The sequence below is a fragment of the Diachasma alloeum genome, unplaced genomic scaffold, assembly GCF_001412515.2.
Source record: "Diachasma alloeum isolate Michigan unplaced genomic scaffold, Dall2.0 Dall_scaffold_00300, whole genome shotgun sequence".
In the NCBI taxonomy this organism is placed as follows: Eukaryota; Metazoa; Arthropoda; class Insecta; order Hymenoptera; family Braconidae; genus Diachasma; species Diachasma alloeum.
In genome coordinates this window covers 41381-170000 of record NW_021680439.1, presented here as the reverse complement: position 1 = coordinate 170000, position 128620 = coordinate 41381, and the positions used below count along the sequence as shown (strand labels likewise).

At 36.4% G+C, this 128620-nt stretch overlaps 1 protein-coding gene and 1 non-coding gene across 2 annotated transcripts; both read left to right on the top strand.

Annotated features, from left to right (window-relative positions):
* Positions 1-11662: 11662 nt before the first annotated feature.
* Positions 11663-77462, top strand: LOC107039466 (inhibitory POU protein). The gene is made up of 4 exons (XM_015259081.1): positions 11663-11897; positions 63236-63292; positions 70070-70276; positions 76710-77462. Exons 1-4 carry the CDS (start codon positions 11730-11732, stop codon positions 77460-77462), a joined length of 1185 nt encoding a protein of 394 aa, XP_015114567.1. The 5' UTR covers positions 11663-11729.
* A 39720-nt stretch (positions 77463-117182) lies between these two features.
* Trnav-aac lies at positions 117183-117256 on the top strand. The gene has a single exon. It is a non-coding gene; the product is annotated as a tRNA-Val (tRNA).
* Positions 117257-128620: the final 11364 nt, after the last annotated feature.

Genomic DNA, 128620 nt, shown 5'->3' with positions numbered 1-128620 from the left:
TAATAAAGGTTCGTTAACGTTTTTCAAGTGATTATTTTTCTTGATTTTGTTTGTTGTATTCGCGAGAAAAAAGAAAGTTTTGACTACGTTTCAGTGAATTGTTCTACCTTGTATTTTCAGATTAATCCCATTCGATTAGTTAATATCACGTTATTTCTGATGAGCTTGTGATTGTTCATCTGAAAAAGCATGCCATCTTCACATTTATTCGATTGTTTTTTCGCTCAAATCACGATGCCATCGGACCTGTCAAATCATTATTGAGGTTAAGTATACTGGGATTGAGTAATTGGAGATGAACCTGAGGTTGAGCAGTGGCCATTCAACTAAAGCCCGGCGAAGCGTTTCGCGTAATAGTCTAACGCTGGGCTGTGAGCGCGTGACGTGGCTCAACCTCGGGTACATGTGACGCGCGTGGAGTTTATCCCAAGCTGGGGCGGAGTGGCGTATTTCTAGCTGGGATACGGGTTCCGAGGCGAGCTCGAGCGGCGTGATTTCTACCCGGGCTGTTTAGTTCGTTGCCTCACGTGCGAAAGGTTCCGAGTTCAAAACCCGGCCGGGTAGAATGGTGAGATCTAACCATTTAAAGTCTTGATCATCATCGCAACATACCCTAACCAGGTCAAAGCGATGTAAAATAACGATAAAAAAAAACTACACTGTTAGAAAACAAATTCAGTTTTACGGACAGTTGACTACCAATTTTCAGGACAGTGACACTGGATGCGATTTAGGGGAAAAAAATTCATGAACCTTTAGGTTTTAGTGAAAATGCAGTAAAATTCCAGAATTTTAAGCAGCATAAAGACGAGAATTCCTTAATTTATCTGAATTTCCAATCTAATATGAATATTCAGTGCCAAATTACATTGAATTTTCAGTGAAATTTGAAATTTCATTATTATTTTTGCCTTAAATCACATTCAGTGTAACTGTCCTGGAAATTCCAGAATATATTTACCGGAATTTTCTGGTTTTCTATTTATTTTCAGAGAAAAATGGAACTCAAATTTACAGTTCTCTTTGATTTATCCATGAAATGCTCAATTTTCATTTATGAATTCTTGAAATTTCACTAGTATTTAAATTCGATAAAAATTTCCACAACGTGTACCGGAAATTTCAGACAAAAATTTTCAACAGCGTAAGTGATTGTTCTGGTGATGTGCAGAAATTTTTTTATATATATATTTTCAACTTGAAAATGCGGAATTTGAATAAATTCATCTCAGACTTCATTTAATAGCAAAAATCCGGATTTCGAAAATAGTTGACTGGAATTTGAAAAAATGATGTTTATTCACAATTTACAGTTGTGACTCTAAAAATACTATTCTTATTGCATTATCCTTATCAAATACAGAACTCCCATTCCGTGTAGTTTCAGAAGATTTCTCCACTGAAGCGGAAAGAGGAATACGAGAAAAGAGGGGGCATTCGGAGAGGATAGATCTGTCGTCTCACCTAATCGACGTGACAGTCTCCCATCTCATCCTACAGTATTTACCCAACTCCACTTACAGTATCACCAGTTACAATGAGTGACATTGCGTTAAAGATTCAGAGGTAGGGCGGTCAAAGAAGGTGGTGGGGAGTTGAGAGTTGTCCCCCGTCTCTCAGGGTCGACTTTGAAACTCACCAAAATCACAGTTACGTGTCACGTTAATCCTAACATGTCCGGATTTCGCCTCAACCAAAGGAAATTGAGAATATGCCTTCCGTTATTTCCAGTTTGGGCAAATTATCACCCAAAAAAATCTTTATTTTGAGATTTCAAAGGGCTAAAATTGAGAATATCGGAAGTCTCAACTTGAGATTTTTTAAAGAATCAAATAAAGATTTCCAAGTCTCCATTTCAGACTTCCAAATCGTCATTTGATCCTTCTAAAAGTGTCAAGTTGAGATTTTCGAGAGTCCCAAGTGAAGATTTTCAAATGTCTCAATCTAAGACTTGAAAATCCCAATTTGAGACTTGAAAATCTCAATTTAAACCCTCTGAAAGTCTCAAGTTGAGATTTGAAAGCCTCAAGTAAAGACTTTTAGAAAGCTAAAATCAAGATTTTCAAGTCTCAAATAGGGACTTTCCAAAATCTCAACTTAAGACCCTCAGAAGGATCAAATGGAGATTTCCACGTCCCAGAGTCTTGAAAATCTCAACTTTAACCTGTTAACAGTCTTAACTTCAGATTTTCAAATTTCAACTTGAGACATTCAGAGGGTTTAAATTGAGATTTTCAAACCTTAAATTACGATCTTCACGTCGCAAATTGAGATTTTCAAGTTTTAAATAGAGAAATTGGAAAGTCTCAACTTGAGACTTTCGAAAATTTCAAGTTGACATTTCCAGAACTGAATTCAAGATTTGTGAAAGTCTTAATTTGAGACTTTCATAAGTCTTAATTTAACCTCGTAAGTCTCAAATTTAAATTTTTTTTTTTGTGTGAGTCACATTAATTTTCTTAAAATTAATGTGACTTTTTTTTCTTTTTTTTTTCTATCGTTTTGATAATTTCTAACAAACGATTTTCTTGTCACAATTAAATACTTATTTGAGAACCCTACTGTTTTTCTCTGAATGTACGAGGAATTGAGCTAATTTTTTCAATCGGAAAAAAATTGTTTCCCTCTATACTAAAGAAAAAAAAATGCAAGTGCATCCGACTGACGCCACACAAGGCGATGACATAGTGCGAGGGTCAGACATTGTCCGTTTGCGGCCAGGTGGCATGGCACCCCTTCTAGCCTCCCCATTCACCGTGTGCGATAGATTTTTTTCCACTTGACGTGTTCTCATTCCCGCCCTCTCCACCTTAAAACCCTTATCCCCCAGAAATAAAAAAAAGGAGAGAAAAAAATTATGAAACCCCTGTCGACATTCCACACACCCCTTCAACCCCGACCGCAGCATAAAAGTCTGATTATACTCATTAGCTTGATTGGAAGTATGTATTATTACATCTTTTTCCACCAGTTTTTCCTTAGCCCTGTGAAAAACGTCATACCTCGGCTATTTGTACACAACGAACCCTTTTGTTATGTTTTCCTTTCCGTGTAACTTATGAACTGCACATGAAATGTGACATATGGCAGTTTAAATAAAACTGGAAATTATTAGTCATTGATTCGAGTGTTCTTATCTCTTCCAATAACTACTATTTTGTTCCGGAGGTGGCATCATTGCTGTGATTGGACGAATGTCATTGTTGTGGTTTGTAATTTAAGTGGACAGTATTATTTCCGCAGTTGTGGCTGTAGTGGTCACGCGGGGAGTGCGTGGCTCCGGCGATCACCCAGGCTAAGCAGCGTTCAGTCTGCCCAGTACTTGGATGGGTGCCCGCTTGGGCACACCTAACCGCGTGGGACTACAGTCGCTAGGCACGAATGTAGGGGAACCACTGTGCCCATTGAGTCAGTGTGACCAATGGACACAGTGGAATCCCTGCATTATCGGCCGGCTGCACGTCTGAGGTTTTCCATGGTTTCTCTGGCAGTCCACACTGAGAGAAAAATATGATTCTTCTGACTATATTCCATCACCATCGCACTATAGTCAAAAAGTCCTCAACAATTTCTCATGGGTTACGGTGACTATGGCCGGAGAAGTGATTACTACAATGGAATGTAGTCATTGCTACTATTTTATAGTTCTGCTCACGATAGATTTGTCGTGGTTACTTTTGAACTTTGGTTAGTTTAACTGCATTTTAATTTGCAAAAATTACGCTTGTGAAGTTACGTTATGTTATGTGCCGCATACAAAAAAAAATCGTATCGTTCACCAAAACTGCCTCAACTATTTTCTTATAGTAAATCGAACTTCAGATTTTTCTCTCAGTGCAATCCCGAATGGGGTGCAGTTGGGGATGAAGTAACTCGGCCCATGGTAACGCAGATAGGGAAGGGAACAAAATGTAAAAAACCGAGAAGGTATACATATGGAACCAAAAAAAATATTTCCGCAGTTTCGCGTGTCAAATGATCTTATCAATAACCGCGAAGTTGATGGCTGTATCGATTCGGCACGATGTAATTACAGATTTGTTTGTTTTTGTGAGTGACGGATGAATTTCGCTTGTATGGACGGCAAGAATTTCAGACGAATTAACGTGACATTAAATCGAATTTACGGAAAAAATGGTTATGAAATTGCAAGTTTTAAGTAGAATTGACACAAATTCATGAGTTTTTAGTGAGAGTGTGATGGAAATTTCACAACTTGATTGAATTTTCAGTGAAACATGAATATTCAGAAACAAAATGACATGAACTGTCAATTTTTCCTTGAATTTTCCTGTTTTTTCTGAAGTTTCAAAGAATAATTTAACTGAAAAATCAAGTATTTTATTGATTTCCAGATCATTTGAACAGATAATCAATGGAATATTTGATTTTTCAATGTCAAGATTTTCTGAAATTTCTGAAATTTCTGGCACGGAAAATTCAGACGAAATTTTTTTATCAATGTATTGCCATTCATCTGACATTTCTGAGTTGGCTTTTTTTCATTACTTTGTATTTTTCAAAAATTTCTACTGTTCACTAAGAATCAAACAAAACGTTTCTTTGGCGCAGTTTTTTTACAAAAATAATGACATCCAGTATCCCACGGCCTTGTCTCATTCATAAATACATTGAATTTACAAATTGAAGAACATGTTATATTCGAATTCCTCTCCACACTTGAAAAAAAAAATGCAAAAACCAACGCGAACTCGTCAGAATTCAATCCGCATTCTTCCATTGTCCTTTTATTTTCCTTTCTCTATCGAAAACGTTTTGGGCACGAGAGAAGGCGGGAGGGGTTGCACTCTCTCCTTCTCGATGCGAAACAATGCGCGCCTTTAGCCTGGGTAAAGTCCAACCAGCGTTGAAGTACCCTCTATGGTGGATACAGGAGGGGCACGTCCAAAGGCCAAAGGGCACGGGGGATTGCCGGGGAGGGGTTGGAGACGGCCCGCTGCAAGTAGGTTTAATATTTGATAAGGCGGGCTGCTGGTCATCCTGCCGAGGCGATAACACGGGCCCCGCGGGAACCTTCCGGCCAACATCCCTCGGAAAACGAGCCGTTCTCTGTCCATCCCCCTTGCCCCTCACGATGCTATATGGCGGGATATACACTCCTGCACCATCCAGAGAGGAGCAAATGCCAACGTCCTGAAACGATCTTATATTTTCCCTTGTATTCCATTTTTCTTAGATTTAATTATCCCACACGGAGAGAAATTTTTTAGAAAAAGTCTAGTGCTAGCACGGGAAAAGAGGCGCAAAGTGACGGCCAGGAAAAAATTCCAGTGTCGGCACTACAAATTTTATTGGGGAAAACGTGAATTTTTCCCCGTATTTCCGTGAAAATTTCACAGAAATCCCCAGAATGTTAACCAGAAATACCAAGAAATTTTACCTTAACAGCACTAGAATTTTTCACAGCCGGTGGATTGTAATTTTTTCCAGAACTCGTACTAGAATTTTTCTAGAAAATTTCTCTCCGTGCAGTTCGGGCGTTTTTTGAAATGCGCTGAGGAAAAAAACGATCCTATTTTACGGGAATAATTTGTTGAGGTAAGAAAATACCAGATGTATTCGATCATTTCACGATACATTGTTACACAGAGAGACAAGAGGTTCGAGCTTACACTGTTAAAAATTTTCGTCTGAATTTTTCGTGCCAGAGTCCGGAAATATTTATCGTGTTCAAGTTCCACTGATATTTCAGGAAATCTTGTCATCGAAAATTCAGAATTTCGTGGAAAAATCAAACAGAACTGGAAATTCTCGTTACATTTTTCCCTGAAAGTGAATAGAAAACCAGAACATTCTGGTAAATACACTGATAGAACGGATTAGTTATTATTAACGAATGGATTTTGGTTGGAAGTTAGGGTCTATTCGGTCCCACCAAATGTTCATTCGTTAATAGTTAACGAATGTACATTTGAGGAGCCTTGTTTGACTTGGCTTTCGCCATTCAAGTGAACCATTCGCCATTCGTTAACTATTAACGAATATTAATTCGGTCATATTCAACTCTACCATTCGTTAATAGTTAATGAATATCGTTTGGAATAAATTCGAATTTTGAAGAAATTCAATTTAGAAATTCTTCAAAATGTGTTCTGACAGATTCTGAGAATGTCATTTTCTTAAATTAAGAAAACTCTCTATTTGAGAACAATAAATAGTTTATTTCATTGAAATAAACAATTTATTTAAATTGAATAAATTTTTTTCTTGGATTATATAGAAGTTTTATTTAAAATAAATTCTTTTTTTGATATAATTAAATTATTTTTATTGAAACAAGTAAACAAGTTTATTCATTTCCAATAACTACTTCTTTGAAATGAGAAAAAAATTTCAAATAAAGATTTCTATTTGATTCAAATCACCCATTTTTCCCTTGGGTTTTTACTTGCAAATAACATGGGAGATGCAGTTTTACACTAATAAGATCAGGATTATGAATAAATAGAACTGTACGCTAGAATAGGGAAAAGAGAATAGTGAAAAACCCGATGTCTGCTGCAAATTCAATGTAATTTGACACTGAATATTCATATTAGATTGAAAATTCAAATAAATTAAGGAATTATCGTTTGTATGCAGCTTAAAATTCTGGAATTTTAGGAAGAGAGAGTGGACTCATTCGAATAAAATAAAACTCCTTATTCGAAATTTATCTGTAGTATTTTTGTTGGAAATTTATGAACTTATTTGTTCATTTCAACGAAAGTAATGAATAATTTTTTTAATACGGAGATTCTGAATAACCTCTGTATTAGAATCAAATAGCCGATTCATTTAATCTTAATAAAGAATTATTAAATGTTCACAATTTAAGGTGAAGGATGGGAGCAACAACGCTGATTAAATTGTCAAAACATGCGATGTTTCGTTGCATTATTTTAGGTTTCTCTAGATTGTTCAGAAATTTGTTCTGTTTGTCGTGCACAATGATTTAATTTCTAAGTGATAAAATTTTTATTTCAAACAAAACATTTGGTTTTATTAAACGAGATTATGCATTTGACATGAATAAACGCGAAAATTAGAATAATTTGTAGGAAAAGGACATTATGGGGCTACGTCGGTGAAATTTAAAAGTCTTCACAAGGCCTTGGGATCTATTGAAAAGGAAAATCGCGAACCCGATCGATTTTGCCCCGTATAACCACGAAAAACCTCATTTCTTCCTGTTTTTAACTTCCAAATGCTCCTCGCGCTGCAGTTTTCATACAATTTTAGCTATTTTTTCTTTAATGTTCGTTACACTCCTGAAGATAAAGTTAAGAATCCGTTCCACTCTATTCTCAATAGATCATGAATAAATGAATTTTGAATTTCACAAAATTTTTCTCATCTCTAGAGTAGAGTAAAATTTATGAAATTCAAAATTCATTTACTCAAATTTTTGTGCAAATTTTTATGAATTTTTCACTCACGAAGTTGTAGTGCAAAAACGAAAAATGGAAAAACGTCGGGGACTCCCTAATTATGCAACCACATAAGGGTTAATCTTCTCGTTATCTCCCACAGCATTCCGAAAAAAAAAATTAATTACTGAAGTTTCATTCACCCTTTCCATCCGCATACCGACCCACTCGATCCTTAACCGATGCATAACAAGACCACAAAGATTTGTATTCCCGTTGACAGGATGAATGAGCAGTGACATGAAATATAAATGCCCACACGGGTTATATATCGTTTTCATCGATCGTCACACACTTTATCCGTGCCCTTGTCCATCTCCACTAAAGCGCAAAAAAAGTCTCTAAAAAAAGCCCCTCACAACCGAGGGGTAAAAAAGAATCACACACAACCGACTTCTTTATTTATTTTTTTTTCACTTCAATGTTGTGTGTGGAAAAGACGACCGGAAAGAGAGAACCTCGGGGTGGGAGGGAGGACAGGCTGAGACGTTAATAATTCAACCAGCGAATTCGAGCGCACAAATCTCAGCCTGTCACGCTTCTCAGTTTTTACTTTTCCTTTTTCCCATCTCTTATAAAAAATATATAAAAAGCCAACAAAAATTCCCCTCAAAATGTCTCAAACAAGCCAAACTTCATTGCACCTAGCCTTCATATGACTTCACAATATCTTGTGAACAAACAGAGAATGAAGCAACGAAGAAAAATAGTCAATAGATTCGAAGAAAAATAAAAAAAAGGGGAAATTGCTTCCGAATGGTTATTTTGCACATCATTTATTTCTATCATGTATAGTTCACTGTTTATTTCATTTTATTCAAGTGACTAAGATTTCTTTTTAACTAATTTGGTCAAATTTTCAATTTAGTTGAATGGTACTATCATCATTATTCTTATTATCTCTTCCTTCTATACAACCTATTGTTTTTTTACGGTTCTATCTCTCCTCTCAGCCTTTCGATAAAATGTTAATAGAAAAATTTTATTTATACATGAATGAATTTGAAACATCAGAATTTAAGAAACCGTCAAAAAGCTCATTGTCAGGGAAATTCATGAAAAATTCGAAATTTTCAACAATCATCATAAAAATCAAATCAACTAATATAGATGTCGTAATCATCTTTTAACTTCGACTCAATGATATTGAAACAAACATTTTAAGATATGATTGAATTCATTTGAAGCATGATATTCAAAGATATCCCCGGAATTTTGATTTTTTTAAAATTCTAAATTTTAGCAAATTTTCAAATAAATCAGAATAACAATTATTGCTATCGCCTTTATCTTCGAATTTAATCAAAAGGATACCTAAACAAATTTTTTAAATCATCATTCAATCAATTCAGAACATTTTTTTTAATTATCGTGGGACAACCGATTTTCGAAAAAAATTCAAAAATTTAAAAAACTAATAGATGAATGGAATTTTAATTAATAGCGATGGATAGGGCTCAACAATACCTATAATTGAAAAAAAAAAGATTCAGTTTCATCCATTCACTTGCGAACAATTGAAGAAAAACAATGTGAAAATTTTTTTGAACTTTCATGGAAGATATTATGGTAGTTCTCATGAGTGACATTGACTCGGATTTAGGAGAAAAATGATTACACTGTTAGAACTGTTTTGAAAATCAAGCAATAGTTGTACTTGAATTTTCCATGTTGTGAATTTGAATTCAATTCAAGGTCAAATCGTTCATGGAATCCCTCACTCATGTTGGAAATTCAGGATACTTGGGTTTTCCATGTTAGATTATCGCTGATATTGAAATGACATCTAGGATTTTCAAATTCATTACGAAAATTAAACATCACATCCAACTGAATTTTCAGTGTATTGAAAATGCAGGGAACTCGTTGCTTCAATTTTCAAAATATTTAATAATTTTCATTATCACGTGGACCTGAAAATTGCAATGCCATTGATATGAATACTCCAGAATTCAACTGGTTTTTCGATAACAAAATATATCAAAATTTCTTGTAAATGCGTGATTGTCAAAAATTTCAATATTTTTTCTTTACTGAGAAAAAAATTTTCTAATATCGGAAACACATTTTCTTGAGACAAGTAAATTTTCTTCAATTGCTTAATTCTCTCAGGCATCTTAACTCACATGTCCCGAGAAAAGTCTCATGCTTTAAAATATTCTTGTACTCAAGTATGATTTTGTCGCAAATGAACTTACTTAAATCGCGTAGAAGAATCGTCAATCTTCTAGTCTTTATTGTTTTCATGATTTTTTCATTATGCACTTCCAATAATGCAATATTTATTTGAGTTCCGTGAAGTCCACACATTCTGAGATTTAAGCCATTGAAAATAATTTACTTCTCAAGAAAATATGTTTCAGATATTAAAATTTTTTTTTCTCAGTGTTTGAAATTTCAGGAGTAATTTTCTAACAGTGTACGAAATTTCAAATTTTATGTAGAATTAAAGGAAATTCCTGAGTTTTCAGTGGGAGTGAGATGGAAATTTCACAATTTGATTGAATTTTCAGTGGAATATGAATATTCAAAAACAAAATGACACGAAATTTCCCCTTTTCCTGATTTTTATGTCTTTTCACGGAATAATTAACCTGAAAAATCAAGTATTTCATTGATTTTCAGATCATCCAAACAGAAAGTCAACGGAATATTTGATTTTTAATGACAAGATTTCCTGAAATTTCAGTGGTCATTGAATACGACTAAAATTTCCGGGATTTAGCACGGAAAATTCACACACCTATGGCCGAGGTCTAAAAATTGCATTTTCAACCTTTTTGCATCCTACCGTCCATACTCCCCATACCAAAAAGCCCAAAACTCAAATTCAGACGATTCCAGCTCCCACTCTCCACCAAAAACAGAAGAACCAAAGAAAACCCAATTCAAATAATAAAAATCTTAAATACCCCACGAAGATGCACCGCAAAGTGTGTGTCCACCCCCGAAAAAACTATAAGGGTCAGACAGTGGTTGCGGGTAGCGGTCGTCCTCCCCCCCTCCAGACAGAGACACCAAAATCCCTCTCCCTCCTTGCCCCTATCAAGATGGCCGACATCAACCCCCGCGCAAGCGTTCTCCGAGCCCCGCCCACCCCCTCCCCTCCCCCTCCTCCGCGCAACCCTATCCCGAGTTTCCCATCTCTCTCCAACCCACCCCAGCCCTTCAGCCCTGACGTCTACCCCATCGTCTCTTCCTTCCTCTCTTTCCTATTATTCCCCATCTCTCCTGCCGCCTCCCCCCTCTCCCCCTCCGCCTACCTCATCCCTACCTCATCCCCTTTCATCCCCTCGACTCCTTCTCTCTCAGCACAGCTTTTCGGGCTTTCTCGACCAACCACGCTGTGGGCACGCGGAGGGGGGAGAAGAGGGATGATGGGGTGGGGGTGGGGGGTAGGTTTCACGTAGAAAACAGAGGGGGTATGTGATATTCGCTGGGAAACCTATATTCTCCGGGCATCGAGCATATCCTGTTGTCGTTGGTGTTTCACGCCGTGCACCACTCGAAATCTTTTGGTCTCTCTCTCTCTCTCTCTCTCTCTCGCATTTTGGAGGGCTTCAAAAAGCCCACGATCAAGCAGCCCCCCCCCCCCCCNCGATCAAGCAGCCCCCCCCCTCCCTCCACTGGTTCGGAGTTTACTCATCCCTCCTCTGGGCTGCAGAAGAGAATAGAGCAGAGGAGCACGGAACAGGGAATAGAGCAACGTGTCGTGGTAGCCGGTTGAAGAAGTCTCGCAGAACATGTCGCGCTGTCTCGTGCACCAGTACCCGAGTTGTTTGAGGGAATTGGTAAACACTGCGATTGTTTAAATTATTTTGAGTAATTTGGCAGCAGTTGTGAAGGTCGGGAGTTGTTGGATTTGGCCGGTTGACAGTGAGTTTTTCGATTTAGACGGTGATTTTGGGTTTTCGATTGTCTGGAGACAGTTTTAAGTGAGCAGTGATTAGTGATGATTATTGTTGATTAATTAGTGTGAGATGATCAATTTGTGATGGATAATACGGATGTAAACATGAACGATGAGAGTGGGTTTATGGGGGGTCTGGGGCTCGAGTCGTGGGCCCAAGAGTGACAGTTTTTGTGACATTTGGTTGTGGGGGATTAACTGATTGCGGTTGTGGTTTTTTTGGGGGATTTTTGGAGAGGATTTTCTCAGGCGGATGCAAGGGCATCCTGTCTGCATGCTTGCCGCTCCGGTGGGCAGCCTGGTGGCACACCAATCCACGGGGTACTGAACGCGCTGGTTGAGGGGATTTTTGGGCAAGTGTTTTTGAGTTTTACTGTGACAGAGACAAGATGATGTACTCACCTGATAAGATGATGGGGAGCAAGGGGCTCCATGGGGCGCCTATATCGGCACCTGGGTGCTTTCCATCTGGAAGATACTCACCGCCATCGTATCGCGCTGCGCCGGATCAAATGCCACCACCGCCACCGCCGAGAAGGTGCATGCCAAATCCACCGGTGAGTCCTTTTTTGGTTTGTTTTTTCCTTTGGGTTTGGGTTTGCGGAGGGGAGCGAGGAACATTTCGCGAGTTTGGGGGTGAGAGACGAACGTTGGTGGGGGGCTGCGGTCAGAGGTGCACGTATCGACATCTTTGATGGACAAATTTTACGTTTTCACGGGGAAACTGTGCACGGAGAGAACAGCTGGATAAAAATTACGTAGGAAATCGTGGCAAATTCTATTGTACACTGACAGAACGGTTTAATCGAACCAAACGAGAGTTTTTAACTATTACCACGATTCGTTAACTATTAACGAATCGCGGTAACAGTTAAGAAGCCTCGTTTGGTGCAACTGAATCGTTCCACCATTTATATCAGTGTAGGAAAGGTAATCGTGAAGCGAAATGCAATTCGGAAAGAAAATCCCTGTTTGTGGTACATATTATGCTCTTAGGACTTATATCGTGGTGGCACCAGTTTTCGAATGATAGTCAAGGTTTAATCAGTGCATAGCCGGGATTTAATCAGGGTTTATTCGGGTTTCAGCTAAAGTTTAACCCATGTTCTGGTAGAATTTAGTCGGGACCGTGAATCAATATGAATAAGTATTCAACATAATAGTTTAGTATCCGAGTTTAATGAAATTAGACACTGTTAAAAATTTTCGTTTGAATTTTCCGTGCCGAATTCCGGAAATTTTTATCGTGTTCAAGTTTCACTGAAATTTCAGGAAGTCTTGTCATTGAAAAATCAAATATTCCGTCCATTTTCTGTTCAAATGATCTGCAAATCAATAAAATACTTGATCTTTTAGTTCAATTATTCTGTGAAAATTCAGAAAAATCAGAAAAATTCTGGGAAAAATTGAAAGTTCATGCCGTTATGTTTCTGAATATTCATGTTCCACTAAAAATTCAATCAATTTGTGAAATTTTCATCTCACTTCTACTGAAAACTCATCAATTTCCGTGAATTCTACTTAAAACTTGAAATTTCATAACTTTTTCTTCCCTAAATTCGATTCAATGGCACTCTCAAGAGATTTACCATAATATCTTCCATGAAATTTCAAAATATTCCGAACAGTGTAAAACATTTGTTTATGTTTGAAAATCCATTCACATGATGTTAATAAAAACACCATTACAAATCATGTTTAAGTTTGAATAGAAGATTTAGTACGAACGCTTTTATGTTTAATTAAATAAAGTTCATTTAATTTAAATAAAATATTAATTTGGGTGTAGAATAGCTGATTTTGACCGAAATTATGGAATGGAAACCAGAGAAAATAGAAAACATTGTATTCCAGACTGTCAATACTTCTTTCCTTACATTCGAATCATTACATTTCTCTTCTTCAATCGCTTTCATCAATCCTGACGTTTTCGCCATGTCAAAAGGTCAATTTCACTGTATTCTCTCCAACAGTCACCCTAGAAATCGAGAATATCAGGAATTAAGGACGAGTTATTCCTGTCCATTGAACCCATCGGTGACAATGAGACACTGCTATCAATAATGCAGGAAAAGTCCTACGACGGGTTGGAAACTAATTTTCAAATTGTCATGCCGGGGATTTTATTTCCGTGAAAAATGCAGAGGGACTGCATGGGTGGAGCAAATATAAAAATGAGTAATGGGGTTTTGTTGAGTCAATTGACATTGATTCCTGCGTCATAACCCCAGGTATTTCAGGAAGATAGGAATAAAAATGGGACAGTTTTTTTTATTTTAAGCATTCAAACCGTGTGGATTTTTTTTATCGTTATTTTACATCGCTTCGACCCGGTTAGAGTATACTGCGATGATGATCAAGACTTTAAGTGGTTGGATCGCACCATTCTACTCAGCCGGGATTTGAACTCGGAACCTTTCGCATGTGAGGCAACGAACGTAACCACTGCGCCAAGCCAGCGGGCTACCGTGTGGATTATTCTGTTAAAAAAATACACAAATACGCATGTGTTTACAAAATTATTTCTCAAGTTCTTATGGGCAACAATTTACATGATTTTCGTAAATGTTTAATTCAGTGGAGCTCAAGCAGGAATCGATGTGTTGAAGAACTTCTATATTATCTTCGGGCTATTATTCGGTCAACCTTAGAGGTTTTTTCACTTTGCAAACAATGCTCATCAAGCCCTGAACCAAGGCTCGAAAATTCTCAATCAGGGGTGGAGCTCAAGCTTTAATCAGCCCTCAGAAAAATAAACATTGAGTAATTAAGTGACTAAAGTAATTCCACAAAATCTGAAATTCTGTCAGATTATAGATCTTAATGAGGACTAACTCTGTGCAAGATTTCAGCTGGCTCGAACTAATAGTTTTTGAGGAAAAGCTATTCGCTTTTAAATCGTTTTCCGCAAATATCTTCAAAACTAGTGAACCGATTTCGATTTTTTTTATTTTAAAGTATTCGTTTCGATGTCTTCTATCTAAATTAATCAAAACATACATATCCGATCACACAAAGGTTCTGAGTTATTCCCGTCTTTAGGTTTTTTCATAAAAAATATTGTAATCACCGTAGCTTGTGCAAGAATCGAGATATCAACTTGAAATTTGGACAGAAAATCTGTATTCCCGTTCAAGATATCACTCAGTGACACACTGTTAGAAAATTACCCCTGAAATTTCAAGTAAAAAATCTTGAAATTTCTACCAATCACTCATTCACATGAAATTTTGATGTATTTTGTTATTGAAAAATCAGTTCAATTCTGGCGTATTGTAATAGAATTTCAATTTTGAGGTCCACGTGATAATGAAAATTATTAAATGAGTTGAAAATTTAAGCAACAATTTCACTCAGGGAAGTTTTTCAGTGAATTTTCAATCCACTAAAAATTCAGTTGGATGTGATGTTTAATTTCCGCAGTGAATTTGAAAATTCTAGATTTCACCGACATTTTAGTGGTAGTCTAGCCTAGACAACTCAATTCTCCTGAATTTCCAATCTGAATGAGAGATTCCATCAGCGATTTGATCTTAAATCGGATTCAAATCCACATTATTGAAAATGAAATTGCAACACTGTTAGAAATTTATTGAAATTTCAGTCACAATGTTATCTGAATTTTCAATATTGTGAGTTTGAATTCAATTTCAAATGCATACGTTCACTAAATTTCTCATTCATCTTGAAAATTGAAGAAAATTGAGTTTTTCATGTTAAAGAATTATTGATTTTTCAATGAAAGCTTGGATTTCCAAACTCATCGTGAAAATTGCACATCACATATAATTCAATTTTCAATATATTGAAAAATCAGAGATGTTATTGCCTGACTTTTCAAAATTTTTAAGATTTTTCAGTGCCGTAGGGACCTGAAAATCGAGAATTACTTCAATATTCAAAAAATTAACTGATTTGTCAATAAAGAATTCTACAGAAATTTCATGTAACTTTGTCGTTGTTAAAAATTTCAAGCTTTTTCACTTGAAATTTCCAGATTAATTTTCTAACAGTCAATTATTACTCAATTAAAAACAAAATTCCAACAGTACACGTCCACTGTCATATGGCGCGCTGTCATATGCTCGCAGCTGTTTTTTTTTTCAGTCAAATTCAATTTTTTCTTCTAATTGATCAAGCATCGTATTATCTCATGTTTTCAACGACACGATTTTTTTTCTCCCAATGAATGAATAAAAAATGTGGAGTGGCAAATTTTTTGTTTATGCGAAGGAAAGCGGAAGGGATGAGCGTTCGCAGAGTAATACGTCACCCTCCGCCCCCCACCACGTCACATCATCCCCCTCTTCTTCTGAGACCGGTGTGTTTGTGGCATCCACCAGTGTGTTTAGTTTATTCATGCGACGTAATAGGATAAAAACCGTCGGTACCCGTTGAGAGTCCCCAGATGAGATTACAGGGAGGTACTGTGTGCCGTCACCCGATAACAATCACACGTCTCACTTGATCGATTCTACTTTATTTCACTTTTTCATTTATTCATCTTATTTTCACAGCAGTTGAGAGCGAAAGTTTTAAATCTGTGATGAGAGATTGACAAGTAAAAAAGAATGTTCGATATTCGAATACTATTTTACCATTTTTTTTTTCACATTTCCCAATTATGATAAAGAGAAGATAGTCTCCAATTATTGTAATTTTCCATTTTTCTACGATTTATGGATAATTTAAATTAGAAGAATGAGATTGAATTCAATTCGGCGGGGGACAAACCATGGGATTTTTATTAATTTTGATTTTTATTTATTTATTGAAACACGAATCCAACACTCATAGCCCATAACAGGATTCAAAACATACAGAGATATACACTGAGAGAAAAACCTGAAGTTCGATTTACAATAAGAAAATGGTTGAGGCAGTTTTGGTGAACGATACGATTTTTTTTTGTATACGGCACATAACATTGTAGTAACTTCACAAGCGTAATTTTTGCAAATCAAAATGCAGTTAAACTAACCAAAGTTCAAAAGTAACCACGACAAATCTATCGTGAGGAGAACTATAAAATAGTTGCAATGACTACATTCCACTGTAGTAATTACTTCTCCGGCCATAGTTACCGTAACCCATGAAAAATTGTTGAGGACTTTTTGACTATAATTCGATGGTGATGGAATATAGTCAGAAGAATTATATTTTTATCTCAGTGTACGACGCCTCTACTGTATTTGAAAGTAAGAATACAAATTTTTATGGATTTTTTATTCACCAAGTTTTTGTGTGAAAAAAAAAATTGAAAACGACGGGGATTCCCTCATGATGCGATCACTTAAGGGTTAAATCGATACAGAATTGGTCTCGTTAACATTGTTAATTATATTGAGAATTCAACAAACATTATTCTTAAAGAATTTCTTCAGCTACTAAAGAAATTCTCATAGTATCCTCGTGTTTCCTCCTAGAATTGCTCATGAAATATATATTTGACTTGAATTGTTTCACCAAACTATTGATTCATTAGTCTACAAAAAGAGGATTAGCTCATCGAAGATAGTTTACCCTTTCGTCTGTGCATATTACCAGAGAGATGTCCACGGAGACCCACAGTAGTTTGTCGAGAATGGGGTGAGAGAGTTATAATCGTTATGCATGGAAATTAATGCAGCGGCCAGGCTGATTATTTATGGAGGCTGTCCCCCTAGCGGTGTGTAATTATTCAAGGCGTTGTGAAATCCCAATGAAATTATAACATTTCGATTTTACGGGCTATTTCCGCTCGTTCAAACGAGTCTGGAATAGCAAAAGACCAAATATGTCATCTGCCACGTGGTAATTATTTTGCCCACTTTATGGTGCGATTTTACCGGTCGATTGCTTGATTCTCGGGATTAAAAACGTGATGGACTGATTGTTCCGTGAATATCTTTCGGATGAAGAGAATTAGAGGAGAATCCATACACTGTTAAAAAAGTTTAACTGAGTTTTCCAGAAAATGACAGTGAATTCAATTTAACGGAAAAAAGTCTATAAAACTTCAAGTTTCCCTACAAATTCAAGGAAATTCCTGATTTTTCAGTGGAAGAACCACGAAGATTACGAAATTTCCATGAATTTTCAATGTAAACGTGATAATTCAGCAAGAAATTACTCTGAAATTTCAAAAAATTGAAAATTCAAGGACATTGTTGTCCGAATTTTCCTAATTTCTATAATTTTCATGGAATAATTCAACTGAAATTTAAAATTTTCATGAATTTTCCACGAAAATCATGAATTCAATGTTAAAATTCCCTGAAATTTCAATGAAATCGTCACTTGTTTCATATTTCAAGACTAAAGCCTGGAAACTTCAGTGATAATTTTTTAACAGTGTAGGGGAATTTCACAGAGACAAAAAAGGTCTCCAATTTTTTTTTTATTTTAGCATCCAAAACTGTTGGTTTATTCTTCTTAAAAAAATTATATCGTATTCAGATTAATCCAGTATCATATAATACATTCTTCATTGTTAGATAATTTGATTGAGTCTTGAATAATTAGTCGGGAGGAAGCTAAAAAGGCGCCTATAAGTTGTAATGTTTTTCTAGTGTGCTCACGGAGAGAAATTCTTTAGAAAAATTCTAGTGTTAGCACGGGAAAAGGGGCGCAAAGTGATGGCCAGGAAAAAATTTCAGTGCCGGCACTAGAAATTTTATTGGGGAAAACGTGAATTTTTCCGCGTATTTCTGTGAAAATTTCACAAAAATCCCCAGAAATTTTACCAGAAATATCAAGAAATTTTACCTTAACAGCACTAGAATTTTTCACAGTCGGTGGATTGTGAGTTTTCTAGTACTCGTATTAGAATTTTTCTAAAAAAATTTTCTCCGTGTTTAAAAAGAAATTAATCTTGTAGGGTGGGAGGAAATCCTTTCTTTGTAAACCAGACAGGAGTTTCGGACAAAGTTCTCCAATAGAAATTTGGAAATTTCCATTTCCAACTTTGGCGTAATGAAATCTACACTGCTAAAAATTTTCCAAAAATCCAATTTTTTTCCTAAATTGATTCAAGTATATTTTATAGAAATCCATTTTGACTTTAAAGAAGGGAATTTATATCGCGTTCCACATCTTTGTGACGTTTTAGGAAATGATAGGATGGGATTTGGATGAGGTAGGAGGGGAACCGGAATTATTCTCAATATGTATATTTTATAGAAATATATATTTTATAGGAATATATAGTATTTTTTTAGAAAATATACATGATTCAAGTATAGTTTATAGGGGAGGTCGGGGCAAAATGAGACCGCTCTGTTTTATTTTTTCAATGAGACAAATGAGTCCCGTGTTTTTTTTTATGTAACGTCGTTTAACAGATCACATAAGTAGGAAAATAAGTTTTTGAATCAAAAAAAGGGATTTCTATCTAAGACAATCTCTAATCGCCGTTATGAGCAATATTCTAGTTTTTACGGCAATACGAAAATTTCTTGTCTCATGCAGATATTTCATTTTACAGTTATGAATTTTTAAATTTCATCATAACTCGATTTGTTTGTACACTTGAAAATTTTTTGGCTTTAAATTTTCGATACACTTTCAGGAAATTTTTATCACATATTAAACCACATCATTTTTTCCACTAAAATTTCAAGGAATTTAATCATTGAAAATTCGGAATCTCATGGGAAAATCAATGAGATTTGCAAATGTAAGTTTAATTATTCCCTGAAACTAAATCGAAATCGGGAAATTTTCGGTAAATATAATCGTGAATTTTTAATTAATTGGAAATTCAGCATGAATATTTATTTAACACTAAATATTCATTTTGAATCAAGTATATTTTATACTCAATTCAGGTTTTTTTTCCGTGGTGTACTATTAATTAATTCTCAGTAGCATCACTATAATTATCTTCATCAGTTGATGTCCTTCATCTACTCCTTTCAACAGAAATTATCAATTTTCCCCCTCAACCGTTAGTATTTGTCACGAAAAAAAGTCATTAATTCAAAAAGACATATTTATAAATAAATAAGAAAGAACGGTTTGATTGATAAACGAAATGGAATTGAAAAATCGAATTGAAAAAAAAATCGTTGCATTAAACAATTCCACCCATTTGTTCCCTCCACTTCCCCCGAACTCATGAATTCTTCATTAAATTCCTGAATATTCACCTGAAGTTGAAAGTTGAAAGTTAAAGGGAAAAAAAAGAAACGAAGGAAAAAAAATCTGGGAAAGTAACACATGTACCACCGATACATAAGCTCACATGGATCGAGGAAATAGCAATTAATGTCAGCGATGAGCTGACCGAGAGTAGCCCTGGTACCACTTTGCGTTTCGAGCAGAGGAGGGTGTCATCAGGTGTACTACGAGGCCAACCGTACTCGTGAGATTGCATAATCGATACCAGAACATGTACAACACCGGTTGACGGGCCCTGATGTCACCCGGTTGTAAGTGATGTCAGGTGTTGGGGGAAAAAATGTCATAAAGGAGACAGTTATTGGAGGGCATTAACGAACCAAATTGAATGGGTGATTTGGACAAATTCATGATCCCAATTCCATTAAAAAAAACTTTTACAACGGACAACATTAAAAAATTCTAATCATGTAACGAAAAAGACATTTGTTTTCATTAAAGCAATCGTATTCTTGAAAATAATATTGAACGAAATTAATTTGTTCACCAATTTTAGCCGCAAGAAATACGTCAGATCTCCAAAAGATGAACGTTTCGTAGATTTGTTTTTCATAGAAATATATCAAAAGGTAATAGAAAGATAGAAAAAAACGCGTCGTTTTGATATGCTTTAAACTCAAATTTCTTTTTGAGTTAGAGTTTTCCATTTTTTCAAGTTTGCGAGGAATTAGTTGATTATTTCTTCTCGAATTTTCACCCATCATTTCAGTAGCGAAGGGGTAAAGCGGGTTAAAATTTATGTATAGAAATAATTCGTATAGAAATATCCGAATATCACATACGGAAATCCTATAGAATTTCTATACACAATTCGTATAGAAAATTTCTATACTATTTTTTCATACACTGAGAAAATAAGTGTTTTTTGAGAAGTACTTCCCTACTTATATCAAGAAATTCGTGGCTTGAAAATTACCAAGCCACAATATCTCACACTAAGAAAACAAAATCTTACGGCAAGAAATTTTACACTTGTCCGAAAGATGAGGACAATTTTTTCATATCAACAACAAAAAAATTATTAAATGAATTAATTCAATTTTACTTGGCTGCAGAAATCGCTTTATTGTCATCAAGAAGTTGTCCTCGTATTTCGGACAAATACAAAATTACTTGACAAAAGTTTTTAATTTCGTACTGCAAGATATTTTACTCTTAAAACTTTCAAGTCAGAAGTTTCTTGATATAAGTAAAGACGTATTTCTCAAAAACCTTTGTTGTTGTCAGTGTACGGAAGATACGTAATTTTTATTGAATATTTCTCTTCGTGCGATTCTCTCATTTTACCGGCAAAAATCTATCACTCGTGTGTAAACCTCGTGTTCACTACTTACACCAGAATAAGAAAAATTGATCCACCGAAAACAGGGGAATGGGGTAGGGGCATCCACAGCGTAGTAAAACTAGCTATCTCCTCTAGTAGTGACTCTGAGGGCATAGAAATACCCACGTTCGTCCCCGCACACGGGGCACTGGGGACACATAACGCTCCCCACTTACATCCAATCACTCCTGATTTATATTTACTACTCGCTTTGCCCTTATTTATTGTCCTTCACAGAGACGCGAAGAATAGTAGCGTTAATTTGGTCGAATTGAAAATAATGGCTTTGGCATACACACGAAAGGAGAGGAATGCACGCCAAGGAGGAGAGAAAAATTATGTTGTTGCACACGGGGGAATTGTTCTTGTTCAAAGTCTGAAGAAATTGATTATAATTTCGGTGAACGTCTACTTTTGCATACACAGAGAGAAATTCGTTGATTGAAGTCTGGTTCTTGTACTGGAAAAATCACATTCTACCGGCTATTAAAAATTCGGGTGTCGTTTCGGTAAAATTTCTGGGTATTTCCTTGAAAATTTCATGGCGATGCGAGAAAAATTCTCGTACTGCCCAATAAAATTTTCAGTGACCGCACTGAAATTTTTTCCCAGTTGGCACTTCACGACCCTTTTCCCGTGCTAACATTATACTGAGAAAAACGAAGTTTTCTGCGAAGGACAGCTTTATTTATATCAAGAAATTCGCGGATTGAAAATTTGCAGGACCAAATATCTTGCACTAAGATATTGTCATCAGGCGATAAAAGTATTATCTGGCAAATGTGGCTTTTATCGCCGTGTGACATATGATATTTTATGTCATTGGGCCCGAAAATCGCGAACTAACCCAGCGAAGCGAGGTTAGAATCGCGGTTTATCGGGCCTAATGACATAAAAAAACTTTCATGAAGAAATTTTGCACTTGCCCTAAAGACGAGGACAATTTCTTGATGACAAGAAAGCGATTTCTCACACGGAAAGAAATTTTTGATAAAAATTATCCTACCGTTCTGTAAAAGTGTATGATGAGTCATCGTTTCCTCATTTCTATCCCGAAATTTAGTAAAAATTAATATGTGATGATCAAATTTTATTCTTCGTTAGAGAAATTTTATCCTGATAAAAATAAAAATTACCGTGCCGGTAGAGTAAAAATTACTGTACCGGTAGGGTAAAATTTACAAACCCTTCTAGAATTATCGTTGTTATCTACATAAAAATTACTGGACTGAAAGGGTAAAATTTATTACGCGTCAAGATAAAATTTCTCTAACGTAGAATAAAATTTGATCATCATATATTAAATTTACTAAATTTCGGGATAGAAACGAGGAAACGATGACTCATCATACACTTTTATAGAACGGTAGGGTAATTTTTATTAAAAATTTCTCCGTGNATTTACTAACTTTCGGGATAGAAACGAGGAAACGATGACTCATCATACACTTTTATAGAACGGTAGGGTAATTTTTATTAAAAATTTCTCCGTGTGCAAACCAAGTACAATTGAATTAATTCATTTAATAGTTTTTAGCCTCAGTTCTAAAATATTTCAATGTAAAAACCACTTGAATTAATTGGAGAACTCGTTGTCTTCATACGAGCCAATTGCCTTCGTCTTTGGGACAAGTCTAAAGTCTCGTGGCGTAAGATTTTTGTAGTGTGAATTATTGTGCGAATGGTAATTTTCAAGCCATGAATTTCTTGATAAAAGTAAAGGCGGAATTCTCAAAAATTCTTGTCTTCTCAGTATATTCGACCAAAATCAGAATTGAGGAAATTATCCTCCGAATTTCCCTTGAACTTCAAAATAAATCGGATATTTTCTTCAATCTTCTCTGCAAAGAAAAGAGTATTTTAAGTGGAGACTATTATGAATTTAAAAAATCGTGGGCTATTACGCGATTTCTCATACATTGAATATCAATTATATATATCCAAAAATGAATAATTAGTGCAAAAAATTTAATTGTTTATTGTTTGTTTGCTCCGCAGACGCTGAAAATGTTAAAAATAGTTCAGGGTCTCCAATTTTTGAGCTACCGAGGTGTCTTTTTTTTTAATTTTTGAAAAAATGTGTATAATAACAAGGAATTAATTTATTGACATTCAACTCCTGCACAGCTAATTTTGTTTTTTTTTTAAATAAAAAATTGCATCATTCATGTCAAATAGCCCGAAAAATGTTTCTGAAAGAATCGAGAAACTATTTTAAATATTTTAAGGATAATTTTTCTGCCAATTTTACATGAATGGCGCAAATTTTTATTTTAAACAAAACGAAATTAGCTGCGGAGGAGTCAAATTTTGAAAAACTAATTCGTAATTATTATTGCACAATTTTTTTTTTAGATTTTGAGGAAAAAAAACCTCTGTAGCTCAAAAATTGGAGGCTCCGGAATATTTTTAAGGTTTTAAGCATGTGCGGGGCAAACGAACAATAAACAATGAATGTGTTTGCACTAATTATTCGTTTTTAGATATATATAGTCGATCGTCAATGCGTAAGAAATCTCACTCCAATCGTTCGCGACTTTTAAAACTTATAGTAGTCTCCCCTTAAGTTTTGGAAACAAATTTTAACTTGCAAAATTCGACACTTTCATTTGTTTATAACGAAACTTTCGAGAAATATTCAATAATTTTAAAAGTCTCGGGGTTGTAATACAATCGAGGATTGGAATATCAATGATCACCTGGCGTCACTGACAGAACTATTCATTTATTATGAACAACGTTCATTAATTATTAACAAATGGGAGAGTTGAATAAAGCCAAATGAATATTTATTCGTAGTTAACAAATGATATAGTTGGAAGAAATAAGTTGAACCAAGTAGACCATTTGTTGATAGTCAACAAATCATAAATTCAGTAGCGAAGTGGTACACTTATCTCCTAGTTGAGTTTTTGAGGAATACTTCCGAATCTAAAGGAGATAGCGAAATTTTCGTAATTACATTTGTTATAGCTCTCAATCAGCTCTACAAAAAAGGTTATAACAAAAATTTTGCTATTTCCCTTAGATTCCGAGATATTCATTGAAAACTGGCCAATAGTCAAAATCGACTTCGCTACTGAACTGTAACAAGGCGTTCAGTTAATTATGACAAATAATATTTCTTCATAGCCCAGGCTTTTACAAATGGACTGTATATTTATTAATAAATATATCTCGAAACACTTAAACGAATAGGTTCATTAACTATCAACGAAATTTAGAGAAAAATTCAATCTTGAATTGGTTTTAAATTATTCACATTGGAAATTCAAATGTGGCCATCAATGAAATTACTAAGAATGTATAACAGAGTGAACGTGTCAAGATTATTTCAATTACAAAAACATAAAAAGACCTCTTTCAATAGGAAAATTATATTCTGAGATTTTAGTCCAGAATATCTCTCCTTCGAAAGGATTCCAGAATTAGCGAACATATCATATTTCACTCATCATGTTTTAATGCTCTATCAGAACCGTTTATTCGAAGGTGACAAGTTCAATTTAATTTGAGATCTTTCACTCCTTCATTCGCTGAGAATATCACGTTTTCATTGTGTATTTCTATTTCTTCATTTTTATTAACAAGTACACAGAGGAAATTCTGCTGAAAAATTCTACACGGAATGAATGTGAAATTATTTTTCACTGTGAGAACACAGTAATTTTCAAGATGAGAAATCGAATGCAGGACGATACCCGCCACATTTGAAAATTTACTGTTTAAAATAGTGTGAACATGATTCGAATTTTGAAGATTAAAATTTGGAATAAATTCTACACGGATAGAAAAATTCCAATAAAAATTACCAGAAAAAAACGTAAAAATTACTTTTTGCAACGTAATCCGCGAGCGAAGTAAAATTCAATAAAAAGTGTGAGTCGGAACTGAAATTCAGTAGCGAAGCGGTAAAACGGTTTAAGTCGATTTTAGCTTTTGGTCAGTTTTCAATGAATATTTCGGAATGTAAGGCAAATAGTAAAATTTTCGTTATAACCTTGTCTGTAGAGCGAATTGAGATCTATGAAAAAGCTCATCATAAAAATTTCGCTAACTCCCTTAGATTCGGAGATATTCCTCAAAAAATCAGTAGAGAGCTAAGTCGACTTGAACCGTTTTACCGCTTCGTTACTGAATTGTACGAATCGTCACGTAAATTCTACAATTTGTTCCGTAAAAATTAACCACCCGTCTGATGACGCACCGCAGTGGGGACACCAAGTCATTCCGTAATTTTTCCCCAACGCTTGAGAAATTTTACGTTACGGAACGTAGAAATAACTCACCAGCTTCATAAAAATTGTTGAACGTTCAAAAATTTTTAATTTTGGAGGTATAATAATTCGGGAAGTTTCTGTCATATTTTACTTCTTCGGGAAAAATTACGTGACAATTTCGTACTTTGTTCGGTGATGAACCTAAAAATTCTCTGAACGTTTCAGATTTCTTGTCTTCCATTCCTATAAAAATTGCCGGAAAACGATTCTCCATTGCGAATTAAGTGAATTGTTTCATCATTTTTACTGAATATTTCTCTCCGTATAAATCAAATTTAATATGAATAGGAACATTCTGGTTGACTGAATACGCAATCGGCAGTCTAATATTGTTGTTAATAATTAATTTAGGACTGCAAAAAAATGCAGAGTCTTATGAGAAAATAAACTGCTCAAGATTAGGGAGACGATTAAAATCTAGAGCAAATCTAAAAGAAATCCTGAAAAATCTATGAAAATTCGATATCCAATATGAAAATTATAGTCATTGTCAAACTTTTGTTATAAATAAGTTGTCTCTGCGTGCCCCGAAATGGTGTGTTATATGAAATTGCCAGCATTGCGTTGGTTGAACCCTGGCCATGCCATGGAAAGGGAAATATTTTCGAATGTAAAGGGTTGTCACTGATCGAAACATCCTAGTCAAATAAGAGACTATTTTTTAAGAAAATCATAGGAAAATACGGCTCTAACCACTTGAGGTAAAATAAAGGACCCTCACCCGCATGCCCTCGCCTTCAGCTCGATTAGATCGCGGTTTTCGGGCCCAATGGCATTAAATATGGTGTGTCACACAGCGATAAAAGTATCATCTGACTCATGTGATCATAATACGTTCATCGCCTGATGATATAATGTACTATTACTTCGCTCCCAGATTACGTTCCGAAAAGTAATTTTTACGTCTTTTTTCTTGTAATTTTTTTTGAATATTTCTCTCCGTGTACCGTCACTTAAGTTTTCTGAGTCGATTCCGTAATCGGTGAGCGAATTGTGAGTTCCGTAATTTTCACTGAACATTTCTCTCCGTGTACCGTCACTTAAATTTTCTGAGTCGATTCCGTAATCGGTGAGCGAATTGTGAGTTCCGTAATTTTCACTGAACATTTCTCTCCGTGTACCGTCACTTAAATTTTCTGAGTCGATTCCGTAATCGGTGAGCGAATTGTGAGTTCCGTAATTTTCACTGAACATTTCTCTCCGTGTACCGTCACTTAAATTTTCTGAGTCGATTCCGTAATCGGTGAGCGAATTGTGAGTTCCGTAATTTTCACTGAACATTTCTCTCCGTGTACGATTCTAGAATTTGACAAGGGAATATTTTCTTGTACGAAGGAAATTATCTTTGTCAAAAGTAATTGTCTCTCTCACTGTAGCTTGAAAATTGCGACTAGTCCGCATTTCCCTTCAGGTCCTCATCATTAAAATCATTCGTTTTGAAATGTTCATTAGATCGGAATACGACACCTATTATGGGCCTCACTGGTCGTTATTCTCATGAAAATATACTTTTTATGTCGAACAATAACTCATCGCGTGTGTGTCCCTCCCCACCCCCTCGCCGAATTAGCCCCCGAAACATTATTAGACTGTCTCTTACCGACAAATCGAGTACGAGGCTGGTTGACGAGGGGTAAAAAGACACACTGAAAGAGGGGTTATAGCGTCACGTAAGTGGTTGGAAAAAGAGTAGCCGGAGAAAGAAGACTCGAGTGGCACTGGTCACGCACAGTAAAACCTCATAATTACCATTTATATTCTCTACAATTATATCTGAATTTCGTCCGTCATTTTGGGGTAAAAATAGACATTTTTGAAACCTGAAGTGACCAGAGAACCAGACGCCCCTCATTCTCGCATGAGGAGGAAACATCGACTTTTCTTCCCCTCAAGAACACAATCAGTATCATGTTGTAATAAATAACATCATTCATTCACCATTTAGAAATCCGTGGTATTCATTCCAAGATTGTGCGTCAGATAATTAATAGGGGAGCTGGAGCTGGTGCACCACCCATCTAAGGAAAATGAGTCGGAGGTGGCAGTAAACATCTGAAATTTTTGCTACTAGTTAGTGTCATACACGGAGAGAAATTTTTTAGAAAAATTCTAGTACGAGTACTTGAAAAAGATTCTAGAACAAAATATCCCGGACAAAATATCTCGGACAAAATCTCCCCGAAAAAGAATTTCCCCGGATAAAATCTCCCTGAAAAAGGAATTTGCGATTAGGAAACCGGATCCGGCCAAAATAAATATAACGATAATGCTCAATTAAAGGGGTTTTTATTACTGAATCGCACAATAGAACACATGAAATTGTCAAGTCTTTAGCCTCAATGAAATTACAAAAGAATTAAATTCATACGGATTGTTATTTGCGGAAAATTTATCCCTCAGAAGACTCGTTGAAAGGAATTTTTTCGGGGAAATTTCGCAAAAAGCAATTGTCCGGGGAGATTTTGTCCAGGGAAATTTTTTTCAGGAAGATTTTATCCGGGAAATTTTGTCCGGGGAAAAACTGTCCGACTACCCTTGAAAAAATCGCAATCCACCGGCTGTGAAAAATTCTAGTGCTGTTAAGGTAAAATTTCTTGGTATTTCCGGTAAAATTTCTGGAGATTTCTGTAAAATTTTTAGTAGTAATACCACTAGTGTTTCAAAAATATCCGATTAATTTTGAAGCACGAATGGTATTTGACGGATTATTTTTCCAGTCGGATTTCGGCCAAGCAGAGTGCAGTGAACAGCATCCGGATACATTTACACAGCCATACATTTACAACCCACTTTTTTGTTTATCTGTCACACAGAATATTTAACGTGAAATGCGTTGAAAGATGAGAAACATTTGAAAAGCCACTGGTGAATTTCCGTCGGAATTTTTTTGGAAATTTCCGAGATAAAACTGTTTGACAGCCTCAAATACTGCCCTCGGATTGGCTGAAATCCGAGTGAGAAAAATAATCACAGAAATACGGGGAAAAATTCACGTTTTCCCCAATAAAATTTCTAGTGCCAGTACTTGAATTTTTTCCTGGCCGTCACGTTGCGCCTCTTTTCCCGTGCTGGCACTAGAATTTCTCTAAAAAATTTCTCTCTGTGCAATTTTCAAGATTTTTTTTATGCCGAATGAAAGCATTGTAATCGTTATATTTTCATATTCTCTAATTGTCAGATTATAGGTAGTATAGTTTCTAGTAGGTTATAGGCAGGTATAGATTATAGTTTCTTTTGATTTATTGAGATTTTCATGATTTCTCGTAGATTCTAATGATTTCTTGATTTCAAGAAACATGACGTTACAATACGTAAGGATATCAAAAACTTCATAGCGTCATATTTCGGGATTGGATGATTTCGAACGCACCGATATCATAACAAAAATTGTAGACTTCAAACTACAAAATCAATTTGGATTTTACACTTATCGATGATTTCTAATGATTTCGAAAATTACCCGATTTCTTTATGATTTCTGTTGATTTCCGATGATTTCCAGAAATCTTTATAAATGGTAGCTATTATAAATGATAGATATTTTCGTGAGAAGACCCGGTAAACGGCGATTCTAACCTCGCTTCGCTCGGTTTGATCGCGGTTTACGGGCCTTCTGACGAAAAATTGCATTCATCACACGGTCCAAAAGTATTTTCTGACGAATGTGATTATACGCCTCGCCTTCGGCTCGGCCGCCAAAGCCACATTCGTCAGAAAATACTTTGTGGACCTTGTGATGAAAATAACTATTTCCCCAAATACAAAAAAAAACAAAAAAAAGTCGTATCGTTCACCAAAATGCCTCAACTATTTTCTTATTGTAAATCGAACTTCAGATTTTTCTCTCAGTGTATTTTCACTTGTTTCTCCCCGGCATTAAAAAGACAATATGCGTGAAATAAAGAGCAAGAGTCGAAAATACATGAAAAAGCAACTTCCGGCCATGCCTCGGTGCGGTTTAACGCTCTTATCATTATTTTTATTACGGTCCCCATAATGCCCCCAGAGTGTAAGCCCCGCTTTATCTTTTTTACCTCTATACTTACTCCATCCCTCTCGGTGGTTACTTCGAACAACGGGGGTTGGCTGGTAGGTTATACCGGAAATAAACCCAAGTGTATAATCACAATGGTACTTACGATCCCTCTTCAACATGAAAAATAATGAACTAGAGGTAAAAAGAACATATGTACAGGTTTCTCCGGCGACACTGAGGGAGGTCGGGGCAATTTTCCAATAAAACATATGAACCGATGGGGAATTTTCACTCAACTGAAGTTATAATTATTTTCACATTTTCGGGGAATTGGGGTAGAACTATTTTAATTCACTTGCGGAGCAGATTAATTCAATTATTAAGTGATGAAACGAAACGAAGAATTGACTTGTTAACCCGAGTCGAATATTTTGGCATGAAAAGTCCAGGAGATGTCGTCTAAATTGTTCTAGTTATGTCCCATTTCGGAGGTTTCTGGGTTTTTCAAGGATTTAGGGAAAAGACATGTATTCACGTCAATATCAAAATTCGTTTATAATTAAGTAAACAATAATTTTTAATGAAGAAAAATATCACCAATCGAAACTACAGAATTTACTGATTTTTTATGGACAAATTGGAGCGAATTATCTAGAAAGAGGGATAGGTTTCACGGAGAGAAATTTTTGATAAAAATTATCCTACCGTTCTGCAAAAGTGTATCATGAGTTATCGTTTCCTCATTTCTATCCCGAAATTTCGTAAAAATTAACATATAATGATCGAATTTTATCCCATGTTAAGGAAATTTTATCCGGATAACAATAAAAATTATCGTGCCGGTAGAGTAAAAATTACTGCACCGGCAGGGTAAAATTTACCAACCGTTCTAGAATTTTCGTTGTTATCTACATAAAAATCATTGGACTGGAAGGGTAAAATTTATGATGCGTCAGGATAAAATTTCTCCAACGTAGAATAGAATTTGATCATCATATATTAATTCTTACTAAATTTCGGGATACAAATGAGGAAACGATGACTCATGATACACTTTTATAGAACGGTAGGATAATTTTTATCAAAAATTTCTGTCCGTGCAGAGGAGAAGCACTGGAGAATTTTATAGGTTCTTACAGGTCTTCACAGAGTAAAAAAGTAGTCCCCACGGTGGGAAGACAACTTAGTATTCGAAAAAAACATGATCGAAATTGAAATATCATGGACAGTTGACTACCAATGTTCAGGACAGTGACACTGAATGCGATTTAGGGGGAAAAAAATTATGAAGTTTGAAGTATCACTGGAAATCCAGTAAAATTCCAGAATTTTAAGGGGCATAAAGACGAGAATTCCTTAATTTATTTGAATTTCCAATCTAATATGAATATTCAGTGTCAAATTGTATTGAATTTTTAGTGAAATCCGAAATTTCATGATTTTTTCCACCTAAATCGCATTCAGTGTCACTGTCCTAAAAATTCAAGAATATATTTACCACAATTTTCCGGTTTTCTATTCACTTTCAGGGAAAAATGGAACGGAAATTTACAATTCTGTTGGATTTTTCCACGAAATTTTCAATTTTCAATGACAAGATTTGCTGAAATTTCAGTGGAATTGCAACACGATAAAAATTTTCGGGATTTGGCACGGAAAATTCAGACCAAAATTTTTAATAGTGAAGGTTTGAAAGGGTTTGACATGTCTTCCAGAGGTTAAACCACAACGAAATATTCGGCTCGGGTAAATCCTTGGAAAACCGTAAAACTTTCTAACCGGGATATCACTAGAATAATTCAGTCAGAACACGCGGGCACGGAGAGAAAACTGTGATAAAAATCACCTACACTGAGAGAAAACCAAACACGTTGTCAATCAAGTCTTGTTTGGGCCAACAAAATAGCTAGTTAAAAATTGCCAAAAAATAGTGCGTTTGGTTCGAATTTGAAAGTCTCAAACATGAGTAATTACTCTGCTTTCGACAGCAACGAAATATTTGGCTCAAGAGGCGGATTATTCACACTAGACGGTGCCTTTTCAGGATGGAAATATCTCATATAGAGGAAAATTTATCAACAAATATTTTATCCCTAAGTTACAAGATTTCTATCATATCATTATTATTGTTTCAATTAAGGGTTCATCTCTTGTCTGTGATTATTAGACAGTCGAAACGAAAAACTACAAACGAAAACAAAAAACAAAGATTTTTCGGGAGCAAAATACGTATGGGAGTATCGAATAACGAAGGAGTATTCCTAGAAATGACATTTATTGCGTGTACAGAGAATACAATTTTTTTTGAACTACTAAATCTATTTTTGCGACAAAAATTTTTCGTTCCGGCGCACTCTCTGCATGTTTGGCACAAGTAAGACTTGTTTGAGAACTTTGTAGTTTTTCACTCAGTGTAGAAAATCGTTGCAAATTTTACTGTACGAAAAGTAATCGAGGAGGGAAACATAATTCAATGAAATAATCCATTCTTATCAAAAATCCCTTAAATATAAAAATGACCACATTTCTTAAATTGTCGTACGTGCGACTAATTATATCGAGATTGTTTGTAAATTTTTTCCGCGTCATACAACCGACAAATTTGATCTCCCGATGAAAAATCCAAATAGTTACACTTCACATTCAGTTAGAAATAACTCAGTGAGTGAAATAATGAAATTAACTAGGATTATTAATCCTCATAATTCTTTCATCCAGCGAAAAACTTTGCCGCCGTCTCCCTGGTAAAATGAATTCGTCCCACAAAATTTCACTTTTTTCCCGACTCCCGATGGGTGGACGGTTCAATAATTCAATAATTTATTTTTGGCCAGTCATATGCGCCGTATTCTCCTCGTCTCTGTTCCACGAGCTTTTCCTCTCAACTGTCGCCCGGAAAGTTTTCCACTGTCGAAACGACCTGAATATAATAATCCACTGTCCGTGTGGTATCTAGGAGTTATTATGAGTTTAATCTCCAGCCGTTCGGATTATTGGCACCTTTTATGAAGGACTTTTCAGAGATGATGTATTAGTATAAATTTCAATTTTTTGGACAACGAAATATGGTCTAGAAAGTGAACTCAATCTCAGGAACTACTAATAGAGTTTGGGGAATACCAATTGTACCGTATTCTGGTTATATTTTAGTTATCTAATAGTTATATAATATAACAAAAACTATAACTATATCCCCACTCTATATAAAACATATATTTTTTTCGAATTTTTCGCACCATGCTCTGATAATTTGTTGTCAACTTTTAAATTGGTTTACTGATTAATTCATTGTAAATTCAACTTTTTTGAGTCTCAATTTTTTCCACCGAAATTTACACCTGTTTTGAATAAAAAAATTCTTTTGCACTTCTTTGATAAAATTGATATTTAGTGAGTTATAATTTTGGTTTCCCAGAACTTTGAAAAACAAATTTTTTAATAACGTTTTAAGGAATATTTGGAACACTTCTACATCATATTCAATTTTCATCGAGCGAAAATTTGGCTGAATTTTCCAGAAAAAGGCCTTGAATTCGACTTAAGGGGAAAAAGTCAGTGGAATTTCAAGTTTCTCTGACAATTCAAGTAAAGTCCCAATTTTTTAGCGGCAGAAAGACGAAAATTCTACAATTTACATGAATTTTCAAGAGAAGGTGAATATTCACTGTCAAATTCCCTGAAAATTCAGAGAAATCTGGAATTCAAGGAGAAATATCTCTAAATTGTCCTGATTTTTCATCAATTGTCCCGGAATAATTAAACTGAAATTTACAGTTCGCAAGGATTTTTTCATGAAATTATGAATTTGCAATGACAAAATTCAGTGAAATTTCAGCGGAAATGTGGCTTGTTACAAATTCACAACTCTTGCCAGGAATTTCAGTGGAAAATTTTTCACAGCGTCAGCTTTTTTAGTCGAAATTTCTATCTCTATTAAACTCAGGTACTAGTCTATTATATTGAATACTTAATCATATTGATTCATGGTCCCGACTAACTTCTGACAGAACCAGGGTTAAACTCTAGCTAAATCCTGAATAAACCCGAATTTAATCCCAGCTATACACTAATTAAACCTTAATCGAACCTTGACTAAACCCGGACTGAAAACGAATTCGAGTCTTGAGAGGGTCTAAATGTAGAATTATTTAACGGAATGAAGCAATGCGCAAAATTTTGATGATATTTTAATTGATGATAGTACTATGGCATGAAAAAATAGCAGAGAATAGTGAAATAAGAATTTTAAAAAAAGAAAACCCATTCAGAAGCAAATTGCTAATTTAGTGGCAACAATTACTATACTAATTTATACAAAAAATGAAATGATACACTTGTTTAGATGGAATGATACACTTGTTTAGATAGAATTTTCTCATAAGGGATCAATCGAATTGACACCAATTAAAATTTAATTTTCCATACGAATTCGAAAAAATTGATATTTTCCCAAAAATCGAGTTTTCCAACGATCACTCAAAAAATTGTCATCAAAATGGAATTAGTTATGACTCAAAAAAATTTATAACAAGACCCTTTTGATCTTGACTCTGTCACAAAATGATGAGGGTCGCACAATTTGTTGTTGAGTTACAGTGTATTGTTTATGCGATTTTAAAGAGCTAATTTATTAACAACAATCACTACACTCATTTATTTAAAAAATGCGAATGTCCACTTGTTTTTTCCCCGTTTTCATGAAATCCGAAAATTCCCCAGAAATAAAATAAAATGACGTGCTTCAGGGTGAAATTAAGGAATCACGGGGTTATTCAGGTGGAATTGAAGTGGCCCTCATGAGAATCGAGAGTCTATCATTACTACCATATGTCCTCTTCTCGATTAACATCGGCCGTGTGTTACATTCTCCCCCCCCCCCCCCCCCCCCCCCCCCCCNCCCCACAAACCCTGTGCACCCGTCCACCTGTTTCTCTATGTTTACGTGCGTGTGTCCACGTACCAGTGGCTTTCAGCCTAGAATAAACTCACTGGGGCCTGGCTGGGATGTGTGTCACTCTTCAAACAGCCACGCGCTCCAACCCCAGTGTAATCTGCTTCTGTTTATATCCTTTATTCGTTTTCTTTCCTTCTTTTTTCTTTTACCTCACCAGAATCACAAAACAAATTCAGTAGTTTTACCGGGTTTCTTTGACGTATGCTGAGGGGTTTATAGCGGATGTATGTGCATGAGGAAACGATCGAAGGTACTTATCATGTCCCGTGAATGCACAGTCGTGGTATGGAAATATCTTGGCGGTCGATTTATTGAGGGGAGAAAGTGTTTTCACTTTCAAATTATTTTTTATTTATGACTGAATTGGAGGTTTAGGATTTTTGCTCAACTGTTTAAATCATATTAGTCAATAATTATCAAGGAAGTGAAGTGAAATCTAATAAATTTTCACAAAGAGAGAGTAATTTTTTAGTAGAAAAAAAAACATTTCAATTTGCACGGTAAACAATTATTGTTAAATCTATAGCGAAGTGATAAATTCAATTTTGACTATTAACCAGTTTTCAATGAATATCTCGAAATCTAAGGGAGATTGCAAAATTTTTGTTATAACCTTTTTTCTAGAGCTGATTGAATCCTACAATAAATGTAATTAAGAAAATTTCGCTATCTCCTTTAGATTTGAAAATATTCCTCAAAAACTCAAGTGAGAGATGAGTCGACTTGAACCGTTTTACCACTTCGCTACTGAAATATGTCGTGGTATTACGTTAAACTTTAGGCGAAATTCAAGTAGTTCCGAACTTGTTTCTAGCATTGATCAGCCCCTAATAATTATTGAATGTTTTTGGTTTAATCTTTCTCGATTTTATTATCAATTCAAAGCCGTAATAAATTTTTAGTAGGGTGAACTGCCCATTTACGGAACATTTAAGCCGTTTCAGAAGTTTACACAGTCATGAAATTTTGAAATTTTCTCTTGAAAAATTTAAGAAAAATACTGCCTAATTCCAAATTTAGTCTATTTTCTGAGAAAAAATGAAGGAACCTATCACTTGATGGGAAATAATTGGAAATAATTAATAAGTACACGCACATCGAATATACCAAGGACGGAACACTTTTGCCAAGAGTGGAACATCGTCTGCCCATTTACGGAACATTGGAGGTTAGTGTGACGTTGAGAGATTAATTCCTGATGCGAAGTCATATCGAGGAGGATATTAATCAGAAAATATACAATTTTGTTCAATTCCTCCCGAAATTTATATCTTTTCGGTGGATTTCCCCAACTGTCAATACAGACTGACGACCATGAGAGTATCCAGATACTTTGTCGTTGACTCGTGAATGCAATGTAGTTTTGGGGATACCATAATTAATTGATGCATTATTTAGAGAGCTGTTCCCCGATTTCACAGCCTCACTCGCTTCGTCTAGATTTTTTTTGTGTATTGAAACCGTTGAGAAGGTTTCCTAACCTCTTCTGCCTTGGCTGATTGTTCTTCCTCCTCTTCGTGTATTTTTCGTGTGTTTTTACCTGTTGAAGCCATCTACGCGAAAAAATGAAGAAAATAAACTAATTTAGGGATACGATTCCGATTAACTTCATTAAATTATTAGTTCATTAACCGCCAATACACTTTCCACAGTATCACCGTATTCCCACTTGACATAGGTATCCACCCGTATGAGTGTTCCGTTCGTTTGGAATTGCGTGGAAAACTAACCCTAAAGACGGAACCCCCATATATTCAATACAATAGCATTTTTCTGATGAAATTGATATGGAAATATTGAAGAATGAAGGATTTTANTACTTTGCACAGTATCACCGTATTCCCACTTGACATAAGTATCCACCCGTATGAGTGTTCCGTTCGTTTGGAATTGCGTGGAAAACTAACCCTAAAGACGGAACCCCCATATATTCAATACAATAGCATTTTTCTGATGAAATTGATATGGAAATATTGAAGAATGAAGGATTTTATATCAATATCAATCACAACTTACCGCATTTTGTGATTTAAAATCTAAAAAACATCGCTTCAAAAAAAACCCGTCAAATGGCACGCGTAACTATCAATCGCCGCAAACTGGCTGCTGCCAGGATTTTTCTCCAATATTCAGCAGGAGGTAATCGATAGCCGATCAGATTTGTGATGACGTCATGGGGAGGGATATAAACTTAATTTAGAAAAAAAAATCAAATCGATAGCTTGGCCAAAATTTGAGAAATCTCGTAAAATCTGAGAAATGTTCCGTTCTTGGGTAGTGTTCCGCATATGGGCAGTTCACCCTATCAAATAGATATTTATTTAGTTCAAAGAAAAAATTTATTTGATTCAAATAAAGATTTATTAATAGTAAAAAACATTTATTTAATATAAATAAAACGTCGGATAAAAATTTGTATTTGATTTGAACAAAACTTCATTTGATACTATTTAGATAAACTTATTTATTTCATTGAAGGAAAACAGTGATTTCTTCCTTGATTTCTGATCGAGTGGTCCAGTGATTTCCTAAGCGACTCGAGAGTACCTTGAGCAGTGTATTCTAAAAATATCTACTCCTTCACAAGCATCAAGTATTCCCCCACTTGAGTCCAGTATCAATTGAACTAGAATCCAGACTCAAAATCTACTCAAATCAAGTCGTTCTTCCCATTTACTCGGAGACTCCATTTCACAGTCGCTATCAGTCTGAGATAAGTTGATTCTCGCCATTATTCAGTCCGAAAAATTCCAAAATATTCTCATAATTTCCCCTGAAAATCCCTTATTCCCTCCATAATCAAATAATACCACTCACCCCGTCGAAACAGTCCAATGAAATTTTTTAATTACCTCAGAATCTTCAATTGACACTCGCAATTGCAAATTGTCGAGAAACAATTCCATACATTTCCGAAAATTGGCTCTATCCAAACGTCTCTCTCCGTAATACACTAACTCGAGGGGTAAAATCCCTTAATAAAATTATCGTCATGCCGTGTTACGATCACCGCGGACAAATCGACGTTTCAATTTTGTTAATGCTCGTTTGGGCATCCCGCAGGGGAATCCCAGACGCTACCAAAGTATATCCAGGCGTCTCTCAGTGCGATGGAGCCTTCAACCACTCCCTCCCCGAAGGAGCACATAACCTTTATCCCCGGGCTTTTGCACAGTTGCTTTCATTCTTCCTACTCGCATTTTCGTAACCCCCTCCGATGTTACGTCGTACTCCTGATGTTTATGTCTAGTGGCACGCGCTCGATGCGGTTGGCGATAGTGTGCGCCACTTCCCTTTTTCGGATGAACTCGAGAGTTTTGACGATTGGGGTGTCACTGACACGTGCTGTCACGTGCCTCCAATCTACCTCACCCACTCATCCCTGAACCCTGGGACCTTTGCCACGCGACCAACCTGTCATACGATTTACATCGATCTCTAAGTACGGGGACACATTCCAGGTTTAATGTGCACGTCGGGTGATATCAAATCACTTGGAAGGGAAATTAAAAAAATCCATTTGACAAATTGAATGAGTTAGTCTGAGTGTGAGTGAGTGATTTTCTTTTTGTTTGACGTGTTAATGAGATTGAAGGTGCACAAGGTAAACAGGGCTCCTGTTTTTAGGACGCACTGTTCGAAAATGAATGAAATTTCATGAAGAGTCGACTGGTAATTAGGGGACGATGGGGTAAAATGGACACTTTTAACTTTTTTTCAAATGCTAATGACTTATTGAATTGTTAATGAAATTGTATCATTTTTGTTTTCAATAAAAAGGGCAAGTCTTCCCCCTTGTGATGAGCCTAGACTGAGCTCAATTGATAAATATATTTATGAGTTATGATTATTTTTTAACAAGTGACAAGTGTCCATTTTACCCCACCCTCCCCTACTTTCAGGAGAGTGACATTGAATTCGATTAAGGGGGTCAACACATCGAAGTTTCAGATTGTATTGAAAACCTACTCCCAAAAAAGCCGTACTGAATCAAGCCGAAAAAATGATCTGAATTAAGTCGGACTGAATCACGCTGGGTTATTTCATATCGAATTGACGGCATGAATCAAGTCAGACTCAGACAGATGCAAACCGGCATATTGGACTGATTCTAGTTGATTTTTCGACTTGATTTAGTTCGACTTCCGCTTGATTTGAGTCTATTCTTTGATTTAATTCAAGTTGATTTTTCCGTTTGATTCATGTTCATTTTTCGGTTTGATTCAAGTCGATTTTTCAGTTTGATTCAAGTCCATTTTCCAGTTTGATTCAAGTATATTTTTCGGCTTGTTTCAAATCGTTTTTCGGTTTAATTTAAGTCGATTTGTTGGCTTGATTCAAGTCGACTTTTCGGTTTAATTCAAGTCGATTTTTTGGTTTAATACAAGTCGATTTTTTGGTTTAATTCAAGTCGATTTTTCGGCTTGAAATTCGTTACAAAAATTAGAGAAAACTGTACATTTGAATTCAATTATTCTATCAAAATTTATTAAAATCAAGAAAACTTAGATGAACATAGTCTGAAATTTTGAATAAATTGAAAAGTTTGTGTAATTTGGCACTGGATACTCATTTTTAGGTTATAATTCAAGTTAAATTAGGAATTCTCATCTGTTTTTTTCAAAAATCTGAAAATTCAATGATATTTAGCTGCAATGCCTGGTGTGTTCAAAATTTTTCTATGATTTTGGAACACAAGTGGCATTCTCTATTGGGTATTCTCTATTACTCCCCCATCTTCGAAAAAGCGGCCTGAATTACGCCGAAAAATCGATGTGAATCAAGTTGAAAATTGACTAGAATCAAGCCGAAGTTGACTTAAATCAGTATTTTTTTGGATATAAATGATTCCCCTACTTACTTAAATTTTCAATGAATAAATGAATATTCATTACCAAATTATGCAATATGTTTACCTGAATTTTTCTGCTTTCAATATAAATATATACTAGATGAAAAAAATGTTTTTTTGTTAAATAACAAAACTGTTTATTTAAAATCAATAAGTTGTTCATTTTATATAATCAAATCCTTTCTTTTGAAACAAGTAAAAAATTTCAAAAAATTATTTTTACTCAAATTAACCGTTTTCCTGAGTGCGGGATTTGAACCTCTCTTACTATCAGATTATTGGGCTAACACTCTTCCAGTTTAGGCTACTGAAACTCTCCGACATTCAACATCTGTTTCTGATATTAATGCTCTAAATTAATTCCCATGACTCCATTGGCAGTCTCGTAACTTTCTCAAACAAATAAAATTTTGAAAAGATCAAACAGCGAAGATTTCAACAAATTTAAACTTTCCTTTAAATGTCAAACTTATGCCAATCTTTGACATTTCAATGATCTCACATTGTCTCACCTCGACCGCCCATACATGAATTTTTTTGTGCTACATAATCGCAACATTACTGCCTCAAATGTCAATAAATCACAGAATAAACTATAGAATCAGTTGGCAAACTCGGATAATTAGTCCGTGGTCTTCCTTCGTCCTTCCGTCGCGAGTGGCGTACGAAGGGGGGTTCATGGTCGCGATTTGCCTGTAGGTCATATCCACTATTTACCTACACATAAACACCGAGTGAGTGTCAACAACGCGGAAAACGAGGCGGTTCACTGCGGTGCGGACTCACAAAGTCGAGTTTGCATTGATTATGAGGACGCCGGCATATGCCCTGAACGACAGACCAGGATTCTCGCTCGGTTTGACACGAATGTGTCATGCAATATTCTCGGCGGTTTATGCCCGATAGTTCCAGAGGAGCTGCGATAGATTCCAAACATTCATCAACAAATAGAAAAAACAAATCGAAAGAATTTTATTTTCTGTAATAATAAATTTCAGGAGCCACTTTATTTCTTAAATTTTCCCTAAATTGGGAAATATTTTTGACGGATATTCCTAGTACACTTCTTGAAGTTTTCCATCAAGTGACAGTTCCACTGGAATTTCAAGGGGTTTTGTCATTGAAAATTCAGAATGTGATGAAAAAATTGATGGAAACTGTATACGGAGAGAAAAATACATGACAATCCCGTGCACTGAGAGAAAACCAAACACGTTACCAAACAAGTCTTGTTTAGGCTAACAAAATCGCTAGTTGAAAATTGCGAAAAAAGAATTTGTTTGGTTCGAATTTGAAAGTCTCAAACATGAATCTGCTTTCTGCTTTCGAGAGCAACGAAATATTTGGCTCAAGAGGCGGATAATTCACACCAGACGGTGCCTTTTCACGATGAAAATATCTCACATAGAGGAAAATTTATCAACAAATATTTTATCCCTAAGTTACAAGATTGGTATCATATCATTATTATTATTTCATTCAAGGGTTTATTTCTTGACTGTGATTATTAGACAGCCGAAACCAAAAGGAATTATCCATTGTTTCGCATAAAACAAAGATTTTTCGGGAGCAAAATACGTATGGGAGTGTGGAATAACGAAGGAGTAGTACTAGAAATGACATTTCTTGCGTGTACAGAGAATACAATTTTTTTTAAAATACTAAATCTATTTTTGCGACAACATTTTTTCATTCCGGCCCACTCCCTGCATGTTTGGCACAAAAAACGCCTTTTTTGATCATTTTCAAAAAACTATTTTCTTGGCACAAGACATGTTTGAGAACTTTGTCGTTTTTCTCTCAGTGTGCGAGTCCCTGTCAAAACTAATGTGCTACACACTAGCAGTGGGACCAAATAGGGGTCACCAAAAAATTTGGATGGTTCACCTAAGAAATTGAATGTAGCACTCCAATTTTTGGAGATCTTACGCTACTTTTCTGCGAGATTCCCGTAAAAATTGGGTTTGATCCCATGGGTGGATGAATAGCACACTAATTTTTGCTAGAATTTTTTCTCCGTGTACACTTTATTTCAGTTATTGGATATAAGTTAAACCTAGATTGCCCGCCATATGAGGGAAACGCCACAGCGTGTCGATTCTCGTTAATTACTATTGACGGGATAATCGGAAAAATTTAAAAAACAATTGACTCCATCAATTGAAGTGTATAACACATTATAGGGATTTTATAACAACGTAATATCCAAAGTTCCAAAAAGAAATAAATTATTGTGGGGATACTTTTTAAAAGATAAAAACAGTAAAAGATTTAATTCATACACATTTAATTATTGGAAATTATTTACAAAAGTTTAAATTATAAGAACACTTCAAACATTTAATTATGTTAAATGTTAAATTGAATCGTCAAGAACCGTCTAGTGCCTCACAAGAGGACTTCGTCAAAACGTCTATTTCTTCTCGACCCTCCAAAATCAACTAACTCCTGTCACCCTCAGCCCTATCTATACTCAGTTCCTCCCCCTGGCGTCTTCCCCCACCAGCAAGCTTCGTTGGGCCTCACTTGCCAATTTCCCTTCTGGAAAAATCCTGAGACGTGGCAGCGTGGGCCAGCCAAGGGTCGTGAGTCACCTATGAGGGTACTCCGGTCTTTCCGCAATAAAATAATAAAACTACCCGACTTAATCTTATGTCCCGTCTTAATCCTACCTTAATAAAATACCTTCATAAAATATCATCGACAAAATTCTTAAACTTACAATGGGCGAACCTTCGCGTAGTTCCCCAGCGTCTAGACTTACTTCTTATATTTTACTTGGGAAGTTCCCCATCGTCTCGACAATCAAAAATCCCCGATACTACATTATTTCCAACAGAAGAGTTTTTTTCCATGTTAAAAATATCCAGGGAGTTTGGACAATTTTTTCAGGGGAAAAGCCTCTTCAGAGTTTATCATCAACCTTAATTTTCAAAAAAAAAATCGAGAAAACAATTTTTCAAAAAATCAAATTTAGCATATTGCGGCCATTAGAGTTGTATACGCTCTTACCTTCAATTTAATAATTCATAGTCGTAAAACATTTTCACGAACACATAACCCTGTATGACTTTGTTCGTTATTCTCTCTAGTTTTTTGCGACATTAAAAGATATAAGTTACCGGACAGATAATTGCAAACAATCAAATTAAAAACTTCTTGATTGGTACGACTGCCATATTGCGTGGTTTAAATCCGCGCGTTCCTGATATATATATATATATATATATATATATATATATATATATGGAACACATGTGTATAGTGTTGCTGTATGATCATTAGAGATAAGATCATCGAGAGTCAAGTGTGAAAGTGAATGAAATATTGTTCACAATATTCATTGAAGAAATTCTCGAAAAAATCTATTGCATTGCATGGATGGAGAAAATAATTAGATTTTTTTTCTATAAATCAACCCGGTCCACGTCGCGAACTCTGGGTAACGCTACACGCTGATCGGGCTTGTTATTAAATTGTCATACCATGCGTTCGTGAATTTAATTAAAATTCGAATTTACAATTTTCTTGTTTTGAGTCAGTCTAGAAAAGCAGTAAAAAGACTCCTTCCCCAAAAGGTTTCCTCATAGTCTATCTCATTACCAAGGAAATTCACAGAATTTGAGGACAAAATTACATAGAAAAACTTTACTCTCACACCTCACCTTACGATATTATTGAATATTAATCTGACACTGCATTAGGAATGATAACAGGAGAGCTATATCCCAGATCCCCACGGCATAGAGCGAGTAAATTCACCTGGTCTGCACCCTCAATTACTCCATTATGAAAGAGACAGCCATGACACAGGACATTCACCATTTCCCCCGTCATTTCCGTTGGATTATCATCACAATCTCAATTAGAGAATCATCAAAACATTCCAAAATAGCCTAGAAATACTCTCCACTCGAAAATAACCTGATTCTCCCCACCGAACATCATGACAACAAAAACATGGAAAATAGTATTTTACCGGACTGTTGCCATGGGGTTGGAATAGAAGCATTGTATTTTCGTCAAATCCGAAATTTCTGATTTTTTATGTCAGAACAACTAATTATAGCATCAGGGCTTCGAATATGCTATTTTTGGAAAAACACACACGGCGAGAAATATTCAATAACAATTACGTTTCTCTTCCGTAATTCCGGAGCGAAATGTGATGGTAGGAAATTTTACGGAACTGTCACGGAATTTTTCCAGAGGGTTCCGTAATTTTTATCTGAATCATCTGTGAAAAATTACGATACCGTCATTAAATTTTCTGAGTCGATTCCGTAATCGGTGAGCGAAGTGTGAGTTCCGTAATTTTTACTGAATTTTTCCAGAGGGTTCTGTAATTTTTATCTGAATCATCTGTGAAAAATTACGATACCGTCATTAAATTTTCTGAGTCGATTCCGTAATCGGTGAGCGAAGTGTGAGTTCCGTAATTTTTACTGAATTTTTCCAGAGGGTTCTGTAATTTTTATCTGAATCATCTGTGAAAAATTACGATACCGTCATTAAATTTTCTGAGTCGATTCCGTAATCGGTGAGCGAAGTGTGAGTTCCGTAATTTTTACTGAATTTTTCCAGAGGGTTCTGTAATTTTTATCTGAATCATCTGTGAAAAATTACGATACCGTCATTAAATTTTCTGAGTCGATTCCGTAATCGGTGAGCGAAGTGTGAGTTCCGTAATTTTTACTGAATTTTTCCAGAGGGTTCTGTAATTTTTATCTGAATCATCTGTGAAAAATTACGATACCGTCATTAAATTTTCTGAGTCGATTCCGTAATCGGTGAGCGAAGTGTGAGTTCCGTAATTTTTACTGAACATTTCTCTCCGTGCACTAAGCAAAAAAATATTTTTCAACATATTCATTTATTTGAAAGAAGCATTTATTTTTTCTAAATCATATTTCTCCCATCGAGTGACTCCGAGGCGAGCCTGCTGATTAGGTTTCAATTATAACAATCATGTTACTCTAGAGGATGCGCGTGTTTCTCGTCGCTTAAAAATTCTGAAAAATTAGAGTTCCTAGTTCAATCTTTTTATTAGGCGTTGGCATTGTCCGTTCTTTTTTCGGGAGATTTGTTTAACTAAAACAAGCAGGGGTTCGAGCCTACTTGGCAGAAAACCTATGGCCGTTACTTTTTGCGTTATTATTCTTTTTTTTTCTACCAATTCCATTGGTAGTGAGCTTCCGAATGGATCCGTGGCAATTTCCAGTCCCTGCGACAGGCATATAAATGAAAAGCGGGGCCGCGCCAGCCGGTGCGAGTGAGTTCCGGTCGACCCCTCGAGCGACAGTGTTGCTACATTCACTGCCACACTTGAAATGCGCACATAGCGGTAAACGCCACAGTGGCAACAGCGCGCTCTGTTTAACCCGAGTGCGCGAGTGATCGAGGGTTAAGGAGAGACTACTATGATTTCTCAAAGGCGCGGGTATTGGAGTGAGATTGTTCATACATGAAGATCGATTATATATATCCAAAAACGAATAATTAGTGTAAAAGAATTAATTGTGTATCATTCGTTTGCCCCGTAGATGCTTAAACTGTTTAAAATAGTCCAGGGCCTCCAGTTTTTGAGCTACTACTACTAGGTTTCTTTCTTTCCAAAATTTTTGAAAAAATGTGTGCAATAACAATTACAAGCTAGTTTTTTTTAATTCGACTCCTACATAGCTAATTTTGTTTTTTTTTAATATAAAAACTTGCACCATTCATGGAAAATTGCCAGAAAATTGGTTCTGAAAGAATCAAGAACATATTTGAAATCTTTTGAGCCTCATTTTTCTTGTTATTTCACACCAGTGGTACAATTTGTTATACAAAGAAAATAGCGGTATGGGAGTCAAATTGAAAAAAATAAACTTTTTTTTTAAATTTTGAACAAAAAACGTCTGTAGCTCAAAAATTGGAGAACCTGGACTATTTTTAACCCTTCAAGCGTCTGCGGGGCAAACGAACAAAAAACAATTAATTTTTGTGCACTAATTATTGGTTAGACATAAATAATTGATCTTCCATACATGATAAATCTCCCTCCAATAGCCCGTGAATGTTAAAACTCATAGTAGTCTTATCCTAGAATGAATCCAATTGTGATTTAAAATATTCTTCACAATGTCATCCGTATCAAATTCGATCATGAGATTGACTGCATCATCTGTTGTTGAAAAAATTTATTTTGAGACCTAATATTGAGGGAAAGGTACAAAAAACCAACATTTGGACAATGTCGGCTGTCAACGCTGGGGCAATATTGAAGTCAATGAATCAATGAATTCAATTTAAAATACATCATCATAGAAATTCCATTCGAGAGCAAATTGCTAATTTATTGGGAACAATTAATGAATATATATTGACTATGCTGTGACGAAAGCAATTCCTACTTGTTTGTTTAGGTCCTGGGGTACAAAGGCACCCCCTACGGCCAACCCAAGAATAATACAATAGATACTGATATTATAAACCATAACAAATTATACATAATCAATTTGATTAAATATAAAGTAGTGGAGCCTAAATGTTCAATGAATCTTACTCATCATAAGCATCAAATAGGCGTATGCAATACCAATTCCCAGACGGGGAATGGTGAGAAGCGAAACAGAAAAATAAACTTTCCAGGAATTCCATCGATTTTCCTTTCGCCTCGGAAAATGATTTTCCCCAAATTTTTTTACTTTATTCGAAAATGCCAGCCTTTATCTTTTTCCACTGTGGAGAAACAGAGGGCATGTACAACCGCGGTACATTCTCATGTATCCTCAGTACATGGGTATCAGTGAGAGGCAAAAAGTGAGACGAGAGAGAAATTTCGGGAGACGAAGAAGTGAAACAGAGTGCGGACACATCTACTGTGCAGGAGAGGAGAGAGAGGGAGTCCGTGGGTTTTGAGTATGGCGGCTGTGACTATAGTGGATGGTGTGGATCGATGTGAGAGAGCGTCGGGATCTGATTGGCGGGGCTGCGGGGGCGGAACGCAATGTAGCCAATCAGCGTTGGTGGCCTCAATATAGACACTATACGAAATCACGGATTTTTTACACGCGCTTTCCGGTGCTATTGCGATGGGTGATACTGATGGCATATGGTAATGGTGGAAAATACAATGAATCATTTTTTAGACTAAATAAATTCAATGATGCAGAAAATAATATGAACTGTTTTTGCACGGAGAAAAAAGTTGGATGGAAATTAACTAGAAAATCGTGGTAAATTTTACTGTAAAGGTAATCGTGCAACGAAATGTAATTCAATGAAAAAATTCCGGCTTGTGGAGGATATATTTTACTATTGGTTCGGTAAAAAAACACATCTGTAGAGGCAACAATTCTCTTCCTGCACGGAGAAAAAAGTTGAAGAAAAATTACCAAACATGTCAAGTAATCGTGGCGCAACCTCGATTTCCAGTACTTTTCCACCTTAAATAGGTGATAAAGTGCGAGAGTAATAGTGAATTTTACGCCGTTGACCCGGGAAAATTTACAAAACGTGAGGATTATTTGTACACAGAGAGAAAAGTCAGAGAATTTTTGTGGGGAAATTCCGGGAAAAATTCTAGTGCTGCACTAGAATTGAGGCGCAATGTGCCAGCACATGAAAATTTCCTCTTCGGCACTAGAAAATTTGTCGTTTCATCACGAAATTTTCTTTATCGGGAAACGACAAATTACTCGATAGACAAAAAAATTTTCCCCGGCCACAATTTTTTTTTTCCCCTTAATGATTCATTAATAACATCAACGTTATTTTAATTAATGTGCTACAGAATTGATTAACTTACAGCTAACTAACAAAAATTGATTAACTTACAGCAAAATTTCCGTGCTGATCTAGAATTTTTATTCCTATTTCGATTAAAATATGGGAGTTCGGCAGTTTGCGCCTCGTTTCTGGTGCCGAGCACTAGAATAGGAATAATTTTATTCATATCCAGAACTTGACCAGAAATCGCTTTTATGTCTAAAAAAATGAGATTTCCACAATTTGAACAGTTTCAATTATTTATTGATAAATTTCTGAGAAAATTGATAAATATTTGGTTAAAACCGCTGCGGTCGTGAAAATTACGTCTTAATTCAATATAATTAACTGTCCATGGAATCTAATTTTTCGTTCAACAGATAAAAGTGCACAAGTGCAAAATTAGACATATAAGACCTGTAGACATCTGTACGATAATTTTTTTTGTGGCGAAATTAGAATAAGAATGAGACTAATTGGCTAATAAATAATTAAAGTTCCTAGCGTTAATTATTCCACCGATAAACTCGCGATTAATTAATCACCGTAAAAATAACCTAGACAGACTGACGGTCTTTACACCACTCCTATTACCCTACACTCGACTAAATGCCGAAAAAAAAAGTATTAAAAAAAGTTGATTCACTTAGTTTACACAATTTCAAAGTATTAGAGAGGTGAAAAGGAAAATTGAATACGCGCAAATGACAGAAATTTCGTGTAATTGCGTTTCTAAATTAAAAGCAAGAAATAAATCCCTCTGACTCTCGACGCCGCTGTTGCAAGAAAGTTCTTCCAAGGGGTTTTTAGGGCTTCTGAGTGGAAAATGGTCAAAAAATCAACTGAAAGACCTGTGAGTTTTATGTGCACGTGGCGCGTCTACAGCGAATCAGAATATTACATTACGAAATTTCATAAATTCCCTTTAGCTGGGCTCTTAGGCGCTTCTCTCGCGCTTCATCGTGAACTCGTGTTTTTCTCGTGAAATAGTAATGTCGTCAGAAAGGGAGGAGATGGAGAAAACTGCAACATAAATCCGCTTCTACCTCGGGTTACCCCGTACGTTATATCTCAGTTCTGGAGGTTCGTCTCGGTTCCTTTATTCTTTGCATTTCTTTATGATTTTTTTCGTCTCGAGTGAATGAAACATTTTATACAATTCATTGAGAGGACATTCTATCAAGAGCTTTTAGGCGAATCATTTTCTTTCATTTTTACTGTAAAAAATTCGGTGATTTTGACATCAAATTGATGTCCCGGAAAGTCCACAGCGTTCTCGGTGTGACTAGTGGTGTTAAAAAATTGGTGTGAAGAGTAAATTCACACGGAGAAACAAGGTAGAAAAAAATTTCCAAACAAATCGAGTAATTGCAGAGCAAATTCGATTTTCAGTGCTTTTCAGCTTCAATAGAAGAAAAAATGCGAGAATAATAGTGAATTTTACTCCGTTGAACCGTGAAAATTCAGTAGCGAAGGGGTTAAGTCGATTTTGACTTTTGGTCAGTTTTTGATTAATATCTCGGAATCTAAGAGATAGCAAGATTTTTCTCATGACCTTTTTTATAAGCCTCAAGATGAGAAAAAAAAAAGGTTACATCATTGTAAAAATTCAAGTTTTCGCTTTTTTTTTGAAAATTCGGTGTTATGAGCACCTAAGGATTGAATAAAAATGACCCAAAATCTTCTTATAGATGGTACAAAAAGAAAAATTTTGACGTATCATAAATAAAAATCCGCTGAATAGAGCCCGATACCTTATGAGAAAATGAATTTTGCAAGATTAGTGAGAAGATTAGAATGAAGAAAAATCTAAAAAAAATTAGAAAAAATAGCTGAAAATTTTATTCCCAATATGAAATTCGTCAATTTATTCGTCAGTGTCAAACTTTTGTAATAAATAATTTATGGTTCTGTGAACTTATAAAACACCTTAGCCACACGAGAGTCCATTATTCAAAAAAATAATTGACGAAAGAATTTGATGGATCAATTTTCTACATTCATGAAAGTTAGAATTCATGGGGAACATTAGCAATGATGAACTAGTACATTTCAGGACGAGTGCCATGGGGTTTTTTACTCACGTGCACGGAGAGAAATCTTTAATAAAAATTATCCTACCATTCTATAAAAGTGTATCATGAGTCACCGTTTCATTTTTATTCCGAAATTTAGTAAAATTAATATATGATGATCAAATTTTATTCTACGTTAGAGAAATTTTATCCTGATAAAAATAAAACTTACCGTGCCGGTAGAGTAAAAATTACTGCACCTCTAGGGTAAAATTTACCAACCGTTCTAGAATTTTCGTTCTTATCTACATGAATATTATTGGACTGGAAGGGTAAAATTTATTATATGTCAGGATAAAATTCCTCTAACGTAGAATAAAATTTGATAATCATATATTAATTTTTACTGAATTTCGAAATAGAAATGAGGAAACGATGACTCATGATACACTTTTATAGAACGCTAGGATAATTTTTATCAAAAATTTCTCCCCGCGTGGAGTTGGCATCCGAGCCGAAAGCGAGGACTGGCCAACCACGCGAGTAGAAAAACCCCACGGCACTAATCGTGAGCGATATGTTTCCACAGTGATTTTCACTTTTACGAGTTTGGGGAAGGGCTAATACCAATCCCCGGACGAAGGAAAGTGAAAAAGAGTACGGAAAAATTATTTTTCGGGCTTTCTGAATTTATTTCTCCTCGTCACACTCAACAACTGAACGGGAGTTTATCTATATTACTTCAAGAGAATATCGCCGCAGTGGCGCTGATTGTATACAAGTCACGGTCAAATACCACATCTCTCTCGAATTTTAAATAATGTTTCGGGGTGAAAAATGTGCCACCCTTATATCAAACCCAAAAGGATCTAGTGGGCACGTCGAGACCCGACAGGTGTTCAAACTTCTTTAAACGAAACCGGTGAATAATATAAACGGGTTGACAGTGACGATAGAGTAGAAGTTTCTTCGATTATAACAAAAGTGTGCAGGGGAGCAAGGAGAGGCCACCCAGTGGCCCGAGGGTTCATTTGTTATTAACGAGAATTGCGATGAGAAGAGAGACGAGAACTATGTAGAAACGTAACATCAAGGGAGAGGAAAAGATGGGATAGAGATTTCTTCGGGTTTGGGATTGAGGATGAGCGGCGGCACGGGAATGGTTACCAAGGGAAAGGGGGGGGGGAGGGGGATGGCGGGCAAAGTGCAGGGGACTTTGAACACGACTTCACACTTTGACTCGCACGGCTCCCGTAAATCTAGGTAATTATCAGTGGAAGTTTGCACTCTTTCTCGACGATAAAACTTGTGTCTCGTTCATCCTTCTTTTTTCCAGCAGAACGACTCATCAAAGAAAGGAGTAGGGGACAAGTGATATGAGAGGAGAAGAGGAAAATAGATTGTATTTACATTTTAGTGGTGAATGTGTCACGTGATAGGGGGAGTCTTCGGTTAAATGGGATGACATTTTTTGAGGGAAATTTCTGGTAAAATTCTTGACAATTTTTGTCAAGTGACTGTTGCATTGAAACTTCAAGGAATTTCGTCATTTGAAATTTACATTTTTATGATAAAACGGAAAATGTTAATTTCAAATTAATTATTCCATAAAAATTGATAGAATTCAGGGGAATTCTGGTAAATATGTTCTTAAAAATTTAAGTAATAATGGGAATTCTCGCCTGCCTGTTGTTCGAAAATTTGGAATTCCATAGAACTTACAGTGAAATATGGAATTCAATGATTTCTGCTTCCAAATAGAAACTTTGTTGATTTTAATTCTGCTTGGAAATGACGTAGAATGTCATGAAACGTGAGGATATGACGCACGGAGAGAAATTTTCTAGAAAAATTCTAGTACGAGTACTGGAAAAAATTACCATCCACCGGCTGTGAAAAATTCTAGTGCTGTTAAGGTAAAATTTCTTGGTATTTGTGGTAAAATTTCCGGAGATTTCTGTGAAATACCCGGAAAAATTCACGTTTTCCCCAATAAAACTTCTAGCGCCGGCACTGGAATTTTTTCCTGGCCGTCACTTTGCGTCTCTATTCCCGTGCTAGCGCTAGAATTTTTCTATAAAATTTTTCTCCCTGTGATTTTCAGAAAATATGAGTATGTATGTCCGGATGTGTGGGCGAATTTTTCAAAAATGTTTAATAAATTTTCACAGAAAAAGGACTCAAGTTGAAGCTAAAAATCTGAAATGTCGTNGTGGTCTCGAATTACGCGTGAATGTAACACGAATCGAATAACCGTAGTTTAATATAACAATTCGGAGTTTGAAACTATCAAAAACCTTAATTACTAGTGCACCAATTTTGCACCATAAAGACCTCGAATCTTTGTGATGTGTTTTTTTATATTTAAAGTGGTAAATAGAGTAAAATTTTCACAACAATTATATTCTATCATCAAATCCTTCGTGATCAGGAAGAGAAAAAAATTTTCGAGTTGATGGTTGTGGAGAAAATCGGGTGGGCGGTATTGNGGTTAAATGGGATGACATTTTTTGAGGGAAATTTCTGGTAAAATTCTTGACAATTTTTGTCAAGTGACTGTTGCATTGAAACTTCAAGGAATTTCGTCATTTGAAATTTACATTTTTATGATAAAACGGAAAATGTTAATTTCAAATTAATTATTCCATAAAAATTGATAGAATTCAGGGGAATTCTGGTAAATATGTTCTTAAAAATTTAAGTAATAATGGGAATTCTCGCCTGCCTGTTGTTCGAAAATTTGGAATTCCATAGAACTTACAGTGAAATATGGAATTCAATGATTTCTGCTTCCAAATAGAAACTTTGTTGATTTTAATTCTGCTTGGAAATGACGTAGAATGTCATGAAACGTGAGGATATGACGCACGGAGAGAAATTTTCTAGAAAAATTCTAGTACGAGTACTGGAAAAAATTACCATCCACCGGCTGTGAAAAATTCTAGTGCTGTTAAGGTAAAATTTCTTGGTATTTGTGGTAAAATTTCCGGAGATTTCTGTGAAATACCCGGAAAAATTCACGTTTTCCCCAATAAAACTTCTAGCGCCGGCACTGGAATTTTTTCCTGGCCGTCACTTTGCGTCTCTATTCCCGTGCTAGCGCTAGAATTTTTCTATAAAATTTTTCTCCCTGTGATTTTCAGAAAATATGAGTATGTATGTCCGGATGTGTGGGCGAATTTTTCAAAAATGTTTAATAAATTTTCACAGAAAAAGGACTCAAGTTGAAGCTAAAAATCTGAAATGTCGTCACATAATTGGTATTAGGGGAGGGTATGCCAGAACCGTCCACCTAAGGGGAAATGACAGCCCACGTACGAAATGCCAGTGTTGTAGAAACGGGCCAAGCCTGGCACAAGCCTGGGCTTGCCAAGTCTGGGCGCCCAGGCTTGGACCGAGGTTCGGCCATCCCTGGGGACCAGGGCTTGAGTCTCGGGAGAAGGGCGGGTAACNGATGTGTTTTTTTATATTTAAAGTGGTAAATAGAGTAAAATTTTCACAACAATTATATTCTATCATCAAATCCTTCGTGACCAGGAAGAGAAAAGAATTTTCGAGTTGATGGTTGTGGAGAAAATCGGGTGGGCGTTATCTTCTGTGGGCACTTCTGCAGAAGTCCGTCTGTCATATGCCCGCTGTCCCGTATTTGTTTCTTTGAAATTTCAGGAGTGATTTTCAAACATCGTAACATAGTAATTCTCTATGAATTCAATTATTGCAATAAAGAATGTCAAAAGATAATTACCACCAAAATCTCACCCCCATAATACCCCAACAATGGTAATTTTTTTGTTTCAATTTGTTTTCATTTTGTCCATTCCCAATTCCTTTCTTTTTTCCCCAATTATCCGGCGATTCCAATGAGCTTCAATTTAAATCTGACTCCCAGCATTATTCCCCACAAGGTAGAAAAAAAAAGTTTAATTGAAAGGTCTATTATTGGGGTTTAAAATACATCCCAAAAGTGTAGTCTCCATTGTTCCTCAAATTGGGCGGTTGAAATTTGCTCAAAGTGGTTTTCGTGGACAATCAATTAGCCACGAAATCGATTGACTCTGCGGCATATACACTTGCCATCGAACAATATATTGAATACGGTATATATGAGCTTAGAGTAGCTGCATATAGTACAAGGGAATGGAATACATATATCGGGCGATGGGTGGGCAGAGTTTATCGTGTATTCAGGGTAGGCCCTGGGTACCGGTGTTGGAAACCATCACGATACAAGCGTTCAACATTTCGAGAGCGCAGAATCGTTGGCTGTCCGAAGCCGGCAATCACGCGATGCTCCTCGCGTTATCTTCTCCCCTGCTGTAAGGGATGATACGGACGTCACGTACCTTGGCTCTTTGGTATATACCAGCCATATACGCCGCAATTTCGTGAAATTGCGGTTACCTCGGTATTCTACGTATCATTCGGGTTATATACGTCACACTAAAAATGAAAATACAATTTTCTTCTTATTTCTTGGGGAATCATTTTTTCTCGGTAGCTGTTCCTCCACTGTATTTCAGAATTAATTCCACGAGAACGGGTGGAGAAAACAAAGGTGACAGGAATTTTGAGTGAAAATTATCTCTAGATTTTGATGATCATGCAGCGTATTGGTTTTTCAGAAATTTTTACTGGAGATCTGGGACACTGTCAATACAAACTTTAAGGATAATCGGGTTTTCCTGCAGAAAACCAATCGCTGAACAAAAAAATTTTCCCATTCGGATTCAAAATTCAGGCAATATTAGGGAGTATCTCCGGTTAAAAAATATTTTTGGAGCTAATCAAATTTATTGGTATCTGTTCCACGCACTGAATGGTTTTTAGATTTTTTTTTTAATAAATGAAAAAATATTAATCCATGCGAAAAAGCAGCAACATCGTCGGTAGTTTTTTTTTTCACCAGGAGCTGGTACCACTGGCTCGAGGGAGCTCCAACCACAACGCTTCATCGCTCTCTCTCAAGAGACGTTTGAATTGACCGCGCTACCCCCACCCGATCGGTACTTGGGACGTTGCTGCTCGTTTGGGCTGCGTGCGCAGAAATTTCATTTTTCAGTACTTTTTTCGCTATTATTAATAAACAATGCTCCTAGGCGACAATCTTTTTCACTCAAAAAATCATTGATCACATGTTCTAAATGTGTCTAAAGTTTCATGACTTTGGCTGCATTTTTTCCTTGGGTTTTGCAGTTTTTTTTTTGTGATTTCCATAAGATCACGGCTTAAATGACCACTTTTTCAAAAATTCATAATAAATCAAGCATGCTCCCCAGTAGCCTGAAACTTTGCACACGCCTTTTCCATCATTTAAAGAATACGTAAAAAAAAGAAAAAAATAGCTGCTTTTTTTCCAACCCTCCCAGCTCGCCCGATTATCCTCAAGTTTATGTGCAGTTGAGCAGTCATTTTGGGGGCGTTGACGTTGAATTGATGGGCTAGTCACTCCTGAAATCACGGTGTCACTCAGCGATAAAATCAATTCGAAAAAATTCGACTGAGTTGTTGATTGCGGGTGAGTTGAAGTGGATTTGACCCATTACGGGTAGTGATGCCGCGAGACGAGACGAGTTGAGACGCAAGAATAGCTATTTCAGACTCCTGTAATCGCATTCCTCCCCTTCGCCTCGGTATGCAACCCTCACACTCGTCAGAAAAGTTTTTTTTGGCCTTGTGACTAACATAACTTTTCTTCACAATAGTGATGCCGCGAGACATTGCACGAGACATCACGAGACCAAACTTTGGAGAGATGACCTCGGTCTCACTGAATATGGAAATCTTTGCTCTCGTCTCAGTCTCGAAATACTCAATATCGACTTCTTTCGTCATGACTCCGAGTCAATTTATCTTATCTCTGTTTCCAGTTTTTCGCGTTTTTTATACGTAGAAAACCGAGACGAGACAAACCGAGACAAAAACTGAGATTTTACATTAAAAAACACGAAAAACGTGAGGCCGAGATGAGATAAATTAACTCGAAGCCATCACGAGAGGAGTCGATACTGCGTATTTCGAGACTAAGACGAGAGCAATGATTCCCATGTTCATTGAGAGCGAGACCATCTCTCCAAAGTTTTGTCTCGTAAAGTGTCTCGCGGCCTCACTACTCCACAATGAAATCTTACGGACAGTCTGATAAAAATGGCATTTTCTCGTCTCGTCTAGTCGATCGTAAATGGTTCTCTCGTCTCATCTCGTCTCGACATACGAGAGATACTTCTTTCGTCTCGTCGAGAGTCGAAACATTCTCTCGTAGTCTCTCGTCTCGTCTTGTCTCGTCTCATCTCGTAATGCCTCTCGTCTCGTTTCTGACGTCTCTCGCGGTATCACTAATTATAACCGAAATATTCTGTGCTGAATGATGCAATATTTGCGATTGATTAAAAATTAAGAATGTATCTATCCTAATTTTCTTTATTTCTCTCAATTTTCATGGAAGAATTGAACTCAAATTCACATTTTTTGAATTTGAGTTCGATTGATTTTTCCATTTAAAAAAAAATGTATTTTCAATAACCAAATTTTCTTCAAATTTCAGTAGTCTTATAATGTGATAAAACTTTCGAAGAAGTGTATACCGAAAATTTCAATATTGCATATAAGGTTTCTGTAACGGAAACTGATTTTATGTCATTAGGCCCGATAAACCGTGATTCTAACCGCGCTCGGCAACAAAAAACCGCCGCAACGACATAAAATATCGTATGTCACACGGCGATAAAACCATTATCTGGCGAATGTGATTATAATCCTCGCCTTCGGCTCGGATTATAAACCCACATTCGCCAGATAATACACTGATAGAACGGATTAGTTATTGTTAACGAATGGATTTTGGTTGGAGGTTAGGGTCTATTCGGTCCCACCAAATGTTCATTCGTTAATAGTTAACGAATCTCGTTTGGAATAAATGAATCATTCTATCAGTGTACTTTTATCGCCTGATGACATAATATACTATTTTACCGAACGTGTTCGGTAAAATTTCACTTCCATTCATCTCCATGACTTTCAGATGAGGGGAAAAAATACGCTACCGATGTGGTAAATTTAACTGCACAGGAGGATAATTTTTCCATCCATAAATACGTAGTGGTACCATACGAAGAGAAATATTCAAGAAAAATTGCGGAACATTTCACGTAATCCGCAAGCGAGAATCGTTTTCAGTGAATTTTTAGAGGAATATAAGAGAATAAATCTGAAACGTTCAGTAAATTTTCGGGTCTGTAACCGAAAAAATACGAAAAAGTCACGTAATTTTTCTGGAAGTTGTAAAATCTAACAGAAACTTCAAGACTTATTATGCCTCAGAACATGAAAATTCTTGGATGTTTAAGAATTTTTACGAAAAGTTCCGGAAAAATTACGGAACGTGTTGTTAAAATCTCCCCCTCACAGTGACTCATGGCTAGCCGTGAGGCGTCGGACGAATGAGTAATTTTTACGGAACAGATCGTAAAATTTACGTGACGATTGACACTTTTTATTGAATTTTACTTCGCTCCCAGATTACGTTTCGAAACGTAATTTTTACGTCTTTTTTCTGGTAATTTTTATTGAATATTTCTCTCCGTGCAAAGACTTCACGAAACTGCATTTTGGGAAAATCGACGTTTCCTAATGGGACAAGAGTATTTCAATTTCATTTTTAAAACACAAGGGTGTCTCAAAATTCCCGATGAAAAATCGTCTGAAATCTCACGTTGTCCTTCTCTTGACAGCTGTATAAATGGTATGAATGCACCGAAAAGTACAAATAACATGAAATAGTCCACATTGGAAGAGAAATCAAATGATTTTCCAGCTCCATGAGAGGTACAAATGGATGTGAACAACAAGCTTTCACATAAATTTTGAGATACCCTTATTTTAAAAAGAAAATAGAAATACCCTTGTTTTATTAGGAGATGTCAAAATGGTTTCAGTCTCAATAAACATCATGGAACCCTTTGGTTTTATCTGAGTCTTGACAGATACAGTGTTCGCTTCCTCTCATTATGAATCAGACAATTTATGTCCTCTCGGTCTCAAGCTTTTCGTATTTTTTTATAAGGCAGACTTAAAAAAAGAGTCAAAAAAACTCAAAAAACTCGAATAATATAATCATAGTAATTATAATAATTTGTCTTAGCTACCCCGTTTTGTTTTTTAGATAAATGTTAGTTTGTCTCGTCTTGCTTTTTTACGTATAAAAAACGCGAAAAACTGGACATCGACATGAGATAAATTGACTCTGACTAATCACCGAGACCAACAATTCCCGTGTTCACTGAGACTGAGACAATCCCTTCAAAGTATTGTCTCGTTACGTCTCGCAGTCTCTCGCGACATCACTAAAAAATAAAATTGGTTTCTTTAACCAACCAATCATAAAATATCCTCCACGAAAAGTAATTTTTTTCATTGAATTACATTTCGCTCTACGATTACTGTTCGTACAATTTATCCAAACCTCCTCTGCGTGTGATATCTCCTTGCGTGCATTGAAAGACAATAATATATAGAATTGTTTCACTCATTGTCAATATCATCAAGATCATAAATTCAATTTTTCCCCATTCCCATTGAACCTTCCAGTCCCTCCACTTTTATTGAATCCCATGTGGTGGTGGAAAAAAAGTTATTTTCAAAAAGTGCAAAAAAGAGTGGAAAAAACATCGAACAGTTCAGCTGCTTAAAAATTCAACAGTAATATAGGTATATTGCCATGCAAAAGTGCCGTGCAATGTTACTCTCCCGTACCTTCATTCTCTCCTCTTCCCCACCGTTTTTTTAAAATAATTTTTTCCGCCTCTCTGTTGCAGTATGAAATTTTCCCGGGGTGCGGGACGAGCTCGTTCGCCAGCCGCCGCGATGCAATCTCTCATATCGCGCGCACGAGTATAGAATTCAATCAATGCTCGACCGGTGGTTGGTTAATCGGTCACGTACATCGTTGGAGAGTCCAACGGGGGGTGAGAAGGGAGATAGAGTGTACTACGGGCCGTCGGTGAAAATAAAATTGCCAAGTACCGAGCGATGGGATTCTCTCGTGTGTGTACGTGTGACTTTCACTGTTTGTCCGGTACACACATGTTGAAGTTTAAATGTGTTAACTCGAATCGCGATAGAATAAAAAAAATATAGGGAAATTAACTAGATCGGTTGAGACAGAAAATCTGGTGGGAAACGGATTTCGCCCCTTGAAGGAAAAAATACCAGATTGACCATTAAAATCAGAAATCCAAAATTAACTATTGATTTTGTTTCTACTTCTTCTCAAGATCGATGGTCTGTGATTTGCGGAGTATGAAAAGACCTGGTAATTAGGGATGTCGTGGTAATCGATAATGTCGACACGAGACGAGGAACTATTTCAATAAACGAAACGATAAATGATCTCATGTCGTATTGCTTTGACGACAGGATGTGAGATTAATTAGTAACGCTGTGGAAGTGTGGCTGTGAATTAGGGCCGCACAAGATACCGAGACAACGCCGCCCAAAAATAATCGAGACGAGACTATCGCTGGAGCGATACTTTTGGCGAGAGTCTCGTTGAGTCTCGTCTTTGGAAACTTTTGGGGTCAAATGAGTTCGATATTCAGATGAGTATGAAGGACACATAAGTTATAAGAGTCAGATAGATGATGCGAGTCCTCATCTGACCTTTCAAACTCATGTGAGTCATTTGACGCATCATCTCTCCAAACCGATCTCCCCGGTAGAACTTATTTCACCTTGTACTTAAACGATTCTGAGCCATAAATCCGGCGATTATTTATATTTTGATAATTGATCCATGTCATTCTGCAAAAACCTACTTAATGGTTAAATTTAAAGAACTATTTGTTGAAATTTATTAACTAGTTATTGAGATTTCATAACTAATTGTTAAAATTCGACAACTGGTTGTTCATTCTTCTTTTCAACAACTAGTTGAGTTGGTGAGATGTTTTTCAAAAGTCGGATGACCCACCTCGTCGTTTGATCTCATTGATGTTTCACGATGTTATTATCGTTGTTTATTGGTGAATTTATTAAGGTAATGCCGTTAATATTGCAGAACTAATGAGAATGAAAAGAATGAATGAGACAAATTTTTTCTTCCTACTTTCTATGTTTTATACTCATGAGACCGAGGCGAGACAATACTCTCTAAACCGAGACAGAGACAATACCGCCCAAAAATAATCGAGACCAGAGACTGTCGTTGGAGCGACACTTTTGGCGAGAGTCTCGTTCAGTCTGCCCTTTCAAACTCATGTGACTCATCTGATACATCACCTCTCCAAACCCCCGATCGAAATTATTTCACCTTGTAAACTCATCTGACCCTCAGACTTATCTGACCCATAAATCCTGCAAAAACCTACTTAATGATTAATTAATGGTTAAATTTAAAAAACTAGAGTCGGACGGGCAAAATGTAATTCTCCTTTTTAACAACTAGTTGAGTTGGTGAGATGTTTTCAAAAAGTCGAATAACCCACTTCATATTATCTTCTTATTATTGTTGTTTATTGGTGAATTTAATAAGGTAATGGTGAATATTGCAGAACCAATGAGAATGAAGAAAAATGGTAGGCGGAAAAAATGAGTTTGAAAGCGGAAGGAACAAATGGCCGATGGGTGTAACACGTGTTGTGCGTAGTAGGCGACAAAATGATCGGTCATTTTCGGGGTAGGCGGAAAAAATGACCGAAAATGAACGGTCATTTCGTCGTTTACCACACACGACGCGTGTTTCTACACATCGGTTATTTTTTCCTTCGGCTATTTTTTCGTCCATTCAAGAAAAATGATTGACAATTGATTATAATAAATGAGAAAAAAAAATCATGAAGACAAATTTTTTCCTCCTACTTCTCAAGTTTTACACTCATGAGACCGAGACGAGACGATACTTGAAATTTGAATCTTTTTTGAGACCGATTTGGATAGTATTCGAGTCTTTGATCTAATGTATTTTCAGCCGTGGTCTGTTAGCTAGGTCACACTTATCAATTCCAAACCTCCAGAAAAACCCCAGAAGTTTTGACCCTAATGAGTCGTCATCTTCATAAATCGCCAACAAATTTATCTGCCCTTCCGACGAAACTGATTCTATTTCCCCCCAGTTGGTAACTGGAAAATTATCTCACTCATTAGAGAAAAAATCATCAGGAGACTTCCTTTAATTTGTCCACTTATCATCCCCCAGATTCTCCCCTTCTTAATCCATTATTTTCCATCTGAATAATCCAATAATTGCAATGTCCATTACGTTTCCAATAATTCACGAATAATCATATTAACATTTTCATGCAGACAGTCTAATCACCTGTTTATTTAAATCCCTCAAAATTTCATTTCCTTCCCACACCCCTACATTATCCGTCGCGACAGGTTAATTTCAATCCCAAAAATACAAAAGTCAGGACCCAAAGAACATTCCGAAAAATAGACATTCAGACGTCGAGCTATTGAAATTGAATTACCTAATGCTGCATAATGGTTGGATTCCCGAAGTAACTTGTTTAATTGGTAAGACCGTCGCGACGTCGACATGGCCCGATTCCGTCAATCTTCTGGATCACTACTACCACTTTAAATGTTCATATTACCAGCCAGTCGTATTTCAATATTTATATCCTCTTCCCCGTCGAATGAGGTCAGCGGTGATTGATTATAATTTGATCTGAAAGTGCCGGGGACTTTTTTGTTTTTACTTCGTTCTCGCTTCACAAACAGCTGGAAAAAATTATGGATTGGGTAAATAGGTGAGTGACGATATGGATGATGGGCAAATTGGGACTCTATCGATCAGCGTCATTCGACCCGAGCTGTTGAAGTTGTATTTTTATGGTCGGTCAATTATGTCAATCAATGACAATTCAATGGTCAGTCTACTTTCCGCTCAAAATTAGCGGTGCAGTCCGATTTGCCTTCTTAATGGAAGATTTGTGAGTGTCACAGAGAAGATGTAGGCGAGGGTAGGGCAAAACGGCCCCTAGGGCAGAACGGACCACTGACAGAAAATGGGTAATTTTTGTTTTTTTTCTTTCCTTCAAATGAGGAACGCTGAATGTGTTGAATTAAAAGTGAGTTTCAAGATCATAACCCTCACAGGGGTTTTATAAATAAGAAGTGTCGTTGAACCGCAATTTGATCAGATTTGCTAATCACCTTAAACCGCAAATGATTTTGAATTTTTGTTTTTACCTCCATTCAGAAGCGAAAACTATCAAAAAATCAAACAATTATCAATTTTCTGTCAGTGGTCCATTTTGCCCGCCAGGTCCGTTTTGCCCTACCCTCCCCTACCATGAGTTCTTGAATTTAATTTGAAATTTCGAATTTATAATTTTTAAAAATTAGATACCTCGCGAATGGAGGTGCTGAAAAGGAGGTCCCGTGCATCTACCTGAGCACTCATAATGATTACATGGGGTGTCTGAAAGAAATTTAAATTCATTTTTGTCTTTTTTAAGGCCTTTTGAGTCCCCTTTTCGGTTCTCATTTCGGCACTCTGTACAACCCTATGCATGCGGCTGTGGATTCTGCACTCTACCGCATTCGCACTCTTATAGAGCATAGGAGTAGCATGGGAAACCACAGGAAACCCATGCCGGTACAGACGGTTACTCTATTAGCAACCTCCCGCTCGCCGGAGCCTTCCGTTGAAAAATTCGGTTCCACGGGGAATCGAACTCGCAATCTTTCGCACACTAGACTTGCGTCTAGCCCACTCGGTCTAGCCACCAACATCGGTTTTTAAATTCATTGTAGCTAATACGTAGATTGCCCATGATTTACACTGATAAAACAAGTGTTTTTTGAGAAGTACTTCGTTACTTGTATCAAGAAATTCGTGGCTTGAAAATTACCAAGCGCCCAATATCTCGCACTAAGAAAAAAGAAATCTTACGCCAAGAAATTTTATACTTGCCCGAAAGATGAGGACAGTATCTTCATATCAAGGAAAACGAGTTCTGAAATCATTTACAGTAATTTTTGCATTAAAATATTTTAGAATTAAGGCTGAAAAACCATTAAATGAACTAATTCATTTTTACTTTGTTTGAAAAATCGCTTTCTTGTCATCAAGAAATTGTCCTCGTCTTTAGGACAAGTACAAAATTACTTGACGAAAGTTTTCATTTTCTTATTGCAAGATATTTTACTCTTGAAAATTTCCAAGTCAGAACATGCAAAAAAAGTACTGATTCGAGTCGAGGTCGGTTTGATTCAAACCGATTTTCGGCTTGATTTAAACCGAGTGACTCGAACTAGTCCAATTCGAATTCCGGGTCTGATATAAGTCGAAAAGTGTTTTATTGTAAGTAGAAACGGGTCCAGCCGACATCGGTTTGAATCAAGCCGAAAAATCGACCTGAATCAAACCGAAGCCGGTCTGAATCAAGTCGAGAAATCGACTTGAATCAAACCGATATTCTGGTTTGCATCTGTCCGAGTCCGACTTGATTCATGCCGTCAATTCGACGTGAAACATGTCGATTCCCGGCATGATTCAGTCCGACTTAATTCAGGCCGACTTTTTTTGGGTGAAGTTTCTTGATATAAGTAAAGACGTAATATTTCTCAAAAACCTTTATTTTTGTCAGTGTAAAACCACGAATATTTAGTTTCATCCATATGTCTTCAATAATTCCTAGAAAACAATGTACTGGAGGTGATTATCAATGATTACAAATGCATGGTTTTCATTTAATAAAATTTGAAGAGTGACAATAAACATGGCTCAGATATAAAAGAATTATGATGAAACTGCCAAAATGATGAGAAAAGCTTGTCCTGTTCAAAACTTCATTGCCTGTCGTATGAATACGTTACTTATGGTGAAATTGTTTTGATTTTTTTTTAATTTCAAATCAATAGCAGTTCACTGTTCATTCTACTTGTTTGGTTCAAAATGAGGGATTAGTTCGTTCTGCCTTCCTCCTAGAAAGTTTGTGATTGTCCACAGAGAAGAAAATTTTCCAGTTTCGGGAACCAAGTTACTGATTTGAAGAAACTTATGGCTCTAGAAGGCATTGTACTCTGAATGAGAACTGCTAACTAATTGTCAAAAGAACAATCTCTGAAATTCAGTGCCAACAGCTTACTTTTTCAAGTGAGAAAAGTTCTGTGACATGTGGAAAACGAAATGATTGATTAATTCTTTTATCCATTAATCATCAATTTTTTTTATTCATTCATTTGAAGTACGAGGTTCTGTTTGTTTACTTTTTGTCACTGTCGTTACATTTTACAATAATAGTATTAATCTCTGTATTTTATGTTCATTAGTTTACTCTATTTTGTTACATTCGTAGTTGACTTTCGACATTATTTGGCACTAGAGTTAACATCAGAATGAAATCAGATTTCATGGTGCAATTTTTCATTAATTTTTTTTTTCATTAACAGTTTGGCATTTGTAACAAAAAAATGATTATAATGATTATGATCAAATTGCTAGATATGATGAGTATAATCAAGTCAATAAGAATGATGAGATAAACTTGTCCTATACAGAACTTCATTACCTTTTGTGTTAATATGCTTCCTCTGGTGAAATTGTTTTAATTGCTGTTCTTTTAATTTCATTGCAGAGCCGGATACTTGAAGATGCGTCGATCATGTGTAATTCCTGGTCACCAAGGCATAATGTGAGTATTCAAGTATCTTCATAACACCTCAAGCGACAACTTAGATACAGTGCAAGTCACGAACTGATTAATCATATGCCATAATTCGCACGCGTGAAATAAATCTAAGAAAAGTTGCTGTGCAGCACTGCAAAATGAGTTTATCTTGGCAACCTCAAAAATTTCAGATGTCAGTACCGAAAGTTTAGTTGCAAAATACATGTTTTCTCGTTCAACTCGAAAATTCATCTATAATTCAGTAGCGAAGTGGTAAACCGATTCAAGTCAATTTTGACTCTTGGCCAGTTATCAATAAATATCTCGGAATCTAAGGGAGATAGCAAAATTTTCGTTATAACCTTTCTCGTAGAGCCAATTGAGAGCTACAACAATTGTGTGTTTGGTGAGGAACTAGATTTAGGGTGGATTGGGAGGTTAGAGGATCGTCGGTGTGAAATAATTGTTGAGAGTCTTGAACTAATATCCACGTGCATTTATTCTCGAGTTCGAACCACGCTTTGTCAAATTTACAAAAACAGCTTATCACTTGTTGATCGTACTGAGTTAATTTAATTGTCTATCGAATTTGCACTGTGAGTCACTGGTTGAATGGTCAATAAATAACGTGATTTTCTTTTACTGAATTTCTATCGCCGAGTTAATAGACGCTAATGTACTGTGGTCTAAACTCTACAGAGTTGAATTCCATTCAAAACGTGCTATACGACAGACCGTGATGTACTACTCGCGTTGATTTACGGTGACTCTACTAGACCTGAGCGTTAACCCGGAAAAGGCCGATGATTTTCGTAATTAGCCGAGCTGATCGACCTTGGTCTTGGAGAGGTTGAGTTACGTTTCAAACATTGTGATTACGAAAATTTTGCTATCTCCCTTAGATGCAGAGATATTTTTCAAAAACTTAACTGGGAGATAAGTTGACTTGAACCGTTTTACCACTTCGCTACTGAATTAAACCTGAAAATGAATGAGAATTGTACTGTTGTACTGTTAGAAAGAAAATGAAATTTCATGGACAGTGACACTGAATGCGATTTAGGAGAAAAAAATAATGAAATTTCAGGTTTCACTAAAAATTCAGTAAAATTCCAGAATTGTAAGCAGCATATAAACAGGAATTCCTTAATTTATTTGAATTTCCAATCTAATCTGAATATTCAGGGCCAAATTACATCCAATTTTCAGTGAAATCTGAAATTTCATGATTTTTTCCCCTCCAAATCGCATTCAGTGTCTTTGTCCTGAAAATTCAAGAATATATTACCGGAATTTTCTGGTTTTCTATACATTTTCAGGGGAAAAAGGAACTAAAATTTACTGTTGTCTTTGATTTTTGGCGAAATTCCTTGAAATTTCAGTGTTAATTAAATTCGATAAAAATTCACAAAAAGTGTACCGGAAATTTCAGACAAAAATTTTTAACAGTGTGGGATTATCTTTCTCCAACCCAATCAGTTCTAATCAAAAGCAACTCATTAGGGAACACCCACCACTACCGACTCTGTATCTGATGCATGATCACGCTACTTTCGCTAAACTTCCCGTCATTACTTTGTAATGCCAATTTTCGTGAGAAGTGTCTCCACATTTAGTCCTAAAGCTGCTAATTCCTCAGATAATCGCAAAACGACGAAATTTTGATAAAACAGAATCGTATTACTGCCCCATAATACTTTTTCACGACTTAAAACCCACTTTAATGCTCCAAAAGAAGAAGCAACTCCACCGTTAGTATGAGGAAAAATGTAAAATTTATGTTCAGATACATGAAAGAGGGGGCTGTACCAGCTACCAAAGAGTTCGTGAAGTTTGAGGGGTTTCATGTTAGTGTACACTCAATGGCCTCTTTTGTCGTAATATTTATGTTTTACGGAGAGGGCGCACACGTAGTTATACCGGTAGTGTGGCCGACATAAACTGGCTAACTCGCGGTTACGATTATGGCCAGAGGCAAATTGATTATTTAGATATACGATGGGAGACCTAACGCTGGCTTTTCCAGTAAGGATAGTTTGTGCGCCATAAAAACCGGAGTCGAGTGTCACTTATGCTTTTTACGGATCCGCTTGGACACCTGTACATTGCGTTCCCCTTCTCCTTTCCCTCGGTGTGTTAGCTTTTCTTGTGTAAACAATTAGTCTGTTTTTTCGAACAATAGATCCTTTACCATATGAATATGTAAGATACATTTGTTGGTGAAGAAAATACAATTTCCAATTAAAACGAGTGGGAAATTGCACGATTAGCCATTATGGGCACCGTCTGATCCAAACGTCGCCTTCGCGAGATCCACGACGACGAGTTCGTTCATTACATCGTCAGTCATTGTTTCATAATTCACCACCACCCATGTCATTCCGTTTATCATCCAATTCTTGAAATTTGCAGTTCCCACACGGAGAGAAATTATTGATAAAAATTATCGTACCGTTCTATAAAAGTGTATCATGAGTCATCGTTTCTTCATTTCTATCCCGAAATTTAGTAACAATTAATATATGATGATCAACTTTTATTCTACGTTAGAGAAATTTTATTCTGATAAAAATAAAAATTACCGCGCCGGTAGAGTAAAAATTACTGTACCGGTAGAGTAAAATTTACCAACCATTCTAGAATTTTCGTTGTTATCTACATAAAAATTACTGGACTGGAAGGGTAATAGTATATTTCGTAACGAGCTAAAAAACATTTTTTCACGAGTTACGAACAATATTTTTCATCACAATGTGGCGGAAATTGGGCTTTTAGGCACGCGGAGCGTGCCGAAAAGTTCACTTTTCATCACAGCGTGATGAAAAATTTATTATACGTCAGGATAAAATTTCTCTTACGTAGAATAAAATTTGATCATCATATATTAATTTTTACTAAATTTCGGGATAGAAATGAAGAAACTATTACTCATGATACACTTTTATAGAACGGTAGGATAATTTTTATCAAAAATTTCTCTCCGTGCACATAATTCAAAAAAATTGTCACCAGATTCAATTTTTAATCGCGTATATTTCAAGTCAGACGGCTAAATCATTAATCAATGTTCGTCTGCCCTATGCATAAATCATAGCGTCATTCTCTATTATTACATCCATCTTCGAATGAATTCATACCGCCGCGATGCTTTAATCGTTAATTCAAATTAAACGGGAAATGTAAATTTTGAATGATGGACAGAACTTTTGCACCCATTGCTACTTCCAACTCGCGAGTGCTTTTTGATCGTCTTCCACGTACACATCACCAAGCATCGTTGTGAAGGAGCGTCCTCTAGACACAAGGCACTCCGCCATGCACGAACCAGTCTGCTCGTTTTCGTGTCAGCTGTCACATTTTCTGGATGACTTTATTTATTCATGGAATCGAGACTACGACGCTCGTTTTATACCTGTGCCAGTGACTCTATGGTTCGGTAAAATGTGTATGTGTATAAATTGTGACTTGGTAACTTTGTTTCTATAGCGGTTGAAGGGAGAAGCTGGACCACAAAGTACAGGATGTGGGTTAGCGGATGAAAATAGCGTGAGGATTGTGCCAATTTCAAAGGCTTCAAGTCGATGAATTTTCATGAAAGAGGGTAGAATTTCGGATACGCGGAGGATCGATTGACGGACGTCTGGATGACAACTTGCAATCTCAACGGCGGATTGAAATTGATGGATCGATTTAACTATTTGGCGGAATTATTCATACGCGATTGTCTGAACTGGTGATGCTCTCTGAGGAGGCAATGGGGGTTCAATTGGGTGGAGGACAATCTGTTTGATGATCTCGGAATCAAAATTGCAGTAATTGGGGAGATGTCTAATTCAGTGAGTCTCATATGATTGTATTATGGGAGAAAAGAGTGAAGTGGAGGGTGAACTCGAGGGGAGTCTGTTAACAACAATTCTGTTGGCACTAGGGATGGGGGATAGTTGCCGATTAATCGAAAACAAATGTAAATGTAAAATAATAATGACAGGGTTGATTGATTGAGAATAAAAAAATTAGAATTTATCTGCGATCAGTGGACAGTCCGTTCCCGGATTTCGTTCCCCCCGGAAAAATTCCCGGAATGTTTTCCCCTTACGAATGTAAAAAACAATTAGACAAACACACCTTACTAACGTTAATTTTATTTATTACATCCTTCAATCTTCGAAGACACGCCAGATGAGAATTCAACCTTTTCAATAGATCAATAATAAATAAATTCCGTTACTGCAATAAATTAATTGTCAACATTTTCGAACCAACTCCCCCAAATAATTCGAATTAATCTCTTGCCCCAATAACCAATGAATCTTCATTAACAAGCATTCTCATCCTATAAAGTCGCAGATTCATAAAAAAAACATTGACAACATTCAACAAAATATCATCTTACACTACCAAAACAATCCATTTCAAAAGAAACATATTTACAAACAACCGATCATGAATGAATAAATCGCATTTTCGAAAAATAAACAGTCAACGTTTTCAAAACAATTTCCCTGCATAATTCGATACCAATTCTCATCCCTATAATTAAATCGATCGTATAGTATAAGTCATCATTGTCCTACCAAACTACATATTCAAAGTCGAATCAGATTTGCAACGTTCCCCAAAAAATCATCGATTTTGTTGGGGTCCTTCGTTTGTAAAGGACATTCGTTTAGTCAAAAATATCATCCTTCATCGCAGAAAAATTCCGCCACGTATGTGAATGATTACGTAAAATTCAGCAATCATTCACATTCATGGGCTAATTTTTGATTTCATGAATGGTAAATTTTACAGTTTCGGGACAAATTACCCTTACTCTTAGCAAATTTCAGTAAATTTTAGTAAAAAGAATCTAGGAATGCGATCCTCTAACTTTTTTCTCCGCGAATAAATCTAAATGAGCGTCACTCTCCTGAAAATTACTAGTTAATAATCCCTGAAATTTCAATTTTTCCCAACAGCGTAACATTTGACAACATTATTTAATTATTCATTGATCCTCTAATTACCCACCGTCCCAATCTAACACAATCGTTTGCATCTACAACGAACGATCCATCTGCACCAGTACACAAAGCGGTCTATTCTCATTCAACTCAATTACCCTCTTCCACAAAATCGCCACATTATTCCCTCCATTTTTCGTACCACTTAAACCTCCAATTTCTCTTACTTCCACGTCTCCCGAGAGGATCACAAATAAAAACCCACCGGGCATTTCGTGTGAGATAATTCAATTGTAATTGCCTAATTTCTTAACGTTGGTGGAAAGACGAGAAGAAAATAACTGGACGAGGTGGAGGGAAAAGCAAAGTGAGAACAAAGATATGTCGGTGAAAAAAATGACTCTATTAGCGCTTGGGTGGGGGGACTCGAGGCACAACACAGCAACAAGTTTAACTTGACGGTTAGGGGGCTGCTAACAACGCTTCTTAACAAGAGCAATTTGTACTCCATTCCGGTGATGTCCTTCTTCGCCTTACTCTGTTAACCATACGCTTCTTCAACGGTGAGGTGATCCCTCTTGATGCTCTAGGGTTGTGGATTAATCGCGTCGTTAAGGTGGGCGAGAAAAGAGTCATCTGTCTTTGTGGAAAGTTGTTTCGGCGATGAAGAGGTGAATTATTTATGGAGTTTTTTGGGGACTGGAGTTTCATCTGAGCGAGGGGCTATTCAGAGGCGTAATCATGGTGTCACTCGCTGATATAATCAATTGTAATCCAAGTGAAATCCATGTAATCATTGTAACACATGATTACCATATTTGTAATCAAGTTTTGGTAATCAAGTGGTAATTATTGGTAATCACTGTAATCATTTGTAATCAGTGTAATCTTTCGTAGTTGCTCCTAGTGAGACCTTGAATTTTGTTTTTGAATTTTCAAGCGCGTCATTTCTACCAACGGTAAGTCTCAGAGATCCCTGGATCAATTTTTCTTGGAATACCAGATGATATCAATTATCATGGCCGCGAAACCCTCAAAACTAAAAACAAGACATGTACTCGTGAATGGGTTCAGTGTAGGACATATCATGGCGAGATTGAGTGGATGTTCAGTAGGCGTTATTTATGATTTTTTAAAAATGTAAACAAACACTGTAAATACCCATTGTATAAATGTGGACGTCCGCATGAAAAGGGACCACTTTGTCGATATGGAGTTATGCATACTCTGATAATATTGATAACATTCCGCACATTTCAAGTTCAAAATGAACCTGATAGGGCGAAAAATGACATCGCTAGAGAAGATCAAAAGAATAATTTAACTTTGGTTGGTAGATGAGTGTTGCGGAGACTAAAACGTGAATATCTCAGAAACTAGAATCGACAAAGTCGTCGCTTTTCATGCGGACGTCCACAAACAGTTACGTTGAATAAAAATTGAAATGAATTAAATGAAGTCAAAATCCTTCTGCACTCATCGCATTGAAATCCCTGAAAGAAACCGAGTGGCTTGAAGTGTCACAAAATGAGAATATAATAGAGAGCAGAAGGAGAAGGTGTAAGTGGGAAAAGAAAGCAAAGGGGAAGTTCATAAATAATCGAAGTGCCCCCCCCCTACCTCCCGCGGGCACGACGGTGCTTTTCACATGAAACATTGATCGGTCTACGCGGACGTTACGGACCGTAATGAATATATCGTTGCACATAATACGGTAGATTTCCAGCTTGAGGGTAAATGTTCGGGCACATGCCGCACTCCTTGATTTTTTTCTTATTCAGTAGTCAAACAGTGCGGATTATTGAACGCCATTGGTTCCATCAATTTATTATTAAAATTATTTTCTCGTTCATTGTAGGGCGATATTTTTGGAGGTCTCAACAGCGGTCTTCAGGACGGATTGTTGTCAAGGGCGGAGGCACTTGCTGCTGATTTAGGAAAACACAATGCTGGCACGCCTATGCCACTTAAGCATGATCCGGTATCAGTTTATCATCATGGTGCGCACATGGGGAGTCCGCACCCCAACAATCGGCCTCATCACCAGGTACAATCACACCTATTTGTGAGTCTAACATTTATAATAATATCATTAATATTTAAGTGATCTGTTTGGGTAATATCGAATGCTAGAATCAGTTTTCAACTTTATTCTGAAATTGATGGGAGGGAAAAACAAGCTTATTTTAGCACTCGATCGATAAGTTTATGTGACAGACATGCTGACATCTACCAGTCCGGAAAATTTCACCTGCCTTGCATGAATGGTTTTGCGGCGTAAATTTGGTTTTGATGTGGGAAATTTAACAAATTTCCTGACGAAAGTTATCGATATGTTTCCCTTCAATATTTTTCCCTTCCCAACGAATTTCCTGACGAAAGTTATTGATAAATTCCCTTCAATTTTTTGGGAATTCCATGAAAATTCAGAAGAATTGAAGGAGAGATTACTCTGAATTTTCCTAATGTTTCATTAATTTTCCCGGGATCATTGAACTCAAAATTTACAGTCCCCCCGAATTCTTCCATGAAATTATGAATTTTCAGTGACAAAACTCCTTGAAATTTCAATGAATACGTTACTCGTCAGAAATTTAAATTTTACGGAACTGTCACGTAATATTCACCTAAAATCACGGAATTTTTCCGGAGCGTTCCGTAATTGTTACCTGAATCTTCTGTGAAAAATTACGATACCGTCACTTAAATTTTCCGAGTCGATTCCGTAATCAGTGAGCGAACTGTGAGTTCCGTAATTTTTACTGAACATTTCTCTCCCCGTGAGTGAAAAATTTTTAATAATGACCATCAGAAGTTCCGATGAAATTACCCCCAATGAAAATCATAAGATACCCTTCCATGCCTTCCAGTCCCATTCAAATTCGTCCCACCGGATTAGTCCACTTATTCGTAAACACAAGTCTCTGGTCGTTAACTGTGCATTAAATTATCACCACACGAGGTCCCCTCAACTTCCAAATATCCCGTCCCCCTCTCCCCAACGGGTCCAGTCCCACCCATATCATTCGCCTTCGCAGATGGCTGGGGCGTTAAGTGTCGCATAAAGTTGGCTTTTACATCGAAAACACTGACGAATTCAATAAACGTGATATAGTTTCCGAATGGGTGTTTTGAAAGGGCTCGACATAACGAGTTTTTGGATACTCTCGATTCATGACTGGGGACAGACCACCACGATGAAGGATCGACAAAGTACAGAGCGAATTGACTAGGGGGAATGCTCCTACTGCCTTGAATAACCCTACCGTGCGGGGTGTCAGGATAATGATGAAATATTGCGTGGGTTTTTCCCGGGAGTATCACATATTCGTCCTAGACTGTGACGAGGTATATTACTTTGGTAACGGGAATCGTGTTTTTCTGGTGAGTTTGCCTCACCCCAATTCCAATTCGATTCGAATATAACTGCGCCATTTGCGAGGAGGGGGGTAAGGGGAAAAGACAATTTTTGTGGAGAAATAGATGGGGAGAACCAAATATTTCTGGTCGTTTCATTTTTTTTATCACCGATACAGGCTTAACCACTTTGGTACATAAATATAAATTTTTCATATTTATAACGTGGGATGCGGAGATGGAAGAATTTTTTTGAGAAGAACCTTTTCATTGGTGGGCTCTGATGATTGCTCATGGGAAATTCTCGACCGACATTTTTGGTGTAATTGCAAATTATTATCAAGGAGATGTTTTACAGAGATTTCAATGGATTTCATTGCTGAAAATTCACAATTTAATGGTATCCAAGTATTTTGGTTATTTTTGTTGCTTCTGAATGGAAGCTTGGTAATCGTGATTTTTTTCGATTTCTTAATTTTGGGTGGAAATGCCTAGAAATGTCATGGAACGTGAAGAAATGATGTTTTTAAAAAATGTCTGTATGCGTGTGCACATGTGTGTTCGTATATCCAGAATTGTCCTCATAACTCGACAATTATTTTTGATTATTTTTGAATAATTATTTTCATCACGCTGTGACGAAAAGTGAACTTTTCGGCACGCTCTGCGTGCCTAGAAGTCCAATTTCCGCCACATTGTGATGAAAAATATTGTTCGTAACTCATGAAAAAATGTTTTTTAGCACTTTTTTGCACTCGTTACGAAATATACTATTTTGAGTATTTTTGTTATTATTTTTGCTATTATTTTGGGGAGGGTAAGGCAAAACGGAGCCCTAGGGCAAAACGGACCACTGACAGAAAATTGTTAATTTTTTTTTTCTTTCCTTCAAATCAGGAACACTGAATGTGTTGAATTAAAAGTGAGTTTCAGGATCATAACCGTCACGGGGGTTTATAGACAAGAAGTGTCGTTGAACCGTAATTTGATCAGATTTGCTAATCATCTCAAACCACAAAATGATAGTTTTTGCTTCCGAATGGAAGAAAATTGATAATTTTTTTATTTTTTTGATAGTTTTTGCTTCCAAATGGACTTTCCCCTACCCTCTCCGATATACATATATACAACAAATTTGTATAATCTAGGATTTTAAGCAAAGATTATCCTTGTCCCTAGGCTTAAGGTTATCCCTGACAAAATAGATTGCTGACAAAAAACGTGACACCAATTTTTTAATAGAGGATTTTCGATCAGTGTATTAATGAAATTGGTAGAAATGAAAATAGGAGGAAAAAAATACGAGAAGAGTAGCAGTCATATGTAGTCTATCAAATGGCTTCTGTCGCGCTGCTTGTTTTGGTTATTGTTTTATTTTGTTATACCATGATTCTTCAGGAGAATTTTGTTGAAATAAAAAATTTTCAATTCATCGACAAACTCTGCTCCCATACAATTTAACACCACTAGAGATGTTATCTACTCACAAATTGATGGAGCTAGTAATGAAGATCGACAATATTCATCGTTTTAAAAATATAAGGGGAGCTCATAAATAATTTGTAGAGCGAGGCACGGGTGGAAAGCATGGTCATGGCACGTGCCTGGTGCATAATCGCGCGTGGCTACATACGCACGTATAACCTGCTAATACAAGAATTAACCGCCACTTTGCTCGCTCACCCCATGTACACCAATTTGTGACATTAAAATTTATGCAACATTCATATGGTGAATCGAAATCGGTGCAACTTTTATTTCATTTTAAATGGATCAGATAATGAGCGTAACAGGTAGATGCGAGTTGTAATGCGGTGATAAGTACGGGGGTGAATAATTATTTTTTTGAAACAGTTTTTTCATCGTGTGGTATAAACTGTTAGAGAATCACTCCTGAAATTTTGCGTCAATTAGCCGTGTAGGAGTCAAATTAAAAAAAAAACGAATTCATAATTGTTATTGTGCACATTTTTTCTAAAATTTTGAAAAATAAAAACCTGTGTAGCTTGAAAATTCGAGGCCATGGAGTATTTTTAACATTTTAAGCGGCTGCGGAGCAAACGAACAATAAACAATTAATTTTTTTACACTAATTATTAATTTTTAGACTTATATAATCGATTTTCAATGCATGAGAAATCTCACTTGAATATTGCACGACTTTTAAAACTCATAGTAGTTTTTCCTTAAGGATGCTAGCCAATGTCGGTAAATTCGTTTTTTTCATGGTTAAGGAAAATTCTGTAATTTTTTCGGCTGACTACAGAATATATGGAACTACCTTTTCTAACGTTAAAAAAAAATTAATCGCAATAGTCTCGGCAGAAATGAATAAACTACAATTTTTCCTTATACACGGGCTCTTATAAAATTTATGTTCAAATTCATAATTCACCTACTAGAAGACTCTACAAAAAGAAATAAAAATAGTAGGGAATGTGTAAAATGATTCTGAATCCAATGGCCAGAGAAAAATCTGGGATACCCGGGCAAAAAGAGGAAATATTTGAATGATTGTATCCCATATAAGCGCATGTTAGCGCATGCGTTTGGTGCATTTTGTCTATGTGATTTCTAAATAATGAACATAGGTTGGTGGATTGAAATTTGTATCAAAGTGAAGGGAATATCTTTATCTTTCAATTTAAAAAAAAAACAATTTTTTTTAAGTACTTGCGATTTTGGATAAACATCCTCAATAATGATTTAATTTTAAAGTGAATTTCAATTCACAAGATTGGAGATTCGAATGCCGCTATTGCACGAAGAAAAAACTTGGAGAAAAATTTCCAAAAATATCAAGTAATTCCGGAGTGGAAATCATTTCTATGTCTTCTTCGCCCTATATCCTCCGGAACAAGTACATGGAGAGAAAAATTCAATTAAAATTACCAGAAAAAAAACATAAAAATTACGTTTCGAAACGTAATCCGCGAGCGAAGTAAAATTCAATAAAAAGTGTGAGTCGGAACGGAAATTGTACGAATCGCCACGTAAATTCTACAATTTGTTCCGTAAAAATTAACCACCCGTCTGATGACGCACCGCTGTGGGGACAACAAGTTCCGTAATTTTTCCCCAACGATTGAGAAATTTTAGGGAACGAAACGTAGAAATAACTCACCAACTTCATTAAAATTGTTGGACGTTGAAGAATTTTTGATTTTGGAGGGGTAATAAATCGGGAATTTTCTGTAAGATTTGATTTCTTCGAGAAAAATTACGTGATAATTTCGTGCTTTGTTCGGTGATGAAGCTGAAAATTCACTAAACGTTTCAGATTTCTTCTCTTCCATTCCTATAAAAATTCCCGGAAAACGATTCCCTATTGCGGATTACGTGAATTGATCCGTAATTTTTACAGAATATTTCTCTCCGTGCATTCTTCATTGAATGACATTTTGCTTCACGATTACCTTTCATACAGTCAAATTTTCCGAGATTTTCTAGATAATTTTTCTCCAACTTTTGTCTCCGTGTACTTGAATATCAAATACATTTTAACAGAGTACGACTAGGCTCGAGACGCGTGCCGCGTGGGAGATCGTTACTGACGGGAAAAGGCTAGTCGACCCCTGCTCATGTACCCTATGCCTACATGTTCTTCGATGGGAATGGCAATTCAATTATTGAACTTGTCTCGAGTCATGGAGGGAAATAGGCCCTGGCGTGGCTATATTTCTGAGATTAATTTCATGTGTTGTTGAACTTCCGCAAGTTTTGCCAATTGCATCATTAATATGGATACATACGAAATTGACATGATTGATTTGAGATTATTTGACATAAATTACTTTATATGACTAGATTTAATTAATTTTAGATTTAATTTGAGGGTCACTGAAAGGCGGAAATGACGGTGGCGTTCATTTTTGCTTAGATTGTTCTAAATTTTTTAGAATGACGTTGTAAAATAAGATGATTCGGTTTTATATAAGTACCAGATTTTAAAAAAGATCTGGCAAGTTTGTGGGAAAACTTATTGTAGCTCAAAGTTTCCTTACGGAAATAACAGCCTTAAATATCTAAATTAACATGACTGTGATGTCACTTGTCTCAAGAAGAAAAAGGAACAAAGGGAAAGAAAATTTCAAGTCGTCAGTAAAATAAATCTCAGAGTTTCAAAACTTCGTCGTCCCGAATCTTCGCAAAAATCCTGAAAATAAGTGAAATATTTATTTATTTTAAGAAAATTTTCCCTAAAAATCATAGAAAAAGTTTGAATTTTCATTCATTTTTATTGGAATCTAGCATAATCCTACATAAAGTAGTATGAATAAACTCCAGTTGTCGTGGCGTGTACCGAGGAAAAATTATATTCAAAAAGCCCAAAAAAAATTATTCATCATTGATAATATTATTTCCAGGAATTTTAACTTTAATGGGTGTAGGAAATTGATCCATCAAATTCTTTCTTCAATTATTTTATTAAACAATACTCTCATTTGATTAGGGTGTTTCGACATAACGCGCCATTTCGGGAACGAAGAAACAAAAATTATTTATTACTGAAAGTTGACACTGACGATAATTTTCCTATTGGGCATAGAGTTTTTATTTATTTTTTCTGACTTTTCGAGACTTTTTTTAGATTTCAATCTTCTCGCTAACCTCGAAGAGTTCATTTCCTCGTAAGACATTTATTTTTGCACCCATATGGAAAGAATAAAATATATGTACCATATATACCAGATATATCTGCGGATATATATTTTTTCCATGCGGGTAAGTAGTTTTTTTATTCTGAATTTGACGGATTTTCCTTCTAAAATTAAGCAACCAGTTCTTTATCCTCAGTTCCTCAATGCCTTCTGTAACCCAGAGCATCTCAAAATCAGTAACTTGGTTCTGAAAACTAGAAACTTTTTTTCCCTCCAAAGAAAACTAAGAAAGTCGAGAAGCCGAAACGATTCTTGCCTAAAATTACAAGCTACTTCTCAAAAACTCGCTCAAGTTTATTCGACTCATCTCATTTTGCAGTCTCCCACCAAGATTCACAAAAAAATTCAATATTTACCAAATCACCCAGAAAAACCGTATGTCAAAATTTTCAACAATATTAGTGACCCTCATTACCATAAATCCCAGAACCAAAACCGACGACGTACGTGAATTAAAAGTCCCTCGCTCGCTGCTTACAGATGAGTCACCCGGGTATGGAGAGCCTGGACATGCTGGACCCAGCGAACTCCATGACGACTCTAACCCCAATGTCGGAAGGTGGCGGCGGCGGAGGAGGTAATCACCACGGCGGCATCCACGGTCCCTCCGTCTACGGCGGCATGAACGGAATGATGAGTCACCATCATCACGCCAACATCGCCGGTAGCGTACCCCACCCGCACCATCATCCTGCGATGGCGGCAGCGGCGGCGGCAGCAGCAGCCGCCGGTCTCCACCCGGACGCCGACACAGATCCGCGCGAGCTCGAGGCATTCGCCGAAAGATTCAAACAGAGACGCATCAAACTAGGCGTCACACAAGCGGACGTTGGCAAAGCCCTGGCTAACCTCAAACTGCCTGGAGTGGGCGCGCTATCCCAATCAACGATATGTCGCTTCGAATCCCTGACACTGTCGCACAACAACATGATCGCCCTGAAGCCAATTCTGCAGGCATGGCTGGAGGAAGCCGAGGCGCAGGCGAAGAACAAGAGACGCGATCCGGACGCACCGTCGGTGCTTCCGGCTGGCGAGAAGAAGCGGAAACGCACGAGCATCGCGGCACCTGAGAAACGCTCGCTCGAAGCGTTTTTCGCGGTGCAGCCTCGACCGTCGGGTGAAAAAATAGCCGCAATAGCGGAGAAACTCGACCTAAAAAAGAATGTCGTGAGGGTCTGGTTCTGCAATCAGCGGCAAAAGCAGAAGCGTATGAAATTCGCAGCTCAGCATTGACCCGAGGGTGGCTTGTGACAGCAGAATTGACTGTATCCGCCACCACAGCCGCCACCATCGAATCTCGAGCCCAAGCCTGAACCGCTCAGCGAGTACTCCGGTTGGCCCTGAACACACATCACTGAAGTGTGTTCCTTCATCATAATTATGACGCGATGTGGTGCGTATGCAACTGTTGTCATGAGCTCCCAACAGCGTTAACCAATTCCCTAGGGCTCTAACAAATACGAAAATAATAATAAAAATTAACGAGAACGTTGAGTGTAAAGCTGCTGAACTGTCCACCGAGTGAAGAGTAAAAAAAAGAGTGATTATTTTAAAAGTTGTGGTGAAAACAAAACGGCGGAACAAAAAAACATGACCGAGCGAAGTTTACGAGTCGCTGTTCTTCGTGCAGTGGTGAAAATACACGCATACGCTCGTGGTAGTTTGTGATCGATCGGACATAACCCACTTGGATAGTCTATAGAACGAGTGGGAAAAACTCTTTGAAACCGGAAGTCACGGAGGGACAATATTTCCAAGTCCAAACGGAGGAGAAAGAGAAATGGGTAGACGCAGCGTCACTGGTCTCCCTCCCTCCCATACCGTGTACTCCAGTACGATTTCCCACGCTTCGTGTCTCTCTTACTGGGTAGTTTATACCATTTAAAAACAGACGGACGTATATAACACAGAAATATAGGCATATGCGCACACGTGTATATATTACACAAGTATAGAAAATAAAAGAAATGAAGGAGAAAAGGGAAATACACATAAACTAGTCACATTCGCTTGGAAAAAGTACAATTCGAGGGGTTAGAGGAGATTATGGTGTTAAAAAAATGAAATGATGGAGGAAAATAACAAAATTAATGAGAGGAGATAACAAAAATTAATGATAATATTAAACTCATTATGTATTTGTTATTAGAGTCAATGCGTGAGTAATAATTCACGCGGAAAGTGATATTAATACTAATGAATGAGATTGATTAATTAGTGATGATTTAATGGGGAAAATTGGTATTTCGTGAGGACCAGGGATTTGTGAAATTGATGGTGTCAAGGTTGCAATGCAGAGCCAAGTGTTGAGTAGTGATATTGGACAATCAGTGAGAAGACTGTATTATATCATATCGAAATGATTCCTTTAGAGATTAGTCACACGCATCATTTATCATCATCGCGGTTTCATTTGTGGGGGACAGGGAAATTACAGAGTTTGAATTATTTGAATAATTTGTTCAGAATATGCCTCATCTTGTTCCTTACGTTTGTTCTGATTGTCTTTAATTAAATGTGGGAATTTTTCGAGTGGCAGGATTTTATGAGTAAAAAATGCAAACAGGTGAATCGTGCGCATTCAGCAATACCAAGTGACATAAGGATTAATTAATTAATAATGCAACGCAGGATTTATTTGTAAGCTGTACAAAACGTAGTGTAAGTCATTTTTAGAGGGATATCAAGTCTTGTCCCAGTGAGATGATAAATCATTTGTTTTTTGATCTCGTAGGGGAGAGTATGGATGGATGATTTTTAGTGCAATATAGAGTAATTTAATACTGTAGGACAATTCGATTGTTTGATTTCTGTCAGTTATTTTTTCTTTCGCAAATCTGGAACATGGGAGGGGAAGATTACGATTCCTGTGGCGCGGCGATTTGACATGTTTTCCGTACCATTTTCCGTTAGGAATGCGAGAAAAATAAAGAAGAAGAATTCCTCTTAATTAGTTTTTGGGATATGAGCATTTCAATCCTTATTTTTCAAGATACATTTCCATAAAACAGAGAAAATTATCTGGGAAATTTCAATAACTAGTTGTTGAAAAAAATGAATTATCAACCAGTTGGTGAATTTCAAAAACTAGTTGCTGAATTTCGACAACTATTTGTTAAATTTTATCAACTAGTTTGTTGAAAATCCCCAACTAATTGTCGAAATTCACAAACTGATTGGTCATTCATTTTTTTCAACAACTAGTGGTTAAAATTCACCAAATAATTGTCTCCGTGCTTACTCGTAGTCCCGCATTTGGCTTCAATGATTACGTTTACAATCTCAAACTCGAAAGTTGGCCTCAATACTTTACAAATTGATAATTGATATCTGAGGAGGGAAGAATGGAGAGATATTTATCCCAAAAATATTGGATTATCCCCCCCCCCCCCCAAACCCTGCAACCCGCAACTCCGCAAGATTGTCAAAAAGCAGAGGAAAAGGTAGAAATATAATCGAAAATTTCCACAATTCAGAAGAAACAATGGAGATGGCACTTTAAAAATTATTGTTCCTGTAATCCCGGCGAAAAATGGTACAAAAAACAGCTGTGAAATCGTGGCGCCAATGGAATCGTAATCATGCCAACCCGAGTGGAAATTCAAATCAGGATAGAATAAGAGATTGACCCGTAAAAACTGAATTTGATCAGTTGTGGGTCAGAAATGTAACCCATGCCTGGTCAAAATTCTTGGATTCGATTTTTCGGAGCAGTACCGGATACGATACGGATCTAGTCGACAAGTGACTGATCAGAATAGGATCATAATTCACTCCGCCACATTGGATCCCGATACTCTATTCAGAATCTCATCAGATCCTGATCCGAAAGTCTAATCAATAAATTCTGACCAGTATTGGACCTTAAACTGATCTTGATTCAAGCTAATTGAGTGAAATTTCCACTCGGGCAATGGGAGACAAAATTCAAAGTCTTTTTCAAAGCGATGGTCGAATTACTCGGAGTTATGATTGTTATTTTGTCATTATTTAACGTTCTGTGATTGAATTTCTAGTCATTTTTGTTATGATCATTGAATGGCGATTCGAGTTGATCAGTGAAATTTTGATTTATTCGACATACCACATGACCGGAGGATTATTCTGAATGACAGGTATTCTGTAGGTATCAAACACAGGGTAACAAGTCATATCGCAATATGCTTTTAAGGGTAATTCTTATTACGTGAATAAGTATATATGTATATTGTATATATATGTATACTTATGAAGAGGAAGAGTAATGGGACATGCAATGCAGTATTGGTTTTACTGAAATGCATCATGAACTTGTGAACATTTGAAATAAATCGAAAAATTATTTGCTAAATTAGCGTCATTATTCTGTTCAATTTAAGTTTAATTTCAATTAAAGTACATGATGCACCTCATCAATCTTACATGATATTCCCGTTGTTTTTGTAACATAATTAGATAATTCGTATAATTCCATCGAACAAGTAATTCCAACTAATTTTGAAGAATGTAAAATTGAATTAAATTTTGCGCGCGCGTAAAAAACAATTTTTTTTGTATAAAAATTAAGAGAAAATAAACCGCGTTAAGGAGTACTATACATAAACTATAGCTACCTTTAATTTAAATGTTTATACAATTTAAATGAAATATGAGAAATACACATAACACGGAACACTGAAAAAACCAAAGCCAAAAGAATTGTTGAAGACTGAAAATTCCCTCGCAAATACATTCATTTAATTGTCACATTAATTTCAACCACATCTGCAAGAGAATTTTCAGTCACTGAACGACGTATAAGATTGTAACGAAGACATATCATAAAGAAAAATGAGAAAAAAAATATTAGTAAAATTGCCTGACAATGTAGAAATTAATGTGCGAATACGTTGCGTGCAAATTTTTTATGGAAGTGGAGATTGAGCTAAAGAAAGTATCGAAAAAGAAGAATTTTCTTTTCTATTGATAAATGAACAAAAATATTGCTCGAATCTGTACATATTTGGCTGATTGTAAATGTACTTATTGTAAATTGTTCTTGTAAAAAACCAAAAAAAAACATTAATTTGCCAGCGATCAATCGCGAGATATTGTCTAGTGAAAAATTCAATTGGGCTTGAAATATTTATATCGATATGTTACCGGGTGTCTGTCACTCTCGACCCGCGGACACGATAGACACCAGTATTTGTATATTTCTCCTCAATCGTTCGGAAGCCACCGTAACTGTTGTACGTGAGCACACAGATATTGTTGGAACGTCAACGATAAACAATCCACGAAAAATGAAAGGCCTGGAAAAATAAAACCCGTGAAAGAAAAAATCTCAAAATTGCACGCAATGTAACCCGGGGGGGAAGATGAATGAAAACCGCAGAGATGATTTTGTCTAGAATCGAGTGAATGCTTCCCCCCTCTTGTTGTACATATCATGTGCCATAACTCATTTTACCATTAAAGAAAGAAAAAACTTCGTGTCCAACTTTGTTCCAAATACCTACTCAACTATAAATAATATATAGTATAATAAAATGAATCTCGATGTTATTGATAAAAACACATCTATTGATTCACCTGTCCACCCCTGTCCCCGTCCAATTCCCAAAATAACCGAGTAGAATTTGTCCCAAAAAAATTCACCATCAATCACAATCGAAACCATGAGGTTCACGTGTGTCACACAATTTATTTTTATATCCTCTTGAAATCCGTACCCCCAATGTCGATTGCGTGCAGACTGTCCACCACTTCTTTGCACAGGAATTATAAATTTATCAAGTGGTCACGAATCCGGAATCAATTCCCATTGTCCATCGTCCAGTGACAGAGCACAAATGAGCAGAGAGAACAACAGAAAAAAGGTAAAGTGAATGGGTGGAACAGAGAGAGAAAAAATAAATCAACAAGACGAAAAAAGAGAGGGAGATGTTCATATAGACACAACCCTGGTTTGTGTCGTTACTCCAATTTATCAGATGGCACAGAAACGATTTCACTCTCGTATGTCCCTAATGAACCGCGAATCACTTCTCCCATATTTCAATTAATCAATACACACGATCGATAATTCCACACTGCTGGGGGACTTTTATTAATTTAAATCGTCTGAGTGTCTAATCAAGACTAATTGTCACCGCTGGTCCCATCGGGATTGTCAGCGTCCATTTATTTTCACCCTCGCCGGTGTCGGAGAAATGCATTACAAATATGTTACGGTAGACACTCGATCATGACTCTTTAACACGATCCCGAGACACTGTGACGCGGTTTATATTTGAACCGAAGAAAATTGATCATGAAGTATTCAACAAATTCTACATCCGTCTGAAGGGTTAGAAACAACGACACTCATGCCGTAATTGTATAATTAGCCCTTTACTGAATTCTCTATTTCGGGACTCTTGGTGTTTCCTCGTTGGTTTAAATGTTTGCATACACTTGAATATTGAACGGCGCCGATTAGCCCAGTCATTTGGATGTACATTCTTCATGTCTTCGGAGTGAATATTCCGGGGAGTTAAATGCGGGAGTTTGGGGCGACGAGCCATATTAAATTGTTGGATTATAGCTATTTCAGGATGTCTGGGGCTCGACGAAGAAGTTCGCGGGAATAAGTTTAGCTTTGGGAATAGATGAACTTATATTAAACGCGTATTGAACATGGGTAGGGGGTCGGTAGTACGTAGATGATGGATGTCTTCATGCATGAAGATAGATTGAATATATATTTCTAAATGTGGGGCGAGATGAAGTGAACACTCGCGTCTATTCTCAAACGGTATCTGTAAAACATTTTTGGGGGGATATATTTTGATGTGACCCGAAGACCTTATCGCATAATATTTGAGTCCCCTGTGAGGTTTTCAAACGGTGATGAGCGACTTTCGATTGTAATAATTTTTATTTTTTTCCTTTATGTTCGGTGATATCAGTGATAGGCATAGCAATCAATCATAATTACCGGTCAATTGTGAAGTTGTCAATTTTTAACATAAATCTTAAAATTTTAAATATTAAGGGGAGACTACTGTGAGTTTTAAAAGTCGGGGGTTATTGGAGTGAGACTTTTCATACGTTGAAGATCGATTATATAGATCAGAAAACGAGTAATTAGTGCAAAAAAAAATATTTTTATTGTTCGTTCGCCCGAAAACGCTTAAAATGCTAAAAAAAATTCAGGGCCTCCAATTTTTGAGCTACAAAAGATTTTTTTTTTCAAAATGTTCGGAAAAATGTGTGGAACGACAATTACGAGCCAGTTTTTTGGAATTGGACTCCTACACAGCTGATTTCGGTTTTTATTTTCATAGAAAAAAATTCACTATTTGTGTAAAAAAATACAAAAAAAGCAAATTTANGAGAGGGAGATGTTCATATAGACACAACCCTGGTTTGTGTCGTTACTCCAATTTATCAGATGGCACAGAAACGATTTCACTCTCGTATGTCCCTAATGAACCGCGAATCACTTCTCCCATATTTCAATTAATCAATACACACGATCGATAATTCCACACTGCTGGGGGACTTTTATTAATTTAAATCGTCTGAGTGTCTAATCAAGACTAATTGTCACCGCTGGTCCCATCGGGATTGTCAGCGTCCATTTATTTTCACCCCCGCCGGTGTCGGAGAAATGCATTACAAATATGTTACGGTAGACACTCGATCATGACTCTTTAACACGATCCCGAGACACTGTGACGCGGTTTATATTTGAACCGAAGAAAATTGATCATGAAGTATTCAACAAATTCTACATCCGTCTGAAGGGTTAGAAACAACGACACTCATGCCGTAATTGTATAATTAGCCCTTTACTGAATTCTCTATTTCGGGACTCTTGGTGTTTCCTCGTTGGTTTAAATGTTTGCATACACTTGAATATTGAACGGCGCCGATTAGCCCAGTCATTTGGATGTACATTCTTCATGTCTTCGGAGTGAATATTCCGGGGAGTTAAATGCGGGAGTTTGGGGCGACGAGCCATATTAAATTGTTGGATTATAGCTATTTCAGGATGTCTGGGGCTCGACGAAGAAGTTCGCGGGAATAAGTTTAGCTTTGGGAATAGATGAACTTATATTAAACGCGTATTGAACATGGGTAGGGGGTCGGTAGTACGTAGATGATGGATGTCTTCATGCATGAAGATAGATTGAATATATATTTCTAAATGTGGGGCGAGATGAAGTGAACACTCGCGTCTATTCTCAAACGGTATCTGTAAAACATTTTTGGGGGGATATATTTTGATGTGACCCGAAGACCTTATCGCATAATATTTGAGTCCCCTGTGAGGTTTTCAAACGGTGATGAGCGACTTTCGATTGTAATAATTTTTATTTTTTTCCTTTATGTTCGGTGATATCAGTGATAGGCATAGCAATCAATCATAATTACCGGTCAATTGTGAAGTTGTCAATTTTTAACATAAATCTTAAAATTTTAAATATTAAGGGGAGACTACTGTGAGTTTTAAAAGTCGGGGGTTATTGGAGTGAGACTTTTCATACGTTGAAGATCGATTATATAGATCAGAAAACGAGTAATTAGTGCAAAAAAAAATATTTTTATTGTTCGTTCGCCCGAAAACGCTTAAAATGCTAAAAAAAATTCAGGGCCTCCAATTTTTGAGCTACAAAAGATTTTTTTTTTCAAAATGTTCGGAAAAATGTGTGGAACGACAATTACGAGCCAGTTTTTTGGAATTGGACTCCTACACAGCTGATTTCGGTTTTTATTTTCATAGAAAAAAATTCACTATTTGTGTAAAAAAATACAAAAAAAGCAAATTTAACCATGTAAGAGGTGATTTAAAAAAAAAACTAGCTCGTAATTGTTATTCCACATATTTTTCCGAAAATTAAAAAAAAAAAAATCATTCGTTGCTCAAAAATTAGAAGTCCTGGACTGTTTTTGGCATTTTAAGCGTTTTCGGGCAAACGAACAATGAAAAAAATTTTTTTTTGCACTAATTATTCGTTTTCAGATTTATATAATCGATCTTGAACTTATGAAAAGTCTCACTCCAATAACCCACGACTTTCTAAAACTCACAGTAGTCTCCCCTTAAATTAACCATCAATTTATAATTTAAATTTCGCAATTTTCTATCAACCAATAATTTAGGTAGGAAGATTGACGATTATTTGGATAATTGAAAATCAAATATCTAAATTTGGAATTAGCTTGTAAACTAAAAATTACATTTCAATATTATCGAATATTTTATTCACTATCAATCAGAAAATTTAGTTAATAAATTTCATAATATTTTAATTTTTGAAATATAGTTAACCTTTGAACAATATAAGGAGATAATCCCTTTTCAATATTGTCAGACTCTAATATTATTGCCCATCAATTTAACAAAATGAAATAAACAATGAATTCAGTAGTGAAGTGGCAAACGGAGATAAGTCGACTTATCTCTCAACTGAGTTTTTGAGGAATATTTCCAAATCTAAGGGAGATAGCGAAATTTTCACAATTACATTTGTTGTAGTACTCAATCGGCTCCACAGAAAAGGTTATAACAAAAATTTTGCAATCTCCCTTAGATTCCGAGACATTGATTGAAAACTGGTCAATAGTTAAAATTGACTTATCTCCTTTTACCACGTCGCTACTGAATTATCCACGATAGAAGGAAATAATGTGCAAAATACCCATTCAGAAGCATATTGCTAATTTATTAGCAAAAGTAACTATACTATACGCAACACAAGAGCAACTTCCCACTTGTTTTATTCGATTTTATGGCACTGGTGGGAGTAAAAGTTTGAGTAAAAGGCGGTTCTTTGCGCGCGAAGCGTGCAAAAAAGCGTCCGTTTTTCACTCGTATTATAAATTACTATCGACCAGTCAATAAGATTCAATTTCCTTCCTCGCAGTGCATTCAATGGTAATAATAGAAAATTGTATCGTTCCATTTGAGTCTCCATGAAGTGTCTTCCATAATCATCAATCAACCGATAAAAAATCACCCTAAATAACTGCTGCATTACCAGTTACATCACCACTTATTTAACATGCCCGACGGCTAAAGAGTCTCGAACCTGCCGCCGGGATAATTGCCGCAGAATGTAAACAATGATCGAGACTCCAGGGCTATTTGTTTGCACCAGGAGGCCCCTAAGGACCCCAAATACTTCTCTCTTTATCGCTCTCCCAACGATAAAACTCCAGAATGCGTGACACGACACACGCACACGAGCAGAACACACCCCTTTGCGTAACGATGTCGAAGGAGGGGAACTACTTCAAACAAAACAAAGACAGAAGAGGCGCATTAGCGGAGAAGGTAAAGAGGAATAGAGCGGCGAAGAAGAGATGGGGGTAAAATTGTTGTATATGTACTTGATACGACGAAAATACGAGGTAACATGTGGCAAGCGAAACCCAAGCGTTCCTTTTGTACTTGAAAATCCTGTTTGCCTTATCGCTCTACATTCAACCTTGGGTATTTTAAAGGCGTCCTCTGGCGTTGACAATACAGCCCTGGGGGAAGTGCTCTGTGCCCTCTTTTCCTGTTAGTGTAACTTATTTGTTTGATCGTTCGTACACGAAGGAAAAATCCGCCCCCTTAGCACAATTGCCTTTAATTAACCTCACTCTTTCATTTACTCAGCTATATGAAGACAAGTTTGTGTTGAAATTTAGTGTTACACAGAGAAAAAGAAAGTCTGGAATTACTACTGGGGGGCACGGTTAAAATTTTTTACTGAAATTTCTGGTGAGACTCGTGGAAATTCCTGATAAGTAATCTTTACACTGAAATTTCAAGGAGTTATGTCATTGAAAATTCATAATTTTATGAATTTCAGTTTAATTGATCCGGGAAAATTAATGAAAAATTAGGGAAAATTCCAGATTCCTCTGAATTTTCAAGGAATTCCTTCAAAAATGCTTGGAACTCCAAGAATTTGAAAGGCGTTCCCTGAAAATTCTTTCAAAAATTCTTGGAATTCAAAGAATTTGAAAGAAATTTCCTGAAAATTCAAGAAGATTTGGCAGTGAATATTCATTTTCACTTAAAAACTCCCAAAAATTCTTGAAAATTCCCAAAATAGCACGTCATATTATACTTGCACATTCAGACGCAAAAATACGTCCGAATGAAATGGCAATTTGTCTGAATTTCAACCATGAATTAAGATGTTTGGACACCTGTTCATCTGATATTGAGACAAATTTTCATTTTATTCAGACGTTTTTTAGTGTCTGCACGGAGAGAAAAATTCAGTAAAAATTGCAGAACAATTCACGTAATCCGCAATGAGGAATCGTTTTCCGGCAATTTTTATAGGAATGGAAGAGAAGAAACCTGAAACGTTCAGTGAATTTTCAGGTTCACCACCGAACAAAGTACGAAATTGTCACATAATTTTTCCCGAAAGGGTAAAATCTCACAGAACTTCCCGGCTTATTATGCCATCAAAATCAAAAATTCTTGAACGTTCAACAATTTCTATGAAGCTGGTGAGTTATTTCCGCGTTCCGTTCCGTAAAATTTCTCAATCGTCGGGGAAAAATTAAGGAACGACTTGTCCCCACAGCGGTGAGTCATCAGACGGGTGTTTAATTTTTACGGAACAAATCGTATAATTTACGTGGCGATTCGTACAATTTCAGTTTCGACTCCCACTTTTTATTGAATTTTACTTCGCTCGCGGATTACGTTTCGCAACTTGATTTTTACGTTTTTTTGTAATTTTTATTGAATTTTTCGCTCCGTGTGGAAAATGTCTACAAAAGATGTGTTCAATTCAGACATTCGCTTTTACTGCGTAGAGTTGATAACTCACCGCAAACCTGATTCTTGAGCTGTGCAACACTCTGCGCCCACTACCCCAATCACAGTAACTTATTTATTTGATCGTTTGCACATGGAGGAAAAAATCTGCCCCTTCCAACAATTGTCTTTAATTAACCCCACTGTTTTATTTACGCCGCTCGTTAACAAAGTGCAAAGTTTAACTTCAACTGGGTCTGAAACTTGTCCGCAAGGGCGAGATAAGTGGAAGTGCGCAGTAAGGAAATAATACAGCTGGGAATGAAAAAAGTTCCATCGCCGATTTTTTTTCTCCTTCACTGGTCATACTCCGATTTTGTGAAAAAATAAGCGAGCGGTTGCATGATTTCAACGTGACGGAATTACGGTCATTACATAAGAAATGAGGGATCTGGATGGGAACGAAAGCAACTAGATATTTCTCTCTTTTTTTTGCTGAATTGTCTTGTTCCCTTGATGTCTGCACTTCCACCGGTGCGAACTTATTCCAATGACGCATGAATAACGCATTGAGCAACAAAGGGCGGGAAACCTTTCAGGGACACGGTTTCCCTGTCTTTTTTCCTACGTGAGGTCTCTAAACATTGGCGCCGTGTGTTCTATGCGGGGGGTAATGTTCTGGTGGCAGCAAGTGAGGGAAATAAAAAAGTAGAAATTATGCAGCTTGAGGTGGAATGCGCGACCATGATGCGATAGAGGGAAAGTGTATTAGACATTGTCTAGGGGGTTTGCCGGAGACAAGACTTTCCCTCGTTTTCTTTCTCGACCAGCTCGCCCTTTCATGCTCTTTACTGATTCTTTTTCCCTATTTTTGGGCTTCGTGCGGGTGTTTTTACACGCAATGCCATGATGAATATTACAATGTTCGCGGAATATTGGAATTCTTCTTCTTTGTCGGCGTAACGGACGAGAAAAGACATGATAAAGATGATTGACCGTAATTTATTTATTTTTTTTCATTTTTCGTGTGGAAAACAGTTGGGGGAGGTTTTTGGATGCCCATGGAAATTGCGGGGAGGGCCATTCGACTGCGGAACTCGAGAGTACAACGGTTTTTGAATGACGGGGGAGATGCGCATAGGCTGTTTTGTGTATTCGGATATGGTGAAAACTGTCGACGAGAGGACTGTAGCAATGCGCGTGAATAATTTATGGTACAGAACACAATCACCCCCGTGGCCTGCTCTACCCCGAAAACCACTCCCTCCGCCGGTCTACTGTTTCTTCGGCATTCATCGCAGTGAATATCTAGTGTGCACCCCAAAAAACAAGCTTTATTTTGAGACTTATGGTCGCGAATTGAAATCTCGAATTGAGATTTTCAAATGTCTCAAGTTGAGACTTTCGAAGATCTCAAGTTGAGAATTTTAAAATTCTCAAGTACACGGAGGCAAAAGTTGGAGAAAAATTATCAAACAAGTCAAGTAGGGGAGACTAGGGCAAAACGGACCCCTAGGGCAAAACTGACCACTGACAGAAAATTGATAATTTTTGTTTTTGCCTCCGAATGGAGCAAATTCGAAGTCATTTGTGGTTTGAGGTGATTAATAAACCTGATCAAATTGCGGTTCGACGACACTTGTTGTCTATAAAACCCCTGTGACGGTTACGATCCAAGAAACTCACTTTCAATTCAATACATTCAGTGTTCCTGATTTGAAGGGAAGAAAAAAAAAACAAAGATTACCGGTCAATCCGAGAAATAATCCTGTAGCGTACGGCAGAAATTCCGGTGCTGGCACGGGAATTTTGTATTTTACATTTATGAAATTACGATGTTAATAGGTACTACTTATGCGTAATTTATAAAAAAAAAACGTATTGTACGCTTGAAATACCTTTTTTTTCTTCGCCGTTAATTACGAATAAGCAAACGCAGAATACCGATAAATCATTGTAATTTACGAGTACACTAAGAGAAAAATTCCCTAATACATAGATCAGATGGGTACGGCGGGTTGAAATATCTCTCTTATTCACCCCGGTACCCCAATGTTTTTTGTCGCCATCACATTGAACACATCATTCCCCTTATCTTCACATTTTTTCAAATTTTTCTTGAGTTCCTAGGGGGTTGAAACGTTCAATTTAATCAAAACTCCATAAGAGGCCGTGTATAAGACTGATTTTGTTTATTCAATTTCTCGATATCCATAAGTTCTAAAATTTAAAAATTGTCACCGATGTTCACCATCTGTCTAATACTATTAATTAAAAAAATGATGACTTTGTTGGTGAATGTCAATTTTCAAGGTCATCGCCAAATTCACTTGGCACCCTTAANTCACTTGGCACTCTTAAATCTCAGAATGTTTGCGGTTCGCGGAACTCAAACGAATTCTTATTTATTACTATCGTTGCGCATTATATCATGAATATATTACATATCGAAATAGTAGAACTGCGCATAACAAAAAAATTATGAAAACAATAAATACTTGGAGATTGACGATTCTTCTACGCGATTTGAGTGAGTTCATTTACGACAAAATCATACTTGAGTACGAGAATATGTTAAAGCATGAGACCTTTCTCGGGCCACACGTGTTGAGATGTCTGGTAGAATTGACCAATTGAAGAAAAATTACTTGTCTCAAGAAAATATGTTTTAGATATTAGAATTTTTTTCTCAGTGTACCAGACCGTAAATTACGTTTATGTAATCGTAATTTTCGGCGATTTTGAGGAATACACATAACATACACAGTCACCGAATGACGTGTAAGATTGTAATGAAGACATCACGACAAGAAGAATACAATTAATGAAGTTAATCGAACCGCGTATCCCACAAAGCCATCCACAATAATTCGTATACTATTAATAGCTTTGAACTTATTACAGAACAACATAAAACGGACGACAAATCTTCAAAATTTAATTTACACATCAACTCTATATATATTTTTAATCCCCCCGTGAATTTCGATCGATTTACCCATTCAGTTGATCGATGAGTGACGGAGCAACTATTGAGATAATTTTAATATCCCACAGAGTTCCTAATTTTGGTACCCGAAACCCCTAAGTGGACAGGTGAAATTTACGTCGATACTTTATTTACCCCATTCAATGGGTCATTCCGTGGTGCAGGATAATGGGCAGTGGGAGAATTTACGATAATAAGGTGCTAATGCATGTGCTGTAAGTGAGTATAATAAGAGACAATGTTTTATTGCGCGTTTTCCGGTCCGCTATCGACAGGAAGGGTCAATTATTCGGAAGTAATTGAATTAGCCGGACGTCGGTAATCTATAAATTCCCATCCTACCTTTTTTTAGCGTCTGCTTTCGACCCAAATACCGGAAACATTATATTGCCATTAGGCCCTCAATAGAAAAACAATCTTATATTCACTTCGTGATGGTTTTATTTGTTTACTGAATAATTTTTGGCAGACTACACTGAGAAAAAAAAGTTTTTTGAGGGACGCCTTTAGGAATTTTGCACTTCTGCTTAAGACGAGGACAATTTCTTTATGACAGTAAAGCGATTTCTCAAAAGAAGTCAAGTTGAATTCATTCTTTTAATGGTTTTTGCTACCGAATGGAAGCATTGTATTCATCAAATCCGAAGGTTCCAATTTTTTGTGCCAGGATAGCTAATTTTGGCCTCAGCAGTTTGAAATGCTTTTTTCATGACTCTTGCGTAAAGTGAAGTTTTACGCACTACCCAGTTGCTTCACAGTGTGATACAAAATAGGGTTCGACAGTCGTGGGAAAATAATTTTTTGACCCTTGGGAGCAGGGATAGCCACATTTGTAATATTTTATTACGGTTAAAAATTGTAGCCATCAATTAGATAACATCACTCTTGAAATTTTGAGATTGACTCTTGAGATAAGTCAATTTTAACTATTGACCAGTTTTTAATCAATATCTCTAAATCTAAGGGAGATGGAAAAATTTTTGTTATAACCTTTTTTTGGAGCCGATTGAGTGCTACAACAAATGTAATTACGAAAATTTCGCTATCTCCCTTAGATTCCGAGATATTGATTGAAGACTGGTCAATAGTAAAAATTGACTTCTCTTTTTACCACTTCGCTACTGAAATGAATTAATCATGTGTAGTTGGAAAAATAGACTTTAAAACCAATTTTTAGGGAATGGGCTGCCAACGTTGGGGTAATGTTGAATTCAATTAATCATTGAATCAATTTAAAATCCTCATTATAGAAATTTTATTGAGAACCAAATTTCTAATTTATCAGCAAAAATATATTGACTATATGTTGTAACAAACACAATTTGCCACTTGTCTAGATTCAATTCTAAAATATTTTAATACAAAAACCACTTGAATTAACTTGAGAACTCGTTTTCTTGTTATGAACCAATTGTCCTCATCTTTCGGAAGAGTATAAAATTCCCTGGCACAAGATTTTGCTCTCAGTGTGAGATATTTTGCTCTTGAAAATTTTCGAGCCATCAATTTCTTGATACAAGTAAAGAGGCACTTCTCCAAAAAAATTCTGTTTTCTCAGTATAATTCGGAAACATTCTGACGACTCACTTTCTCGCTTTCTCAAGCCAAAATTCTCCGTCATTTTTTACTTTACGGTCACATTAATGCGGGAGAAACGCCCTCAGAACACTCAAGTGTCCCCTCCGACGGTTCATCACCATCTTGGTTTCATGGCGGCTGTTTTTTCTTAATTGAAAAAATATCAAGTTTCTTCTCGCCACAAAAACTGGTGTGCGTGGTACAGTGCCACAGGAGAGTACTTTAGGGGCGTGTGGGGGGTAATTTCGTGAGATCAGATGGTACAAGAAATGAGGTAGGTGGATAAGATGGGGACAGTGTGGACTATCTAGAGGTACACTTTAAATTAATTTGTTCTTTATGGGGCTGTCAGGTTCTTTTCAGTTTACTAATGAAAAAAAGTTTATGGGGAATAGGAGAGTCGAGTTTATGACAATTTAGGAGAGTTTGGATTTTATGGGTGGCATTACGCTGTCAAAAATTTTTGGCTGTAATTTCCGGTGCATTTTTTGAGAATTTCGCTCTGTATTTTAACAATCAAAGTCGACTTCTGGTGATAAAATTTTGGTACTTGAAATTAAGACTCCACAATTAAGGGTCACAAGGGTCAAAATAAGGGTCACGAGGGTCAGAATCGGCGTCATGAGGATCAGAATAAGATCATGAGAGTGAGAATAAGGGTGATGAGGGTCAGAATAAAGGTCACGAGGGTCAGATTAAGGGTCACAGGGGTCAGATTGAGGGTCACAAGGATCAGATTAAGGGTCACAAAGAGTGTAATGAGGATCACGAGAGTCAGATTGAGGGTCACAAAGGTCAGATGAAGGTTCACGGCGTCAGATTAAGGGTAACAGGGGTCAGATTGAGGGTCACGAGGATCAGATTAAAGGCCATATGGGTCAGATTAAGGGTCATATGGGTCAGATTAAGGGTCACTAAGAACATATTGAGGATCACGAGGGTCAGATTGGGCGTCACAAAGGTTAGATTAAGGGTCACGGCGTCAGATTAAGGGTAACAAGGGAAAGATTAAGGGTCACAAGGGACAGATTAAGGGTCATATGGGTCAGTTAAGGGTCACAAGGGTTAGAATAAGGATTATTGGGATCATAGTCCCCTCGAGCGAACGTATTCCCTTCTGTGACATTCTTACAGTGAAATTTCATAATTTGAAAAAAAATGACGATTGATTGAAATTGAAATTTTGTATGATTATATTATTTTGTATGATTATCCAGATGGGGACAATTTGAACAATGTCAATAAACAACTAATTTTTTTGCACTAATTATTGGTTTTTAGACATATATAATCGATCTTGAATGTATGAAAAATCTCACTCCAATGAGTCGTCACCTATTATTCATCACTCATTATTATTCTTCAAAATAATTCAACAATTGCTATAATGAAAAAATAGTAATCTGCTGACGTCTCTACACATTAAAATCCATATAGCAATCATGATTTTGGGAGAGAAAAAAAACGGCAGTCTCCCCTATCTAATACTCAACGGAAAACTTTTCAATGGAAAAATTTCAACTTCATTTCCAGTGGTGATATTGAAAATTTGTCATTCAAAAACCATTTACCTGAAAAAAAATTTTCCGAAACTTTTTTTCGTTCCAAAAATTCGTGCATAAATGACGAGTGGAGAAAGAAGAACAAAAAAAAGTTACAGTAGTGAGGGAATGCGAGAGGGTAAAATTGGCAACGTGCACATATCCCAACTATCTTATTCATATTCGACGAGGCACTGAAGAAAAGTAGATAAAAGGGGCTATTCTTGCTGAAATATTTATAAAAGAACAACGCGGTGGGACACACACACGCGATTTGCATGTCAAGCATCCTGAGCATCTCCGATCACTGTACGTTCAATTACAGTAACAATTGTAAATAATGCATCAGTGTGGAAATAAAAATAACTTCACAATAATGCGGGCAGGGAAAAAAAAGAAAATACAAAAGCTCGTTGGCGACCGCCTGTGTGGGAATTAAAATAAGGCCCAAATCAGGAACTTGGGTCACTAATCGATGATTCGATGACACCATGACACAGAATTTTTTTTTTTTTCATTTTTAGAAACATGTCACTAATTTCCAGGGATCCATCATCAATTATTGGTGATACTGCGCACTGACTAGAAGAACCCCAATCATCAGTGCTGCCCGGAAAAAAATATCATGATTTGATAATCATGTTATTGGTAATTACTTTGATTTCCAATTCGGTAATTACCTGATAAGCAATTCAGCAGTGAAATGGTCAAACGGTTTAAGTCAATTCCATTCTAGCGCCAGTTCTCCATGAATATCTCAAATTCTAAAGGAGTTGGCAAAATTTTCCTAAGAATCTTTTTTGTAAAGAAAAGTGAAGACTATCGAAAAAGATTTGACTAGAATTTCGCTATCTTTTTTAAACTCCGAATATTCAACAAAAACAAAAACTCAACTGGGAGCTAAGTCGACTTGAATTTGTTAATCACTTTATGAGACGGACAGAGAAGTTGGATAAAAATTATCTAGAAAATCGGGGCAAATTTCACAGTATGAGCTGGAACATGCATACTTTACGTCCCCCGAGACGAAAACCTTTTTTTTAATTGAATTAAAATTTCGCTCCACGTGGTTAGAAATTTTTTGAAATTTTCTGGAAAGTATTATAGTAAATTCCATGAGGATGACATTGAATCGGACTTAGGGAAAAAAGGTTACGAAATTTTAAGTTTCAAGTAGGGAAATTTCTGAGTGTTCAGTGAGAGTGAGATGGAAATTTCACAACTTGATTGAATTTTCAGTGAAACATGAATATTCAGAACCAAAATAACCTGAATTTTCCAGGTTTTTCTGAACTTTCACAGAATAATTCAACTGAAAAATCAAATATTTTATTGATTTCCAGATCATTTAAATAGAAAATCAATGGAATATTTGGTTTTTATATGACAAGATTTACCGAAATTTCAATGAAACCTGAACACGATAAAAATTTCCGGAATTTGACACGAAAAATTCAGACGACTATTTCCTCAATTCTGATTTTGAGCAATCAGAGTGCAGTATTCGGGGTCACGTGACGCATTTCACACTGATAATTTCCCTGTAGCCTGTCAATTATTTTCTACAAATTTGACAGATTTTCTTCATATTTTGGTCAAATGTGTCCCGTAACCCCAAACACTGCACCCTGATCAGAATTGAAGAAATAGTCCTCCGAATACCCCTCGACCTTCAAAATTCATCGGATATTTCCCTCCAGTTTTCCTGCATATCATAGCTGAAAATTTTGAAATGCACAATTACCTTTCGTACAGTAAAATTTCTCGCGATTTTCCAGGTGGTTTTCATTCAACTTTTCCCCCGGTGCACAATCATAAAACATTCATTATCTGAACCGAAGAAAAGAACACCAATTTGTAATAATCCCACCAATCTGCAGATGACGACGTGACTTTAATTATTGTCACTAAATGGGAGGTTCGAGAAACGCGAAAAGGGAAGTTCGAAAAACAAAAGCCACTGTCTCCGTTAATCAAGATGTTTACGGGAAAGTACTCGCTCGAGCGCAACCAGTTAATCCCAGCTTAGCGGAGACTTAAATATTCCTTGTAAACTCTCGGGATCCACACTCTCGCCGGATTACTAAATGGTCGACGCTGAATAAGCTCCACGGATTTGTTCCCATTTTCTTTTACCTCATCCGACGCCTTAGTCCGTTATCTTATTGCATGAGCTTTACATAATGTCGGGAATTTGCGTCATTTCTGAATAAATTTGTAGGGAAGTGGTGACGAGCTGAAGTAAGTCTGGAAATTACATGTATTATTATGATGTGTGTCAGGCGTGGAGAATTATCGGAAAATACATCGAAGCACTGAATGGATAACAATACAAAATTTATTGGCCATAATTCAGTAGCGAAGCGGTAAAACGGTTTAAGTCGACTTAGCCCTTAGCTTAGTTTTCGAAGAATATCTCCGAATCTAAGAGAAATAATGACATTTTTGTCATGACCATTTTTGTGGAGCAAATTGAGAGTTATAAAAATGGTTATGACAACAATTTTTCTATCTCCCTTGGATTTTGAGATATTCATTGAAAACTGACCAATAACACAAAGTCGATTTAAACCGTTCTACCGATTCGCGGTTGAATTACAATTGATTATTAATGAATTATCATGAATTTTCCTTGGCATCGGTCAAGAAAAGTTTATACTCCGACTGTACAAGATCAGGCCAAGATCTACAGCGTATCTAACGAGAAGAGCCCACCCCCTCCACTACCTCTGGATCATTTTTATTCAGTAAAATGAAAGCGAGACGAGTAGTACGAAAATCGTCCTCAGCTACAATAGATAAATCGCCCATGAGCTTTCCAATCATGTAAGTATATCCGTAAGTCGATTAATTTTTTTTTAATTCAATACCAAATTACGCAGACTTTTTAATCGATTGAAAATTCTAAGAATAAGTTTACCTGAATTTTTCGCATTTTTATCAATTTTTATAGAATAACTGAACTGAAATTTACAGTTTCCATTAATTTTTCGATCAAATTGTCAATTTTGAATGGCAATATTCCTTGAAATTCTGGAGGAATTGTCATTTGTTACAAATTTTCAAAAAGTGTTCCTAAAATTTTATTTAAAAAAACATTTTAGTTGGTTTTATTTTGTGAGAGATACTTTCCTCTCGCTATATTATAATCTCTATATAATTTTACTAATAAATTTAGAATTTGCTTCCGAATAGAATTTTTGTGATGAGCTATTTTTAATTGAATTGAATGATTCATTGCCAACATTGCTCCAACATGAAAAATTTTGGCATTTTCCTGAATATTGATTTGAAGATAAATTTTTTGAACAACAAGTGATGCAATCAATCTCAAGATCGAACTCGATCAACTCGGCATTGGGAAGAATATTTTAAATCACAATTGAATTCAGTAGTGAAGTGGTAAACGGAGATAAGTCGAGTCATCTCCCAGTTGAATTTTTGTGGAATATTTCCGAATCTAAGGGAGATAGCGAAATTTTCGTAATTACATTTATTGTAGCACTCAATCGGTTCCACAAAAAAGGTTATAACAAAAATTTTGCTATCTTCCTTAGATTCCGCGATATTGATTGAAAACTGGTCAATAGTCAAAATTGACTTTTCTCCTTTTACCACTTCGCTACTGAATCCTATTCTAAAAAGAACATATACTTAAAGTCGATAACTATCGATATCTCGCAAGTCTGTCACGCTTATTCCTCATTGGTTCCAGTCGTCTAAGGCGGCAAATTTAATTCATGATGATCCTATTCTAAAATTTAATTCATGATTTCATTTTGAGATTTTCAATTATTTAAAAATCATTTAAAAATAGCATATTCGAACTCCTGAAGCCAAAATTAGTTATTTACCCCAAAAAATTGGAAATTTCGGATTTGATGAATTCAGTGTTTCCATTCAGAAGCAAAAAGACTCATTTGAGACTGCTCTATTTTCTCTCCGCCCAGTCTCAACAATTTCGTGAACTCGAACTTTTTTGATCGCTCAAAAAAAGCTCCATCAGCAGAAAAAAATATTCTCATCATATTTTTTTTCAAGACGTCACAACTGTAGAAGCACGGGCCATTGTCGCGCATTGTATATACCCGGGAAAGGGAAATGGAAGGGAGACAGAGAGAAGTGTGTATGTTTTCAGAGCGGTATTATATCGAGCATAAAGAACGCGCCCCGTCCCAAGGGGCACCAAGGGTGAAACAGGGGAAAAAAAACGTACACTTCGTGCGTGCGCGTTTTGCTTGTCTGCCTCGCATGCATCCCCGGCTCGGGACACCTCCTAACACATCCAGGAGAGCGAGCGAGAGAGCGGGGGTTGGGGGGTGAGTGCTGTCTCTCATACACGCGACCCCAAACAGGCTCCCCTCGACCTACGAGGATCGGGACCCAAGCAGGTTCATAATCTCCGTATAATACAAAAACTCGTAGTGCAACCCCTCCCCCCCATGTTCTATTCACATCAATGTACTCCAGTAACCACTTGCAATAGACGGGTGAACAGAATCTTTATCGTATTAACGCTTTTTTATCGAGATTCATCGTCATTCTTTTGAATATTCATTTCCATTTTTACCTTTTCGGAATTAAAAATGAGGATTCTGGAGAGTTTAGAAGATAAGGACCAGAGTAATTATTTATTTGTATTAATGTCATTTTTGTATTTTGTAATTTCTAATTTTTGTATTTTGTAATTTTGCGCCAGAATTTTAAAACCTTACCGTTTCTCACTTTCACTGATTTTTTGGAAAAATGAATGAATGAAATGAATTTCAACAAAGTTCTTGCAATGAAAATTTAATTCAGTAGCGAAGTAGTAAACAGTTGAAGTCAATTTGGTCTTTAGTTGAGTTTTCCAGAAATATTTACGAATTTAAGGGAGATGGCGAAATTTTCACTTAACCGTTTTTGTAGAGCGAAATGATTGCTACTAAAAAGGTTATGAGAAAAATGTTGCTATTTCCCTTAGATTTTGAGATATTCATCCAAAACTGGCCGATAGCCAAAATCGACTTAAACGGTTTGACCACTTCGCTACTGAATTGTTGAATAATTATTCAGAGTCGTCATAATCCTCTTCATTTTCTTTCTCGTTTCTCTTCTGCTTTTTGCGCTTTTTTTATTTTTAGGCATATATTATGTACTATATACATAAATACTATCTTGTGTATATTTTTTTAACAGAACTATATTAATTTTTTCCAGTTGAAAAAAATTAAAGTATAAAAAAATATATGTATATAGTACGTATTATTAGATATGGGGGTGAGGGGAGACCAAGGTGAATCTCGAAAGTTTTTCGCTGATGAAAATAGCCATCGAGCGAGTCTTAATATCGCTTGGGGTTCCTAAAAGGGAAGAAAAATTTTGAACTGAAACCATTTTACCCCGTACTATACTAGGGAAAACGATTTTTTTGTGTTTCTTTGTTGATATGCTGCCTGCCAGGGATCGGCATCAATTACTAGATTATTCAATATTAAGAGAAGTTGCATCTTAAAATAATTAAGGTTTACGTATCTTCATTGAAATTTGAAAAATAATAAAATAGTTGATTATCTATATTCTCAGTTGGAAATTTAAATTTAGATTTACAAATTCATTTGAAAATTCCATTTTTCCTGGACGATTTTATGGAAAAACTGAAAAATCGCTACAACCCAAGGAAGGAAGGGGGTTGTGAAGTCTGTAATGTTATTCACAAAAAGAATCCATGTTTATCATACTGTTAGAAAAAAATGAAATTTCATGGACAGTTCAGGTTTCACTGAAAATTCACTAAAATTCCAGAATTTTAAGTAGCAAAAAACGAGAATTCCTTAATTTAGTTGAATTTCTAACCTAATATGAATATTCAGAACCAAATTACATTGAATATTCAGTGAAACCTGAAAATTCATGTTTTTTTTCCCCCAAAATCGCATTCAGTGTCACAGTCCTGGAAATTCAAGAAAATATTTACCAGAATTTTCTGGTTTTCAACTCATTTTTAGGGAAAAATGGAACTGAAATTGACAGTTCTCTTTGATTTTTCCACGAAATTTTGAATTTTCAATGACGAAATTCTTTGAAATTTGAGTGGTAGTCAAATTCGATAAAAATTTCCAATATTGTACCAAAAATTTCAAACAATAATTTTTTACGGTGTACGGCTTGTAACGAAGGACTGGAGAGGGTCCAAATAATCCAAAAAATGCGTGACGATTTATTTGAATGGCCTCCAAATTAGTTGTTAAAAATCCAGTCTCTCCGAATTGTAAATAAATTATTGAAAATGGGAAATGACTACTGACTATTGCATGCAAATCCCACTTTTAATTCGCATGACGTAAATTATAGTTCTGCTTTTGGAGCCAATCTAAAATCAATAACTCCAAATTCTCACCCCCTGGAAAATTGTGTCATTCGTTAAATAACTGGGCGAAGGTTGGTCTAATTTCGTATTTTCGATTTTTCCCCATTGGGTAAACCGAAAATAAATAATCGATTCGCTGGGGAAACTGCTCTAGAGGTCGAGGAAGTAATTCGCCACGGAGGGGCGAAACACCAGTTAAATCCAATATATCTGTATATGCTTGGCCTGCAGCTGAGGAAGAAGTGGTATCTAGTGGGTAGTACATACTACATACTACATTAGGAGTGACTTCAGGTATATCCCTAGAAAACACGTTTTCCTTAAGGGGAGACTACTATGAGTTTTAAAAGTCGCGGGCTATTGGTGTGAGATTTTTCATGCATTGAAGCTCGATTATATATATATCTAAAAACGAACAATTAATGTAAAAAAAATGAGTAGCAAAGTGGTAAAACTATTTAAGTCGACTTATCTCCCAGTTGAGTTTTTGAGGAATATTTCCGAATCTAAGGGAGATAGCGAAATTTTTTTAATTGCATTTATTGTAGCTCCAAATCGGCTCTACAAAAAAGGTTCTAAAAATATTTTGCTATTGCCCTTAGATTCCGAGATATTCATTGAAAACTGCTCAATAGTGATAATCGAAATTGACTTATGTGTGACTACCATTTTACCATTTCCTTACTGAATTAATTTTTTATTGTTCGTTTTCCCCGCAGACGCTTAACATGTTGAAAATAGTCCGTTGTGAGAATGAAATAAATCGACTTATTTAGAATTTTTTCCGGAAATCCATAGGGACTAATTTTTGAGTCCGATTGTCTTCGGATATGCCATAAGGGGAAATGGAACCCCTGCGTCGATATGAACTTTTAGAATTGTATTTTCTCCTGCAATTATTAATTTTTATCTATGAAACTACTTCATTGATTCAACAGTGCAATGATTTATAAATAAAAAAGTAGTTTCATAGACAAAAATTGATAATTCTAGGAGAAAACACAATTCTAAAACTTCACACACTGTTAGAAATTTCTAGAAATTTCATTCACAATGTCATCTGAATTTTCAATGTTGTGAGTTTAAATTCAATTTAAAATGAAAACGTTCACTAAATTACTCATTCATCTTAAAAATTCAAGAAAATTGGGTTTTTCATGCTAAACGATCATTGATTTTTCAATGAAAGCTTGAATTTTCAAACTCATCGTCAAAATTGAACATCACATACAATTCAATTTTCAATAGATTGAAAATTCAGACAAGCTATTGCCTGAATTTTCAACATTTTCAAGGTTTTTCAGTGCCATATGGATCTGAAAATGGAGAATTACTAGAATATTCAAGAAATTAACTGATTCGTCAATGAAGAATGCTACAGAAATTTCATGTAACTTTGTCGTTGTTAAAAATTTCAAGCTTTCCGACTTGAAATTTCTACAGTAATTTTCTAACAGTGTATGAACCCAGGAAATTTCAAAAATTGCAAATTTTACGGGATTTCTGATGAAATTTCCGAATATTTCTGTGAAAATTTCGTATAATAACGAGAAAAAAATCACGTGCTACTCAATAAAATTTCAAGTGCCGTCACTCTGCGCCCTTTTCCCCGTGCTAGAACTAGAATTTCTCAAAAAGTGTACCAGCAATTTCAGGTAAAATTTTTTAACAGAGTGTATGTTTAAAAAAAATATTTCTTTCCCAACAAAAATACAAATCAACAAAACTAATTTTGCTATATTTGCTTCCATTTTTTGGTCTGCACGGAGAGAAATGTTCAGTAAAAATTACGGAACTCTCACTTCACTCACCGATTACGGAATCGACTCAGAAAATTTGAGTGGCGATCCCGTAATTTTTATCTGAATCTCTTGTTAAAAATTACGGAACGCTCCGGAAAAATTCCGTGACAGTTCCGTAAAATTTCCTACAACCACATTTCGCTCCGGAATTACGGAAAAGATACGTAATTTTTATTGAATATTTCTCTCCATGTATGAATGCATTCTAAAAAACATGAGGATCAATTTTAATATTGCAAAAACATCATTGTTAATAAATAAAAAGTAAATAATTTAAATATTTCTTTTATTACAGTGAAACCAGCTGAAATAAATTCGTCGCAGGGATTAGTCTGCAGGTAGTTATATCTTCCGTCGCTTTCGCGGGGGAGTGGACATCCATTAGCAGGCTTTGTGCCGGTCTGTCGAGCACTTTTCGCTCCCCCTCTCGCCCTCTCTGCCGCCCCCTTACCCCTTTTTCCCTCTTCATTCTGCCTCGAAATCCGTCAAGTGCAAAAAAAAGGGGAGAGACAGCACTTCCACACCTCCACCCAGCATCAACACAGTGTCACTCTCTTCACCGTCCATTCGTTGGTTGTCCCCCCTCCCCCGTAACCTTCAAAATCCACTCGATGCTCTGTGTCCCTTGGAAACTAGAGTGATGATACGTTCGAGAGGAAAAAAAAATAGGGACACGAATACGTCTTTTTGGTCCCTTGATCCCGAGGTCACGACAAGCCGATCATCTCAAATTACAAAGGGTATCGGAAACGGATTTATTTCCGGGGAGAGGGGCAAAAAGAAGATCATTTTATTCCATTAGAAAAAATCCCTGGGAAAATGTCGCTCTTCGTTTCTATCAACATGTTGAGATTTCTTTGTGAAGAAAAGAGAAGAGAGTTTCACCAAATTGAGAATGTTATTTTTTATTAGAGATCAATAATTCTTATAAATATAAATGTAAGTACGTGCGAGTGGGGAAAAATGAACATTTATGACGTCTTTTTGACTCGTAATGATTCATTGAAATTATAAAAGTGAACTCAATCAATTTTTTTCTTGTAAGCTCCCGAGTCGAAAATTTTGACCTGAAAAGTCCGGGAGATGACGGCTGAATTATTCTAGTTATGTCTTGCATGAATGATCCGCCTCTGGAGCCAAATGTTTCGTTGTGTTGAAAGCAGAGCATTCATTCATGTTTAAGGGGAGACTACTATGGTTATTGGAGTGAGACTTTTCATACGTTTAAGATCGATTATATAGATCTGAAAACGAATAATTAGTGCAAACAAAATTTTCTTTATTGTTCGTTTACCCGAAAACGCTTAAAATGCTAAGAACAGTCCAGGGCCTCCAATTTTTGAGCTACAAAAGATTTTTTTTCCTCAAAAATTTCGAAAAAATGTGTGACACAACAATTACGAGCCAGTTTTTTGGAATTCGACTTCTACACAGCTGATTTCGATTTTTTTCATATAAAAAAATTCACTATTTGTGTAAAAAAATACAAAACAGCAAATTGAGCCATGTAAGAGGCGAATTAAAAAAAAATAGCTCGTAACTGCTATCCCACATATTTTTCCGAAAATTAAAAAAAGAATCCTTCGTAGCTCAAAATCTGGAGGCCCTGGACTGTGTTTGGCATTTTAAGCGTTTTCGGGTAAACGAACAATAAAACAAATTTTTTTTGCACTAATTATTCAGATCTATATAATCGATCTTCAACGTATGAAAAGTCTCACTCCGACAAGCCACGACTTTTAAAACTCACAGTAGTCTCCTCTTCAGACTTTCAAATTCGACCTAAACAATTATTTTTTTCGTAATTTTTAACTAACGATTTTGTTGGTTCAAATAAAAAATGCTTGAGAACTGTTCGTTTCTCTGTCAGTGTATCATCAATTGAAATGTCATAAAAATTTTGCGTTTTCCAACTTCTTCGTTGTTCTCGCAATGTAGAATAATTAGGGATGGCGCAATTTTTATAATTACCTTTTTCATGGCTTTTAAATCGCTCTACAAAAAGAGGTTATAACAAACATGTTGCTATCTGCCTTGGATGCCGTGATGTTCATTGACAACTGACCAATAGTCAACATTGACTTGAACCGTTTTACCGCTTCGGTACTGAGTTGAAAATGAGAAGAAAATACTAGTAAAATTGCCTGATAGTGTATAAACTAATATTCAATTTTTACAAAAATGAAAATTGAGCTGAAAAAGCATCAAAAGAGAATGTTCTTTTTCATTCCTCATAGAGAGAAATATTCAGTAAAACTTATGGAACAATTCACGTAATCCGCAATTCAGTAGCGAAGCGGTAAACCGGGTTAAGTCGATTTGGACTATTGGCCAGTTTTTGACGAATATGTGGGAATCTAAAAGAGATAGAAAAATTTTTGTCACAACCTTTTTTGTAGAGCCAACTGAGGGTTATAAAAAAGGTAATGAGCAAAATTTTGCTATCTCTCTTAGATTCCGAGATATTTGTAAAAAAATGGCCAAAAGTCAAAATCGACTTAACCCGGTTTACCGCTTCGCTACTGAATTGGAGAATCGAAGAGAAAAAATCTGAAACGTTCAGTGAATTTTCAGGTTCATCACCGAACAAAGTACGAAATTGTCACGTAATTTTTTCCGAAGAAGTAAAATCTTACAGAAACTTGCCGACTTATTATGCCTCCAAAATAAAAAATTCTTGAACGTCCAACAATTCTTATGAAGCTGGTGAGTTATGTCTCCTCCGGTTCCGCAAAATTTCTCAATCGTTGGGGCAAAATTACGGAACGACTTCATTTCCCCACAGCGATGAATCGTCAGACGGGTGGTTAATTTTTACGGAACAAATCGTAGAATTTACGTGGCGATTCGTACAATTTCAATTCCGGCTCACACTTTATATTGAATTTTACTTCGCTCGCGGATTACGTTTCCAAACGTAATTTTTACGTTTTTTTCTGGTAATTTTTATTGCATTTTTCCCTCCGTGCTGATTATGTGAATTATTCTTCCGTACAACAACAAAATTACCAAGCGAATGTATACAAAGGAATTTTTCACACCTTGAAAAAAAAATTATATTAAAACAACACTATTTTTTGTAACTAATCAACCTCGATGAAAAATAACTATATAATTTCGCCTCAACCCGGATAAAAAAAATATATAATTCCGTCTCATATGAACAAGACAACAAGTAATTGGCCCTCGCAAAATGAAGGCAATTGACCTTCACTTGGCGAGACCATGCGATGTCGTTTCTCGTGTGCTATAAATTATAATTAGTCCAGCCCCGTAATGCTCATATGAATAAACGATAAACGAGCAACAACGGCTCTCGGGCAAACCGTCCATTCGACTCTGAGAGCTCCTCGAAAACTCCCCGTGTTAACCATGCACGTCATAATGCCCATTTTTCCCCGTAACCAAAAAAAATCTTCCAAAAATTAATTTCACCTTCAAGTTTCTGTTCAACCGTTTCATTTATTACTAATCGATTATTTTTGTCCATTATACGATCATACATATTATATAACTTTTCATCGATGAACGTAAAATCTTGACTCGAAAAAACATACATAAATCAACATTTTGTCTCCTTTTTCATTTTTAGTTTTAGAGTTTGTGGTGATTAATGCCGCCCAGGTTTTCCATAGGGCTGCTAGACTCTGCAGCTAGAAGGCGTCGATGGCCACTGGAACATCGGGTAAATTCAGCATAATTTATTATTATTCGCTAGTGATGCCGCGAGACGCGAGACAAACGAGACCAGACGAGACAAACAAGACGAGAGACATGACGAGACGAGACGAGAAGAGCCGGTCGAGAACGAGTGAAACGAGAGGCGAAACGAAATTCGAGAGAGCCTCCCGCTCTCTGCCCCTCTATGTATTTTATTTGCGTGCAAAATTTGATTATAGAGACGAGATAAGACGAAACGAGACGAGACGAGACGAGGCCAGAGAATCTCCCAATTCTCGACAAAACGAGAGAAGATATTGCTCTCGTATTTCGATACGAGACGAGACGAGAGAATGGTTTCCTGACAACGAGACGAGATGAGAGACTGCATATTCTCGTCTCGTCTCGCGGCATCACTGTTATTCACGTGAAATCTTTCTCAAAATAAAGCGAAAGAATGGAAACGAAGGACGAAAATAGGAAAAATTATAACACTTGGTCTGCATTGCTCAAAAGTCATCAAAACAACCCGAGTGGAAATTCAAATTAGGATAGAATAAGAGACTGAGCAGTGAAAACTGATTTTGATCAATTTTGGATCAGAAATGTAACGCTTGTTTGGGTCCATGCCTGGTCAAAATTCTAGGATTCGATCTTCCTGAACAGTACCGGATCCGATACAGATCTAGTCGAGATTTGACTGATCAGAATAGGATCACAATTCACTCCGCCACAATGAATACAGATACTCCATTCGGAATCTCATCAGATCCTGATTCGAAAGTATAATCAATAAATTCTGACCAGTATTGAACCTAAAACTAATGTAGTTCCAAGCTAAGTGAGTGAAATTTCCACTCGAGAAGATGGGCGGTATTGGACGCATGCCGGGCGGTATTACCCTTAAAATTCGATTCCATCGCTCACTGACTACATAATTACATATGTTTAATGCTAATAAAAAATCTGTCTTCTTCACGTCGAGAAAACACCTCGAAAAACCCATTCCAAGCGTTTATGACTTCTTGTAGACTGCGAGGCTGGAAAAATCGCTCGAAAAATCGGAATTGACGAGGCTGGGGTTCGAACCCAGTTCCAGTCACTTCATCCCCTAATAATGCCATCCCATTAATATTGACCGATGCACAGAGTGAATTCCGTGGAACGCAGCTCGATAAAATATTGATAAACTAATTACTGGATAAATCGGAGGTAATTAATCGCTCGGCTGAAGAATTAATACGAATTCTGATATGTTATTTTCCCCTGATAGTCATCGAGATTAAGAGGGTAATAATCAAATGCCTCGACGCTTAATTTCCGCGTATTTCCCCTCATAATTCCAACCGGAAAACACAACCAGTGCGTATTTCATCCAACTCAACCCCCTTTTTGCCTCCCTCAGCATGCCACTGTTTTCCCAAAAGCACGTTAAATATAATCTCACCGGTTGTTTGTTACATCTTACACCTCCTCGAGTTTTGCACACGAGTGTATTCCTGGACTCCCAGTCTCCCCGATCTCATCGTCAAGGCCCTGGCTTTATACTGAATGGGAAAGTAGAGTGAGAGGGCGTGGTGTATAGGGTCCGTGTGGAGGATGGCAAAGGCCATAGGCCTCGGCTTGGAAAAGCCGCGAGGAACAAGGGGTTAACCCGTTGCATTATTCAACTCTTCATTATATATGAATAAATTTTCGAGTAATGCCGAGATAAAGCTGCCAAGTTTTCGGGGGTCTATCCTTATGTATCTCTTGGCTTTTTTGGAATGGTGGGGGAGAAATATGGAGACACTTCGGGATTTATGGGGGAGGTCATTGAGAGTATTTCGGGGCTGAGGAATTTATTGAAATGGTGGATTGATTTTTTTGTGGAAAAAATGGCGCGGGTTCTTATGCACTTCATATTACTGTTTTAATTGGGGATTTTTAAATGGTACAATGAGAAAAAAAATTCTTATATCTGAAACATATTTTCTTGAGACAAGTAATTTTTCTTCAACTGTTTAATTCTCCCAAGCATCTCAACTCACGTGGCCCGAGAAAGGTCTCATATTTTAACATATTCTTGTTCTCAAGTATGATTTTGTCGTAAATGAACTCACCCAAATCGCGGATAAAAACCGTTAAACTTCAAGTATTTATTGTTTTCATGATTTTTTTTGTTATGCAGTTGCAATATTTTGATATATTTGATTCATCGATTGTGAAACTTCGGAAAGTACTAAGGCCCTATATATTTTTATTTGTGAAGCAATGAGCACAAGGAAAGAAACACTAAATCTGTGTTGAAATCTGTGGTAGAACTAAATTTCTGACTCTTTCGCGTACACTTCATTTTATACTCTACTTTTCTCTTCTGCTCGAAACACCGTGTGAAATGGACTGAGCTGATATGTGTATATATTGCGATCTTTTATGTGTAATGAATTAGCTCGTATGCTTATCTTCATATTTTTTATTATTAATTTTATGTTTGAATTAAATTTCGAGTTTCTTTTAAAAAATTCAAGTAAAGTCCCATTTTTTAGCGGTACTGAGATGACAATTCCACAATTTATATGAATTGTCAAGTGAGAATGAATATTCACTAGCGAATTCCCTTGAATTTTCAGGCAATTCTTTAAGTCTTGGAATTCGAATTTTTGAAGCAATTGCCTGAAAATTCAGAGAAATGTAGAATTCAAGGAATGATTTCTCTGAATTTTCTCGATTTTTTATTAATTTCCCCGGAATAATTAAACTGAATTGTACAGTTTTCACGGGTTTGTCCACAAAATTATGAATTTTAAAAGTCATAATTCCTTGCAATTTGAATGGAAATGTTGTTTGTTAGAAATTTTCAAGACTTTTACCGGAAATTGCAGCGAAAAATTTTCAACAGTGAAAGATTTTTTTACCACAAGCAAAGGAGAATTCACCAATATCGAGAATATGGATTCTGAATCGATGGAATTTTTCATGTAAAGAGTCTATTTATCGATGCGTCACACATAGGCGAAATTTTGTGCCATTGACTGATTTTAATAAATGAATTTTCGCATTTTTTCACAATTGCAATAAAAACATTGTTGAAGGTGGGTTTTCAGTAGTAAAACCTCCCAAATTATCGGATATTTCCTGATTGTTTTGTTGCGTAGCAACGAGAGGGAGAAGTTTTACAGATTAAAATTTTTGTGCAAAACTTATCCCGATCGTTGGTACGCAGGCAACCATGAGGGAAACGCTCGATTAATTTTGGAGTTCGAGTGGTATTCGACGGATTATTTTTCCAACCCAAATATCGGGCAATATAATTGGCCCATTCGACATCACGTGGTACAAGCTACAGGGTTTTCCACTGATAATTTTTTGATAATTTTCTCTGGTAGTTGCTATATAAAAAACAACACATCATGCAGTCCAATTAACCCCTCGTCAAACTGACAGATTGAATTCAATTGTGCTAATCCAAAGATTTTTATTCGAAATGAGTGTTATGTTATGTTCGTCTCATGGTCCAATTATATTGCCTGACATTTGGATTAGAAAAATAATCCCCCGAATACCACACGAGCTTCAAAATTAATCGGGCATTTTCCTCAAGGTTCTCTGCATACAAACGAAGTCGTCAAGTTTTTCAGGAAAAATCACTCGTGATTTTTTAACCTGAAAAACTTGACTCCTTCGTTTGTTTGCAACGAACCTATCTGAAAATACCCGATAATTTTGAAGCTCTTGTGGTATTACAAGTGATTATTTTTGGTAATCGGATCCTTCCCAAACCGACTCATTTTGACTTTCTTCATGACTTTCTTTCACTCCACAGGATAATATTTGACAGTTATTTGGTTAGAGAAACAATTGCAGAGCTAGAGGGAAATCATCAAAAGCTACAGGAAAATTATCAAAACTTAGGGGTAAATAACCGCTGTAATTTTAATTGGGAAGTATTTCATGTTATTGAATACTAAACTCTGATTGGCCGAGGGAAGGTCAGATCCGATTACCAAAAATAATCTAAACAATTAATTTAATCTAAACCACGTTCTCCAGCAATCTGAAACTCCGTTTCAGAACACGCTTGAAAAATTTCCTAAAATGGTCTGCATTTTTTATCCCCTTTTACCTCGCCTATTCATCATTAAATGAAAACGTGTCATTTCCTCCACGATTCCCATGCTAAAAAATTCACGGTTGTCGTGAAACTATTACACTTACTACCCAAATATCCAAGCCATTTCAATTTACAGAATTGTGTTCGACGTCGCGAGGTTGCGTTGTCACCGAAAATCAACGATGAATTTGTTTGTTAATGAATAAATCCACAATTCCGCCGAAAGCATACGCTCTCAAGGCAATTCAACTGTCATCAGTCCCCGGTAATCACCCAACAATTGCCTCCACCCTCGATCTAGCCTGCTAACCAATCCCTGGCCCCTCCCCTCCCAATTTTACCTGTTACTTAACGATTTCCCATCGACTCGTATACTCAGGAATGAAATGGATGCAGTCACGTGAATTCCACACGAGAGCATGTACAGGCCCCATCAGCGGTTTTTCCAGGGATACCTGGGTGCCGCTGAATGCCGGCACAACTGCTGTCATTCAGTCAACAAAGTGGAAGGACAGGAAACGGCTTGTGGTTCGGCTCTGGCATTATTCATTATGCAGCTCGCAACACTCCGTCACCTGTCTGCCACACCGCAACCATATACTTTATCTCTCTCTGTCTATTTTTTTTAACACTTTTAAATTGTCTCGAGGATTCTACCCGGGGGGTACTGAGGATAAATCACTCTGCACATCAGTTCCCCATTTGTCACGGTGTTTTAGAAGTGTCTCTTCAATTGGAGGTGAATGGAATTTGCGGGGAACAGAAGGTGATGCTCCCATAGCCCTTTTGGACGCGAGTGGACGCATTTCGAAGTACTTTAAAGTAATTAGGGAACTGTTGAGCATGACGGGTGGAGGGTGAGGGATTATTTCAAGTGGATAAATCAAAATGAATGGAATGAATGATAAGTGGGAGTGGAGAAATTTTCCTGAGCTCAGAATTGAGCTCACTCGGGTTATTTACGAATTTTATTTTATTTTATTTTGTTTTATTGAATTAAATTTCATGGCAGTAATTCGTAGTGAGTTTAGTTATTTAATAGAGATTTTCACATACTACTAGGGGGCTAAGCCGCGTACTCGCCCCGCTCGCTAACCCCCATATGACTCCCAAATGATACCCATATGACCCTTGTGACCCTTATTTTGAACCTTCATTTCTGATCCTTAATCTTGGAGTCTTAATTTTAAATACCAAATTTTCATCACCAGAAGTCGATTTGAATTTTTATAATATAACGAAATATAGAGACTCGTATTTTGACCCTTGGGACCCTTAGATTCTAAACCCCATGAGCCTTATTTGGACCCTTAATATGATCTTTGTGATCCTTATTTAACCCCTCAATCTGACCCTTGTTATCCTTATTTAGAATTTTAATCTGATCCTCGTGATCCTTAATCTGACTCTCATGACCCTTGATCTGACCTTTAATCTAACACTGAGGGCCCTTATTCTGGCTCTCGTGATCCTTCTTCTGACCTTCATGATCCTTGTAACCCTTTATCTGACACTCGTGTCCCTTACTATGACCCTCAGGACCCTTATTGTGACCCTCGTGATCCTTATGGCACTTATTCTGACGTTCATGACCATTATTTTGACTCCCGTGACCTTGATTCTGACCTTCGTGACCCTCAGGACCTTTATTTTGACCCTCGTCACCCTTATGGTACTTATTCTGATCTTCATGACCATTATTTGCAGCCCCGTAACCTTTATTCTGACCCATATGACCCTTATTCTGACCCTCATAGCTATTATTTTAACCCCCTGACCCTTATTTTGACCCTTGTAACCCTTAATTTTGGAGTCTTAATTTCGAGTACCAAATTTTCGTCACTAGAAGCCGATTTGGATTTTTATAATATAAAGAAATGTTTTGAAATGATTCTGTTTGTGGAGTTAATTATGAAATACATTTTTGAAATTTATTCATGTGAACAAATATTCATGTACGCTCTACAATGTTACAGTAATTATTGCTATGTCTATAGAACGTATTACTATTGAGAGACTTACTATGCTCCATAGTTACCACTACGATGTTGCATGGTAACCATTACCGTGTCGACACGAAGAGAAATATTCAGTAAAAATTACAGAACTCACAATTAACTCACCGATTTCGGTATCGACTCAGAACATTTATAAGTGACGGTATCTTAATTTTTCACAGGAGATTCAGACAAAAATTACGGAACGTTCCAAAAAAATTCCGTGACAGTTCCGTAAAATTTCCTACACCCACATTTCACTCCGGAATTACGGAAAAGATACGTAATTTTTATTGAATATTTGTCTCCGTGTATAGTAATACTTACAAAACTTTGGTAACTTTTACTATTTTCTTCACTTTCTGATTTTCTTTACTATTTTTTTTTTTCCGTGTGGTATTATTGGCAAATAGCGGTAATGCATCGATATACTACCCTTTTTGGGGAAATACCTTCGATGAACTTTCGATCAAAATTGATCGGCAGCTTATTTTTATTTATTTCGATACTTAACTATGAGTATTTTCTTAAATGGGCTTGAGACAACTGGGCCTATGATATTTTCTCATTTTTTCATGTCAACAAATGTGTTTTGATCGGAATAAAATAGTTTCAATATGTAATAATTCTTTATTTGGCTTAAATAAATCGTTTATTTACTTCTATTAAAAATTTTGGAAATAAATTGAGCGACAAAACTTAATTCTTTTCCCAAATTTTTGACACATCCAAAAGTACTGATTTTTTATCTCCCTTCATCTCATTCCGAATGCTTTCATTCCATTGATATGAGAATATGGAATAATAAATTGTTTCCATCTCTGTGATTTCAAAATTCTGGTAAAACCACAAATGGAATTGAATTCTATTTGTCGATGTAAAAGAAGGAATAATCGAGCGAGCCATACGGTATATAAAGTCAGTAGTGGAGATAAATTCCATCTGATAAGGAAATTTACGTCTTAATATCAATTTGTAAAAGGCACTTCGAGTACATCCTTCCCATCTGCGGCAAGAAGAATAACAGAGAATTCTGAATGCACAAAAAAATATGCAGAAAATACGATTACCAGATTTCACGAAAAGGCTTCCAGCGTCCGACCACTGCGTGCACCATTTCCACTGGTTCACGAGGTACTGTATAAAGTATTTGGGATGAAGCCCATAAGTGCACCCACTGGCCATCCATAATCCGGATTGGCAACGCACTTCGAAATCGTGAATTACAATGATTCAACTGCTGAATCCGATTAACGGAACCCGGTGGACAGAGTGAGAGAAATTTTTTTTATTTGGAAATGGATAATTAATAATCTGCGGAATAATCAGGTCGGAAATGAATTGATTGAAAAATGGAATGATAAATGGAATTTTTTGTTTCTCATGCGAAATTAAATTGTCGAAATTCTTTAAATTTTCGATAACAGTGATAGTGTAGAAAAAAAATGAAAACACACACACTGCTGAAAATTGTTGGCTAAAAATTTATTTTACTCTTTTTGGAAATTCCTAGCACGTTACAGCGCCATTGATATTTCACAGAACTTCGGCATTAAAAATTCAAAATTCAATGAAAACTGTAAATTTCAGTGCAGTTATTCCATGAAAATTAATAAAAATTAGGAAAATGACCAATTATTAAAAAAAACACAGTGATTTGGTACTAAATATTCATGTTCTGATTAAAAAACTCCAGTGAGTTCGGAAATTTTCGTCTTTCTGTTGCTCAAAAATGTAGAAATTTTGTTGAAATTGCAGTGAAATTTGAAAGTTTATGATTTTTCTTTCCCTAAAACCAATTAAATGTTGCTCTCCTGGAAATTCCTAGTCAACAGTCTATGCGAAGTTTCATTTTTTTCAAGTGCACAGGAATATTTAATTGTTCATGAAATAATTTTTTTTGGTTTTGTATAATTGATTTACTTTTTTTACTGAAATGCCGAGGAGTGTAAATTTTGTTATATCATCTTTAATGGATTTACACATTAAAAATAAATGAGAATTATTCAGTTATTTTCTTCAGTTATTTTACTATTCCATTATTCACTCACATGTTGCACATATTCGCAACGATTTCTGAACAGTTGAAGAAAAACTTTACCACACACCTAAGTACGGACACGCACGGACAGAAATTTTCTAGAAAAATTCTACTACGAGTACTGAAAAAATCACAATCCACCGGCTGTGAAAAATTCTAGTGGTATTAAGTTAAAATTTCTTGGTATTTCTGGTAAAATTTCGGGGGATTTCAGTAAAATTTTCACGGAAAAACAGGAAAAATTCACGTTTTCCCCAATAAAATTTCTCTCCGTGCGGTTTAAAAATTCCATTTTCAGATTTTTTGGATCATAATGGATCGATATAATACAAAACATCCGAAACTTAAATTTGAACTAAACATCCGAAACTTAAATTTGAACTCCTTCAATTATTAATTTTTATTTATGAAACTACTTTATCGACTCGATCATTGCATTGTTGAGTCAATGAAGTAGTTTCATAAATATAAAATAATAATTGCAGGAGAAAACCCAATTCTAAAAATTCAAATAGACACAGGGGTTCCGTTTCACCTTAAGCAGAATAAACGAACATGTTCAGATGCTAAAATAAAAAAAAATGCTTCTATTCGGAAGCAAAAAGCATTTTGCTGGAGAAAAAATAGCCGAAGTACTTAGATATCCTTAAAAAAGGGAAAAACTAAAATTGTTCCTTAGCCTCATCAATTTTCGAAAAGAAAAATAATTTGCAGAAATGAAGAGAATGTAAAGACCATAATACTCAGATAAAAAGCTTTCGACAAACTCGGTACACCATCATTACCCAGAAATATGTTTGTATATGTAAGTAAAAGGGTAGAGTACGTGGGTGGATGAGACTTGGCGGGGTTGGGTGGAGGGAAATAGAAAGGCAGCAGTCACGTGGATGATACGCAGTCGCATTAGTTGGGACTAACAACGCTGGGCAGACAATCAAAAGCTGATGGGCCATGATTCGCTATGATAATGAACCATGAATATGTCATGAGGTGAGCGAGGCTGGGGACGCCAAGTCCTCGCTTCGTGGAGAGAGCCACTCTCTCCCTCACACTCTCTCCAACCCCCCGCCCCGCCGCCGCTTCTCTATCTCTGTCGCCCCTTCCGTCCCCTGACGCGCGCACTGAATCCACTGTGATGTGTCTGACGGGGTTAAAGGGATACGTCAGGCTTGAATTTTAGAGGTGAGATATCCTCAAAATCAAACTTTTCTTAATTATTAAAGTTGTTTTTAAGATTGTTGGGATTATGAGGAGAAAAAAAAATTATTAAGTTAATGGGGTATAACTGAGATTGCTGATGATGATGATATGGTTGTGTTGTAGAATTGATATTAAGCAGCAGAATTGAGTATTGATAAAATCTGAAAACAAGTGGGAAATTGTTTTCGTCGCAACGTATTCAACAGATTTTTGGTGGTAAATTAGCAATTTGCATCCGAATGGACTTTCTACGACGATTACTCTGTTAGAAAATTACTCTTGAAATTTCAAGTGAAAAAAATTGAAATTTTTAAAAACGAAAAAGTTACGTGAAATTTCTGTCTATTTCATCATTGACAAATCAGTTAATTTCTTGAATATTCAAGCTATTCTCGATTTTCAGGTCCATACGGCACTGAAAAATCTTGAAAATTTTGAAAATTCAGACAATTACTTTACTGAATTCTCCAGTCGTCGCTCCGTCTTTTCGGGGCTCAGATCATGAGGAACCCATCTACCCTCCTTTTGAATTTTGCCAAGTTGATCTAGGCGATGAGAAATACATTGTTGAGTCACTCCGAGTTGTAGTGCAAGCTCTGTTTGGCTTTGAGCAGAATTTTCAGCCAAGAGTTGTTCGAGTTCTTCATCGCCGAATTTTTGCGGTTGACCCGGGCGTTCTCGATTCGAAAGATCGAAATCTCCGTCTCTAAACCTCTGGTACCACTTTTTACACGTTTTATGTGTTACAGCGTTTTTTCCAAGAGCAATACAAATCATTTGAGTAGCCTCGCCAGCATTTTTCTTTAATTGAAGTGCAAAAAGAATGCAGTGCCTCAAATGTTGTTTATCGGCAGACATCGTGTTTACTACTATTTTTTAAGGGTATGTAAGAAGTATTTACTGATTCGGTAACTGAATACTGCCAACATACAAAATATTGAAATATTAAGTTTTTGAACGCAATTATAAACTGCGAAATATAGGGGCACCTTATTAATTTGTACACCTAATAATTGAGAAAAAATCCTATCCGGCTGTATCCTTAATACAACAGTTAGACTTAACGTGGACGCGGTCAGGCGACGACTGACCCATTTACAACACTCCCACACGTCAACGCACCCGCACACGAATAGCAACCTAGACGTGTCCACGTTAAGTCTAACCACTGAATTAAGCGTGCCAAGTGAATTTGGCGATGACCTTGAAAATTGTCATTCACCAACAAAGTTATAATTTTTTTAATTATTAGTATTAGACACATGGTGAACATCGGTGACAATTTAAAATTTTTAGAACTTATGGATATCGAGAAATCAAATAAACAAAATCAGTCTTATACACGGCCTCTTATGGAGTTTTGATTAAATTGAACGTTTCAACCCCCTAGGAACTCAAGAAAAATTTGAAAAAAATTGAAGATATGGGGAATGATGTGTTCAATGTGATGGCGACAAAAAACAATGGGGTACCGGGGTGAATAAGAGAGATATTTCAACCCGCCGAACCCATTTGATCCCATGCTTTCGAGGTTCGTCACGCGAAATAGAGGATTTTCCGCATTTATTTTCTCCATGTCTAGTTCCGGTTGCGGGTTTGAAACTTCGTCGGATGGATGAATACATATTTCTCCAATGATGGAGGGAAAGAAAAATTTTTTTTTTTGAATCTTTTTTCAAATTCACTTGGCACCCTTAAGGCTTCAGCCGCTTAGGATTTTTATGCCCCTCACGACTCTTGTTTTGTCATTTATTTCCAATTTCGAAGGGTCAGAGAGGTTTTTTGCTACAGTTCCCCAGTAATTAGTGGATATTATATTTTTATTACCCATGCGAATATGTAGACCCGAAAATCAACAAGAATTGAAAAACTCTTGAAAATCAATTAAAAAATTTTTGTTCGTTTTTTCGAAAAAATTTTTCTTTTGCTTTTCATGCTTCGCTTTATCTCCCAGCATATGAACTGGTTTATTCCAACAGACCATCACGTTTCCGTGGTGTAGTTGGTTATCACATCCGCCTAACACGCGGAAGGTCCCCGGTTCGAACCCGGGCGGAAACAGTATTTTTTTTTTTTAACAAATGGAATCAATCAACATTTGGATTGTCTATTCAGTTTTCGCTTATTATTTTTGAATAGTGTTCTTTCAATTTTGTTTAATGGAATCAAATTTTATTTCTAGTTCATCGTTTTTTACTTTCCTCGAAGAACAGCATGTTATGTTAAAAGTGTTAAATGGGCAATATTGACACACGTGAGGTAATATTTTTCACGTAATTTATCTCGTTTTTATTATATCAATGAAAATGATTTAGTGATAGTAGAGGGAATAATTTCGTCGTGTATAGATACCCGGTAGCACACGGCCTATTCTCGAGTTGTGAGAAGATACTTTCACATTCGAAGGCCGAAGTTTCACAGATCTCATGTGCGAACGTCGATTTTCAAACTAGAGACCTCTGTTACACATGTGAATACTTTTCGTCAATGGTTCTTATCTCCCAGAGACATTCACATTGTGAAGATTCGTATGAGAATACTTAACCTCAAATGTGTGGGTATAAACACCTTTATTTTTCGTCAATTAGTTTAACATAATGTGTGGCTATTATTATAGTTGGCAAAAATGGATCATTCAGAGATTGATGATTGTTTCGATGGCTTTCAAAGGCGACGAACGAAGCGATGTGTGCATCACAATGGACGAAATCGTGTGTGAATATTGACATCCATTGACTGCAAATATTGCCGCCAAAGTTACAAGGGTCAAGAGGGTCAAAACCCCTTATTTGGCATTGTTACAAGCCTATTTCAGTAGCGAAGTGGTAGAAGGAGATGTTCATTTTGACGATCGACCAGTTTTCAATGAATATCTCGGAATCTAAAGGAGATAGCAAAATTTTTATTATAACCTTTTTGTGGAGCCGATTGAGTGCTACAACAAATGTGGTTACAAAAATTTCTCTATCTCACTTAGATTCGGAAATATTCCTCAAAAACTCAACTGGGAGATGAGTCGACTTGAACCCTTTTACCACTTCGCTACTGATTTGATGTTGCAAGGAAGGGTAACGAAATGCACCTTTGTGACCTTGCGGACCCTTGGGGCCTTTAAGGTCATAAGGGCCTTAAGGGCCTCAAGGGCCACCAAGGTTACACGGGTCAGGAGAGTCAAAATATCTCTTATTTGACATTGCTATAACTTTTTTAAATCCTGAATGGATGTTTATGGCGAATATGAATTTGCAGCCCAAGCCGAAGGCGAGGTATATTAAGAAAATTGTGATTGTTGTTGAAAATTTCACAATTTTTACTTGACATTTAAAAAGTAATTTGCTAACAGATAAGTACTTGCAAACGATGGATGAAATCGAAAATTCAGTGCAGATTATTTTGCAAATGTCTCTGGAACCAGCAATTTTATCCATAAATCTCAATCCACACCTTTTTTAGACCACACAATTGTCTAAAAGTCCCCTGATCGATTTCCTTGACGCTCACCTCTCAAAACACTTGAATAATAAAACAACTTCATTCTCCTCCAAAAATTGTCCTCCCAGAATAAAACATATCCTCCAATTTTTTTTCTAAACTTTGATGCTCAAACTAAAAGTGGAGAGCAAGTGTTCAGGTGATCTTCAACCATAAAGGGCGAGAGAAAAAACCGCTCGAGGTTTTGTGTGTCTCGAGGACGCTCGGTAAGGCACGAAAAACTGGAAAGAAGGATAAAGAGTGAAATGTTTTTTCACCCATTGGTGGGGGATGAAAAGAAAACGTGTTCATGGGCGTAGGGGGATGACGGTGGAAGGGAGAGCAGATAGTGCGTGAGTGCGTGGTCGAGCTGGCCGACTAACGGATAGACGTGGGTGGCTGGAGAGAGGGAGAGCAAACCAAGAGAGAGGGATGAGGACGAGGCGGGGGCGGCGGATGCCGCGTGGCCCGCATTGGCTGCTGAATTATAAATGAATGGAGCGTAAGGGCTGTTGCTAGGCAACCGCGTGCGCAGCGCAAAGAGAAAATGGAGGACAGACCGCGCAGCGTCCGGATGTGATACTGTTTGGAGGCTCGCGGAACTGTTCCGGCTCATGCGAATTCTGATGAATTGTTTTTCACCAGTTTTTTTCGTAAACGCAAATGTTTTTCCGTTATTTGATTAATCAGATTTTTATCAATGCCGATAGTGAACTGAGAGGAGGGAGTCAAGAGTCTTTTCGCAAAGAAACCCATTCGAATATTTAACATGGGGAATCCGTAAATCAAGGAATTTTATCATTCATTTATAGTGAGGTAAATTTTAGTGTCGAAAACCCATAAAATGGACCCTACATTCTGAAAAATTTATGGATGTATACCTAAATACTAACAAAAGTTTTTTTTCTCTGTGTTGTTTAAAACTTTGAAGATTAGAAAAGATTTTCTTTCTGATATGTTCTGGTGTTTCCTCTCACACAAAAATGTTTTACGCCCATTAAATAATCTTTATTTAAGTCAAATAAAGGGTTTACTCACATAACTGGTGATGAAACATTTATTCAAATTCAAAAGTGGTGTTTATTTCAATTTTTATCTATAGTTTATGCTTAGTTATTTCAATATGAACAAATGCAATTTCACAGATTAAAACGAAGTTATACCGGGTTTAGTCGATTTTGACTGTTGGCCAGTTTTTGACGGATATCTCGGAATCTAAAAGAGATGGACAAATTTTTGTCATGACCTTTTTTATAACCCTCAACTGACTTTACAAAAAAGGTCATGAAAAAAATTTTGCTATCTCTCTTAGATTCCGAGAAATTTATCAAAAACTGGCCAAAAGTCAAAATCGACTTAACCCGGTTTACCGCTTCACATGATTGTGAAATTATGAAATGAAGTATTTTTGCCACTAATAGTCAGTGAGATAACTCAGTCTTGAGTTTTCTTCAATTCAAATGCATAATTTCTCTGGATGCACTACTCCATTAGGAATCAACGATTAATTAAAAAAAGTAACACTGAATGAATTTTATTAATTTTAATCCCATTATTTTCACATCTAAATCTATAGATCATTTAATTTGATGAATGATTTTCTCTAGTTTCTCTTCATGTTCGATCATTTATTTTCATTCATGACAGTAAAATTATGAAATGACAAATAACAAATGAAAACAAATAACAAATGAAAATTTAATAAAAGTTTGAATAACAATTTTCTTCGTCAATTCAATTCGAAAGTGATTTTCTTTATTCTTTGAAATATAATTGTGTAAGATTCAAGCTGTACTTGAAACCCAATTACCCTTAGTCCTTAGTAAAGAATGCAGACGGAACGAAGGAAGTGGAAGAAAACGAGATTGACGGAGACGGCAGCCTCAAGCGCACGTGGCGACAGTATTTTTCCCCGCTCTGTTGAGTCGTTTTTCCTCCAGTTGAAATCAACTCGTCTCTTAATTCCACATCAGTCAGGGGTTTCTCACGCTCGGACTTCTCAATTGAACAATCTCGTCACTCTCTGACCACCTGAATTATCAATTCAGCACCCCCAACCGATGGTCTATTCCCATCTTCATTAAGGTGGTCTGGAATTAGTACCAGAATACTCAGTCTGGTGAGAATTAGAAAATGGAAAAATTATGATGGGGCTGGAGATTCAGAGCTCAATCTTTTATTTTAATCTGGACCATCGGTGAATTCTGGGGATTGACGGGAAAGTATAAAAGCAGAGTGAGATAAGTAATTGGAGTTCAGTCATGCACCCAGAATTTTTTTTTTCAATCAAATAAAAATCTTTATTTGAAATTTTGTACTTATTCCAAGAATATTTTCGTTACAAATGAATAAACTTGTTTAGTTGCTTCGAGAAAGAAGATTTAATTATATTAAACAAACAATTTATTCATTTCACATAAAGTTTTTATTAAATTTGGGAAAACTATCTATTTATTGCAAATTAATGATTTTTTGAATTGAATAAACAATTTATTTATTTCAAATAAATAGCTTTCTTATTTTAAGAAAATCACATTTTCATGTATTTTGTGAAAGAATTTCAAAAGCGTGTTTCAACAATATTCGTGTGCTATGTGGAAAAAGGTCGTATGAACTTAATCCAGGACCGTAAATCTGGTCGATTTGAGTTTTGTAGAATCATTCTGATCGAATTTTTTATTACATATTTCACTCTAGTATATACAACTTTCTTTCATCATCGTCTCCTTGATAGTGAAACCATAGAACAGCAATTTCTCCCCCTCCCCTCTATACTACCGCTAAGTGTCTTACGTGATGTATTCATACCCTCTAATAATTATTGCATGTTTTTCATTCTATCATTTTCGAGTTTATAGCCATTTCAAAGCGACAATAAATTATTAGCATCAAATAGATAATGATTTAGTTCAAAGAAAGAAATTATTTGATTCAAGTAAAGAATTTTTCTTATATGATATATAAATGAAGAATTTGTTTGGATCAAATAAAGATTTATTAATAGTGAAAAAACATTTATTCAATATGAACAAAACTTCGAATAAAAACATTTCAATCATTTTCAACCATCAAATTTGTCAAATAAATAGCGTAAAAAAAATTTGAAATTCCAATTACATTTTGCACTGAATTATTATTTTTTAAAACATTTGTTGTTTATAGATAAATAATTAAATAAATGGATAAGTAATTAACATTTTCCGAAACCTTATTTTTTAGGCATGAAATCGATTTCTGGTACAATTTTGAATATGAATAAATTTGGTACGATTCCGAACAAATGATTCTTGTGGTGGAAAATTGATTGTTTATAAATTGTTTATAAAAAACGCTTGTAATTTTAAAAAATTGCAACTCTTCAATCATTTCATCAATCTTCCTCCAAAAGCAAACTTTCTAATTTTCTTCAGATTTTCAAACTGTTTTCTAACGTTTCAATATAGAGATTCAAATTCAGACCTCGAAAGTTTAAATAACAAAATCATTGTAAAATGTCCGGAAACTTGGGATCAAATGGGCCTCAAATGAAAGCTCTGATGTTCGACTACAAATCTAGAAAATCACTTCACTGGAGAAAAAGAGTTAAAGTACTGGGATATCCTCAAGTCGAAAAAAATTTAAAGAAAAAAAAAAGATTGACAGTGTTGATGTCAGTGGGTCGAATCCGTCCCGGGCAATATGTTTACATTACCCATGTAATGAATTCACGCTGTGCGACACACTCAACGTGCCAGCATGGAAACAGGTTGTCCAATGAATCCCATATCGACTACCAGGGATCAAATCATAATACAAGAGCCGCCCAAGTGGTGAGGGGCTCTATCTTGCTCGGCAATAGCGCATCACGGTAAGTAAATCTGTCCATATCTGTGGATCCGCGCAGATGCTCTTTTGTCGGCAGATGAGCCCCCCCGCCCCTCCCTTAGTACCCCGTGGGGAGTGAAGGGTGATGTTGGGATGAGCCGCCTGAAATCGAAGGGGATAGATCGTCCACAGTGGCTTGGTGGCCCCCTCCTACAATTTGGGGAGTGATCCCACAGGTCCCGCAGGTCTCCCTGCCACCCTCGCTCCGTGTCCCACCCGGTTTTTGCTTCTCTCCCGTGACCCCGATGAAAAGTACGGGGGGATGGGGTGGGGAATAACACCACGCTGACAATTCTACGACTATTTTATGCCGCTCAAATGCTCGTTTGCGCCTGTTTGTATGGATTATGATTGCTCACGCTTATGCTGACGATTGGGTACTGGAGGTAATGAGATTCGAGGGGGTGAAAGTGCTTTTGGAATTGTGATAAAGAAACATTCTTCGGTTTCGGGAGTAGGAATTGATTTTATTTAAAAATCCCCAACAGGGATGGGAAATGACGTCACGTTTTAAAGTTGTTAAATCAGAAAAAAAAGACCGTTGTGTGACGGTCATATGTCATTTTTCTCATGTTATTATTTCGGACATACTTCCTCCTGTTCTTAACCAATTGGGTAGATGTAAACTGACAGTTATGAATTTTTCGGTCATAAAAATTTGGCACATTTTTTGTCACGAATGTTCTTAGTTTAGATATGTATGTTTTCTCTTATTTTTAGAAAAAGTTCTTAAGGATATCAAGTATCTTTACAGTTTGGTACAGACCACACTATATAGATTCAACCATTTTCAATTATCGAATTTGTCGCGGGTGAGGGTCCTTTATTTTACTTCCCGTGGTTAGACTAGTATTTTTCACCTCGATGTAGGCGCAAAGTCACTTTGTACCCGACGGGGTGAAAACCCCTTTTTTGACAATTTTTAATTATCGAAAATGATTTCTTTGACACAAATAAGACTTGTTTGAGAACTCTGCTCCTTTCGCTCAGTGTAAAAGCCCTTTTTTCCCTGTGCAATCTCCTGCTCTCATTTTTTTCACTCGCGAAAGCAAAAAAATTCATTTCCAATTTTCCAATCACTTCGGCAAAACCAATTACCCAAAAATTCATTTTTCGTTAGAGATGTTTACTGTTTGTACAATTCAGAGGAGGTCAAAGATGAAGTCCACACTAATTTGCAACATGCCCAGTTCATTCCTCGCATGATGAAATCGAATGCATAGGCAAAGTGTACGTACCCAATAGAAATACAGTGTGTATCACAAGTGTACAAACACGAGTCAAGGGGCGGAGGTGGGGTGAATGCGTATGCACGCACATGGATATACACGAGTTTGTGAAACGCATTGGAGCCTTCTCTCGCATTTTCCCAAGGGAATCAGAAATCCCAGGCGGTTATATCGACCCTCATAATATTTACGAGTGAGCGCCAATATACGAGTGTACATTCGTTGAGTCCAAAACGTAGGCGCCTTTTTTTACTCTTATTCTTCAATATTTTTCACCCCATCATTCCGAGGAGAGAAAAGGGAGAACACGAAGAGAAATTTTCTAGAAAAATTCTAGTACGAGTACTGAAATAACTCACAATCCACCGGCTGTGAAAAACTCTAGTGCTGTTAAGGTAAAATTTCTCGGTATTTCTGATCAAATTTCGGGGGATTTCTGTGAAATTTTCACAAAAATACGGGGAAAAATTCACGTTTTCTCCAATAAAATTTCTAGTGCTGGCACTGGAATTTTTTCCTGGCCGTCACTTTGTGCCTCTTTTCCCATGCTAGCACTAGAATTTTGACACAAATCAGATAAGAAATCAAAAAATTATCATTATCAAGTATTCATTAAACATCTTCACAGCATACTGGCTAACAATAAGTCAAGGAATTCGTTCAATTTTTCTTTTTCTCCGAGGTGAAATTCTCACAAGTCACAGTATTGTCGCCCCCCCCCCCAACTCAATAGTCGTCACGTGCTGGGTATAGAATACTATAAAACCTGTCGTTCACCGCGAAGGACGCGCCAAAACTGTCACAGTTAACGCTCATCGATCGATAATTCGATCTCTTTACGTTGCTTCCAAGCACATACTGATTAACCATCTCCCTACGTCCGTCGTAATCGACTCCGTCAATAACTCGACAGCCAATTCTCAAGTATACATGTTTTGACATATAAAACAAATTTACGATGCAACATTGCGACTATTTACACCGGGACCTCAAGTCACTAAATGTATGACTAAGCTTATATCTACTACTGCCTACACATGAAGTTCATGTGACCATCATTGACGATGTTTATCACCCCCCCCCCCCCCCCCCCCCCCCCCCCCCCCCCCCCCCCCCCCCCCCCCCCCCCCCCCCCCCCCCCCCCCCCCCCCCCCCCCCCCCCCCCCCNAACCTAGCAAATTCGCTAGAAAATTCTATTGGAATTCTATAGAAATTGTATGGGCTTCCTATAGAATTTCTATTGGAACTCTATTGAACAATTCTATTTGTTTTTGCGCTGATTCTATTGGATATTTAATAAGAAAAAGTCACTAGATTTTGAATTTCTGTTTGAATTTTTCACTTAGATTTTTTCTCCCAGAATTATTGGTCACAGATTTTCTAATTTTTTTCCGTTGGATTTTGTATTGGTATGTATTGCAGAATCCAAGTAGAAAAAACGTATAAAATTGATGTCCAAGCATTCTTATAGAAAAAATGTTAAGAGAAAAATTCAAACAGAAATTCGAAATCTATTCACTTGTTCTTATCGAATATCCAATAGAATCAGGGCAAAAAACAAATAGATTCTTTCAATACAATCCCAATAGAATTTTCTAGCAAATTCGCTACGTTTTCTATTGAATTTTTTCATACGTGACCGCTTGAAAACACGCACGAAAAAATGTAATCGAAAAACTTAGCGAATTCGCTAGACAATTCTATTGAAAAAAAAAGAAAAATAGAATGAAACAAACTTAGAAAATTTAAGCCGAAGAAATTCTATAAAAAATATCTCAATAGATATAGAAAATAGATAAACTATTTTCTATTGAATATTTCAATAGAATCGGCCAAAAACTAAAAGAGAGTTCAATAGCATCCAATTGAATTGTTTAGCGAATTCGTTAGGTTTTTCTATTAAATTTTTCTAGGAGTGAAGGGCCCGCTTTGTCGCATCTATACTTTGTCGTTCTGTAATTTTTCCCCAACGATTGAGAAATTTTACAGAACGGAACGTAGAAATAACTCACCAGCATCATAAAAATTGTTGAACGTTCAAGAATTTTTGATTTTGGAGGCATAATAAGTCGGCCAGTTTCTGTAAGATTTTACTTCCTCGGGGAAAATTACGTGACAATTTCGTACTTCTCTTCCATTCCTATAACAATTGCCAAAAAACGATTCCCCATTGCGGATTACGTTAATTGTTCCGTAATTTTTACTAAATATTTCTCTCCGTGTGACCGTCCATATGCATTTACAGATATGGTTCGACAGCGATTCGCTCATAAAGTCAGTCAGAAGACCATTATTTTTTGGTCATATGATGCGATCTCAAAAATGACAGTAATTTTGCGTTTCCGTCGAGTTTGGGCAGAAGTAGGCACAGACTAAGCCGTACTTGGCGCACCTTGAGGTCCCAATGTAAATAGCCTCGTTGTTACAGTTTTTTCTACAAATAATCACGGTTTGGCGTTATAAATATCGCTTAACATGTGGAGTTGAAGAGTGACGTCAAAATGAGGTATAGAGCACAGAATAACCAGATTGTCAGGCCATGAGTACTCAATAAAGGTATGAGCACATGCTTAAATAAATGTAAAAACGGTAAATAAAGAAAAAGCGGTAACTCAATGTGACAGATATTCACACCTTCAATCTCAATCGTCGAAGTGGAATGTAGGGCGAAGAACTACATATTATTTATCGATGAATTCTAAAAGAGAAAAGCTTTCTAGTTTTCAGTGAAAATTTCTGAGTTTCAGAGCTCTGTCGTACCCTATTAAAAATTTTTGGACAAAATTTCCGGTAATTTTTAGATATTTGCATCCAGTAAAGTCACACATTGAGGGAAAAATCAATGGAAGCTCGAATTTTAGGTCAATTGTCTAATAAAAATGAATAGAAATCAGAGAAATTCAGGCAAATATATTCTTGCATTTTTCACTGTTAGAAACTTGCGTCTGATTTGATTCTAAATGTTTTATGTTAATTAAAAACTCAAAAAAGTTGTGGAATTCTGGTCTTTCTGCTGTTGGAAAATTTTGAAATTCCATTGAATTTTCAATGAAATTGAAAAATTTGTTATTTTTTTCCCGTGAATTAAATTTAATGTTGCACGACGGGGCAAAACGCTCCGTAAATCTCTGAATTACGGCGCTCATGACAAAAAATAATGTTCGTCATATGGCCGAAAAGAAAATTTCTACCTCATGTAATTGCACATTGTTAAAAAATTTCCATTGAAATTTCCGCTGTTACAATTTTGACGCTTTTGCACTTGAAATTTAAAAAGTAATTTTCCAACAGTGAAGTTAGCTAAATACTCCCGTCCAAATTTCTCAGTTCATCTCTCCAACACTTCACACTGTTAAACATTTTCGTTTGAATTTCCCGTGTCAAATTCCGGAAATTTTTATCATGTTTAATTTCCACTGAAACTTGAGTAAATTTTGTGACTGAAAAATCAAATATTTCATAGATTTTCAGTTTGAACTATCAAAAAATCAATAGAGTCCTTGATTTTTCAGTTCAATTATTCCGTGAAAATTTGGAAAAATCAGGGAAATTCAAGGAAAAATTGAAAATTCATATCATTTTGTTTCTGAATATTCATGTTTAATTGACAATTCAATCAAGCTGTGCGATTTCCGTTTCACTTCTACTGAAAACTCATGAATTTCCTTGAATTCTAAGTAAAACTTGAAATTTTATAACCATTTTCTTCCTAAATTGGATTCAATGTCACTTTCATGGGAATTACTCCCAATTCTGCCATGAAATTTGAAAAAATCTTCAACAGTGCGTAATTCCAAAAAACACACGCAGAGAAATATTCTGTAAAAATTACGAAACAATTCACGTAATCCGCAATAGGGAATCGTTTTCCGGCAATTTTTATAGGAATAGAAGAGAAGAAATCGGAAATGTTCAGTGAATTTTCAGGTTCATCACCGAACAAAGTACGAAATTGTCACGTAATTTTCCCCGAAGAAGTCAAATCTTACAGAAACTTCCTGACTTATTATGCCTTCAAAATAAAAAATTCTTGAACGTTCAACAATTTTTATAAAGCTGGTGAGTTATTTCTACGTTCCGTTCCGTAAAATTTCTCAATCGTTGCACGGAGAGAAATATTCAATAAAAATTACGAATCTTTTCCGTAATTCCGGAGCGAAATGTGGTTGTGAGAAATTTTACGGAACTGTCACGAAGATTTTACCTAAAACCACGGAATTTTTCCAGAGTGTTCCGTAATTTTTACCTGAATCTCCTGTGAAAAATTACGATACCGTCATTTTAATTTTCTGAGTCGATTCCGTAATAGGTGAGCGAACTGTGAGTTCCGTAATTTTTACTGAACATTTCTCTCCGTGTGGGGAAAAATTCCGAAACGACTTCTTGTCCCCACAGCGGTGAATCATCAAACGGGTCATTAATTTTTACGGAACAAATCGTAGAATTTACGTGGCGATTCGTACAATTTCAATTTTCGAAACGTAATTGTTCTTACACGGAGAGAAATTTTTGATAAAAATTATCCTACCGTTCTATAAAAGTGTATCATGAGTCATCGCTTCCTCATTTCAACACTTTTATACACTTTTATAGATTTTTTATCAAAAATTTCTCTCCGTGTACGTTAAACGTTCTTTTCTGGTAATTTTTATTGAATTTTTCTCTCCGTGCACCCAACAAAAATCATAAAAACAATCCTCCCAAATTTCGAAATCTCCAAACACACATGTACCCCCATACATCCACGATAATACGACTATAAGATTTTTCGAGTGCCCCACTCCCGCCCCCACCTTCAGCAGTTTGGGAATTCACAGGGCAGCAGTAGAGAGGATCTAAAATCTTAAAAGCTCGCAAAGCG

What these genes read in the sequence shown, in the direction of transcription:
- LOC107039466 (XM_015259081.1), top strand. Translation starts at nt 11,730, where the DNA reads ATGATGTACTCACCTGATAAGATGATGGGGAGCAAGGGGCTCCATGGG. An exon ending in CCTGGTCACCAAGGCATAAT is followed by an intron (nt 63,293 to 70,069) that starts GTGAGTATTCAA and finishes CGTTCATTGTAG; the next exon opens with GGCGATATTTTTGGAGGTCT. An exon ending in AGGTACAATCACACCTATTT is followed by an intron (nt 70,277 to 76,709) that starts GTGAGTCTAACA and finishes CGCTGCTTACAG; the next exon opens with ATGAGTCACCCGGGTATGGA.